General features: G+C 39.5%; 1 protein-coding gene and 1 pseudogene across 1 annotated transcript; both read left to right on the top strand.

The window, feature by feature from the left end:
- LOC149234877 (uncharacterized) overlaps positions 1-4765 on the top strand; it is a 5033-nt pseudogene extending 268 nt beyond the window's left edge.
- A 52097-nt stretch (positions 4766-56862) lies between these two features.
- On the top strand, positions 56863-134686 carry LOC149234876 (uncharacterized). The gene is made up of 3 exons (XM_089461258.1): positions 56863-57190; positions 133491-133761; positions 133851-134686. The coding sequence occupies exons 2-3, from the start codon at positions 133502-133504 to the stop codon at positions 134452-134454; spliced, it is 864 nt and encodes a 287-aa protein (XP_089317384.1). The 5' UTR covers positions 56863-57190; positions 133491-133501; the 3' UTR covers positions 134455-134686.
- The last annotated feature ends 9493 nt before the right edge of the window (positions 134687-144179 follow it).

The raw sequence follows: 144179 nt of genomic DNA, 5'->3' as shown, positions 1-144179 counted from the left end.
GCCGCCACCGCATTATCCCTACTGAGCACCCGCATCCAGGGAAGGTTTTCATAAAATTAAGAAATATAATATTTTTATATATGAAGATGTGAGATTTATATAATATAAATAATATTATTAAGAACCAGCATAGATCCATCTTAACTAAGGATCCAAGTCATTAGATCAAGCAAAGTGACTAACAATAATAGAGGAAAGATAGTGCATGATTCTTTTAAGTTTTTAATTATTGTATTTTCTTTGACATGATTGATCCAAAATATGGGTTTAATATTTCACAACCAATTGAGCTTTTTTTTATTTAGATACTTTCTCAAACACAATACTATGGGATCAAATACAAGAGAGAGGAGGGGGGGTTAGGGGAGTAGACAGTGATAGAGTTGGAGGGTGGAGAGAAAGAAAGATAGAGAGATGGAGAGATAGAGAGGAAGGTGAGAGAGAGAGAGAGAAAGAGAGGAATGAAGAGATATAGGAGGGGAGAGAGAGGAGAGAGGGAGGTGAGAGAGAGAGAGAGAGAGAGAGAGAGAGAGATGAGGTGGGAGAGAGACACAAAGAAGGAAAGAGTGATGGAGTTGGAGGGGGAGAGAGTGGGAGCAAAGAAAAAAGACATATAGAGATAGGGGTGGAGAGAAAGAGGGAGTGACAAGGGAGAGACTGAGTGAGAGACTGAGGGAGAGAGGAGACGAGGGAATAGAGAGAAGAGAAGAGGAGAGAGATAGAGAAAGAAGGGGAAGAGAGAGAGAGAGAGGGATACACATAGATGGAAGGGAGAGAGAAAAGGAGAGAGGGAGGGAGACAGTGATAGAATTGGAGCGAAGAGAGAGGAAGAGAGTGATGGGGGGGATATAAAAGGAAGTTGGAGAGAAATGCAGAGAGAGAGGACTCCAAAGAGATGAGAGAGAGAGAGAGTAAGAAAGATGGATTTTGAGGGGGGGAGAGAGGGAGGAAAGAAGAAAGACATATAGGGAGAAAGGTGGAGAGAGGGGGAGTGAAAATGGAGATATGGAGAGAGAGTGAGGGAGAGAGGAGACCAGGAGGGAAGAGAGAGAGGGAAGAGAGAAATAGGGAGAGAAGGGGAAGAGAGAGAGGGAGAGGAAGAGGGAGGGAGAGAGAGAGAGAGAGAGGGAGAGAAGGGGAAGAAAGAGAGAGAGGGAGAGGAAGAGGGGGGGAGGGAGGGAGAGAGGGAGGGAGAGAGAGTGTGTATGTTTAGGGGTGAGATAGAGAGAGGGAATAAGAAAGAGACACATAGATACAAATATAGATATTATATAGTATTATATAACCAGCCTAGATCCATCTTAACCCCGAATCTATAAAGCACCAAGAGGAATCAAATATCTCTAGGTGCAAAGATTTCCTCAAGTTTTGCACTAAAAAAAGAGATTTTCACCTTGAGAGATTTGATCCCTCTCGGTGCTTGATAGATTTGGGGTTAAGATGGATCTAGGGTGGTCTATAATAAAATGCATGTGAACTGTTTGATTATATCCCTTGTTTCAGGTATGCAAAATCTTTATCAAAATCTTTAAATGGATCTTTTCCATCAACTTTGATATTGGGCAGTTGTGAAAAAAATCATTGTTTGTTGGTTGTTACAGTCTAGTAATTTACAAGTGTGGTATCCCTTTCTATCCTCAAAAAGCTATTGTGTATGGTTTTGGATGCTCATGCAAAAGGGAAATTCCAAAATATCTGATTTATGGTTCTGTACAAATTGAACAAAATAAAAGAAAGATAAATTTGTGTGAAAGTTCTATATCACTCATGGTTTGAGCAATAGTCCTATGGAGGCAGTCATGACAGATCATATTTCAATTTTCACCAAGAGCTCTCTCTGAAGGCAATTCTCTGAAGAGGAAACGGGTTTATTTAGTTCCTCCAAAAGGAAGAAAAGTCTTCTAATTGTTCAAGACTAAATGCATCTATTCATAAAACAATGGGACTTGTTGAAGGCTTTTTCCTGTCAACCTTTGTAGATAAATTTTGTGTTGAGAGCATGCTAATGATTGTTTCAGTTCTATGCTCCTCAAAACTCTAAATTTTTCCCACGCAATACCAAGCATATTTCCTAATGATGTCACATCAACAAATATTATAATATTTTGATTTTATAGAGTTTACCCCTTTAATTTTTCATGACATCTCCATCATTTCATGTCGTTGGGGTGTCACCTCTCATTGAGCATGGTGAAGAGCAATATTCCAGTTAGTTTGAACAATAGGAGAAGCAAAATGGTCACCTTGAGCATGGAAATTTCCACTACAAAAGAAATTTACAAGCCCATGTGAAAATAAACCTGGTATATATCTCCAAAATACTACATTTGTTAGTCATGGGTTAGTGTTCAAGTTTTATGTAGGTTTTTTTGCACCACCCATAAGATATTTGTGTTTGCAATTTCATTCTTATGCCTGAACGAGTATAATAAAGATATGTATCTCCCCAATTATTTTATATTTGTGTGATTAGGCAATAAATGTTATAGGCCCAATCTGTAATTGATTCATGTCATGCTTTTGGATAGAACTAATCATCGCTCCTCCTACAACCATCTTCGTTGTTTTCCTAACAAACAACGACAATGTATGCAAGCAATAGGAAAATTTCATTGTTGTAGGATGTTTAACCAGTACAATCTAACACTAAAATTAAAGTAATACGAAGCAATTTTCTGAAAACAACAACCTAGTTCATACAATCTATTATAAATATGTAATCATGTCAAAAAAAAAATAGTATTTGCAATTTGCAAGTTCACCTCTAGAAAGGTGTAGCTTGCATTGAAAGATATGCAACATTAAAATGTGGTGTCATTCCATCCAAAATATGACCTCTGTCAATAACAACAGATGAATCCAGTAAACATTTTCCTCCATAATAGAGGCCATTCTACAAACTTTCAGACAAATAGGAAAAATGCCAATCCCATTTCCCTAAAAAATTGTTTTGCCCAAAACCCTAAAAGACTTCAAACTCCAAAAGGAAGAACGTGATGTGCTCAGGTGTGGTGTGCCAATAATCAAGTAGTCCTATGATTGTTTGCCTATGCTTTCCTAGAAGAAAAAGGTTGGCATTACTGGTGTTAACCATGTAAGAACTGAACAATTTATGTGAATGGATGAACATGTCCCCAATCTCGTGCCAACACAAAAAGTGCAAAACAAATTTAGAATATCCACATCGTAGAGGCAAATAGTAGTTCAATTGGGAAGCCATTTGCACAAAAATAGAACAAAAGGAGGAATTGAGAAACAACCTTGACATAAAGTGAAAAAAAAATTCAAAATATCAACATTGCAAAGGCAGATGATGGTTCAATTGGAAAGCCATTTGCACAACAACAACAAAAAAATGAGGAACTGAAAACCAACCTTGACATCGTAGAACTTGATGTAGAAGCGTGACTTGGGTACTAAGAGTGTTGTAACTTATAAATCATTGTTGTATTGTTTTATTGTATGTATCAGTTTTGGGTTGGAGTGTATCAAATAATAAATAAATAATTAAAACGAGAAAAAGGAAAAAGCAATTTTATCTAGACTTGGTTCCTATTTTGACACAAATTCAACATGCTCTAGATATTCAACTTTCACTTGATACGGAAGAGACATGTTATGGTTCAATGTGGTTGTTCTATGGGGACAACCTCAATTAGCTGAAATTTTCAGAGAATACACTATAGAAGTAACTTTTGGAGAGTTGAGTGAAGATTACCTCGTTGTTGTGTGCAGGAGAAGAGTCCTCTGGATGGGATGGAGGATTGTGGTGTTGTTCATTATTCTTCTACTAATGAAGTATAAAACCAAGAGGAACAATACAGGATAATATATGGAAATGTTTGATCAAGGAACTTGCATGAGGATATTGATGATGGTTCCCTATCTACATCTCAGGGAACGAGATGAAGCATAATGAGGAGGATCCCATCTATTACATAAGTGTTTCGTTAGAGAAGAAAATTTGATTTGCATTTGTAATTTCCATGTCGTCCAAATTCCTCATGAACTACATTAGGGAGAATAACACCCCTCTCGACTACCCAAGTACCCAAAGTCATGTATAAAGACCTTGGTGCACAACCTGGCGTACATAGATAACCAATGAACACAACACCAATTCCATTAAAAATTGCATTTTATTGGGTTCGTTCAAGATTTAATCGAGATGGATTAGGTGCACATAGGGAAGGAATTTTGGGTCGTGGAACATAACATGTGCAAAACAATGGATCACTAGACAAGGATAGTTGAGCAGATTCCATGTGTTCTCACACACAAGCCACCTATCTATGATATAAATGCTCTCGACTTATATATCCCCTTTATGGCACTTGGAACTTATTTAGTCATATGTGGTCTCGTGATAGGTCTACTTGGGAATTTCATTCCCAAGGCATTGAGTATTCAATTCTCAAAGGGTCTCCTTGGTTGGTTGGATTATTCATTATTGTTATGTTTGTCATTATATGCACTTGGTGGTGGAGAAGCTCCAATTTTAGAGCTTGTTGCATATGGGGGCTATGCTTTTGTGGGCATAGCTCTTCATGTTTTGCCACTGATAGTTTGGAGTTTTTCATACTATGTTTTGATGCGTTAGATATGCCTGTGCATGGTAATTTTCTTGGTTGAGACCATAAAGAGAATCATATTTGTTGAGGTTAGGATTTATGACAGAGACTCAAGCAGGAATCACTACCTTCTGCTTTTCATGGCAGTTACTCAATTTCCATTGTTCTTGTGGCTTGGATACATTATTTCCTAATTCATTTTTTGTTTGCTTATGTACATTTAGTATATTGTATCACTCAACCTAGAGCTTTTGAAAACATATGGTATATCAAAAGTACGTGAAAAAATTAGTTATGACTATGAAAGTTGAACAGTGAAGTTGAAGAATAGGAATGGGACATTCCCTAGTAAGAATGTTCTTGAAACTATTGAAACCCTAGTAGGATGTAATATTCCCTTTTCTTGATATGGTCAAAATTGACTGAATTTACCCATGGTATTTTCCTTCATTTTTCGAGGGGAAAATAATAAAATAAGGTTTCTAGAGAATACATCAAGATTATAAAATAGGGTCGTAGCTAGGCATTTAGATTATTGTGAGTTACCTAATCTATTTTGTCTTTGTTAAGAACTTGGCAAGGCCAGTTCTAGTTTGATCCTAGGGATGAAAACCTCGTGGGTGTAATTTGTCTAGTGGATCCATCCAAGGTCCATGATTGTGCTTTAGTGTCTTTATTTTATCTTTAATCTATGGTTGGGTGGTGCATGGAAGTCCCTGACTTGGTTGGCTTTTCCATATGTTAATATAAGTTATTTTCCCTATTGTGATTTATGAGCACAAGTAATTGTTATTATCAGGATTTTACGGTTGGTTTATTATGGTTATGTGCTTGTTACATGCATGATTCTATGATATGTTCTAGCTATGGCCCCTTTTCATGATTCTATAATGTATTGAATGGTTGATGAATGCATGGGCTAGCAAGTGTTATTGCAACTATCTTGAGAGGGCATTAGATATTCTTGGTGATTCACATATGAAATTCATAAGTTTATGATCAAATATGCATTCATGTCCTGTAGCTTATATGTTTATCATGTGTTTGACAAGATGTCTATCCTAGATTAGGCATGGCTAGGTACAGTTCTTATTCAATAAATGAATGGATAGCATTGTTAGAATCTTGTTTATGTTTCTATAAAGTTACAAGTAGTTTTAGGTAATTGTCTGGAGGTTATCTTGGAAAAGTGGCTCTGATCTCGGAACTGCTGGCACAAAACTAGAGTGTTTGGGTCATAATTGCATGGAAGTAGGCTTATGAGTGCAATTATAACCTCATAACCACATGCTTGAGGTGTTACGGGTGAGGTTATGGAGATAGGTTAGTGAAAAAGGGTTTCATCTCAGCGATTGGTCACCTAGGGTGGTTACCTAGCTCCTAAGTGGTTTGTAGTTGGTGGGCTCCAGTATTGTAGCAACAATGCTGCAACTCTTGAGACTCCCTTCTTTAATTTTATCAACCCGGTAGTTCGTAACAAACTTGGAAGCGACGGTGTTGTATGCACAAGTACTAGCTCTTGCCGCAGCTGTCACTTGGTCAGCTGGCACAAGTCCGCTAGGAGCTTAAGCCAACTTCTATGAGCTCTTAGAAGAAGCTTTTTAATTGATGGATGAAAGCTAACTAAAAGGAAGCTAATCTACTTGCGGAAAGAAACTGAAAGCCAAACAGAAACGCAAACCCTAGCAAACCCTAATTCTACCAGCTAGTCCCACTGATGCAAAGATGAGAATGAAAACTACTAAACGAGATGTCGTTACTTCTATGAAGGTAAAATACATGTGTCTAGACTACCTCTACCTGAAGAAAACATCTTTTTGTATTTTTGAATCAGTTATTAGAATTATCGTGCATGTGCTTTTAACTAGCTTTTTACTGTGCAGAGGTGGATCAAGGAGGAGAAATGCTTGGAAAAGGTTGGGAAGGTACAGAGAGGGCCTAAGGGGTCCCTAGCACCCTTCCAGAGAGTTTCACAGAGTTTGGCTATCAAGAAACCTCATTCGTGAGCTTCTACAGGAAGTCTGCAGGGGTTCTACAGGATGTTCTGGGATTTCTACAGGATGTTCTGTAATTTTTCTACAGGATGTTTAGAAATGGAATTTTGGAGCATGGATGGAGGGAAAAAGGTGGAGGAATGAGTATGGAGGTGAAATAGGGGTGTAGGGGAGTTCAAGACTTAGAGGATGGAGTTGAGGAGTGGTGCAGATGGTGAGATTTGTTCAAGGAGGGATGAAACGATGTTGCACAAGAAGATGAGAATCATGGCAAAGTAAGCGAATGAGGCAAATGTAAGGTAAGGGTTCTGAGTGAAGGATGAAACAGGTAGGTTGGATGGAGTATGTGCAGGTAAGGATGGGTAATAGGTACTCTGCAAGTGGTTTTTCAAACTGAACAAACAAACACTTATAAAACCTATGACCTAGTTACTTTACTCTATTCTGACCTAAGTAACAACAAAAGGAAATGAACAACAGTTTATTTGAAATGAAATGCGTGAACTAACTCATGGCACTAAGAAATCATCAACTGAAGCATTTAAACACTACTAATATCAGCATCTACAAAAGAGGATTACAACACTAAGAATTGCATGGCAAAGCAAAACAACGTTTTTGTTGGCAGCAAAGTCACATTGGTCCCAGCTCATGATTCCACTGAGGGGGAGGTGAGATCCAAGGTGTTTGGTAGCCTTTTTCTGAAGATCTTCCCTATGATTAACCTATCAAGCAAATCTGAACATGAAAAAACTTTTTAATCATCAAAAGCAACCTAACAACAACACAACATTTAAATCTAAATAGCAGATTTTATTCTAAGAATGCAGCAAAAACACATAAATATAAACAAAGGAGGTACTGGGCACTTGAGATGGGCCCAACCCCAAGAGCTACAGCCTCCTAAGAGAGATTTAGAGCTGGTGCAAAGCTGGATTCATCTTTATTGAGCAAGAAAAGAAGAGTTACATCAAAACTGTCCACAAGGAGAACTTGAAAATGAGTTGAAAGCAAAGCTAATCTATTGCCTCAAAATCGAAATACAAACTAGCTAACTTTTGCCTACAAAATGACTAACCATTGGCTAACTACCAGCTAACCAAAATGAGGCCCTAAGCCTTCTTATTTATACAAATTGAGGACCCCAACAGTCCTCCTAAACTTTAGGGGCTCGGCTGCCCAAAACTTGTAGTTAACAGCAGTCCTACTTGACTTGCTTGGCTGCCCTTGTGCTAATTGATTTGGTGGCCCTTGAACTCCGAGCTGATGGTGGAGAATTCGAGGTAAGGGCCCATAAATGAAGGGAACACCTTCCTAAAAATACTCTCCACGAATTTGGCTGCCAAGTGCTCATTTCAACCATTGACTTTGTCTCCAAATTCACCAAAAAGGTTACACAAAGCACACATTAGACTTGTTGGCATAATGACTAACCCAATTCACTCTATTAGCATAAATATAATAAAAAACATGCAATGAACTAATGAGAATGGTGGATTAAGTCGAATTAGGAGGTTGAATGAGCCCAAATAATTATCCATTTTTGGGGCTCATCAGTAGTCCCTGAGGGATGACAAGAAGTTTTCAGTTTGTAGGCCCCACTTCCATCGCTAGAACTTGGAGGTCGGGTCATGTCATAGTAGTACTTAGCCCATGTTTACCCTAGGTAGCTTGTAAAAGCAAGTAAATGTAGGAGGAGATGGTTACAAATTGGTATCAGAGCTTTCAACTTCAAACACTTTGACTAGATGGGTTAGATGTGATTGTTATGCATGCATGTAAGTCATATGTGTGTCTACTATGCATGCATTGCAGTGGCTATAGTTGTCATGTATATAGTCAGTGTTACAGTTTTCATTATCATGCATGATGTGAGATGTTGATAGGTTGATGTCATTATGTGTATATAAATGTATATCATGCTAATATTGACTAATTTGTGCAGAAGAGATAGCCTACCCTGGACTTCGTTAAGGTATGCTTGATAATGTTTCTTTTTGGTTTATCTAACATGACATCCTTGCAGGAAGAAGAAGACCAGAGATGATGAACATAATGGTGGATTATAATTCACGTGACTCTCCTTACAGATCAGTTGAACAACAAGGATATGAGTATTCTCCTAATATAGCATATACATTGAGAAGTTTGAAGGCATAAATCAAAAGTTGCAAGGCAAATAATAACAGGTTGATTGAGACACATGAAATGATTACCGAAGCTCAAGAAAAGCAAGTTGAGGTTAATGTAGTAATTCTTAAGTTCTTATCAAATTCACAGAGACAGGGACAACTAAGGATTGGTCATGGAGAAAAGGAAATGACTAATGGGGCATATGGTAGCAAGTCTCGATCATGATACAAGTTGGACAAAGATGATATAGTCAGAGGTGGCAAATGGTTGGATACACCTGAAAAGAGAGGTAGTGCTTATGGGTTCTATTCTAGTTCTGGTTCAGAGAGACATCATTGTCATCACCACCATCATCCTTATAGGATGAGTGAGAAGCAATATTTTCCAGAGGAGTTCAAGAAAGTCAAGCCTCCTACTTTTGATGGAGAGATGAGGAAATCAGGAGATGCAAAAGCATGGTTGCTTGGTATGAATATTTTTTTCAAATTGCATGACTATATAAAGAATATTAAGGCCAAGATAATAATCTTTAATCTCAGAGGAAGAGTAGATATCTAGTGGGCAGATGTGAAGTGTTCTAGAGACATCAAGGTAGAAGAGTTGAGTTGGCATGAGTTTAAAAGACTCTTCAGGAAGAAGTACTTGTATAAGAGGTATTATGATGGAAAGGCTAAGGAGTTATATGAGTTGAAGATGGATTCCATGACAAATGAAGAGTACATGACCAAATTTCTGGAGTTGTTGAGGTATGTACCTTATCTCAATGATGAAAAGAGAAAGATCCTAAGATTCATTAGTAGACTATCATTAGAATTCGAGGATCAAATTGAGTATGATGAGCCTCATTCATTGGAGGAAGTTATTGGGAAATTAAAGCATTGTTATGAGTAGTCTAAGTGTAAGTCTGATCCTTAACGGGATTGGAAAGGGAATGAGAAGGCTAAAGGAAAATGGCCTCAGAAGCGGGGAAGACCCCAGGATGTTGGTGAGAAAGAAAATGTGGCTCCTTACAAGAAGTTCAATGTAGCAAAGAAGGGAGATGGACCTCAGCCTAGAAAGCAAAAAAATAAAGGTAGTGGCAGAGAACCGTTGCAGTGTTGGATTTGTGCCAAGGATCATCACAAGAAGAATTGTCCATTGTAACACGATGGAAAGGCGAATATATACAATTCCCAAGAGGCATAGACAGTTGGGGATGTTGGTCAAATCATTCTTCGGATCTATGCAACAATTGATAACAAGAAGGCAAATCATCAGGCATCCATTATTGAGATGTAAGGTACACTCTATGATTGAGTTGTTTCCATTTTGATTAATCTTGGATCTATTTGTAGCTATGTTTGTCCTGACCCGGTGGATAAGTGTGGCTTGAGTAAAGAAGTGCATGCAGAGTCTTGGTTGGTGCAGTTGACTACATGGACCAAGAAAAGAGTTCATCATTGGGTGAGATCTTGTGCATTTGAGATGAATGGTATGCCTACATCAACACATGTAAATGTTCTTCCTTTGGGATCATATAGTGTGCTTTTGGGCATGGATTGGTTGTTTACTCATAGGACCAAGGCAGATTGTTATGAGAAAGCTATTGAATGCTTGGATGATGATGGAGAGAGGAGAATCTTGTTGGGAAAGAAGAAGCCTACACTAGTGAGAATGGTTATAGCCATGCAAGCTAAGCGCGGTTGCAGGAATTGATGTGTATTGTTTGAAGTTAATATTTCCAGTGAAAAAGGGAAGGATGTTGAGGAAGAGGAAGTCCTGAAGAAGTATCATGTCTTACAATAGTTTCAAGATGTATTTCTTGCACAGATCTTAGATTTTTGCATCATAGGGAAGTGGATTTCTCTGTTGAGTTGGTATTAGGAGCAACACCAGCATCAAAGGCACCTTACAGGATGAGTACTCCAGAGTTGGTGGAATTGAAGTTGCAACTTAAGGAAATGCTTGATAAGAGATACATAAGGCTAAGTGTGTCGCCTTGGGGTGCACCAATATTGTTTGTAAAGAAGAAGGATGGTACTCTTAGATTGTGCATTGGTTACAAGCAATTGAACAAGGTGACTATCAAGAACATGTATCCATTGTCATGGATCGATGACTTGTTTGATCAGTTGAAGGGAGCAACGATAATCTCAAATATTGATTTGCGATCAAGACATCATTAGGTGATAATCAAATAAGAAGATATCTACAAGATTGCATTCTGTATGAGGTATGGGCATTATGAGTTTATGGTGGTTCCTTTTGGTCTTACTAATGCTCCAACCACCTTTATGTGCTTGATGAAAATTGTGTTGCATCCTTATCAGGACAAGTTTTTGATGGTGTTCATTAATGATATATTGATATAGTTTAAGAATGAGGAGGAGCATGTAGAGCACCTGGCAGCAGTTTTGAGATTGTCGGGAGAGAATCAATTGTATGAAAAGCTTGGCAAGTGTAATTTATTTCAAACTCATATTCACTACTTAGGACATGTTGTTTCCATGGAAGGGATAACAATGGACCCATGAAATATCAAATCTATCATGAAGTGGCCAGCTCCTAGGAATGTGAATGAGGTCAGATCATTCATGAGATTAACAGGTTTTTACAGTAGGTTCATCAAAAACTTCTTAAGAATTTCCTATCCTATTACATCTTTGCAGAGAAAATGAAATAAGTTTGAATGGAATGAGGAGTGTGCAACTAGTTTTAAGTAGTTGAAGCATTTACTTACAAATGCTCCAGTTTTGAAGATTGCAGATCCTGACAAGGAGTTTGTAGTCTGTACATATGCTTGCAAGAAAGGACTTGGTAGAGTCTTGATGCAGAAAGGACAGGTGGTATGCTACGAGTCAAGGAAGTTGAATGAGCACAAGTAGAACTATGTGACTCTAATCTTTAGTTGGAAACTATCATTCGTGCATCGAATATTTGGAGATATTATCTCCTTGGCAGGAGGTTTATTTTGATGAGTGATCATAATGGACTGAGATACTTGTTTGACCAACCCAATCTAAATCTCAGGCAAGCTAGATGGTTGGCTACCCTTAGTGAGTTTGATTTTGAGATCGAATATATTAAGGGCAAGGAGAATCGGGTAGCAGATGCTCTCAATAGGAGAGTGCAGGTGAATCATATTTTAGCTATGGGTTAATATGGGACATATTTGTAGGAGCATATATTACATACATGGCAACATGATGACATGTACCAGTAGCTGAAGCAGAGACTGTAGTAGTAGGGTGAAGATGATAGAGATGAGGAATATCACCTCATGATAGATGGTTTGGTTAGATTCAGGAACAAGATTTATGTGCCAGATAATAGTGATCTCAAGAAGCTTATCTTGAGGGAGTTTCATGTCAAGTCGTATTAAGGTCACCTGGGATATCAGAAGACTCTAAAACAGTTAAGAAGGTCTATCATTGGTCGAACAGTTTGTTACTAGGTTTTTGGACTGTCAGCAGGTGAAACTATTCCGATTCCATAATGGAAATGGGAGGTCATTTCCATGGACTTCATTACAGGTTTTATGAGGACATCCATACATCATGACTCCATCATGGTTGTGGTTGAGAGGTTGAGTAAGGCAGCTCACTTAATGGCAGTGAAGCCTACTAATTAATCTAGTGAGGTAGCTCAGATATTCATCAAGGAGATAATGAGGTTGCATGGTTTTCTTTTGACGGTGCTAGAAATCCACAACCATGGGGTTCTCTCCAATGTGAAGTCCCAATTAGACCTCACACCGTTTGGAGTAGGAGACCCATCAAGAGTATCAACTCGATTGCCATATATTCTTATAGATTTGGCTTGGCTACAAATTTCAACAAAAGAGAGTAATGCACAGGTACTTTCAGATTAGCAAGTGAGTATGCCTTATGAAATGTTCATATGCGGAAAGTATCAATGTCCTTCTATTGAAAGGGAAGAGAAAAGTTGTCCCTTTAGATACAAGTAATAATATTAATCTAGAAAAGGCACACAAGCATATACATATGAATGAATCGTTGATCAACCAACTAAATAGTTCACAATGAAGCAATGATTGTTAAAGCAAAGACAACACACCTTCAACAAGGTAAGTACTAAAGTCACCGAAATAGTTCAATTTCCTCAGTAAAGATGAAAACAATATACATCACAAACATTCAAAGAATAGTCTTGCAATGTTCACAACATATGCAAGAAAGTATGTTGGCTCAATGAGCTTCTGAATTAAGTAAAAATTCCAAGATACATCAAGACAGTGAACACCACTAGCCCCAATAGTGGAGCATTAGAGCAGTCACTTGCTCCTCCAAAACAACTATCTTCCTCTCTAATGCTTGGTAGGAGGAGCCAAGGTGAAAATTATATTGCATGAGCTATGAGGGTTTATATATAACAAATGGAGTGGCCATTCACCTCCCTTATGACTCTTGGACCACCCTCATGATTGTTTGACTTCTCCATGACGCTTCGACTCCTTCATGACTTTTCACATCCTATGGGTGACTCTTGGACTTCCACTTTACATTAAATTTTCCTAATATTGAATTTACATAATCCACAAAATGATGTGGCACATGATGACTCATGAAATGACATGGCATGACACTGATGACATGGACTACATGATGACATGGCAATGTCAAGCCACTCTTTGTTGCTTCTTTCTTTGATAAAATATTTTGCATTTTCTTCTTCTTCCTCCCCCTCGTGACTTGAAGATAAGGAGTCTTCAACATGATCTTGATCTTTTGTCTTCTACTATAATCCAATGTTCCTTTGTTTTCTCTCATGATGATCATCTTATCTCCTCAGCTCCTTAGGTGTCTTCTAGCATGGTCTCCTTCTCCATCTCCTTCATCATCATCATGTCATGACATAATAGAATACATGCGACTGCAATCTTCTCATGAAAATACAACATCCGTATGATAAACCCCTAATCTAAGATGCTTCATGAAATCACATGTCACGGATCGAACTAGTGACTAGTTGACTGACTGACTCAAGGATTGCACAATTCCAGAGGCTAATCTCTGGGACTAAGGGTTGAGACTGTGCAATTCACAATTCAGGATGGCTAGGGTTAAAGGATTGCATAATTGAGGGACTCAAGAGCTCAGGCTAGAGGCTTGAGCCTTGAGACTACACAATGCACAATTTTGAAGGCCTGGGTTGAGTGACTGCATAGTTGAGGAACCCAAGAAGTTAAGCTTGAGGCTTGAAGTTGCCCAATGCGCAGTTCAAATAGGAGAACCAGGTTGTGAGATTGCATAGTTTAGGGGTTCAAGGCCTCAAGATTGAGGCTTGAGGCTTGAAGTTTTCCAATGTGCAGTTCTAGAGGGAGAGATGCCAAGTGACTATGTAGTTGTGCAATTCAAGAGCTCAAGGTTGAGGCTTGATGCTTGAGATTGCACAGTGCACAGAGAAGGCTTACTGGAGGCAAGAATTACGTAGTTCAAGAACTTAATGAATGGTACTGAGAATGCGCAATTCATAGTTCCAAGAGGCGAGGTCAGGGCTTGAGGTTTGAGATTGTGTAGTGCACAGTTCAAGAAGGCTAAGTGAGGTCAAGTTGCCCGAAAGTGAAATTTTCCAGTTAATGCTAAGTGTGGGATTGGTGAAGATCAAGTGAAGAAAGACAAAATTGGATTATGATCACGCACTCGAAATAGTCAATGTTACAACATTGATCACTCAAAAGACAAGAACATGATGACACCCTCAATGCAGCGGTGATACAACATAGCTCTCCAAGTGTGACACAAAAGATACATTTTGTGACAAAAGTGGCGACACTTGTGAGATAATGCATAAATATTTGGGAATGAGTGTAAAACATGTTTACATGACTAGAGAGACTCATCAACACCAAATTTACCCTTTTAAATAAGGAAAAACTCCACTTTGCATGATAAGCGACATTTCCCATGCCAAAATATGACACTTGTGATACGAAAAGAAAAGTGCGAATGACACTTGAAATATGTGAATGAAGGTGAAAGCGACACATGCCAAATAAAGGATAACATGAAAATGACACTCGTTAAAGTGAAAGAAAGTGAAAGCGACAGTTGTAAACGTGAAAATCACACTTGCGACGGTGAAAGTGTGCAAAAAGCGACAATTGGAGAAACTCCCTAAAATAGAAATACGAATGCAAACACAAGTGACAAACTGTCAATTAAAAGTGTGCACTAAATGTCAACATAGGTTGAACATTGCACAAGCACTATCTTGATGGATTGTGTTGGGCTTGTTCAAGCTTGCGTAAAAGAATGTGTTCATGAACTTGTTGCAGACTGAGCATGTGTGAGTAGGTGAATTCAACACTTACAATTCAAGGAGGGAGCTCGAAGACTTTAACAAGCATCAACCGACCAAGAAGTGACTACGGAAAGATTAATTGCAAGATCCATACTAGGCTCCAAAATTCAATTGTAGGCAAAATTTTGGAGGGTGTTTGTCGCAACGACAACATGTTCCCAAGAATATTATATCAAACAGAGATGCCAAGTTTACTTCCAGGTTTTGGAAGGAGTTGTTTGTAGGTTTGGGGACATAGTTAGCCTTAAGTACAACTTATCATCCGCAGGCAGATGGACAAATAGAGAGGGTTCATAGGATTCTTGAGGACATGTTGAGGACGTATGTTATGCATCAACAAAGGAAGCAGGAAGAGTATCTTCCACTAGTAAATTTTGCATATAATAATGGGTATTAGGAGTCGTCGAGGATGAGTCGATTTGAGGTTTTTTTATAGGAGAAGTTGTAATACTCCTATCAACTCGAGAAATCTAGTGAAAATGGTGTTGATTGGACCAGATATGTTGGTTGAGATGGAGCAAGAGATGTAGGTTATCATAAAGAATTTAAACGAAACACAAGATAGGTGAAAGAGATATGCATATGGACATAGAGCATTCAAGGAGTTTCAGGTTAGGGAGCATGTGTACTTGCGTATCAAGCCCAAGAGGAACTCCTTGAGGATTAGATCATGTGCTAAGTTGTCACCTCGGTATTGCAGGCCTTTTGAGACCCTTGAGAAGATTGGACTGGTGGCCTACAGACTTGTATTGTCGCCAATAGTGAAATTCCATGATGTTTTCCATGTTTCATTTCTTAAGAGATATGTCTAGGATATTGATCATGTGATTACTTGGTTTGTATTGCACCTGGAAGTAGAGGGAGAGTTCTAGCCAACACCTTAGTGCATATTGCAGCGGAAACAACTCATGCTCTGGAACCGAGCAATAGAGCAAGTTAAAGTGTAGTGGAAGCACTTCGGGCCTGATGAAGCTACATGGGAGATGATTGATTAGATGCGAACTTTGCATCCTTAATTATTTTTTGGTTCAAGTAAATGAGTTTTTGGTGTGTGTGTGTGTGTTTATATATATATATACACACACACACATACATACCGTTGTAAATATTGCAAAGAGTTGTGTTATAAAGCTCCAATAAGTGGTATGTTTGTTTTCATCGAGATGTCATTGTAAATACTGCATTGAGCTATGTTATGAAGCTCCATAGGTATTATGTTTTGTTTTCAATGGTTTTCTAGTCATAGGTGTCATAGAACACCAAGGATGATGTTCCCCCAAGGGGGAGGGTTTTGTAACAACCTCGGGTTAAAGTTTCATGTAATAAAGGATAATAAAGGAAAAATAAGACCAAGGTCATGAGACACATATTCCAAGTTGAATGTTGGGAAAACACTATAGTGGGCATCACTTATGGTTCAATAATGGCTATGGAAATTGACAAAGGCATTGGAAAAGGCAAAGAGGCAATAATTGGCATTTAATTATGAAAATAAAGGAAAATAGGAGAAAAGGAAGGTGGAGAGACACAAATATGCATGCAAGGGAAGATAGAGGGAAAATGAATGAAAATTAAGAAAAGGGGGAGATCAAAGATAAAAATGTATGAGAGAAACAATTCACAGCTTTTGTCAGTTCATTTTTGGTTCACTCCTTTGATTCTCTCATACACTCTTGCACACTTAGAGTATTCTTGGAGCACTCTAGCATTCAATTGGATTTGGCAAAGTAAAGTAGAGGAAAGCAAAGGGCAAGCAAAGGAAAGTAAGGGAGCGCAAGGAGAAGGTTGGATCAACAACTTCAACAAGAGGATTTTGAAGGTAACAGGTTGCATGTGTGAATTTCTAACTTAGGTGTGAATGCATGATACATGCATTTGTTTATTTGGTTCATTTGGTTCATGGGTTTTTCCTAGATTCACAATGGTTTTAGCCTTTCCTTGCCATTTCCTGGATAGCCATGGTGTTATGGGATTCATTCTTCGTTGGGCTTTGGATTACCGGAAGGTTTTGGAATCGGGTGAGGTGGTCTTAGGAAAATACCAAGGGTTGGGGGTGGAGATGGTTTTCTCTAGGAATCCAGGTGGGTGGAGACAGGAAAATTCCTCAAGGTATGGTGAAGGAATTATGAGGCATCCAAGCTTGATTTGGTTTTGTGATCTCAGGACCGATTTAGGTGAAATCACGTCAGCTTGAGGGTGGAGGTGGTTTAACGTCTGGATTACCCTATTGATTTTGTCTTGGTATATCCCGTGAGATCCCACATTCGTACTTGGAATATGGCATGGGGGTGATTGTTTGAAAGAATGATTTGGTTCAACCCAATCTATGGTCGGGTGGTAAGTGGAAGTCTCCAACTTGGTTGGATTTTGCATATGTTAATATAAATTATTTTCCCTGTTGTGATGTATGAGCACAAGTGCTTGTTATTATGAGGATTTTAGGGTTGATTTGTCATGGTTGCTATTCTCGTTATATGTTGGTTATATGCATGATTCTATGATGTGTCTAGATACGCCTCTTGTTCACGATTCTACAATTTATTGAATGGTTGATGAATGCATGGGATAACAAGTGTTATTGGATCTATCTTGAGAGGGAATTAGACCTTCTTGGCGATTCTCAAATGAAGTTTAAAAGTTTATGATCATATATGAATTCATGACTTGTCGCTTATATGTTTATGATATGTTTGACGAAATGTCTATCCTAGATTGGGCATGGTTAGGTTGAGTTCTTGTTCAAGTTTTGAATGGTTAGCATTGTTAGCATATTGTTTATGTTTATGGAAAGTTACAGGTAGTTCTGGGCAGTGGTATGGAGGCTAGTCTGGAAAAGTGGCTCAGATCTTGGAACCACTGGCACAAAACTGGAGTTTTTGGGTCATAATTGCATGGAAGAAGGCTTATGAGTGCAATCATAGCCTCATAACTGCATGCTTGAGGTGTCATGGGTACATTTATGGAGTTAGGTCAGTGAAAAAGGGTTCTAGATCAGGGATTGATCACCTAAGGTCGTTACCTTGATCCTGAGTGGTTTGTAGTCCCCGAGGTATGTTAGGGAGTTTTTAGTTTGAAGGTCCCACTTCCACTGCTACAACTTGGAGGTCGAGTCATGTCATAGCAGCACTCAGCTCATGTTTACCCCGGGAAGCTTGTAAAAGCGGGTAAATGTGGGAGGAGGCGGTTACATGATCCCATTTTGAACAAAAGTTGGGTGCTAATCTATCAGTGAAACAAAAACAAACCACTGGAGAAAACACTTGATCATGAAAATGAAAATTACATTATGTAGAGTGCAAAGGAAGCACAAAGAAAGCTTCCTTTGCACCTCCACACACTGCACAATGAAATTAAATAATATTGAGTAAGGCTTTTACCAGTAGACTTTAACATCACCCTCTTGGAATGCTTTTTTATTTATGTTTTTTGTAGCTTATGTTCTTTTAAGTTACTCATTAAAGTTTCATTGATATTTTTCAAATAAATATTTAGTTTTCTAGTTTACCGTCCCTGTAGTAGATAAATTTGGTTAAATGCTAATGTAATCAGCAAACAAGTTGATTTCATTGTGTGGGAAATGCCATGAGCAGAGGAAGCATGATGAAAGTTTCTTCCACACTTCACACAATGAGACGATCAATGGATAGTATTTAAAAAATATAAATTCTTGTACATGCACACCGTCTCAATACACCAAGAATCTATATTTGCTTAAATCACCTTTTTTGTACTATTTCGAGAAGTGCTGCCATAGATATTACTATGAATTCAATCGTATAGAAGAATAGTTTGGTAAAAATTTATCCATAATTTAAATTATTAAAAACAACGATCCTTCATTTATCTTTTAATACAACTATCTTCGACTTCAATCATCGTCCAAAAGAAGCACAATGAAAACTTCCTTCGCACTTCAAACCATAAAATACATCACATCATCATAAAGCAAGAACAACATTGAATACAGGTCTCCACCAACATTGAATTGAGAGTGGGAATGGTGTCTTATGCACGTATTATCAAGATTAAAATGCTTTAATATCAATCAATTGACTCAACAGAATTCAAGACATACTAACGTATTGTAACATTATATTGTGATTTGTTGTAAACTTTTACTATAAGGGTGTCCATGTTACTAACATGGAGCGTTGGACCTCGGAACTACTCGTTCACAATGATTATATTATGTGTTCCACAAAGCTTCTTGATAGACGTAATTTGACGTTGAATTTTTAATGAGCGCAAATTAGTATTAAGTTAATAATATGATATCGATCATGATATTCGAAGCATATTGAGCAATTACTAAACTAGAAGAGATTATAATACTTAAAATAGACGATAAAAACAGAACTTCACAATGACTATAAAAATCAAAATATTGTAGGAAAACCAACGAATGTGTGTCTTTCCATCATAGTTGAGGCCATAATAGCCAAGAAGGTCAGACATAAGATCATTTGAACGAATCTGGATACAAACGTTCATGCGGAAAGGTGTCGATTAAATGCCTCCATGACAGAGATAATCTTCTTAGTAACTATATTTGAATATCGGAAGTGTCTATTCTATGTGATTAGCTCTATAGATATAGGTATCAACGCCAATGTAGATCCAACTAATATTGGATCTATCATGCAGTTAGAGGGATCAAATCCCTCAAGGTGCAAACCTTTTTCTTGGAGTGTAGACCTTGAGGAAAGTTTTTTACCTCGAGGGATTTGATCCCTCTCAACACATGATAGATCTGATTTTAGATGGATCTAAGCTGGTTCCAGTTGAGGGCAACAATGTCACATTTTGAGATTATCATTATTATGTATATGTTTGAGGTTAACTTCAAAATTCACATTATGCTTTCTTTGCTTGGAAATGACCATATCATTCTCTTCTTTAATTTAGTCCGTGTTGCTTGCCTTGAATGGTTTGTACATCTTTGTTTTGATGCATTGAGTGGTTTGTGTGTTGATGTGTTTGGATTTGGATGATAATGTTTTTGAATGTTATAGTTGTTTTGTTATATTTTTATGTGTATGTAATTGTCTATTAGTGATTAGTTGGTGATGAAGAAGGGAGACAATGTTGTCAATAATTTGCACGAGGATTAGTAATTAGTTGGTGTTAAAGAAGGGAGACAATCTTGTCAATAATTTGCAGGAGGATTGATATCAAAGTCAAGAAATAATGTATTTTTTTGTTAATGAGTGGCTAGAATTATAAAATCTTTACATTATTTGTTTCTTCAAATAATTATCACATCTCCTTCGAGAATATTTTAATTTGTTTTAAATGTTTATAAATATATATTTTTCTCTTATAAATATTATGAATGCATTATTATATGCAATTATCTATTAGTAATTTTGAATATATGTAATTGTTTATTAATAATTAGTTGGTCATGTAGAAGGGAGACGATCTTATCAATGATTAACTTGCACTTTGCAGGAAGCTTGATTATGCATATCTATTTCAATTTAATTCTATGTATATCAACTTTTGACAGCTAATTAATTCTTAATAGTGTCCTTTTAGGTATTACTATATATCTTGAAAATATTTTTTCTTAATAATCTACAATGTCAATATTAACAACATCTAATGTGTCTAATGAAAACAAACAAATAAGATTAGAAAACAACATCTACACTAAAATCAATGCATCTAATGCAAACAATCAAATGCGATTAGAAATCAACATCTACACTAAAATCAATGCATCCAGTGAAAGCAATCAGATAGGATTAAAAATTCAAATCTACATTCATATAAATGCATCTAATGCAATCAATAAAAAATAATTAGAAATCAACATCTACACTGAAATCAATGCATCTAGAGCAAGCAATCAAATAAAATTAGAAATCAACATCTACACTGAAATCAATGCATCTAGTGTAAACAATTGAATAGAATTCTAAGAAAACATCATCTACATTGAAATCAATGCATCTAGTGCAAGAAATATTCTTCCCTCTCTCTCCCCTCCATCTATTCTTGAAAAATATTTTTAATAATTTACAGTCTTAAGATTAACAACATCCAATCCATCTAATGTGAGCAATCAAATAGGATTAGAAAACATCTACACTAAAATTAATGTGTCTAATGCAAGCAATCAAATAAGATTAGAAATCAACATCTACACTAAAATCAATGCATCTAGTGCAAGCAATCAAATATAATTAGAAATCAACATCTACACTGAAATCAATGCATCTAATGCAAACAATCAAATGAGATTAGAAATCAACATCTACACTAAAATCAATGAATCTAGTGAAAGTAATCAAATAGGATTAGAAATCTAAATCTACACTGATATAAATGCATATAATGCAATCAATAAAAAAGGATTAGAAATCAACATCTACACTGAAAGCAATGCATCTAGAGCAAGCAATCAATAAAATTAGAAATCAGCATATACACCGAAATCAATGCATCTAGGGCAAGAAATATTCTTCCCTCTCTCTCCCCTCCATCTATTCATGAAAAACATTTTTAATAATTTACAGTCATAAAATTAACAACATCCAATCCATATAATGTGATTAATCAAATAGGATTAGAAATCACAATCTACATTGAAATCAATGCATCTAAAGCAAGTAATCAAATAGGATTAGAAATAATCATCTACATTGAAATCAATGCATATAGTACAAACAATCAAATATAATTAGAAATCAACATCTACACTGAAATCAATGCATCTATTGCAAGCATTCAAATAGGATTATAAGTCGTTATCTACACTAAAATCAATGCATCTTGTGCAAGAAATCTTCTTCCCTCTATCCTCCTCCATCTATATCTGTATCTCCATTCATCTCTCCTTCTTTGTCTCTCTATATCACCCTCCCAAACACACATGCTCTCTCTCCCCATATATATATCTCTCTCTCCCTCCCTCCATCTCTCTATCTCTCTCTTATTCCATATCCTCACCGTAAATCTATATATCTATCTCCCTCTGCCTCTCATTTGTCTCTCTATATCACCCTGTTGTGCTCTACAACAACCCCCCATTTCATACCATTTTATTCATCAAACTATAATATGAAATGGGTCCCTTTTTGTTTTTAATTGGTATCAACTTTGTATTATTCAAAAAGGTTTGAAAAACAAAATGAAAGCATTATAAAAAACCTTTTTGACAAACCAATTATTTGGTCTTATAATATAAATAATTAATCTTTTATCATTGCAATAAAGCGATCGCAAGGTCGCATATCGCAATGACAAAGGAGGCATAACTTAAAGGCCCATTGGTTTTCTCCGATGCGATGACATGCAGTAGGCTATCAGATATCGGCAATAATAATTTCCCATAACAAAAGTGCCTCCCGCTCCGATGCGATGCGATTAAATGCTTTTCGCTTCGATGCGATGCGATATCGCTATCGGCGATCGGGGATTTCAAAAGGTGTCAATATAAAGATTTAAGTTTTCCCCGACACCCGATTGCGATAAAGCCAAAAGCGCAAACTTCAAAAAGTCATTAAAGCAGAGGTATTACGATTAATTCGTATTTAAGGCCTTATCTTTCAACCAGTGATTCACCTGCGCTCAACCGCCAAAACGTCCAAGACACGCTTAAACAAATCATGCGGCCGATAAGAGATATGATGAGCATTTAAAGGATTGGCAGGTTTTAATGGCCATTTAATGAAATAGTAAGCTTAAAAAATCTTCTCATAGATTGTATCCGCGGCCACTTTAAGTTAATCCCGCATCATGCATTGATCAATATATCTCACTCATATTTGGTTTTCGCTACCAATTCTCTGTGTTACACTTATTTCCACTACTGTGCAGAATTATTCCGAAGTACTAGATTCAAGCAGAATGGGGAAGAAGTCTAAGAAAACCACAGTCACTTCCACTACACCAGCCACTGGACAAGTCGTCGCTGATCCAGCAAATAAAAAGAAAGGATTAATATCTGATACTACATGTTCAGGACTTGCCAAGACCACTTGGAAAAGTACCTATAATTTGATCGAAGCCGAAGAACCAAAGGTGACGGCAGTACAAGCTACAGCGGGTTCCAGTAGAAAATATGATGGTACTTTGAAAGACTTGGCCGACTCTTTCCTTCATCGGATAGCGGCTCGGGAACAAATTCTCCCATATACAGATGTAGTAAAGTGGGCAATTGAGGAAATCCCAATTAGAGACAGAACTTTCTGCACCAGAGATGGGAGAATCTTCGGTTCATTCAAGGCTGATGATTTGAGGCAAATGTATCATTTGCCTGAGCCGGAGAAGAAATACAACAAGGCATTTCTGGAGAAATTTCGAAATGAGAACGAAACTGAATCCGAACCCATTCGGGAATGGAGGCAAAATCCGGCGAAACACAAGCATGAAACTTCCGGTAAGTACTCTGTTGATTCTCTATGTTCTCCGTATTGTTATGCTGGGATAATGATGTGTAGATTGTGGGGGTTGCACGATTCCGCTAATTTCACTATAGAAATGGTTCCCTTGATGGAAGCGGCATGTAATAGTGAGATAATGGATTGGGCAACCATATTGTCAGATAAGCTAGCGACCACAGTTCTTAGTTTTAGAACTAAAACTTCTGTCTCAGAAAGGATTATTCCCCCATTCTACTACAATGCTTATATACTAGATACCTTGTGTTTTAATTCTAAGTTTCCTGTACTCGGCTGGAGGTGGACTCCACAAGACCCCACGCCTATTCACATATACCATAAGAAATTGTGGAAGACTTCCTATAAGCACCATTTGTACCAAGTTTGCAATAGATTCATGTTACCCATTCATTATTCTATTTTTAATAAACCTACTCCCAAAATTTCTTACCAAGCAGGGATTGATTTAACATCAATAGGAAGATGGTTCGGAGAGGAGAAATTTACTTATGTAAGAATTTTCGGCAGCCAAGCCGAACCTCATGTCCTTCCTTTGTACATACCTGACAAACTGCTGGCAAGGCAGATAGCCTATCAGATTATTGCCGAGGGAGTTACACAAACTCTAAAGAAAAATAAGAAGCAGGTATGGCCCTCTTTTCCTCTGAGATGTGGTGTCTACACTTTGCATGATTTTAAACATGCGGAAAAAGAAGCTACGAAGATGAAATCATTAACTCTAGCGACTCTCCCTAACAGGCGATTTGATCCCAACAAAGTCGCCTATAATGCTCTTGAACAGGCTAGATTGACAAAGTTTGATCATATAGAAGATAAATTTGATGACATGTTCTCCTCGGCTGAATCAATGTATCAAGTTAGATCACTGGCCATAATGGAATACAAAGATGAAGGGCTAGTTGAATTCAACAGACTTAGAGAACAGAGGTTGCAAACTCTGCCTCTAGATCTGTTAGCAACAACCCCAGCAACAACACCAAGCGAGCCTGAACAGCAACATTCAAAGGCACCGCATGTTACAACAAAAAAACAGGAGAAAGTGCAAGAGGAAACCTAGACTAAAGAGCAGAAACAGAGCAACATAGAGGTGAATGTGGATACTCAAATTGATCCCAAATTGCTCCAGGATTGGCAGCAATTTGATTCAATTATCAGTAGTCTTGAATGTTCAAAGGACACCACAACTTCGAAAGCAGCAGATACACAGGAAACCACTTCACAACAGGTTCCAAGTGGAACCAGCGGCCTACCCAGTTCAAAGGAAGTAGAAATAATCCCAAAGGACCCCTCCGATCAAATTATTTTGCAGATAGAAGAAATTCCTCCCTTGGATGTCTTCTATAGCCCAAGGCACAAAGTTGTGGTAAAACGATAGAGGAAGAGAAGAAGGACTGATCAACCTTACCTTTTCCCAGAACAAACGGTCACGGACAATGTGGTTTGGAAGGAGGAATTTGACCCCTCTAAAACTATCACAATATGCTGGAGCCTATTCGACAGCAACAATAGACAAGGAATCAGAGGTGAGTCTTTTATTAAAAACGAAAGACGAGGAAATCTTTTTATTGCAAGCACAGCTAACAGAAGCACAGCAGAAAGCGGAGTAGGCAGAACAGCAATTGTTAACACAACAGCAAATAAATAATCAATTAGCTCAACAATTGCGGGAAGAGAAACATAGGATTGATCACAGCGCAATCCAGAAGCAGAAAGAGTTGTCTGAAGCCTTGACACAACTGAGGGCAGCAAATGAACAAATGTTGAAGTCAAAAGATGAGAAGATTGCTCAACTATCAGCACAGCTTGAGAAGACAAAGGGCGTTCCACAGATAGTCGAATTCAAATTAGAAGCATTATAGATAAATAAGGCATTAATAACACAAATCAAGCTTCTATGTCAACAAATCGCCCAGGCGAAACCACTATGCGAATTGACGGCATCAATAAGTAGACAAACAGAAAAGGCTAGAACAGAATGGGATCAAGCTGAAGAAACATTAACTGAATTTCTTGACTGGCAAGATACCGATCAGGGACAAGCGGCATATTTACCAAGAATTTTAAAGTCACATAAAGAAATATTGTTTACAGAATGGCAGTCCCAGTTAATGAAAGCAGAGAGGGCAATTTCAAGATGCAAATCAACCATAAGTAATTTGGTTGAATTGGTTAATAATACTCTCTACTTGTCAAACATGATTTCCCAATGCACTCCAGGTAAATTGACAGCGGTGAAAACATTGGAGCAGTCATGTTATCCAGATCTAGAGGAAAAGGGGAGATTAATTGCTGGAATTAACAGTTTAACATGGGACACCTATTGGTTCTTCTTGGTAAAACCACACAGTCCAAGAGCCGCCCTCAAATGCCTTACAGATGCAATCGGGTATATTATCCCCGATATTCAGGATGCCACCTATGCCGCCCAGCTTAAATCTCGCCTCAACAGACGCCCGAAGTGGAGCCAATGCTTGCGATAAGTCAGCTCACGTTTAAAGGCAAACAACCTACTTGATGATTCATGCCGCCGACTGCTAGGTTGCTGAGAAGGAGATATTCAAGATCATTTGATACCAATTAAGTAGGATTTCAGTTTCATAGATAGTTAGTTTAATTCAGTATTTATAGACCCTTTCATGTTTTTAGAAAGGGTCGTAAAGTTTTGTACTTGACTTAAAACCTGAAGTTGCACTACTGTACTTCGGGCATATTCTTTTATAAAACTGGACCAATCATTCTGATTTTGGCAAAGAAGCTTTTATGTAAATGTGCACTACTGTCTTTGTTTGAAAGTATTTATGCGTTAGAGGAATAATTTCAAATAGCGATTGATATTGGAGAGTGACTCGCAGCTCATATGGTACTATTATCTATGTCTGAATCTATTCTTTTTATATGAATTGTTATTTGATCGCCTTTGCTATTATCGAATATATGTATGTGTTTTAACAACATTTCTTTATTCCCTCCACTATTGGATGTTTATGGTAATGCTTTTCTTTTGATCATATATGTATTGATGATATAAATGATGAGTGTAGCAATATTGCGTTAATCACCTTGTTTAACTATTTAAGCAAAGTAATCCTTGAATGAGTAAATGTCCATGTTTATTAGGTGGAGTCATCTACATGCCTGTTAATAAACATAGATCATCAAGCGCTACACCTCAAAGTACAATAGTTCCCGGGATTAGTAGTAATTTTATTTTTTATTTTTTATTTTTATTTATTATTATTATTATTATTATTATTATTATTTCGCTGATAAATTAAGTTATTCGCCTATCATTAGATTAGTCAATCAATCATTCATTCATCCCGTTTATTCATCGCTGGGAAATTGGTCCCATTATCCCCAGTCGGAGCCACCATTCCAAATGGAAAAGGAGCTGTATTAAGGTCTAGACCGGGTGGTTATCCCCCAATGTTGATACAGCGATTTTCGTGGCATCAACATTTTTGGCGCTAGAAGGAGGGCCTCAACTGTGAATGGCAAGCAAACCCAAATCTGCAGGCCATTCTAAGAGTAATTCTCCCTCCGCATCACCTCGTACTTCCCAATTGCATGCTGGTTCTCCAGTATCCAAACAAGAAGAAGAGGAATCAACTACCACTGCTCAAACCCATCATACTCCAGAACAACTAAGTCTTGAATCCCCTGAAGTTCAGTCTCTTATCCACAAACTTCAGAGCTTCTCGATTTCACCACAGAAATCTGAGGTATCGCAAAGCAGTGCGACTTCGCAGTTCAATTTACCTCACCCTCTCACCAGACTTCAGAGTGGAAAGCTCGGTATTGAACCTACTGAGTTCCCTTTACCCAAAAGGAAAAAAGCGAAGAAAAACACTGAAGGATCTGACAGTGAAGAACTTTCATCCACATCCTCCATCTCACCTTCCCCCGTGCGAAGTCAACCATCCACTCCCTCATCACACATTGTTGTTCATCAGGGATTAGCAACTACAGCATCCCAAACTACTCAATCCTTAATATTAACTCCTTCCCAGACTACTGTAAGTTCAACAGTAATATCATCCACTACTGCGGTTACAATGGCAGATCCATGGACCAGGCCTGGTGCAGTCAATATGCCTGCCCCATTGCATGCATTACCTGATGCACCTGAAAAATGGCTACCCAAGTTTAATCCAGATGATGGAACACAAGCTGAGGAACATATTAATAACTTCATGTTGGCAGTTAACTTGAAGGGAGTAACAGAGCAAGATGTTGTCGTTAGGTTTTTCCCTTATACTTTGCAAGGATCAGCAGGATCCTGGTATTTTTCTTTACCTTCTGGTTCCATTACCAGTTGGAAGACTTGCCAAGAACAGTTTCTTACTAAGTATGGTGATGATAGGTCTTTGGCTACACTAATAAATGATCTCTCCAATCTTAGGATAGAGCATAGGGAACCAATTAAAGAATTCAATGCATGATTCAATAAACTCTTGAATAAAATCACAACGGCCTCCAGACCAAGTGAGCAAATCCGAAGCGAGTGGTATATAACTGCCCTACCTGCCAATATAGCTATTTTTGTAGACAGGGATGGAAAACCTACTTTAGCTTAAAACATGAAAGAAGCACTTGCTGTGGAGAAACGTATTAATGCTCTAGAGAAGAAACCCGCTCTTGAAGATAGAAAAACCAAAAAAGTTTCTTTTAAAGATGATTCAAAGAAGAAAACCCCTAAAGATCCATATGACATGGAAGGTCTTCAAAAGGTCCTCAAGACTATGTCAAATGAAATGGTTGAAATCAAAAAACAAGTAGCTGAAACCTCAACCAAAATACCCTTTAGAAATTATAAGAAAACTGAATCAAAACCACCAAATGTTGTATCAAATGCAGATTCAGATCTTGAAGAAGGAGAAGAAGAAACAGCTACACCAACTGATGAAGAAGAGGAAGTTGTTGAATGTCATGGAATGTGGGATTTTATATTACCTAACTCCGATACAGAAAACAAAGAAGAAGCGTTTCCTGTCACTACCAGGAGTAAAGGTACCTCTGAACCTGTTCAGACAAATTTGAAGAAAAGAAGTGCAGGTGCTGCTACAACAAAGGAAAAGGTACCCCCGAGGAAGCCACCTGTAATAATTCCACAAAACCAACCTTCAACCTCAACAATCCCATCAACATCTAAGACACTGGTAGTGTCTGATTCAATGGATTACAATATTGTTGATGACATGAAAAAGACTAAGGCAAACATTACCATGTTTGAACTTAGTAAATTGAAACATCAGCAAAAATTGCTTCTCAAAGAATTAAATGCTATTCCTACTTCACCTCTTCCCAGTGCTAAAGTTGCAAACAATACAGGTCAACCACCTTCTGGTATGGTCGAAGCTACTGATGCAGTCCTAATAGGAGATAGATCAAATTCTCATACTCCACCTTTCCTTCTAACCTATGAAATCTACAATAGAAACCTGCACAACTGCTTGATTGACTCAGGGGCATCTTCTAACATAATGCCAGCTTCAGTTTGTTCCAAACTGAACATTGAACCCCAGAAGTCTGCTATTCATATTGTACAGTTGGACAGGACTAAAGTACAGGTTTTGGGAGAGATCAACTCCGTAACTATCAGGTTATCTGCTGATCCCAGAATAGTACAAAGGATTGATATCTTAATCGCCGATATACCTGAATTTTATGGTTTGATCTTGAGTAGGGATTGGTCTGAAAAACTACATGGGTATATTTCTACTGATTGGTCACATATGTGGCTTCCCTATAAGGGTAAGCCAAATCAAATAAGAATCGATCGGGAAAAGCATATGACCCATACAATTACTGAATTTGAACAAGAAAACCAATCAATAGCATTTAATAACAACATTTTGGGGAATTATTCATCAGAGTCATTCTTTGGCAACTTCGCTGCCCAACCATCCCATTTCTCAGTAAACCATTTTACATCTCAGATCGAAAATTATTCACAAACAAATAGGTCAAGATGTTTCAATGATACTGAGAAAACTGTAAATAAAATTGTTAATACTTCTTTATTTTGGTCGTTATATTTCGATGGGTCCAAATCTAGTGAGGGCTCAGGAGCAGGATGTATTTTGATTAGCCCGCAAGGAGAAAAAACAATGTTGTCCTATAGGTTAGAATTTGAATGCACAAATAACACAGCAGAATACGAAGCCTTAGTCCAAGGACTATATAAATCTATTGGCCTCAAGGTCCAATATTTGAAAGTGTTTGGAGATTCTGAAATTATTATCAAACAGGTAAGGAATACAATTCATTGTCTTTCCACCCATCTCAAACATTATCAATCACTGGTACAGGAACTCACCTCCCACTTTTCGGCATTCAATATTTCTTCTATTCCCAGGTCTCAAAATTCGGCAGCCGACCTGCTAGCCAATGTTGCTTCCAAGCTCCTACCTTCCGAAGACTATACCCTAGATAGATTTTCAGTAGAATTGCTTTTTAGGCCATCAATTCCCGACAATGTAACTAATTGGAGAGTATTCAACCACGATGAAGACATTTTACAGTTTTTAACTTCCGAAAAGTCCTATGATGATCAAATCATCGAGGAAAACGAGCATGACCATCAAATGAGAGGTAAACCCGAGGAGAATTCAATCCCTAAGCCTGTGGTGAAGCTTGAGGATCTTTATGATATTAAAGACAGGTTTAAACCTGTGACTAATACAAAGCTCCAAAGTTCTACCCTAAGGTTTGAATTGATAAACCTTGGCACTGAGTCAGCTCCTCAAAACATTAATTTAGGATGAGGACTTTCCTTGGAAGAAAAGGAAGCATTCATTAGACTATTACGGAAAAATAAACAGGTTTTTGCTTGGAAATATGATGATATAAAGACATATGATACATCCATCATCCAGCATACCATTCCAATGCTTCCCGAACAGAAACCAATTCAGCAGAAGTTGAGAAAAATACATCCGAACTTAGAGAGTCAAATAAAATCTGAACTTAATAAACTCTTGAAAGCTAAGATTATTTTTCCCGTTCGGCACTCAAACTGGTGCCAGTCAGAAAGAAAAATGGCGACATTAGGATTTGTATAGATTTCAGAAATTTGAACAAGGCAAGCTTAAAAGGTAATTTCCCATTACCTACTATGGAGCAGATACTCCAATCAGTAGCAAGCTCTGAGTTAATGTCCTTTCTAGACGGTTTCTCAGGATATAACCAAGTTTTGGTCCATCCTGATGACCAACTCAAAACCACATTCAGAACAAAATGGGGAACATATGCGTATCAGAAAATGCCTTTCAGACTTATTAATGCAGGAGCGACGTTCCAAAGAGCGATGGATATAGCTTTTAAAGGGTTGATTAACAGAACAGTAGTCGTCTACCTAGACGATATTACTGTATTTTCTAAGAAGAAGTCCAATCATTTGCATGATTTAAATCAAATCTTTCAACGCTGCAAAAGATATGGTATTTCACTTAACCCTAAAAAATCTTTCTTCGCTCTTGACCAAGGAAACCTCTTAGGCTTTATTGTGTCTAAAGATGGCATTTATATTGATCCCGATAGGATCAAAGAAATCTCTGAAATCCCTTTCCCTCATAATAAAAAATCCATGCAGTCATTTTTAGGCCAAATCAATTTTGTCAAAAGATTTGTTCCGGACTTTTCTCAAATCATTTTGCCACTTCAAACCATGATTAAGAAAAAATCAGTCTTTAAGTGGGGATCAGCAGAAAAGGAAGCGTTTGATTTAATCAAACAATCAATAATTAATGCCCCTGCCTTAAATACCCCCAATTTTTCTAATCATTTCACACTGTATACTATCGCATCCGATTTATCTTATGCAGTAGTACTCACACAGATTAATGATCACAATTCGGAAGCACCCATTTCATTCTATAGTTCAAATCTTCAAGGTGCTTAATTGAATTACTCCGAGGTAGAAAAACAAGCCTTTGCTGTATATAAAGCTGTCAAACATTACAGACCCTTCCTTTTAAAAGCCCACACAAAAGTTATAGTTCCTTTCCCTGCAGTAAGGCAACTATTAATCCAAAGTGAACTAGGTGAAAAAAGGGCAAACTGGGTTATAGCACTTCAAGAATATGATTTAGAAATTAAACCAGCAAAGATTGTTACAGGCCAAGGTTTTTGCAGGTTATTGGTAGGAGCATCCAACATTCCAGAATCAGGTGATACAGATCAAACCGAAGAAATTAACCAGATAAGTATTACTGATTCGGAATCACAATATGCTGACTTAATCTTTTATTTGAAAAATGGGTATGCACCTCCTAACCTGTCTTACAAAAACAAAAGGGCCATTAGATTAAAAGCAAAAAAATTCACAATTATTGATGATGTGCTTTTTACGCAAAATTATGATTCAATCTTATTAAGATGCCTAGAAAAACCTGAAGCACAAAAGGTCTTGCAAGAATTACATGATGGACCAGCAGGAGGACATTTTGGAGCTGATACAACAGCCCATAAAATCATTCATGCTGGATATTACTGGCCCACTCTGTTTAGAGATGCTCATGAATATGTAAGGAAATGCCGAAATTGTCAAACTTCTAGTGGAAGGCAAAGAAAACCAGCTTTCCCTTTGCAACCAGTCAACATTGAACATCCATTTGAGCAATGGGGATTGGATATCATTTGGGAAATTACTCCTCATTCTTCCAAACAACATAAGTATATCCTTGATGCTACTGATTATTTTACTAAATGGGTTGAAGCAATTCCTTTGAAGACAACAAATTCTGAGGCAATCATTGAATTCATAGATCAATTCATCATTACCAGGTTTGGTGTCCCAAATGCTCTTGTTTTTGATAATGCATCTTACTTTTCAGGCAATGCTATGTTTGATTTCGCTATTAAAAGAGGATTTAAATTAAAATATTCTGCTAATTACTATCCCCAGGGTAATGGTTTAGCAGAGTCTACAAATAAAAATCTGATTAAAATTATTAAGCGAACCATCGAACAGAATCATAAAAAATGGCACAAATCCTTAATATTCGCACTATGGGCTGATAGGATAACGCAAAAGGCTTCCATAGGATCTTCCCCGTTCAACCTTGTATATGGAAAAGAAGCAGTACTACCAACAAATCTTGTTCTTCCTTCTCTAGCCCTAGTGCAGTTTATTGAGGAAAGCCCTTCTTCTTCTATTCAACTTAGACATGACCAAATTTTAAAATTAGAAGAGGAAAGAGAAAAAGCCAAGGTTATTCATGCAAAACATTAGCAAATCATCAAGTCATCCTTTGAGTTAGTCTCATCAGGTTCAAAACAATTTCAAGTCGATGATTTGGTCTTGAAATGGGACAAAGCCCATGAGGACAAGGGAAAACACACCAAGTTCCAAAAGATGTGGCTTGGGCCATTTCAGATCTGTGAGAAGATAGGCCATTCGACCTTCATATTACAAGATTTACCAGGTTTGAGAGATTCTCTCCCTGTTAATGGCCTTATCTTAAAAAAATTCTTCAATTGAGAAGGTAACCCCTTCTCCCCTTTTCTAGAATTTTATAGTTTGTAGGATCATTAGAAAATAAAGTTGTGAGATATCTACCATTGACCTTTGCTGTACTTGAAAGTTACTCAAAACAAGTAGGGTTTATATTTAATTTTAAAGTAATAGAACTCTTAAACAAGAGGGATAATTCTGGGAAATTAGGTGTAATTGCATTCTAAAACTACACTTCAATTTTTGTAAACACTTCCCAAAGTTTAGAAATATTGTAAATCATTATATGTTTATAAATTGGTCACAAAAAGGTTATCAATATCAAAATAGAAACTAATCCAATTTCAGCATCCTTAACTCTTACCTTGTCATCCATTTACTCCTAAGGAGAAAATTGTCCATCCCACTCACCAAAGCTTATGATTACTCAGAGTGTAATTCTAAAATATTTGATATAAAAGATAAGAGGTCTTATTACAAGCCTGCTTACCATGATCATAGGGAAATAGTTTAACCGACATTACCATTACTGCATACCAAAACATGGTAATGGCTTAGAATTATAAGACAAGGGGTCTCATCACGAGCCAGCTTGTTCGGTTAAATTACTACTAGTGAATGGCATTGTCACTAAGCTGGCCACCAAACCAGGACAATGGCTTTTTATCTTACAAAATAACAGAAAAGTGGAAAAGAAATACAAAATATGAAAAGCATGTTTTGGAATTCATTCTGTTAATCATACTCTCAAATGAGCAGGATAATGGACAATAGAATGGTTAAAAGGTATCCCTGTAGAAACTATGAACGTTTGCTGGCAGCAGAGGCTCTACCTATGACAAAGGAGTCAATTCTAAAAGCTGATTTGGAAAGGTTTTCTGTTTTATCATTATCAACCAATAGAGGCCAATTTAAAACTTAGAATGTATCTAATTTTAAACAAGAGAAGAAATTAGCAAAGATAGTTTCATTTTACTCGGAATGCATATATACCTAGTTATATTAGAATTTTCCCCTTTGATGAGAACTCTATTTTGAAAAAGTTTAAGTATTTCCATACTTTTCAGAGATAACTGTTTCTTCCAGCGAATCGCCAATTGTTGTGCTCTACAACAACCCTCCATTTCATACCATTTTATTCATCAAACTATAATATGAAATGGGTCCCTTTTTGTTTTTAATTGGTATCAACTTTGTATTATTCAAAAAGGCCCGAAAAACAAATTGAAAGCATTATAAAAAACCTTTTTGACAAACCAATTATTTGGTCTTATAATATAAATAATTAATCTTTTATCATTGCGATAAAGCGATCGCAAGGTCGCATATCGCAATGACAAAGGAGGCATAACTTAAAGGCCCATTGGTTTTCTCCGATGTGATGACATGCAGTAGGCTATCGGATATCGGCAATAATAAGTTCCCATAACAAAAGTGCCTCCCGCTCCGATGCGATGCGATTAAATGCTTTTCGCTCCGATGCGATGCGATATCGCTATCGGCGATCAGGGATATACCATGCATGCTTTTTAAAGTGCCCATACTCCCAATGCGATGCGATGCGATATTGCTATCGGCGATTGGGGATTTCAAAAGGTGTCAATATAAAGATTTAAGTTTTCCCCGACACCCGATTGCGATAAAGCCAAAAGCGCAAACTTCAAAAAGCCGTTAAAGCAGAGGTATTACGATTAATTCGTATTTAAGGCCTTATCTTTCAAACAGTGATTCACCTGCGCTCAACCGCCAAAACGTCCAAGGCACGCTTAAACAAATCATGCGGCCGATAAGAGATATGATGAGCATTTAAAGGATTGGCAGGTTTTAATGGCCATTTAATGAAATAGTAAGCTTAAAAAATCTTCTCATAGATTGTATCCGCGGCCACTTTAAGTTAATCCCGCATTATGCATTAATCAATACATCTCACTCGTATTTGGTTTTCGCTACCAATTCTCTGTGTTACGCTTATTTCCACTACTGTGCAGAATTATTCCGAAGTAATGGATTCAAGCAGAATGGGGAAGAAGTCTAAGAAAACCACAGTCACTTCCACTACACCAGCCATAGGACAAGCCGTCGCTGATCCAACAAATAAAAAGAAAGGATTAATATCTGATACTGCATGTTCAGGACTTGCCAAGACCACTTGGCAAAGTACCTATAATTTCATCGAAGCCGAAGAACCAAAGGTGACGGCAGTACAAGCTACAGCGGGTTCCAATAGAAAATCTGATGGTACTTTGAAAGACTTGGCCAACTCTTTCCTTCATCAGATAGCAGCTCGGGAACAAATTCTCCCATATACGGATGTAGTAAAGTGGGCAATTGAGGAAATCCCAATTAGAGACAGAACTTTCTGCACCAGAGATGGGAGAATCTTCGGTTCATTCAAGGCTGATGATTTGAGGCAAATGTATCATTTGCCTGAGCCAGAGAAGAAATACAACAAGGCATTTCTGGAGAAATTCTGAAATGAGAATGAAACTGAATCCGAACCCATTCGGGAATGGAGGCAAAATCCGGCGAAACACAAGCATGAAACTTCCGGTAAGTACTCTGTTGATTCTCTATGTTCTCCGTATTGTTATGCTGGGATAATGATGTGTAGATTGTGGGGGTTGCACGATTCCGCTAATTTCACTATAGAAATGGTTCCCTTGATGGAAGCGGCATGTAATAGTGAGATAATGGATTGGGCAACCATACTGTCAGATAAGCTAGCGACCACAGTTCTTAGTTTTAGAACTAAAACTTCCGTCTGAGAAAGGATTATTCCCCCATTCTACTACAGTGCTTATATACTAGATACCCTGTGTTTTAATTATGAGTTTCCTGTACTCGGCTGGAGGTGGACTCCACAAGACCCCACGCCTATTCACATATACCATCAGAAATTGTGGAAGACTTCCTATAAGCACCATTTGTACCAAGTCTGCAACGACTTCATGTTACCCATTCATTATTCTATTTTTAATAAACTTGCTCCCAAAATTTCTTAACAAGCAGGGATTGATTTAACATCAATAGGAAGATGGTTCGGAGAGGAGAAATTTACTTATGTAAGAATTTTCGGCAGCCAAGCCGAACCTCATGTCCTTCCTTTGTACATACCTGACAAACTACTGGCAAGGGAGATAGCCTATCATATTATTGCCGAGGGAGTTACACAAACTCTAAAGAAAAATAAGAAGCAGGTCTGGCCCTCCTTTCCTTTGAGATGTGGTGTCTACACTTTGCATGATTTTAAACATGCGGAAAAAGAAGCTACGAAGATGAAATCATTAACTCTAGCGACTCTCCCTAACAGGCGATTTGATCCCCACAAAGTCGCCTATAATGCTCTTGAACAAGCCAAATTGACAAAGTTTGATCATATAGAAGATAAATTTGATGACCTGTTCTCCTCGGCTGAATAAATGTATCAAGTTAGATCGCTGGCCATAATGGAATACAAAGATGAAGGGCTAGTTGAATTCAACAGACTTAGAGAACAGAGGTTGCAAACTCTGCCTCTAGATCTGTTAGCAACAACCTCAGCAACAACACCAAGCGAGCATGAACAGCAACATTCAAAGGAACCGCCGGTTACAATAGAAAAACAGGAGAAAGTGCAAGAGGAAACCCAGACTAAAGAGCAGAAACAGAGCAACATAGAGGTGAATGTGGATACTCAAATTGATCCCAAATTGCTCCAGGAATGGCAGCAATTTGATTCAATTATCAGTAGTCTTGAATGTTCAAAGGACACCGAAACTTCGAAAGCAGCAGATACACAGGAAACCACTTCACAACAGGTTCCAAGTGGAACCAGCGGCCTACCCAGTTCAAAGGAAGCAGAAATAATCCCAAAGGACCCCTCCGATCAAATTATTTTGCAGATAGAAGAAATTCCTCCCTTGGATGTCTTCTATAGCCCAAGGCACAAAGATGTGGTAAAACGACATAGGAAGAGAAGAAGGACTGATCAACTGTTGAGCCTCGAACCTGCACCTTCCCATACGCCCTCTTAGCCTTCTTTTCCACTCATTTTATCCACCAAGTTGATTAAAGCATTGTATTTTAGTTTAAAAATGAGCTTTTGACATGGTTTTATAACTACGCTGATGACTGTTGTTTGGCTTAGAATTTTGCTCAGACAGTTGCGGAAGCTTCTCAGTTTCCGCAGCCGATACAGGTTTCCGCAGCTGACCCAGGTTTCTACAGCCAGCACAGGATTCCGCAGCTGTTTTGTCAAACATCATGCTACAGGTGTCCTCTTAGGAAATGAGCCACATGGGCAAGTTACAGGAGTCAAGGACATGGATCGTATCCCTCTAGATCATCCAACACGGCCATAAAAGCCCGCGGTCAAACAAGGGGTAAAGGATAGTCAATGAAAGTGTCCAGCGGTGGCACGGCTCTGCGTAGCTCTGTTTTTGAGCACGTGAAGCTACGTGGCACAATCCTTTGCCACGAAGACATCCTGGAAGCGCAAATCCAATAGCCATACCTCTCGGATTTAATAAACATGATGACAGTTACCTAGATCCGGGCTTAGGAGGATTCACGTGTCTCTGGCAGCGTGGTTAATAGCGTAGATTTAGTTAATCTGTTTTAGCTTTCTTTCCTTATAAATAATGCGTCCATGAACGCTGTACAAGTTAATCGTTGTTAATGTAATTTGAAGACTGTTGTATTTCCCCACTGCACTTTTACGTTGTTGTTTAATATATGAGAAGACTGGTTTAAACTTCCGCGTGTAGCTGTTCGTTGAATTGGTTGAAGTGGCAGAGGGCCCCTGCTTACTGAGACCTTGTACAGTTGTCTTTTAACTTTTGCATTGCTTTATTTATGTTCATGTATATTAGCTGTACAGTTGTCATTTAAATTCTGCGTTTTATTTCATCATGTATATTAGCTGTACATAACAAAGCTTTTGATTTCTGTTGATTTACATTTTCGTTGCTGCTCTTTTATGGTTACAACTGATCAGTGTTTTTGCAGGTGTTCTTAGGCAGCCCGGGGCAATTTTTCACCTTTTCTTTCCATAACTATTGGCATACGAGATCATCTTGTCTTTGTCGCTGACTCTTGTTTTCTGAAGTTTGATTTTCAAGTACTGTCATTTCCTTGAGTAGCACATTTATTTTCTGCTCTTAGATATCATGCTATTCATCTGCTAACGGTTCCTTTCTATAATCAAATAACTTTATTAGGAACCAGAATATCACTCACTATAGCTTGATTTAGTTTGCTTTAGATCTCACATTGCTTGACTTGTTCATGACTGTTTCTCACAGGGTACATTAAGCTGAAAGGCAGAAGGTCAAGAAAGTTAAAGTAGTGTGATTAGTTTCTTTTATGCAGTTTAACTTCTTTTAGATTTCACATTGCTTAACATTTCATGATATCTTTTCACAAGGAAGATTGAGTTGAAGAGTTAAAATAGTGTGGATTAGTTGTTCTTACTTTTCATTTAGTGTAGATTTCACTTTCATTTTCATTCAACAACAAAGATACTGGGCCGATGTCATAGTTCATTGTTTGATGTCTTTATTTCTTTTGAAGAATTGATTTCATTGCATTTATTTTAAAAAGCTTTCTTTCTTTTAAGTTTTGAAAATCACTTAGAGATCACCATAATCATCCACATTTCACTTGCTTTATCACCTTTTCATCATCTCACAGTAGGAAAAGATAAATTCAAAAACAAACTTAAAAAAAACTAAAAACGACAAAAGACTAAGGAATTGGTTATCTAGTACATACAGTACACTTCACTTCGTCAGTTTACGAACCCCGGGTTGACATTATAAATAGAAATTTAGATCACACTAAATTGACCAAACATTTTGGCGCCGTTGCCGGGGAAGTGAAATTAGGTAGCCAAATTCTTAAAAAAAAAAACAAGAAAATTTCAAGGAAGGAAAATTGATAACCTCTCAAAGTATGCTCTCCTCTTGCACTTAATGTGATCTCGACGATCAGAAAAGAGAAAGTTATTGGTTTAATAGTTTCTTGAGTATGCTCTCTTCTTGCACCTAGAGTGACCTGGAAGATCAGAAAGAGAATTATTACCCCGACTTGAAGAAAAATAAAAAAAAATGACATGCATAGAGCAAGAGATTCTAGGGGAAGGTTTTTAGCTAGAGCCAAGAGTTCGATTTTTACAAGTCCATCTACTTCAAGGAATAGACAAGAGACACCTCCATCATCTCCAACTTCCACTCCTAGCCCTAGGATTCCTGGAATTCAAGAGGCAGGAGTCGACTCTCCCACACCTTCCATCGAATCTGAGTTAGAAAGAGATCCTTTCCTTCCTTCTACAGAGAGACAAATTGTAATTGAAGAAGTAGAATCATCTGAAGAAGAAGAGGGAGAAATTCCTCCTCGTTCACCCTTAGTAGAAGAACCAGAAGACTCTGAAGTCTCCAGGGAAACTACCATGACAGAGGAAGGAGCAACTGGATTTGGTAGAGGTAGAGGTAGAGGAGGAGGAGGAGGAGGAAACAATGGAGGAGGTAGAGGTAACATTGGGGGAAATAGGGATGGAGATAACTCATTCGGATTTCCTATAGTCGATGAGGACTCCTGAGCCACCATGAAAAACATCTCACCATCTGTCCTCCCAAACTTCCATGGGTTAAGGAATGAGGACCCTGAAACATTTCTATTTGAGTTTGAAGTCGTGTGTCGAACTTATGATTATCTGGAAGACTCTCAAAAACTCAAACTGTTTCCTTCAACATTGAAAGGAGCAACCTTGAAATGGTTCATGGGATTACTCACTCAATTCATTAGGCCTTGGAATGATATGAACCAAACATTTTTGGATAGGTACCTGAACTATTGTATGCCCACCAATCACAAGGATGAGGTATTCAAAATGATGCAAAGAGAAGATGAAAACCTGGAGGATTTACTTGAAAGGTTTCAATACAACCTGAAAAGAGCAAAAATGAGTAACTTAGATGAGGAGACCTTGAAATCCCTTCTATTAAAAGCTATTAGAGATGAATGGATAGACATTTTGAATATGATGGGGAAGGGAGATATATCTCAACTTTCACTCAATGATATAGCAGAGCTATGTGTCCATCTCTCAAGAGGGAAATCTAAAACTCAAAAAGGGCCTAGAGATCCTTCTCTCATCAGAGCAAATAAATCTGCAACTGGATCAGTAAGTAGGGCTGAGATTGGCAACATGTTTGATGAATTTAAAATTGACATCTTAGGGAGTCTTAGTGAGCAACTAGAGACCCTTAAGATTCACAATAAGCAGAAAGCAGAAGCTGAGGCTTTGGCCATCTTTTGCCCAAAGTGTAGGAAGAAACATGCTCTAAGGGAATGTCCCTTGGATGCAAAATTTGTAGAAACATGTGTAATTTCTTCAGAGAATCATGAGACCAAGGATTGTCCTTCAATTCCTGGGCTCAAAGCTGTCTTTCAAGAAGATCCAAATACAATCGAATCTCTCTGTTTTGTTGCAAGGAGACCTTGGCAGGGGCAACAAAATCAAGGGTTTAACAACTCTATGAATTTTCAACCCTCACCAAATTGGAATCCTTGGCAACAACCTTGGTCCCAACCTCAAAATCCTTTTCAATCATGGGTACAAGGTATGCAAAATCCTTATGGGAGATTTTCTCAATTTTATCAATATCCTCCCTCTTTTCAAAACCAACAAGCTCCACAACTTCCAAATCAAAATCCACAACTATCATTGCCATTTCCACAACAAAAACCTTCTCAACAGAATCCAAATTCTCAACTCTTGCTTCCATTCCAACAGAAGTCAAATCAACTTCCTTCTCAGCCATTGCCAAACCCCAATAATAAAAACCCTCAAAATGCTTACATGATGGAAGGTCAACAATTTCCTACCTATATGATTGTTCCTCTCAATGAAGTACAACTCAGATTAGGTAGAGTTCTAGATAAGCCTTCTATAAATGCTCAAAAGCAAAGCATTTTTGAGGAAGAGTCTCTTGAAGCCAATAAGGGTTCTGAAGCATCTCTTCAAAACCCAAACACTCAAAAAGGAAAAGAAAAAGAATTAACCCCCACAACTCCCATAGTTGAGCAACCTGCATCATTATCCACACCTCCTTTTCCTGAAAGATTACAAATTGATAAAGGGGTGGAAAAACAAATTTGGTTGCCTGACTATAATTTTCTAGATGAATTGAAGAATGTCTGTATCAAGATTCCCTTGTTACAAGCCATTAAAGAGATTCCTATTCTAGCAAAAACAATAAAGGAGTTGAGACTTAAAAGACCAGGAAGGAAACCAAGAGATACCAGAAGAATCCACCTGGTAGGGAAAATTGCAGATATCATGATGGGAAAAATTACTATGCAGAAATATGTAGATCCTGGTAGTCCAATTGTCAAAACACATATCAATGGGGTAGAAATACCAAATACTTTAATTGATTTAGGGGCTGCTATCAACATCATGAGTAGACAGACTATGGAACAGCTAAAACTTCCCAATCTTCTTTTTACACCTACTTTATTGCAACTTGCAGATCGATCAATTATTAAACCAGATGGTGTATTAGAAGACATTCCAGTCTCCTTAGACTCTTGGGAATATCCAGTGGATTTCATGATTTTAAATCCCAAGAGTAATCTAGGAGGACATCCTCTTATTTTAGGAAGACCTTGGCTAGCCACAGCTGATGCTTTCATAAGTTGTAGGTCTGGGGATATGTATATTTCTGATAGTAATTCGACAAAGAAGTTCAATCTGTATCCTCCAGCAAAAGCAATTACAGAAATAGGAGATAATGAGTGGGTTGATGATGAAGATACTATATAACCTGTCTTTACCATTTCTGACATTAGTGAAGATAGTCAAATTCTGAACACATTAGAAAACTTTGAACCATCCTCAGAATATGACCACACACAATTTCAGTTGGATTCTGACATTGAGTGTCTATCATCTAGACAAATGTCTCTTTTCTCTATGGAAGAGTTTGGTAGTTCTGCCATTGAGATTTTTCCAGGAAAAACATTGAATATCAACAGAAACTTGGAAAAATCACAACAGGAGGAGCTAACCAAAATCTTACAAAAACATTCTACTGCATTTGCATGGGAGTATACTGATATGAAAGGTATTGACCCTAAGACTTGTATTCATCACATCTACATTGAGGAAAACAGTAGACCAATCACACAACCTCAAAGAAGGATGAGTCCAAACCTTAGGGAGATAGTGAAAGAAGAGCTCCAAAAGTTACTTAATGTAAACTTCATTTACCCCATTTCAGATAGCCGGTGGGTTTCTCCTTTGGTTATAGTACCTAAAAAGAATGGTAAATGGAGTGTTTGCATTGATTACAGGGAATTGAACAAAGCAACCTTGAAGGATCACTTTCATTTACCCTTTATTGATCAAGTATTAGATACTTTAGCGGGCAAAAATTATTTCTCATTTTTGGATGGTTTTAGTGGTTACAATCAGATTCAGGTAGCACCTGAAGATCAGGACAAGACCACATTTACCTGTCCATGGAGAACTTTTGCTTACCGAGTACTTCCTTTTGGATTATGTAATGCACCCGCCACATTTCAAAGGGCAATACTAGGAATCTTTTCTGATCTAATTCATGATTGTGTAGAGGTCTATATGGATGATTTTACAGTTTATGGTAATTCATTTGAAGAGGCATTAGAAAATTTGGAAAAAGTTCTTATAAGTTGTAAAGAAACAAATCTTTCATTAAGTCATGAAAAATGTTTTATGATGTTTACTGAAGGGATTGTTTTAGGACATCATATTTCAGGAGATGGGATTAAAGTTGATAGATCAAAAGTTGAAGTCATCTCCAAGTTACCTATTCCAAATTGTCAAAAAGATGTTAGAAGTTTTATTGGATTGACTGGATATTATAGGAGATTTATTGAAAACTTCACCAAGATAGCATCTCCTCTCTTCAAATTACTTACAAAAGACTGTGAATTCAAGTGGGATCCTGACTGTCAATATGCATTTGAAACTTTGAAAACAAGGATATCTGAAGCACCCATTTTGAGAGGGCCAAATTGGAAACTTCCTTTCCATATTTCTACAGATGCTTCAGATACAGCTCTAGGAGCTGTGTTGGGTCAAAAGGATTTAGTTCCTTATGCCATTTACTACACCAGTAGAAATTTGACTCCTACTGAGTTAAATTATACTGTGACTGAAAAAGAGTTCTTAGCCGTTGTTCATGCAATCAACAAGTTTAGACACTATATAACTGGCTATGAAACTTTTGTCCATACTGATCATTTTGCAATTAGATATCTCATGAACAAACCTGTTACTAATGGCAGAGTTACAAGATGGCTTTTACTTTTACAAGAATTCAATATTACTGTGTTAGATAGACCAAGGAAACAGAATACAGTAGCTGATTTCTTGTCTAGAATCCAAAATACCAACGAAGATTCTCCTGTAGAGGATAAGTTTCTAGATGAATATTTGTTTGCAGTAACTACTAAAACTCCTTGGTATGTAGATATTGCTAACTATTTGGTTACAGGGAAGCTACCTTCACACTTATTTCCTAATGAGAAAAGGAAAATCATTCAGGAGAGTTCAAAGTATTCATGGATTTCTAATGAATTGTTTAAAACAGGGCTAGATTGTGTGATCAGAAGATGTGTTCGGGAAGATGAAATGCCTGACATCCTTAAGGCATGTCATGATGAACCGTGCGGTAGACACTTTGCTGACAAGAGGATAGCCTATAAAATCCTTTCTTTAGGATATTATTGGCCTTCTCTCTTCAAAGATGCAAAACAATATGTTAGAAGGTGTGACAGCTGCCAAAGAGTTGGGAGACCAACTCTTTCAAATGAAATGCCATTACAACCACAGGTACTCATCGAACCCTTTGAAAAATGGGCTTTAGATTTCATTGGACCCATTAATCCACCATCTAAACAAAAGAAGTATATATTGGTTTGCACTGATTATGTTACTAAATGGGTAGAAGCCAAGGCATTGCCTTCTGCCACTGAAAATTCAGTTGTTCAATTTCTTTTTGAGGATATTTTTACTCGTTTTTGTGTCCCAAGAGAAATTGTGACAGATCAGGGAAGTCAATTTACATCTAACTTGATGGAGAAGCTGATGGAAGAATACAAAATCAAGCATAGAAAATCTACTCCGTACCATCCGCAAGCAAATGGTCAAGTGGAATCTACAAATAAAGTTCTTGAGAGCATCATCACCAAAACTGTTCATCTCCACAGAAGAGATTGGGCAGAAAGGCTTCCTGAAGCCTTATGGGCCTATAGAACTACATGGAGGAACACAACAGGACATTCTCCCTATGAACTTGTTTATGGGAAAGAAGTCTTGCTCCCCATTGAGTTTCAAGTCAAGACCTTCAAGATGGCAGTTCAGTTGGGGATGAATCTATCAAAAGCCCAAAAGCACAGAATGGAGCAGCTGAATGAGCTAGATGAAATAAGACAAGATGCAATTTTAAAGACTGATCTAGTTCAGCACCAAAGAACTAAGTGGCATGACAGATATATCAAAGAGAGAAAGTTTCAAAAGGGATATTGGGCGTTACTGTTTGATTCCAAGTTTAAAGACTTCAAAGGAAAGTTTCAGACTCATTGGCTTGGACCATATGAGATTAATGAAGTCTTTAGCAATGGAGCAGTTCGAGTCAAGATTATTGATGAGTTTCAAATTCCTCTCCTTGTGAATGGCCACCGATTGAAAATTTATCATAAGCCACTCTCAAAAGAGGACTTTGTCAAAATGTTTCAAGAAAATTATGCAATGAGGCTGGTGGAGAGGAATCCTTCTCCTCCATCAGCCTAGTCTTTGTTTCTTTCAGTTGAAAAAAAAAAAATATCTTTTGTATAAGCCTGAAAACCAATCATAGATTGGCAGTCTTATACAGAAAATGTAGAGTGAAAATTAGGGGCACCTGACACTCTATATTTTCCAAAAAAAAATCTCTCTCCCTTTCCATCTTCACTCCACTTCACTTATCATTTCATTTCACCTCCATCTCATTTTCATCTCCATTCCACTTCACTCCACTCCATTTCCATCTCATTCCACTCATTTCATCTCATTCCATCAATAAAAGTCCCTCTCAGGACTATTTTATTCAGTTGGTTCTTTTCTAATTATCTTTGTGCAGTTAAAGGGGTGTTGTCTTAGTTTCCGCAGCTGGAAACCGTTTCCGCAGCTAGAACCAGTTTCCGCAGCCAGAAACGATTTCCGCAGCCAGCATCACTCTGTCTCCACAGCCGGCATCACTCTGTTTTAAAAAAAAAATCACAGTCAAAGGTTAGTGTCATCATCACCAAGTGCAGCAAAGACATGGGGCATCTTCAAGATCAAAGAACAACCATGGGTCAGAAGCCTTAATCAAGAAATGATAAACTTCCAAAGGTATGATAAAAAATCTCTACCAAATAACAATTCAATGTCATTATTATGCATAGTTATTTAAACCATGGCAAGTTCCACTAAATGCAATGATTTGATTCGACAAGCCCCATACCACTCCTCTTCCACCGACGTCATTCCACACACCCTATTCATTTCTAACGGTTCCATGATCATTCTAAATTTATGAACTGCTCTTCCATTTATTGGTCGTACTGTGAGACGTGACCTACTGTACCACGGCTCTCCTTCACCATAATTCCCGCAGCCGACTGCTGAGACGTGTGCGCAAGTCATCCGATTCAAAAGGACTCAGCCGTTATTCTGCCCATTTATCACTTCACTCCCGCATGCGTTCGGTATTGCACTTGTTACTGTTGCTTACCCTCGGTACTCATACCATTCTCTGCTCTCCATTTCCGCTGCATCCACTACAGTTTGCTCCAAACCCTGGCTCCAGTCACCACATACATCCTGAACTCTGATTACGGCTACTCCAGTTATCCTAAGAATCCCGTAATCAGCCCATTTTTTCCTGAACCTTCATACGCAGTAGAATTCTCAGTTGGAATTTAAAGCCGAGAATGGGAAAGCTACTAAGAGCTGAACCAGAGGGACCAAAGTACCTGGAGGGTTATCCTCAAACGAAAGAGTCGTTAAAGAAAGCAAGGTGGCTGAGATTCATTCAGAAGTTCACGGGCTATAATAAAGAAGTGACTAAATCTTTTGCTAGGTCCTTCAATGGACAAACAACGGAGGTTGGAGACTTGAAATTTACAGTGACCGAGGCCACAATAGCAGCTGCAACAAGTCTCCCACAAGAAGGCGAAAGGTGGTTCAAAAATAGAAGTGTAGACGATCAAGGATGGAAAATCATGCTCAAAAATCCAGGTATGGATACCTCTGTATTTACCAAAGGAATCCCCATGCATGCAATAAAAGAAGAATGGTCCACTCTGTTATTACTTGTCCAGAAATTTATCACATGCGAGGGTCGTTTTGGTACCATGTATATGTATCATGCTAGGATAATGATGAATTTCATGGAGGGTTGTACCCTTAACTTGCCTTATTTTCTGTTATCAAGCTTGAAGAAAATGAGCTCTGTTGTTCAAAAACACGTAGGTAGTATTGAATCCCATCTTTACCATCACGGGTTCATAAAAATCCTTATTGAAGATCAGTTGAAAAACACTAAGGATACTTGGGAAAAGTTTTTGACAAGAAATCACTTCCAAGAACTGACTGAAGCCTCTGCAAGCAGTTCCCCAAAAATTCCAAAGAGAAGTAGGAGAAAAGAAAAGAATGTTACAGCCCAAGACTCTCCTACAGTAGACATTCAGGAAACTGTTCAGAAAGAAGAAGAGGAGGGAACTAAAAACAAGAAACAGAAGAAGGACAAAGGCAAGATAACCATTCAAGAAACCTATCCATCACCTGAACAATCTGTAGAAGAAGATTATCAACCTCTGTCAGAGAGGTTAATAGATCTTCAAGCTGCTGCCATAACCCAGAAAAAGCAAAGAGGAAAACAGGCTGCACAAGAGAAAAGTACTAGTTCCTACCTAAGAAGGAGCACTAGGCTAAAAGGGAAGGGGAATAAAACCAAAGAAAAACAGTCTCATTTTATTGATTTAGATAAATCCCCAACTCAGCCAAGTATTGAGCCAAGTCCTCCACGAGAGGAAAGCCCTTTTCAGCCGGAAAGAGAAAGCAGTCCTCCTTCACCAGAATTTGAGTTCAGGCCGAGAAAAACACCTGAGGTAGATTCCACCCAGCAAGAAGCATATAACTACTTAGAGTCCTTGGAACAATCAGCTGCAGGACCAAGCACCACCTTGCCACTTGATGCACAAGTACAGTCTTTAAAACAGGAAGTGTTTGAACTGGAAGTCTTAAATAGGCACATCAAACAGGAAAACGAAACACTCAAAGAGCAGAGCAAGGTAGACAAGATTGTCCATGATAACACTATGCTCCACCTAGGACTGTGGCAGAAGAAGAACAGGAAGCTGAAGAAGAAGTGTAAAAAGTTGAGCAGGGCATTAATTAATCTTAAGTTCAAATGTTTAGTCAGGAAACCAAGGACCATTTTAGCATCAAAGAGAAAGAGAAGAGGGCTAGATGTTCTTGCAGAAGCCTCAGAGCATATGGATTGAGGAAAATAACTAAGTTTTGGTTGCATGAGGACATGCAACACCTTCAGAGTGGGGGTATGTTGAGCCTCGAACTTGCACCTTCCCATACACCCTCTCAGCCTTCTTTTCCACTCATTTTATCCACCAAGTTGATTAAATCATTGTATTTTAGTTTAAAAATGAGCTTTTGACATGGTTTTCTAACTACGCTGATGACTGTTGTTTGGTTTAGAATTTTGCTCAGACAGCTGCGGAAGCTTCTCAGTTTCCGCAGCCGATACAGGTTTCCGCAACTGACCCAGGTTTCTGCAGCCAGCACAGGATTCCACAGATGTTTTGTCAAACACCATGCTACAGGTGTCCTCTCAGGAAATGAGCCACATGGGCAAGTTACAGGAGTCAAGGACATGGATCGTATCCCTCTAGATCATCCAGCATGGCCATAAAAGCCCGCGGTCAAACAAGGGGCAAAGGATAGTCAACGGAAGTGTCCAGCGGTGGCACGGCTCTGCGTAGCTCTGTTTTTGAGCACGTGAAGCTACGTGGCACAATCCTTAGCCACGAAGACATCCTGGCAGCGCAAATCCAACAGCCATACCTCTCGGATTTAATAAACATGATGACAGTTACCTAGATCCGGGCTGAGGAGGATTCACGTGTCTCTGGCAGCGTGGTTAATAGCGTAGATTTAGTTAATCTGTTTTAGCTTTCTTTCCTTATAAATAATGCGTCCATGAACAATGTACAAGTTAATTGTTTTTAATGTAATTTGAAGACTGTTGTATTTCCCCACTGCACTTTTACGTTGTTGTTTAATATATGAGAAGACTGGTTTAAACTTCCGCGTGTAGCTGTTCGTTGAATTGGTTGAAGTGGCAGAGGGCCCCTGCTTACTGAGACCTTGTACAGTTGTCTTTTAACTTTTGCATTGCTTTATTTATGTTCATGTATATTAGCTGTACAGTGGTCATTTAAATTCTGCGTTTTATTTCATCATGTATATTAGCTGTACATAACAAAGCTTTTGATTTCTGTTGATTTACATTTTCGTTGCTGCTCTTTTATGGTTACAACTGATCAGTGTTTTTGCAGGTGTTCTTAGGCAGCCCGGGGCAATTTTTCACCTTTTCTTTTCATAACTATTGGCATACGAGATCATCTTGTCTTTGTCGCTGACTCTTGTTTTCTGAAGTTCGATTTTCAAGTACTGTCATTTCCTTGAGTAGCACATTTATTTTCTGCTCTTAGATATCATGTTATTCATCTGCTAACGGTTCCTTTCTATAATCAAATAACTTTATTAGGAACCAGAATATCACTCACTATAGCTTGATTTAGTTTGCTTTAGATCTCACATTGCTTGACTTATTCATGACTGTTTCTCACAGGGTACATTAAACTGAAAGGCATAAGGTCAAGAAAGTTAAAGTAGTGTGATTAGTTTCTTTTATGCAGTTAAACTTCTTTTAGATTTCACATTGCTTAACATTTCATGATATCTTTTCACAAGGAAGATTGAGTTGAAGAGTTAAAATAGTGTGGATTAGTTGTTCTTACTTTTCATTTAGTGTAGATTTCACTTTCATTTTCATTCAGCAACAAAGATACTGGGTCGATGTCATAGTTCATTGTTTGATGTCTTTATTTCTTTTGAAGAATTGATTTCATTGCATTTATTTTAAAAAGCTTTCTTTCTTTTAAGTTTTGAAAATCACTTAGAGATCACCATAATCATCCACATTTCACTTGCTTTATCACCTTTTCATCATCTCACAGTAGGAAAAGATAAATTCAAAAACAAACTTAAAAAAAAAACTAAAAACGACAAAAGACTAAGGAATTGGTTATCTAGTACATACAATACACTTCACTTCGTCAGTTTACGAACCCCGGGTTGACATTATAAATAGCAATTTAGATCACACTAAATTGACCAAACATCAACCTTCCCTTTTCCCAGAACAAACGGTCATGGGCAATGTGGTTTGGAAGGAGGAATTTGACCCCTCTGATGACCTAACAAAACTATCACAATATGCTGGAGCCTATTCGGCAGCAACAATAGACAAGGCATCAGAGGTGAGTCTTTTATTAAAAACGAAAGACCAGGAAATCTTTTTATTGCAAGCACAACTAACAGAAGCACAACAGAAAGCGGAGCAGGCAGAACAACAATTGTTAACACAACAGCAAATAAATAATCAATTAGCTCAACAATTGCGGGAAGAGAATCAGAGGATTGATCACAGCGCAATCCAGAAGCAGAAAGAGTTGTCTGAAGCCTTGACACAACTGAGGGCAGCAAATGAACAAATGCTGAAGTCAAAAGATGAGCAGATTGCTCAACTATCAACACAGCTTGAGAAGACAAAGGGCGTTCCACAGATAGCCGAATTCAAATTAGAAGCATTACAGATAAATAAGGCATTAATAACACAAATCAAGCTTCTATGTCAACAAATCGCCCAGGCGGAACCACTATGTGAATTGACGGCATCAATAAGTAGACAAACAGAAAAGGCTAGAACAGAATTGGATCAAGCTGAAGAAACATTAACTGAATTTCTTGACTGGCAAGATACCGATAAGGGACAAGCGGAAAATTTACCAAGAATTTTAGAGTCACATAAAGAAATATTGTTTACAGAATGGCAGTCCCAGTTAATGAAAGCAGAGAGGGCAATTTCAAGATGCAAATCAACCACAAGTAATTTGGTTGAATTGGTTAATAATACTCTCTACTTGTCAAACATGATTTCCCAATGCACTCCAGGTAAATTGACAGCGGTGAAAACATTGGACCAGTCATGTTATCCAAATCTAGAGGAAAAGGGGAGATTAATTGCTGGAATTAACAGTTTAACATGGGACACCTATTGGTTCTTCTTGGTAAAACCACACAGTCCAAGAGCCGCCCTCAAATGCCTTACAGATGCAATCGGGTATATTATCCTCGATATTCAGGATGCCACCTATGCCGCCCATCTTAACTCTCGCCTCAACAGACCGCTTGAAGTGGAGCCAATGCTTGCGATAAGTCAGCTCAAGTTTAAAGGCAAACAACCTACTTGATGATTCATGCCGCCGACTGCCAGGTTGCTGAGAAGGAGATATTCAAGATCATTTGATACCAATTAAGTAGGATTTCAGTTTCATAGATAGTTAGTTTAATTCAGTATTTATAGACCCTTTCATGTTTTTAGAAAAGGTCGTAAAGTTTTGTACTTGACTTAAAACCTGAAGTTGCACTACTGTACTTCAGGCATATTCTTTTATAAAACTGGACCAATCATTCTGGTTTTGGCAAAGAAGCTTTTATGTAAATGTGCACTACTGTCTTTGTTTGAAAGTATTTCAGTGTTAGAGGAAGAATTTCAAATAGCGATTGATATTGGAGAGTGACTCGCAACGCATATGGTACTATTATCTATGTCTGAATCCATTCTTTTTATATGAATTGTTATTTGATCGCCTTTGCTATTATCGAATATATGTATGTGTTTTAACAACATTTCTTTATTCCCTCCACTATTGGATGTTTATGGTAATGCTTTTCTTTTGATCATATATGTATTGATGATATAAATGATGAGTGTAGCAATATTGCGTTAATCACCTTGTTTAACTATTTAAGCAAAGTAATCCTTGAATGAGTAAATGTCCATGTTTATTAGGTGGAGTCATCTACATGCCTGTTAATAAACATAGATCATCAAGCGCTACACCTCAAAGTACAATAGTTCTCGGGATTTGTAGTAATTTTTTATTTATTTATTTATTTTTTTTTCGCTGATAAATTAAGTTATTCGCCTATCATTAGATTAGTCAATCAATCATTCATTCATCCCGTTTATTCATCGCTGGGAAACTGGTCCCATTATCCCCAGTCGGAGCCACCATTCCAAACGGAAAAGGAGCTGTATTAAGGTCCGGACCGGGTGGTTATCCCCCAATGTTGATACAACGATGTTCGGGGCATCAACACACCCCCAAAACATACACACTCTTTCTCCATATATATCTATCTTTCCCTCCCTCCTACTCTCCCTCTCCCTCTCTCCCCCCACTTTCTCTTCCCTCCTCTCCTCTATCCCCCCCCTCTCTCTCTCCACTTTCATCTCTCTATGTCTTCCTTCTTACCTACCTCTCTCTCCCCCCCTCACTCCCTCTCTCTCCCTCCTTCTCTCCTCTCTGTAATGTCCCCTCTCTCTTCCTTCCTCTCTGTCCCTTTCTCTCCCACCTCACTCTATCTCCCCCCCCTCTTTTTTCACCCTCCAACTTTGTCACTATCTCCCTCCTTCTCTCCTCTCTCCTTCTCCCCCTTCCTTCCATCTCTCCTTCTTTGTCTCTCTATCTCACCCCAAAAATACACACTCTCTCTCCATCTCTCCCTTGTCACCCCCTCTCTCTCCCTCCACTTTTCTCTCTCTATGTCTTTCTTTTTCTCTCCCTCTCCCCTCCCCCCAACTCCATCTCTATGTCCCTCCCTCTCTCCTCCTCTCTCTCAAGTTGTCTCTCTAATCCTTCCCCCTCTCTCCCTTTCTCTCCCACCTCCCTCTCTCTCCCCCCATCTCTCTCTCTCTCTCTCTCTCTCTCTCTCTTCCCTCGAACCTTGTCACTATCTCTCCCCCCCTCTCTCTCCCTCTCTATCTTCCCTCCAACTTTGTCACTATCTCTCCCCCTTCCATCTTTGTGTTCCCCCCCTCTCTTACCCTTCTCTCCCTCTCTCACTCCTCTCTTTCTCTCTCTTCATTCCTTCTCTTCCGTCTCCTTCATTTTATTTCCTCCTCTCCCTTACCACTTCCCCTATCCCTCCACCTTTATCACTCTATGTCTTTATTCTTCCCTCCATATATATCTAGAGTTAATATATATCATAATATATTAATATATATTATAATATAACAAATGAAAATTTATATTAAATTTAATATTACATTAATCCAAAGTTATAAAATTTAATACTATAATATATTAATATTAATACTAAATATAATATTAATATTATAATAGCAATATTAGATTTAATGATGTTTTTTACGTGGCATGATAACAAGGTTTATAATAAAATTATATCAAATTAATATTTCCAAATATTACAACTTCAATGTGGAAATATTTTGTCTTTAAAGATTTTAATATATCCCTAGGATATGACTTTTCCTTTTACAGATTCATTTTACAAATTTTTAGTTAAAAGAAATATTAAAAGATTTTGAAGCAAGATTTTAGATTCTTTGTGTTGAATTAACCTTTTTCCTTTGATTTAAGAAATGAAATTGGATTTAGTAAAGAGTAAAAATGTTTAAAAATTTACTCAATTTGGAATTTTAATGTCCTAATTTTTTTTGTTAAAGGTAAATTTTTGGTCCATTCAAATTGAGGTATATGATAAAGAAACTATTAAAAACATGAGATAATTTAATATCTATTCAAATACATAGTTATATTTTAATAATTAATATTAGTCCGTCAATAAGATTACAAAGGTATATATAATTTAAGATTGGCCGACATTAGTGAAAATTATTTTTGTTATTTTTTTAGGACATGACATACTTACACATCAGGGTCATACTGGGCTGTAGAATGCGCCTCTCAGTGCAAAAAGAGCACAATTTCAACAAATTGGTGAATCGTAATAATATTGTCAACTGGTGAATCATTTGCTTGAGTTGTACACAAACACAAGAGGATCTCCAACCCGAAACCTGTTTTGTCTTTCTCACTTGGTATAACTTTTGACGTTTACATTGTTTGGTAGTGTCCAACTACTTTTACATCTAATATGAGTTCAAAAATGCGTCAATTTTAGTTATATTGAAACATGAATGCAATTAATTCAATAAAATCTAAGGATGGTGATGAATCAATTGACTAAATTGTCTACACAATATTCACATTCATTTCTAAACCTAAATTGTTTTCAGCTCTTATGACTTGTTAGCGTTTGAGACCCTTTCCCACCATCGCAACATTATGCATAGAGGGGGACTGCAGAAATGTGGAGGAAGCACAATGAAAATGAGCTTCCTCTGCATGACATGAAATGAGATAAAATAATATTAAGTTAGGCTTTGCCACTAGAATTTACTATTGCTATTGCTTATACTTTGACACTTCGTACAATGACTTTTTTCTGCATAGTAAAATCGTAGTAGTTTGACATTAAATTAATATATAAAAGCTTTCTCTTCATATTTGTTTAGTACCCCCCTCCCCCTCACTTACTTAAGGGACTTCGAACCCCGTCAGTTTTGGTATCATTGGGCAGAACAGTAGCAGTGACATATATAACTGTGTCATTGTGAGAGCAATCATCAATCATCGACGAATTGACCACTCACACAATTAGCCTTTATTTATTTATTTTAAAATGATTTCGTGAGACACTAATAAATACCGAAAATAAATCGTCCTCCACTAGGGGAATTATGCTACATCAAGACTCATTCAGTCAATGGAAAATTGGAAATAAGATTTCCAAAAATTAGAAAATTATTTTTGAATTTATAGAAAAATAGAAATATTCAACATTTTTTCGAAACTTTGGTTAAAATTACTTAAAAACCACAAATTAATTGAGAGTCAACGAACTTTCACTGCTAGGCGAGTGCTAGAGTCCTTGGTGATGTAGGGACTAATAAAATTGAAAATTATGCTGTTTAATGGAGAAATTAAAATAAAAATTGTGTCTTTTATTAAAAAAAAAGTTGTGTTGGAGATTTCAAGAATTAAACTATGTAAATGTTTTAAAAGAGCTTTGTCCTTGATCATCATCACATAGCTTTTTGGTCCGTGATGATGGATGGAGTAACCATCCAAAATATTGGACTGATCAAAATCTTTACACAGTGTAATTGCGGAAATCTTCAACACAATATGAATAACTGTGAAAGTCTCCAATCACTTATAAAAAAATATATATTAAATTATATAATTTAATTTTAATATATATATATATATATATATATATATATATATATAATTTTATTTTTATAAAAAGAATAAATATATTAAATTATATAATTTAATTTTAATAAAAAATATATATATTCAATTATATAAGTGAATTTTAACACATATTTTTTAATTTTCATTTTACAACATCACTTTACTAAATTTATAATGTAAAAATATATATCACATATTTTTATTATTTAACCTTTATTGTAAAAATTATTTTTAAATTATTAAAAATCTAACATTGTAAAAATTATTTTTATTATATTATTATTAAAAATTATAATTAATTAATATAATATATTTCTAATAAATATCCCCTTAACCTAATTGTTATTATTAATTATTATTAGGTTAAAGAAAGATTTAGGCGAAAATCACATGGAAAATCATTTGTCGACGCGTTTCGAACCAACCAGTGTGGTTCATCGTCAGGACAAGTTGAAGAACAGATCTAGCGAAGCATGTTATACAGACCGAGTAGAGCCTCCAACGGCTAGTTTGACCAGCCGCTAATATTGACCAAGGGACTAGGATCAAAATACAGTAAGAAAATTAGTTGCAACAGACTACTAAATTAAGGGAGAATGAAAATATAAAAAACTCATAAAATAAATCCACAACCAAATAAAATAAAACAAATGAGATCAATAAGAGTTAAAACGCGCATGGATCAATGGAATAAAATGCATACCAATAGTAAAAATAAAAATAAAACAAATAAATAAATAAATTAATTAATAAAAATTAAAACTTAGTAATGAAAAATAATAATAAAGCTCTAAGAATAATGAAATCAAATAATAAATAAAGGGGGAATGAAACCTAACTGAATAACCAAAGGTAAAGAATAAATACCTAAATGAAAATAAATAATAAGAATAGAAATAAAAAATAAAATAATTAATAAAAAGTAATAATAATATTAATAATAATAATAATAAATTAATTAATTCAAACTAAAAAATAATAAATTAATAAGTGAATAAAAAATAATAAAAATAAAACTAAATTGAATAACCAAATGAGGATAAAACAAAACTGAAAGACAAAATAAAAATAATAGTATAAATAAATAAATAAATAAATATAATAATAAAAATAAATTAAAATAACTAAATTAATAATAATAATAATAAAAACAAATAAAGTAAACAAGTAATAAATAAAGGGGGAATAAAACCTAACTGAAGGACCAAAGGTAAAGAATAAATACCTAAATGAAAATAAATAATAGAAATAAAAATAAATTAATTAATAAAAAGTAATAATAATATTAATAATAGTAATAATAATAATAAATTAATTAAAACTAAAAATTAATAAGGAATTAAAATAATAACCAAAATAATACGAAAAATAAAAATAAAAAGAATAAAATTAAATTGAATAACCAAATGAGGATAAAACAAAACTGAAAGAAAAAATAAAAATGAAAGTATAAATAAATAAATAAATAAAATAAAAATAATAATAAAAATAAATTAAAATAACTAAATTAATAAACATGCTTCGCTAGATCTGTTCTTCAACTTGTCCTGACGATGAACCACACTGGTTGGTTCGAAATTCGAAACGCGTCGACAAATGATTTTCCATGTGATTTTCGCCGAAATCTTTCTCTAACCTAATATGGATCACAGAAGCCTAAACTCTATTATTAATTATTATTATTAAATTTACTCAAATTTTAAGGCAAAGTTGTTTCAATGAAAATAAAACCTAAAATTCCATCTATAAAATTTAGGAAAAATAATTTCTAAATTTATAATTTAAACTCCTTCATCTCACGTTCACCTTAACCTAATTATTCATATAAAATAATTTAAACTACTTCATCCTGAGCTATATTTAATTTCGTAAAAGTTAAAAAAATTTATTTCTTATTTAATTTCGTAAAGGTTAAAATAATTTATTTCTTTCTTTCTATATCAAATAGAGTTTATTTTTTAAATTTATTAAAATGCTATTGTTCCAATGAATATAAAACTTAAAAATTCATCTATAAAATTTAGGAAAATTTTCGTTACCTAGTCCTGATATTTTAGCGCCACAAATTTTCATTAGCGAGTCATGATATTTTAGCGCCAAAATTTTCATTATCGAGTCATGATATTTTAGCGCCAAAATCCATAAACGTTCTGCGGCCCACCAAAAAAAATACTTCCGGACTAAACAGTGAAATAAACCCTACGTTTCTAAGAACTTTAAAAATCTCCTCCCTGCTTAAACCGGATCCTCATTCTGCCACCGTCAAACCCTCCAATTATTTAAATTATAGTCAAACATGAATTAGAGCCAACTGTAACCACTGTTGAACAATTTGATTTGCTATTTGACTGCTCCTTATTGACACCAGAATTCAACTTTTCATTTGGCCAATATTTTCCTGCCATATTACTGGGGCGCTTATTTTCTTTTCCCATTAATCTCTTACCAATTGGTGCCTGCCACAACCATGGCATGTACCATAAATATATTGCATGTCATTCTATGGGTATGTAGAAGGTGTCTTAAATGCTCCCCTGTACTGGATACGAGAATGGTGAGGACATTTAAAACACCTTCAGCACACTGGAGAAGCGTTGTCGGAAATACCTACTCAGCATGCAGAAAGTGCCATCCCCTAGGTGCCTTAAATGCCGCCCCTGCATTTAATACACTTCGGCGTGTTGGATAGGTATTGCCCACAATTTGAAGTTGGTGCAATTTTCTTTTCCCAGTGCTGCGAACAGGGACTAGTTTGGTCTGATTCCCACTATTGATAGATTGAAGGGAGGAGCAGCAGTAAGGGCTCACAGGCATTCAAACAATTCCAATTTGCAGGTAAACTCGAAGAACTCTTTGCCATTTGTTCTGTAGGCTGGTTAGAAGTTGCTTATTTACAATACATTTGTCAGCATTCATTAGTGATTGAGTACCGGAAGGATTTGGGTTGAAGGTTTCTGCATTAATTGATTAATCAATCCGGTGTGGACTGAAATCTCTACGTCAACGTGCACTGTGATGGCACTTACTTTTCACTTCGAAATATGAAACTTTGACATGAAAGCACAGTAAATTTTGGCTAGGTGGTCAGTGATGGAAATCCCTTTTGACAGTAAGAAATAAATTAGGAGCACATTTGTTGTACAGGTCTTAATGTAAATGATGGAGGACGAGAGACAAATTTCTTAATCCCGATATACATGCCGAAGGTCATATGCATATTCTAATAGAATAGCGAACAAATAAACCTAGAGTCTCACTTGGTCTCTGGCCAGTTAGTTTTTAACCGGTCCGGGTATTTTCTCTGTTTTATATTTTGGGTTGTAGTGGCCTAATGCAAATCTTTAAAACATTTTTGATGTAATAACTGTAAATGATGGAGCTAGGTCGGTGAAAGTGGGGTCTGTTCTAGCCCCATCAGGTATCAATCCTCACAATAATGGTTGGCGCACAGACGGAGGAGGTTTATTCTACCCTGGTGCTATTAAGTTGGGCAGGGTGGTTTATATTGTAAGCAGCGTTCCACCTCTTGATAGGTGGTGGATACTCACTGCTGCAATATTGAGGAAGTATCTTGAAGAAAATAATGGAGCCATCAAAGGAATATGTTATATGTTGTATTTTCTGGCTAACTATGCTACTGAAAAAGGGAGGACAGTCAATAGTATATCTTGGTTAGTGATTAAGTAATACTTATTAAGTTGGGTAGGGTGGTTTATATTGTAAGCAGCGTTCCACCTCTTGATAGGTGGTGGATACTCACTGCTGCAATATTAAGTATCTTGAAGAAAATAATGGAGCCATCAAAGGAATATGTTATGTTGTATCTTCTGGCTAACTATGTTACTGGAAAAGGGAGGACAGTCAATAGTATATCTTGGTTAGTGATTAAGTATGATATCTATTAAAATAAAAAGAAAGACATCACCAAAGAAGAATGTTCAAAACTTCACAAAAGTGATATCCCTATTCTATATGTCTATATAAAAAAAGGCGTTGTTAAGTAGAAAAAGGAAGAATGTTAAAAAATGATATCCCTATCTATATATATATATATATATTATGGCGATTTTGAGTATAAGGAATTAACTCTCATGTTTTTCAGCCTCTAGGCTGTTTCATTCCATATCAATTGGTAATGGAATCAATTCTTGATTCCCAATTGGCCTGTGGTCTTAATATTTTCTTTCTTTTGTGAAAGAATGAGACGAACTTGTGACCAAAGTTTTCCAATATGATTCCCAATTCCCAATTGGCCATTGGTCATATTATTTGTGGTCATAATATTTTATTTCTTTTGTGAAAGAATGAGACAAGCTTGTGACCAAGAATTTCCAATATAAAATCAACATTGTGGAAGTAAACAGAAAAGCACAAATGATTATATTAGAAGTCACTGTAATTAATAGATTGTTGGGTATCAATTGCTTAAATCAACAAGGATACGGAAAAATAAGGAAAAAAACCCTCATGTAGTCATTCATCTGCAACTTAATCCGTAAGCTAGGGACTTATAGCCTATTCGCTTCACCAACACAGATAATGTGTATAATAACTTTTGATCTCTATTCTTAGTCTTGTATAGAGATTTTAGTCTTTAGAATGGCCTATTCTTGGTTTCACTTTTACATATCAAATTGCTAACAAGTAACAACACAATAGCAGACAGACCAATAAAAATCAAGACCTTGCAAATACTCTATCCCTGAGAACTTTGTATACCTTGCTTCAAAAAAGATAGTGGCCAAGTCAGAGTGTGGCTTCAGGAGTCTCGTACTCTGTTCAAGTTGTAAGTGTAGCTCTCATAGAGCTTTTGAGTTGTTCAAACTTCAAGTCACCCTGTCATGCTTCACAGATTGTGCATTACATCCACTTCAATGCTATCTTCAATGGCTTCCTTAATGGAAGGCAAGGCAATAATGGATATGTGAGAAATACTCCAACAACCAAAGGAAGATTAATGCTCAAGTATTGCAATGAATTAGGCACTTCAGTATCAACAAGAGGAGAATGCTCTTAATAACCAAAATTTCACATAGTTCTATATATAGTTGTATGCCGTAGGATAATCAAATTGGCAAACAAATATGATATACACATACTTGCTGAAATATCAAATAATGTTGCTCTTTGGATCGACATTATATCTATGAGAGAGGAAGAAGCTATTGACATATACCACATCTTGTGTCTTTGAATGGACTTGGATAATCTTGTATGGTAACTCCTGACCTCCCAAACAAATAGCTTTGCCAGCAGTATTCCATACCAGCATTTGTATTAACCCATAGAGGGATTTCTCTTTTCGCACTTGAATGTCTAAATTTGCATTGGTCTATAGTAGCCAACAAGGGATATTAACAATAGATGAACTCCTTTCATTCTCACTTTAGGGTGATCTTCCTTGCCCCGCAACTCCATCTCATCTAGGCCCACTTCATACAACTATTCTTTTTAACAAGGGAGACTCAAACATCTTTTCAACACATCTCCACTCGTTGCTTCCTCCTGAATCATTTTTCTCATCTCTCAACTTTGCATCTTTTCCTTTGCCATTTAGGAAGCAACCCTAAAATCCTACCCCCATATCAATTAGTCCACCTTTCTTTCCTCCAAAACTCGCTGACTGCAAAGTTCTCCATCATTAGTATAGACGTCCCTTCTCGCATGACTGCCATTCTTATCCCATCCTTAAAGCTTCCTACCAATGCCTCCTTTGCAAGAAGAAACATCTCTTCACCTCATAGAGACATGAACTGGATGCTTCCCTTCTCCATACCCCCAAAACTTTTAGCACACCTTCTTTCCTCGCCACTCCTCGCTCCTAGTAAATCTTGATCCAGATTCCATGTTATCTCATACCTCCACTCTATATGATGTTAGTGGATGAGCATCAATTTAGGTCCACTCCCCTTCTTGCTTTTTATTTTCATATCGATATATTCGAGAGGCTATTTGGGAGATGAGTACGAACAAAGTGGTCGATGAGAAAGGGTTTCAAGTAGAGTTCTTCAAACACTATCTTTATTACCTAGATTTCCACTTAGTTAGCTTGTCTAACCATGTTGTTTGTATAGGATTTCCATAGGCTTGGTCACATCACACTATTCACTTGATCCATAAATTAGGTCCTAATGTAGATCCAAACAACTATAGAACAATCATGGCTGACCATGCCTTCTCCAATATCTATGCTACAACCCTTCATATGAAACTCTCTAGGGAGCTTGAGAGGAGACTTCTTAGAGCTAGGGGACAAGTAGGATTTCTACTAGCACATTAGACCATTGACCACTTCCTTACACTTTGGGCCATCATTGAGGAGGTGTGACGTCACTCTTCAAAACTCTATTGTTGCTTTGTATACTTTGGAAATCTTTCAACTCTATTCCTCACGTGGCATTATTCCATAGACTTAAAGCCATTGATATTTCCAAGACACTCCTAACTACCATTATTTGCCTATACAAGTTGATTCTTGGTCATCTTTGCACTACACATGGGATACATAACTTTATTAGGAGTACCATTGGGGTCAAACAGGGGCACCCTTTGGCCCCCACCCTCTTTGATATCCACATATCTAAGCTTGAGTCCTTTCTACAGGATCATATATTGGACAGTTATGGGTGTCTCCTACACCAAGTCTTGAACCTTATCTTGCTCTTCGTTGATGATGTGGTACTCTTGGCCTCGTCTTTGGAGGGGCTACAAAGATAGCTAGATATTTTGGCACTCTTTTGTAATCTTCGACATTTGACAATCAACTTAGGGTAAAACCAAGGTGATTATCTTCAATGCGTCAAAAGAGAATTCATTAGACCACCATTTCTTTCTCAGGGGATAGGAGATTCAACTCACCAACACTTTTACTTATTTTGGGGTAAAATTCTTGTGGCCTCACTTTAGTCTTTGACATGCTTATCAACCTTGTGTAAATAAAAGTCATGGATCCTTAGCTACTGTAGAGAGATAATGTCTCTGTCATTATTTTTAGGACATTTTGTTTAGGATGCCCCTTATGGATTCCCTTATTCGGCCAATGGCCCTGTATGGTTCAAAGGTTGGGGACCTTGTTTATGGAGGTTGATTGGGCTTTAGTTGAGAGAGTGTAGGTCCTCCTTCGACGCATTATCAACTGAAAATAGATAGTGTGCCAACACATCATCCTTGTATAGTTTGGTGCTCGCCCCTTTTGGCTTGAGGCTATTTTCCGCTTGGTTACACTCCTGCAATGCATTTGAAGTTTCGTTGATTCACTAACGGGTCGAGACCTATACCCATACTTGCCATAGTGCTCATCAAAATCCATTACCTTATCTAGCCCTCATTGTCACACCTGGTGTTGGTTTGGAGGGGTCTCAAATCTTCTTGAGTCCATTGGTATTTTGATGGATCAACTTCCTCCTTTTTGATATGTTACCGCTTAAACTAGCAGGGGTCCTAGGAGGGAATCCTTGAAGGGAAACTACTAGGTCAAGGGCAACAATGGAGCGATAACCCACTGTCACCTTAGCTAAGGCTCCCTACTCTTTACTGAGTTTCACCGATGGGAGGAGACCCGGTATAATAAGGATCATGATAATGAGTGTATCAATGATAGGATGAAAGGTGATCCTAACGGCCCATTCACAAGAGAGGCTCAAATATATGGCTTACTTGCTTAAGAAGCAAGGTGATCCTAATGGCCCATTCACAAGAGAGCTCAAATATATGGCTTGCTTAAGAAGCAAGGTGATAGGCTCTCTAAGAAGGGCGAAGAGGACACTTGAGCCTAGGTTTAGAGGATATGCCTTGATAAGGGGCTTCCTAGACTTAAGGATCCTTATGGAGAAATGGCTTAGATGTAATCTTTGTAGAATATGAGTTGCAAAGTTGTGGGACCACAAAGATGCCAAGCGAACCCAAACTAGGTCAAGGGTATGGAGTTGATCACTCAAAGAGAGGCTTGACCTAATTGGGGAGGGGAAAGGGATCAGGGAATGAATTTTCAATGAAAGGAAATGCAAGGATCCCAGTGCGGTTTCTAGCCCAAGGGAAACCAAGGGCAAGAATTGGTTTGCAAGCTAGGGCTTGTGATATCTCAAGATCCCACCGTCAGAATAGCATGAAATTTGGAGGGCTTCTTGAGGACACACTAGCATAGTTGTGGACCAAAAATCGAAGTATTTGGATGGCTAGACTGTGAGATAATTGATGCCCTAGGTGACCTAGAGGGCTAGACCTAGAGAAGACGAGAGGGGAGAAGGAAAGCATGTTTAAGGTGATCACCTTTGGGTGGACCAATGCCTAATCCTTTGGGGAGATTGGAGTTAGGTAGAATTATGACTATGGACCTTTGAATTTTCTAGGTCAAGGAGGCCTCAAAGACAACTTTGCTTGGCACTCGGGCAATAGTAAAAGAAGCTTCAAAGACTTTATACTTCGTTTTGCAAGGTAAATGACTTGTCAAGATAAATTTTAGTAATGAAACATCCCTAGGAACATTCATTCATTATACATGGCCCATACATGAAGCATTCACTATTTAGAAACAAAATTTCCACAACTTCGCATAAGAGATGCAACAAATAAGCCCTAGGATAACGAAATCCTAGCAAAAATGTATGTGACAAAATTAAAAATGAAAGAATAACATTAAAATGCACTTACATGTATAAGAATATATCCAACCATCCAAAAAAATTTCCCATAAAGAAGATCCAAGACATATGAAAATTATCGAAACATCAAAATTCATTCCATGCTCCGAAAATTCGTCCTCCAATAAGGATAGCGAAAATCTCTAAAGAGATACTAGTTCCAAATCCAAGTGATGATGCTAAAATGAATCCTCATCACTTCTATATATACACTTCTAATGAGTTCTATTTAGCTATTAGCCCCTAAAATAAATAATGTGCAAAACAACTAACTTTTGGTGACAAGCCCACCAAACTAGCTCATAAACAAAATATTAAGCCTTTGAAGAGGTCGAATGATTAATAATACATGTTGTTGGGTCTTCTAAGAAGCCTGATGAAGTCCATAACTGCCACAATGATGAATAGGACTCCCAAAAGTAGTGGACACGGGGTTGGCCCCTTGTTTTCCAAATAATAAACCTGTGGTGCTCTCAATGGGTGTGAGAACACACAAGTAACTTCATGGGCCTCCAAGTAGGCTGAAAATGCATGTAGACCATCTGTAAGGCTCAAATGATGCTGTAAGTGATGCCACATCAACATACAAGTCCTGGGTCATCTGCCAAGTGTATGGTACAACACTGGGGCTGATTGGGCATGGTGAACCAAGTGCATCTTCCTCATCCAATAGGTGAATCTCGAGCAATCTCTGAACATATTTGGGGATCCATGGAGTGTTTTCTACTGTTGTGGAGGTCCATGGCTCTCAACGCACACCCTACATGTGCCCATGTAGCCCTCGGGAGGGTTAGGACCTCGTATAGGGAGACCAAACCCAAAATGGAGACCATCTACAATCTTGCATAAGATCCAATGTGTCCCCTAGCCTTACAGTACAACAAGTTATCAAAGGAAATTGAGTTAAAGAGCTTACAAACCATGGACAACAGGTGAGCACTTCATAATGGCATGTCCTTCCATAGTGGGCTTTGGCATGTGCTAATGTCTCCAAGCTCTAAATGAGGTTAACCAAGTATCCTATTAGGTGGTTTATACCTTTAAAGGGGATAGTATGTCTAAGGTACATCCTTCAAAGGGTGGTGGCATGTGATTAAAAGATGAATGGAGTAGGGAATGAAAAGGGGTGGCCCTAGGCCACATGCTGGGGTACTAGGGTAGCTAGCAAAAGGGAAGCCCACACTTGGGTATATAATCTATAGGAGGGAGGAATTGTGGTACATGAGGTGCTCTGACCTTGATTTTTCCACCCTTCTTTATATACCTTTTGTCTTTCATGATTTTTCTTTAATTAACTGCTCGGGGCTCAAGGGATAAGAGCATGACGTGTAAGGTATAACAATGGATACCCCCTTTAAGGTAGGGCGATTCATTGCCCACCAGGGGTTGGGACAATCATGGGTCCCTAAATGATAAATGAGGCTCATCTAAGGCCTGTAGGAACTGTTATCACTCCAAGAAACTCTCCTAGGTTGTAGCTCGGAGATGCCTGGTAACATATAATCTTCAATATTGTTCTCTGAACTATTGGAATAAATGATGGTTTGGTTCAAGCCAGATAACCATTTCAACTATGTTTTTACTCAGGACATGCATGAACACCCTCAGCTTACAAGGCTTTAGATCACTAATGCTGAATAGTTTGTAGATTCAATGAATGGATGGAGAATACTGACCATACCGGCAGATGCATACATAAACATAAATGAATGGCTAGCTACAGGCAACAAAAGAGAATACTAACTGTACCGGCAGATGCATATATGACCACATATGAATGGCTAGCTACAGGCAGTAAAGAAGCTTGCAAATCTAATTCATCAACGCAGAGATAAGATGACAATTATCTGGCATTAGACACAAAAGAAACATGAACAACTTGTTCAAGTGCAAGCTTAGAGCAGAAGAGAAAATGGACATTGAACATATAACAACAAAATAAGCTTGTATTACTAATGAATGAAGATGAGAAGCTTGAGTAGCAAAGTCTCATTAGTCTCCAGAAGTTGAACCTGTATTACATCTTACTTTCAGATATTTATAGCTCTTTACAATGCTGCTGAGTCTTCTGAGGCTTGAGAGGTCTTAATCTATCCCTCTATTTTGTTTAATTGTTTGATCTCTCACTAGGCAAGCATGGCTCGAAGGTTTCTCCTTCTGATAGAAGAATAATCACATTCAGATATTTTGGATAGTTTGCTGCGCTGTCTGGGAGCTCTCTTATGCCAGAGATGCTCCACAATCATTCTGTTTGTTTTGGCTGTGTTGTGCTGTGGCTCCACGATCGCTTTGGGTTGATTCAGCCTCTACTCTATGGTGGAATGGCGTTTTGGGCCTATGAAATCCCTTTAAAATGCAGACAGTGACTACTTTCTGTTATAAACAGAGAAAGAATGCAATACTGTAAATTCTCGTCTTCTTTGTGTATTTTGGACTTCAATAGTCCTTAAAAATGGTTTATTCACCTATCAGGTCCGCCCTTAGGGTTATTGCAAGTTGCATTCGGCCTGTTCCCTACATATTTCCTTTGTATTATGAAATACATAAAACACTGAAAATACATGGAAAACGACTTTCCCCAGACTTCAAATAATATACAATTTCATTCTGGAAACCCATTGGGTCCGGGTTTCATCACTATCGCACTACCCCAAGGTTCCTTTGTATTTCGTTTAAACAATGAAAACACACAAAAATACATTGAAAATGGGCTTTGGCAGATTTGAAAGATTATACATTTTCATTTCCAAACCCTTTCGGTCTGGGCTTCATCGCAATCGGCGCTGCCCTGTTTTCCTTTGTATTTCGTTATATAACAAAATACACGAAAAATGTATTAAAAATGGCTTTGGCGCGGACCTGAAATATTATGAAACATCATTTAAAATGCCGTCGGATTCGCTAATCGGGTCTCACACATATATATGTAAAGGCCCTGCCCCTTAAGGTTTCTGCTGATAGCAATCCGGCGATGTAATGTGGGCCGTCGATTTGCGCGCGCGATTGACAGTCCACGTTTAATTGCCGATTGCAATCACTCATTCCTCCTGGTTTGTGCTGATAACAGCCGACTCGCCTCCGCCGATTGCGACCCGTCGATCCGATCGTTGGAGATCGCTGATCGACGGTGTTTTCTGCCCATCCTGAAGTCCTCTCTGCTTGCCGATTTGCGATTTGCCGCTTAGATTTGGGCTGTTGATCGGCCAAATCTAATGATTGCTGTGCATTCTTGAGTTTAAGCCTCAGATACATGGCTTTCTCATGATTTTGAAGTGTTTTAGCCTCCCAATAGTGCATTTTTGCCCTTCCAAGGGCTCTCCTCCCTTGCTTGTTTCGATCTTTGGATGATCTTAAGCACTTTTGAAGACTTAGGGAGTGCTTTGGAGCATAGTTGGATCCATTTGCATGATTTAAGCAAACTTTGGACACTTTGGGAGTGTTTTGGATCCATTTTTGGGCCAAACGCCAACAAAGCTAACACTGGCTCCTTCTAGGGATGAAAGCCTTCTTGTGAGGTTTCAAGAACTACAGAACAATGCCTTTCCTGTAAAAAAACAAGATCAAATCTTCCTCCTAGTGTTGCATTGGGCATGGAGTTTATTTAGCATGAAATAAAAACTTGAAAAAACATATTTACAATATCAAGGCTTGAAAGCCTAACTGAAATAAAGTTTGAAGAACAATCCATTGACTGGGCCATCAAAAACATTTCCTCCTTCCTTTAATGCATCCATTTTGAGAAAATAGTCACCAAACTGATAATTGACCCTTTTTACCTTTCTATCAAAAGTTTTTTTCTCTTGGTCAATGTGCATATCAGCAAATTCATCAAAGCTTGCAAAAGCCTATTGATTTGATCATCTACTTCAAAAACTTTCTAGCATTTGGTATTATCAGGCAGAGATGGTTTATATTTCCCTTGCTCTCTGTATGCTTTCAGCCTTGGATGTTTTGTTTGGAAGGTTCCTGCTGAATCATAAGGTCTGCTTCATACTCTGCTATGTCATTTGTGACTTGAAAAGTTAACATAAAAGATGAATCAATGTATTCCTCTATGGGCGACACAAGGACTTCACCTGTTCCTGCAGCTTCCTTAGAGCAAGTCCCATCAAAGAACATGTCCCAAATTTGTGGGGCTTCTTCCTTTGTGATCTGGCGAACTAGTTTTTTAAGTTGCATAGAGGCCAACTGATAAGGCTTGGTAATGTCAAGATCGAGCTTATCCATGATAGCCTTGGGCATTGGATTATGGCTGGCTCCAGTGTCCAGAAGGCAATTATGAAGGATTTTATCATGAATAATCAGAGAGACGTAGAATGATGGGAGCCGTCTTCACAATTTCCAATCATTGGGCTGAGAATAACAACTGGTTGGTCATCTTGCAGATTTACATAGTCAGTGGAAGCTTGGGTGGCATTAGGCTCAAGAGCCTCAAGGATAGATTTCTTGAAGGAATCATTCTTCACTAGTTCAATCAGAGGCATAGGTATTCTTAGCTTCTGAATTTTTGATTGAAAAATGAAAGAAGAAGGGGACTTGTCAAGGCCTCTTACCTCTATGGCTGGAGCTTTGAGGATTATAGGATCAATTGCTGGTTGCTTCTGCTTATTAGCTTGTTGTTCTGCAGGGACAACAACTTTATGAACAGAAGTCTCCTTGGCATTATTCATTTTGGACCTCAGATTATATTTGTGCTGATCTTCAGTTTGTAGAACAGCTTCACTGTCCCACTCTTGGCTGATCTGGTCGTTGAATAATGACTTCTCATAGCCAACTAAGGTCAAAAAGGGGGCACTGCCTTTGTCTTCCATTCAATGGAGCTCATCATCTTCTTCATACTGCTCTTCTTCCATGACTGCATTTTGGAAAGGGGCCTTCACCCTTTGCCCTTCATTTGCATATTTGTTTCTTTGCAAGATCTGCAATTGCTTATTTGCCCTTCTATATGGATTTGGATTTGGAGGAGCAAAGGTATTAGGAACCCTTCCTTTCCCAGAATGCTGCTGAACCTTTAATTTGGAAACTTCAGAGGCTAATGACTCTATCATCTTGGCCATTTTATCGATCTTGGGATCTGAAGATGATGAAGGCTCGCCCCTCTGTCTCCTTCTATCACCATTACCTTTGAGCTTTTTTGCAGCCATGATGTTTGATTCTACTTCCAGGGCTGCATCTTGCGTATCAGCCAAAGAAGCACATCGCCTCTCACTCAATAGTAAACAGAAGTCAGAATCGAAGGCACTGGCATAGATGAGTCTACCAGAGGTAGTGGTGGGTTTTACTTCAGTTGGTATCTTGCTGTACATGCGATTAAATCTCTTATTAAAATCAGACAACAACTCACCATTTTCCCTTTTTAGGTTCCCAAACTTAGTGTGGTAGTAAAGGAGATCCTTCTTATCCCACCAATGCTTTAGAAATGCATCATCTAAAGCCTCAATATCTGCTATAGATCTTGGGCTTAGTTCTCTAAACCATTTTCTAGCCTCTCCATCTGGGCTTTGGACAAAGTCTCTCATCCAGACATCATCTTCACTAATGTCCAAGTTATTAGCATAACTATAGAATGACTCAAGATGTTCTTCAGCTGAAACACCTTCAATCCCAGTGAACTTAGGCATATACTTTTGATATTCTCCAGTAGGCATAACATTCAAAGGAGTGGGCAGTATTAGAGGTCCATACCTAGCAGCTATGATTCTTTCCATTTTGGTAGGTGCTTGTGGACCTGCCATAGCTGTGGTGGCTAAAAGAGTACTGGCAGTATGAATACTAGAGGGTTGAGGAGTGACTGATAAGACTAAAGGAGTACGATGGATAGGAGGTGAGGTTTCCTTTGGGCTTACAACAAAAGGAGAACCTAAAGAATAAGGAGCTTTATGAATCTCTAAGAGTTTTTCTTCATTGCTAGTATTAGATGCTATACTCTCAACATGTATTTGTTCTATTGCAAGTCTTTCTTGAAGAGATATAGGAGATTGTTTAGGTTTACCTGAATATGATGCTCTTTCTGCAATAACTTTCTTTCTTTGATGATCTTTTCATGGTCAGGTACTGGGTCAGCTTGTGACTTCTGAGGATTTCTCCGAGTATGCCTCACAAACTGAGCCAAAACTATGAAGTGGAGTTGCCAAAAGGTTCGCCCTTCAGTAGAGTCACCAGATAGATGATTACAACAAAAAAAGTGCCCAGACTTTATCTATGTCGTTTCCTAGGGAAGTTGAGCTTCAGTTTCCTCTCCCCAGAAACGATGCCAATTATGTTATCACTCTAAGAAACTCTCCTAGGTTGCAGCTCGGAGATGCCTGGTAACATATAATCTTCAATATTGTTCTCTGAACTATTGGAATAAATGATGGTTTGGATCAAGCCAGATAACCATTTCAACTATGTTTTTATTCAAGACATGCATGAACACCCTCAACTTACAAGGCTTTAGACCACTAATGCTCAATAGTTTGTAGATTCAATGAATGGATGGAGAACACTGACCATATCGGCAGATGCATACATAAACATAAATGAATGGCTAGCTACAGGCAGCAAAAGAGAATACTGACTGTACCGACAGATGCATATATGACCACATATGAATGGCTAGCTACAGGCAGTAAAGAAGCTTGCAAATCTAATTCATCAACACAGAGATAAGATGACAATTATCTGGCATTAGACACAAAAGAAACATGAACGACCTGTTCAAGTGCAAGCTTAGAGCAGAAGAGAAAATGGACATTGAACATATAACAACAAAAGAAGCTTGTATTATTAATGAATGAAGATGAGAAGCTTGAGTAGCAAAATCTCATTAGTCTCAAGAAGTTGAACCCATATTATATTTTACTTTCAAATATTTATAGCTCTTTACAATGCTGTTGAGTTTTCTGAGGCTTGAGAGGTCTTAATCTATCCCTCTATCTTGTTTAACTATTTGATCTCTGACTAGGCAAGCATGGCTCAAAGGTTTCTCCTTCTGACAGAAGAATAACCGCATTCAAATATTTTGGATGGTTTGTTGCGCTGTCTGGGAGCTCTCTCATGCCAGAAATGCCTCACAATCATTCTGTTGTTCTGGCTGTGGCTCCACAATCGCTTTGGGTTGATTCGGCCTCTGCTCTGTGGTGGAATGGCTCTTCGAGCCTATGAAATCCCTTTAAAATGCGGACAACGATTGCTTTCTGTTATAAACAGAAAAAGGATGCAATACTGTAAATTCCCGCCTTCTCTGTGTATTTTGAACTTCAAAAGTCCCTAAATGTGGTTTATTCACCTATCGGGTCTGCCCTTAGGGTTATCGCAAGTCGCATTTGGCTTGTTCCCTGCATATTTCCTTTGTATTATGAAATACGTAAAACACTGAAAATACATGGAAAATGGCTTTCCCCGGACTTCAAATAATATACAATTTCATTCCGGAAACCCATCGGGTCTGGGTTTCATCGCTATCGCACTGCCCCAAGGTTCCTTTGTATTTCGTTTAAACAACGAAAACACACAAAAATACATTGAAAATGGGCTTTGGCAGATTTGAAAGATTATACATTTTCATTCCCGAACCCTTTCGGGTCCGGGCTTCATTGCAATCAGCGCTGCCCTGTTTCCCTTTGTATTTCGTTATATAACGAAATACACGAAAAATGCATTAAAAATGGCTTTGGCGCGGACTTGAAATCTTATGAAACATCATTTAAAATGCCGTCGGATCTACTAATCGGGTCGCATACATATATATGTAAAGGCCCCGCCCCTTAAGGTTTTCGCTAATAGTGATCCGACAATGTAACGTGGGCTGTCGATCTGCGCACGTGATCGACGGTCCATGTTTAATCGTCTATCGCAATCGCTCATTCCTCCTGGTCTGTGCCGATAACCATCGACTTGCCTTCGTCGATTGCGACTTGCCGATCCGATTGTCAGAGATCGCTGATCGACGGTGTCTTTTGCCCAGCTTGAAGTCCTCTCTGCTTGTCGATTTGCGGTTTGCCGCTTAGATCTGGGCCTTTGATCAGCCAGATCTGATGGTTGCTGTGCATTCTTGAGTTTAAGCCTCCGATACATGGTTTTTTCATGATTTTGAAGTGTTTTAGCCTCCCGATAGTGCATTGCTGCCCTTCCAAGGGTTCTCCTCCCTTGCTTGTTTCGATCTTTGGATGATCTTAAGCACTTTTGAAGACTTAGGGAGTGCTTTGGAGCATATTTGGATCCATTTGCATGATTTTAAGCAAATTTTGGAGACTTTGGGAGTGTTTTGGATCCATTTTTGTCCAAACGCCAATAAAGCTAACAGGAACTAGGGTGATGGCCATGATAATGGGGTAGATCTCATGTATTGGCTTTTTCCCACATGTTAAATGTGTTTGTCCTGATGATCTTTTGCATTTTGTGGTACATTTTCCCGTTGAATGTGGCCAATTATGCTTTTACTTTTCTTTTCAGCTGCATCAACCTGCGGGGCATTGTTCCAGGCCCGACGCAAGGTGTGGGCAAGGGGAAGGGGACGAGGAAGGCTAACCCTATGTGGACCTAGTGGAGGAATGTGGATTTAGGTGGGAGGAATGATGAATGAGGTTATAATGAGCGGAAGGGGATTGATATATGTGGATTAGGGAGCGGGACCATGTGACCAAAATCAGGGTTTCCCATGAAGTACCATCCATAAAGCCCAAAGGTCAGTAAAAGAGATCCCATGGGCCTAGGGTCGAAGGTTAACATCCAAAATAGGTTTCGGGGACAAGAGCACAGATCTAGCCCACTCTTTCCGTCGAATCCTCCCATTAATCCATGCCCAAAAATTTCCATGATAAGTAAACTACAATACTCAATTATTAAATGACAAGGCATACCTTCAAGTTTGGGAGGCCCACCTTCAAACATGTGACCATGACAGATGGGTGAGGGACCACATGGCGGGCTCAGGTGGCGGAGAAATGGCACAACGAGCTAGTTGGTGGCTGTTGGTTTTTGACTGAGGACCATCTTCTAGAAAAGAAATTTCTAGGGATATCACCCACAAAATGGTGGGTAACATCTAACTCCAACTGGGATGTGATGTATCAAACAATGGGCGAAGCTATACGAACGGGAGGTCACAAGAACATCAACAATCTCTTGGTACATCGCAAACTTGCTACCTGCACATGGATGAAAAACACAGGGCAACATGCTTTCGTGGTGCCTCATGATCGCACATGCTTGGATGAGACCCATAAAATCGACTCACAAAAATAAACTTTCAAATGTAGTTTTAAATCTAAATGCAGCTAATCTATCATGAGAAATATCACATTACATTAATTCTAATGCAAAAATCAGTATGCAAGGCATCCTACCCTAACATGCATATGGTACAAAACTAATACTAAGTGTAATCATAAAGCTAGTGCAACCAAAATATCATCAAATCAATATAAATATGCCAACCTATATGATTACGTATGTAGAAAATACCAAAGCAAACGTCGACAAAATCATATGGATGATAAGGCCGATGGGACGTAGGAAAATATAGTACCCACACATGGATGATCATTTGAGAATAGGTAAGAAAAGGATGTAATCTAGTCCATGAGATCCTCTCTTCTAACCAAAATATAGAGATGTCAGTGATTAGGCCCATAAACTCTTGATGGATGGCAACCTTGGGCATATGATGGTCCTTATTATTTATGTCATATTTTATGGCCTCTATAGGGTTATGATTAGTAGGAACGGGAGACTGATGAGATGGAGAAACACAAGTAGGTTGCCTATGATGATCACACTGGAAAGGGGAGGTTATAGATTGATCATGATCCTGAGGGGGCACCCAAGGAGATAAAGAATATTCAATGAGGGGTTCTTCCTTAACACTATACTCAGAAAGGGGATAGGGATCAAGGTCACTTGAGATCATATGAAAACATGAATGGGAATCACTCTCAAAATGATGAATAAGGGAAGAAGGCAAAGGGGAGGGTGGAGTGTTATATCCAATAGGTTTCTCTTCCCCAAAATCATAATCTAAAGGCTCAGGTGATTTGAATATATAATCATAAGAAGGAGCCTAATTGATTTCCTTAGTATCATAGACTGGGCCTTTCCTAACTGGAATATTGATCACTTCCAACTGCCCCTCCTTATGCAAGGGAAAATAAAATTTCTCCTTCCCAAGATCATCAATGGATATATCATCATAAATAATCCTCGAGAGAAAGGGAGGACCAATTCCAGCCTTATCTTCCTTGTTAGTGTCGTAAATGGGAGCATAATCAAATTGAGGACCAAGAATTTCTCGTTTCTCCTTTTCAATATGGAAGTAATCTCCAATATCATCTTGTAAGGGGCAAATGGGATCACCTTCCTCAAGGTTCTCAAAAGGAGAGTCATCAGGAGTAATATCCTCGAGAAAGGTAAGGTTAGTCTCAACTTCATCCTTCCCAACACATGTGTTCTCAAAATCGTCCTTTTCGTCATGTTTCTAACCTAAGGGAAACCAAGGGCAAGAATTGGTCTTTAAGCTAGGGCTTGTGATATCTCAAGATCCCATTGTCGGAATATCTTGAAATCTGGAGGGCTTCTTGAGGACACACCAATGCAGTTGTGGACCAAAAATCGAAGTATTTGGATGGCTAGATCATGAGATAATTAATGCCCTAGGTGACCTAGAGGACTAGACCTAAAGAAGAGGAAAGGGGAGAAGGAAAATAGGTTTAAGGTGATCACCTTTGGGTGGACCAGTGCCTAATCCTTTGGGGAGATTGGAGTCAGGTAGAATTATGACTATGGACCTTTGAATTTTCTAGGTCAAGGAGGCCTCAAAGACAACTTCGCTTGGCACTAGGGCAGCAACAAAAGCATCTTCAAAGACTTTATACTTCGTTTTGTAAGGTAAACGACTTGTCAAGATGAATTTAAGTAATGAAGCATCCCTTGAACATTCATTCATTATACATGGCCCATACATGAAGCATTCACTATCCAGAAACAAAATTTCCACAACTTCGCATAAGAGATGCAGCAAATAAGCCCTAGTATAGCGAAATCCCAGCAACAATGTATGTGACAAAATTAAAAAAGAAAGAATAACATTAAAATGTACTTACATGTATAAGAATATATCAGCCATGCAAAAAAACTCGCCATCAAGAAGCTCCAAGACATATGAAAATCATCTAAACATCAAAATTCATTACATGCTCCAAAAATTCGTCCTCCAAGAAAGATAGCGAAAATATCTAAAGAGATACTAGTTCCAAGTCCAAGTGATGATGCTAAGATGAATCCTCATCACTTCTATTTATACACTTCTAATGAGTTCGATTTAGCTACTTGGGCCTACATTAGCACCTAAAATAAAATAATGTGCAAAACAACTAACTTTTGGTGACAAGCCTACCAAACTAGCTCATAAACAAAAGATTAAGCTGTTGGAAATTGGATAGACCAATGCTCCCCGTGTTTTTCATGACATACACTAACCGCCTCTCGTGGATCCTTATCTCTGGTGATACGATCGTTGACTAACACCTGCGGGTTTTGGTCTAACGACAATCGTGGTTCCTAACAAATGGTATCAAAGAGTAGGTCACGAGTTCGATACACACCTTGCTTGCGTTGGGGGGGGGGAGATTGTTGGACATTGGATAAACCAACGCTCCCTATGTTTTTCGCGACATGAACTAATTGCCTCTCGTGGATCCTTATCTCTGGTGATATGATCGTTGACTAACACCTGTGGGTTTTGGTCTAACGACATTGTGATTCCCAACATAAGCCTTTCAAGACGTCAAATGATCAATAATACATGTCGTTGGGCCTTCTAAGAAGCTTGATGAAGTCCATAAGGGCGACAATGATGAATAAGACTCCCAAAAGTAATGGACAAGGGGTTAGCCCCTTGTTCTCCAAATAATAAACCTGTGGTGCTACCAATGGGTGTGAGGGCATTCAAGTAACTGCATGGGCCTGCAAGTAGGTCGAAGATGCATGTAGACCATCTGTAAGGGCCCAAATGATGGTGTAAGTGATGCCACATCAACATACAAGTCCTGGGTCATCTGCCAATTGTATGGTACAACTGTAGGGTTGGCTGGGCATGGTGAACTAGGTGCATCTTCCTCGTCCAATAGGTGAATCTTGAGCAATCTATGAACATCTTTGGGGATGCATGGAGTGTTTTTTGTTGCTGTGGAGGTCCCTGGCTCTCAACACACACCCTATATGTTCCAATGTAGCCCTCGGGAGGGTTAAGACCCCTTATAAGGAGACCAAACCCAAAATGGAGACCATCTACAATCCTGCATAAGATCCAATGCGCCCCCTAGCCTTCCAGTACAACAAGTCATCAAAGGAAATCGAGTTAAAGAGCTTACAAACCATGGACAACAGGTGGGCACTTCATAATGGCATGCCCTTCCATTGTGGGCTTTGGCATGTGCTAATGCCTCTAAGTTCCAAATTGGGTTAACTAGGTATCCTATTAGGTGGTTTCTACCTTTAAAGGGGATAGTATGTCCAAGGTACATCCTTCAAAGGGTGGTGGCATGTGATAAAGAGATGAATGGAGTAGGGAATGAAAAGGGGTAGCCCTGGGCCACATGCTGGGGTACTAGGGTAGCTAGCAAAAGGGAAGCCCACACTTGGGTATATAATGTATAGGAGGGAGCAATCGTGGTACATGAGGTGCCCCGACCTTGATTTTTCCACCCTTTTTTATATGCCTTTTTCCTTTTATGATTTTTCTTTGATTAACTGCTCGGGGCTCAAGGGATAAGAGCATGATGTGTAAGGTATAACAATGGATACCCCCTTTAAGGTAGGGTATCCATGAGGAGGACACCTCAAGGACCTTGCCCAAACTTCTGCAGTTCTGGACTACAGCTCCATGTCACCCTAGCTCACTCTTGGAGGTATGACTGCCATCATAGTGAAGTCTTCCTCCAGCCTGGAGGACAACTTGTCTATCTCGGGTGACGCTGCCACCTAGTCCTTCTTCTCCTTCTTTCTGAGAGGACATTGAGTACTGTAGTGACAGAGCTCACCACATCTGAAGCACTTGACCTTTGACATGCCCTTTTTCTTCTTCTGCTCTCCCTATCCTTGACTGGGACCCTTAGATGTTAGGGCCACATTCTCCTCTTCCTTCTCACTCTTCACGACCTTGTTGCTACTACCGCTGATGGTGCTCTTTACTAGAGCTTGCCTCAACTCCTCTTGCTGCAGATTGACCCACATCTTGTCCCAACCAGGCAAAGTGTCTCTGCCCAATATGCTTTGGACAAACACTTGCCAGTCCTCTGAGACACTGTTTAGTGCCAATCATACAAGCTCTATGGTTTGGGGTGCCTCACCAACGGCTAACAGCTGATCTTAGACCTCCTGAATCTGAGTGAGGAAGGGATCTATGCCTTCACCCTTCTGCATCCTGATGGTTCTCAGCTTCTCCTAGAGAAACATCTTTTGTTGCTCGAAAGAACTTTGGTATAGCATGGAGAGAGCTACCCACATTTCCTTGATAGTATTCTTGCCAAAAATATGCGAGACTACATGATCTTGGACTCATCCAAAGTCATCCGCTTCGTCTTCGCCATTTCTGTACTCCTTCAGCTGCTCCATATCCTGGGGTACTTCTACAACATTGTCCACATAGGCTTTCAGGCCATATTCATCTAGAAGGAAGGACATCCTAGCCTTCCAAATGACATAGTTGGAGGCTCCCTCCAACCTATCTTGATCGCTGACCCCAACTGTGGCCATCTCTGAAATTGTCGAAAACTCCCTCTTTCCTTCTACTTGGCTGCTGGTTCTGCTATTCACACTCCCTTTTGGAGTGAGGAAATCTGCTCTCAACTACAACTAATCTGCAATCTGAAAAACAAACTTCTGAAACTTGAAGTCCCCTGAGAGAAATTTTCTCTCTGTGTGCTTTTCTCTTACACTCGATGTTGATTCTACTACTGCAAAACCCTCTGCGTCCAACAAAGGAATATGCTTAGCGAAAATTTGAGCTGCTGCTGCTCCCTCTGCCTGTTGGAATCACTAATCTGGGCAAATCGAATTTTGTGCTGCCATGCAACTGAAAATCGAACCCTTTCCCAACAATTCATACTACTTGGCTAGGCATTGCGCAACACCAAAAAATTTCGACCTGCTGCTCCCTCACAACGGCGAAATTTTCTTCTTTTGCTTATGAGCTTCCCGATTGATCAATTAGGCTTGGATACCATGTGAAAATTTGAATACTAAAATCTTATTGCAACAACTGGAAATTATTTTTTGTAATTGTTAATTAATTTAACAACTTATCTGCTATGGAAAATACCAAATAATTCACATTGCAACCTTCACAAATAAAACTGAAGAAACTAATAGCGTTGGAAATTGAGAAATGCTAACACACACAAAATTAATACAATTATTTTCGGACAAATGTCCCCAAAAAAACCTAATGTTGGAAAACTGGTGCAGTAACTGAGGGTTTTTATTATTATGTAGTGGTGAGAAATTCTGAGTACAATTGGATGCCGAAATTTGGCAATCCTATAGAGAAAAATACTGGCAGAAATCTAGTCAGGAATTTTCCTCACTCCACAAGCAAATCCGAGCTCTGGCTGCACCTCCAAGTGAGCTGTCCAAATTGCTTTTGCGCAGGCCTACGTCACCCTTGTGTAATCCCTTTCATGCTCAACCTGAGTCAGTTGCTCCTCAAGCCGTCTAATTTGCTGCTAATTGGGAAAACGTCTCTCTTGGCCTCTGGAATGGCTTTTTGGCCTTTGCAACTGAAACTCGATTTTCCTCGGCAGAATGGAACTACCTCTAGAGACTTTTGCCCAAACCCTACGTCAGCCTCACTGTGGCTATCTTTGCCTCTCTGCAATGCACTCGCCACATCTAGAAAATCTTCCTCTGGCCTCACTGTCCTTGCCCCTTGTTGTAAAATCAAGGACAATTAGGTGTAGTGTGATTCTTCTTGACTTGATAACAATTTGTGGAGTCTTTTTACTTCTTCTTGTTAGTTTAATCTTCTTCTTCTTATTAATGTATGTGTGTGTACTTCATCAAACTGCTACCAAAAACATAAGAACAAGAACACAAGATGTTGGCTCTCTGCCAGGGGCAAAACCTCTCTTCTCTTGAGAGGAAAACCCTTTAGTAAGTTTCTCTTATTGAAGCTTCTTATTGACCAATGCCAAACCCTAGACCCTTGACAAGAATATCCTCCAAACACAAGCCAAGCCCTTTCAAGATTACTTCTTGTTGCAACACTTCGTCCTCCTACTTCCAGCACCTTGCCTTTCTTCCTTAGGCACTTCTTTCGGCAACTGTAGAGACCTTCGATTGTATACTCTAGAATGACCCTTGATCTTTTCTTCCTTCGCTTGTGATGGAGCCTTTCAAATGTAAGGAGATGACCTTGTTGCCTCCCAAACGAGCCTTCTTCTCTTTCACAAATATTGCAGACTTGGAGCAATAGCAATGTAGCCCTAGTTCTTTAGACGTGTGAGGGAATACCCTCATAAGAACTATGTTAAACTTCTCTTTCTCCCTTCGCTTGTATAGCCTTCTTCCACGCTTGAGTGAGAGACCTTGTAGGCCTAGTTTTAACCCTAAACAATGAGATATGGTTGACTATAAGTTGCTGCTGTCATAACCGCAGAGACAACTCTCCTTTTCTCGCACGTGTGGCTGTAACTAGCCCTTTAACACTTTGGTTTTCTTCCTCCTTTCTTCGCTGCCTTAGAGACCCTTTACTTGTCCTCTTATTACCCTTTTCTCGGCTTCCTACCTTCGCTAATTTTAGAGGTGATTGCTTGACGTTATAGTGGAGCAGACAATCTCTATATATAGAGGACTGTCCGTCCTTTTCAGTCGACTTGAAGACCGTCTGCAGACCGACTTGCTATCTTTGCTTCGGATGGCTTCTTTGGTGGTGTCACATGCTTGGAGGAGACTTGACTTTGCTTGGAGGGTTATTCTTTGACTCTTATACAAACATATTGATGTCAATATATGGCATTGTTTGTGATGGCAATTTCTTGTGATGAGTGATGTTGCCCTATATGCCCATTGTTCATAATACCCTATCCTCATGCAAACCCTAGGAGTGTTATCTTGCAAATCATTGAGATGCCTAATGAACATTATGAAACCCTAGACATTCAACTATGTGATAACAAGTTCATGAGGTATATGTCAATGGTAAAGCCCTAAAGTAAACCCTAGGTGCCAAATGTTGAAGCATGCCCTAATATGCCCTATTTGAAGATGATGAAACCTTAAATGCATAAATGCCTTAAGTCCTAAATGCCTATTGAGATTGAAAGCCTAAATCTATAAAGTAGAAGCCCTAATCCTAATGTCACGCATTAAATGAAGGAGTCGTACCTTGAATACCAAAATCCCTAGATATTAAGAACTGCTGTAAATAAAATTAAAATAGCAGTCTCAAAAATTAAGTTTCTTGATGAGGAAATGACCTTAATTAAGAATGAAACTGCCATAGGTTTGTAGAGAGAAATTTCTCCTTTCCAACGAGCTCTCACACTTATGCTAACTCCCTGTAAGTTGGAAGAAACTATTTTACAAGATCAAATATAATTCTTTTTGATGCAAGCCGACATACAACCTCACCTCATGTTAGCCTCCTCTCATATGACACGACCATTCATTATAGGTCGAACTTGTATATAAATTGGAGACCAAACTCGTTTAGTCACGCATCTTGGTGAAGAATACAGATCTTAGAGACAAAGATTAGTTCACATCTCGTGAACTTATAAAGACAAATTATGGAGGAAGAATCTAACTGTGATAAGGTCGAATTATTGAACTATTAAAGGATCGAAGTTTTCGTTCTGTGGAAGGCTTGAAGTTTGATGAAATTGTGATCACAAACCTGTGTTAAAATCTGTTGGAGTCACTTGTGTAGCTCGATGAACCTATACCTGTGATAAAATCAAGACAATCACCGGTGGAGCTAGGACTGTAACTCAGAATTTTTGGAGGAGTTATCATTCGGACACGTGGAGGAATTGTGTGTCTTAGACCAGTGAAATAACAACTCAGACTTGTGTTAAGAGGCCTCTAAACAACATAACAAGCTTTGGACCTGTGATAAGCTATCCTTCGATCTGTGATGAAACCTAATTTTGGTCCTGTGGCAAAAGCTCGATCTTAGACTTGTAATGAACATTGAATTTCGGACCTGTGATCATCATATAAGCTCAGGTCAGTGAAGTCAACTTTAGAACAATGAATTAAGCAATCTCAGGCCTTATTGAAGTAGTCTCTGTAAGTAGTTTGAGGTCACTGTTTGAAGCAGTGAATAAAAGAAGAGCTTGGAGCATAGGACTGAAAATAGCTTGAAGCTTGGACAGTGAAGCATCAAGGCATTGGGCAGTAAAGAAGTATTAAGGCATTGGGCATTGTCGAAGATTTTGACAAGTGAAGCTTTAGACAGTAGGACGTTTGAAACGTTGAACAAGTTAAAAACTTGAGGGCCTTTGGACAATGAAGTTTGTTGATGACAATTTGAAGATATCCTTGTAGCAGACATATTGAAGCATCCTTCAAGCAGCAATGTTGAGGTACATTATAGAATCCTTAGAAGAATTATTTGGTGCAGACTTTGAGGCTTAGTGCCGCTTATTGTAGACACATTGTTGAGAAGCCCTAGTTGTCCTTGGAGTTAATCTTGGAGACCATGATGCATTAGTCATCATGAAGTGACCTTGGAGAAAGTGTTTTGGGTACCATGAATGACAGCGAAGACACCTTCATGAGAAGAGATCAAGGTTGTCATTGATGACATAACGTGGATACTACAGTGAAGACGAAGATTGACAAGGGTCAATGAAGAAAACATTGGGAGTCGTGAAGTATAACCAAATACATCTTGATAAAGTGAAACTAAGGGTTGGAGCCCAAGAGGTGATCTGAATTGGATCCATCGAGAACTGTCAAAGAACCATGACTGTATTAGGTCGGGACAAATCTCTAAAGAATTCAAAACAACGATCAAAAACACCCTGAACCAGTGGCAATGGCAGCGAGTGTGGAACGACGAGGTCAAAGTAGCCCCTGGGAGCCCCGGATCGGGAAAAGGAGGTGGATTTTGATGTGCGATTAGCACTTAGCAAACAGGGCCAAAATGAGGGAAGCCCGAGCACACGGACGCATGGCGAACTGCGGGAAAAAAGGCGAATAGCGCTAAAAGGACAAAGGCGGGACCCGCGCTCTAGAAACTGGCGGTATTGATTGGGGCGCCCTCGAATGGTAAGCGGTTTTGGATGGAAGCGGAGCGATCCCACTCAACGATCGACGCATGGCAAGCGGAGGTGAGAGAAAACCGTCGTTGATCGCGCGTTATCGGTCAAGCAAGTCAACCACGCGGAACGTGCGTATGATGTTGGATCTAGGGGACCCAGATCGGACGGCTGAGATCAAGCCCGATGGAGGAAGCGGAATCGACGAAGGAATATGCCGCGATTTGTAAAGATTTGGAATCTGTTGGACAGCCACGGTGGAGGAAAGACTTCATCCACGATGTAATTGAAGAAACGAACGACGAAGCAGGCTGGCGCTATTTAGAGGAGGACAAGTGGCCACTCCCGGAGCGTTCATGATGACGTCGAACAGGGAACTCCAAGCGCAGCTGCAGAAGGCGAATCGACAGAGGCGGACGAGGAACCGAACAGGCATTAGAACGAATGGCTTCAAAGCCATGAACAATGGAAAAATACACAGTCAAGTCGGAGAACAGTGCGAGAGACGAAAAAAGACCAGAATCCCGAGAGGAGGACAAAATACACAGAGAAAGAAGACAGTGAAGCAAAAGCAGAAAGAGACAGAGGGCCGAGCTAACCAGCGACAACATCGAGCACCAGAGAGCTTGAGAGATTCAAGCCATCTTATAGAGGAATCTGTTTGGGCTGAGCACCAAACTGGGCTCATGCCACTGTAGACCAGAAGGTCACAGAGTTGGTAGGAAGAAGAAGAGTTTGTGTACTCCAGTGGCTTGGGGAATCCAAGAACCACCCTGCCAAGCAAACCTACTTCAGGAGAACTCACATTGAGTCCTTGCATTGTAATTTTTTGCTTAAAGGCACAATAAAACAAGGCCACCATTGAAAGCTGGACCGGAGATGTAGCCCTGGAGAATAGGGTGAACTCCTTATTAAAATTTCTTGTGTCTTTGTGGTTGCTTACTGTGTTTCTCTGCTGTCTTTTCATTTTATTGTCTGTGTATTGGCAATTTGATCGATCCACTGCTTCAATAACACAGAACGCACACACCAACACATGAGTCTGTAATACCTTTGTTTAATAAATCTTCAATTGATGTTACTCATAGGGTGATTATCAGATCAAGTGGTATCAGAGCTCTAGGCTGTAAGGTTAGAAAAGCTTGTGTTGGTTTAGCTGTTGAATGCTCACTAGATCAAAGCTCAAATTAGGAGGAGAGTTGGTGGAAATTAATCCTGAAATTGGGAGAGTCTATTCTCGGAAGACAATGTCAGAGAAAGGTTCTAGGGGGCCGGACCCTCAATTCATGGAAAGTTTCCTAGCTATAAAGTCTATGGTAGAAGAAATGTATAGGGACTTTAGAAAGCATAAGGATGAAAATTCATCAGGTTCTAAACAAAATAAAGAAAAAATGAGTCTCATTCCGATGACCACTCAAAAGGAAAAGCGAAAGAGGAAAGCTTTCTCACACCTCCTAATAGCCTTGTGCATAATAAGAAAGCATCTTTGATTAAGCTAGATGTTAAATTTGATTTGCCTATATATGATGGAGAGCTAAATGCTGAAAAGTTGGACAATTGGATTAGACAAATTGATGCGTATTGCAGAGTGCAGAATATCAACTCAGACAAGAGTAAAATTCAGCTGGCAAGCCTACGCCTAGGAGGCATTGCCTTGGTTTGGTAGGAAGGCATAACCCAAGCTAATATGAAAAAACATGGTAAGACCATCTCTGTCTGGAGTGAATTTGTTGCTGCAATCAAAAAGCAGTTCTATCCATTGGCCTACATGCAATAAGCCATGATGAGTTGGCAAACTCTTGGGCAGTTGAAAGGGCAAAGTGTGCAAGGGTATACTCAAGAGTTCAAAAAGAGAGCATTGATGTTGGGTATCTCATTAGACTCACCAGAGACCTTTTTGAAGTACATTGGTGGTCTACACAACTACATGAGGCATACCATCCTCATGTTTAATCTCACTAGTATAGATGAGGTATCTGTACAAGCTACTCATCTAGAAGCTAGAGGAAAGAATGGAAATCCAGAAGTTGGGGGACCATCCCAACCCATTGTAAGCAAGAGCAAGGAGAAAAGAAAGCAGAAGTGGAAAGCAAGGAAGGCTAACACTGCACAGAAAGGCAAAGCTTCGTGCATTCACTGTAAAAAGGAGGGGCATGATGATGAGCACTGTTGGATTCTGCATCCAGAGCTGAGACCTAAGAAGTCCGTGGGCAAGAAGAAGAAGACTGCTGCAGCTATTCAGAAAGATTTGGGGTCAGACTTGGGAGATGAAACAATCATTGCAGCCACAGGTATAAAAGGTAAGAATTCTGAAGCATCTACTAGTATTTTGCTCAATCTGTTATTAACGAAGAACATGAGAAAAAAAGACATGAGCTTTTCCATATTCGAGTTATTTCCAAAAATCAAAAGATTGATACTTTGTTTGATAGTGGCTCACAAGTAAATCTAATTTCTGAAGCAATTGTAAAGAAATTGGAATTAGCAACTACACCTCATAAGAAACCATACCCATTAGGATGGTTGAATGATAAAGCACAACTACAAGTGACTAGACAGTTCAAACTCAAGTTTTCTTTTGGGTCAGCATTTGTAGATGAGGTTGAGTTAGACATAATTCCTTTAGATATATGTAGAATTGTTTTAGGAAGTCCTTACTTGTATGATAGAAAGGCTATTTTCTATAGAGCTGAGAACAAGTATCTACTTGTTAAAAATGGAATCAAATACTTTGTAAGAGCTCACAAGCTCAAGAATAATTATACTCTCATAAATTCTGGGCAGATGAAAAGAATGATAAATTCATGCAAACAGTTCTTACTAATGGTTGTAAAGGAAAAGAAACTTGATAAAACCAATGTATTTGAGGGCTGTTATGCTGATCAACAAGCTGATATAGAAAATATTGTTTCAGAGTATGATGTCTTGTTTCAAGAACCTAAAGGTCTGCCACCCAAAAAGGGAATAGTGCATGATATTATTTGCAGCAAGATGTTCCATTGCCTAACATTGGGATGTATAGGTTGTTTGCTTTAGAGAATGCTGAAATCAAGAAGCAGGTGCAGGAGTTGCTCGAGAAGGGATTCATCAGGCCTAGCACATCACCATGTGGGTCACCAATCGTTTTGGCGAGAAAAAAAGATTGCTTGTGGAGAATGTGCATTGGCTACTGAGCGCTGAATAAGATAACAATAAAAAATCGTTATCCCTTTCCTCGCATAGATGATCTTTTAGATCAATTGAAGGAAGCTGTTTATTTCACCAAGCTGGATTTGCACAGTGGATACCATCAGGTCAAAGTTGCAGAGCAAGATGCATGGAAGACTGCTTTCAAAACAAAGCAGGGATTGTATGAGTGGCTGGTTATGCCTTCTAGCTTGACCAATGCTCCTGCTACTTTCATGAGATTAATGAATGATGTACTCGGGCCTTTTCTTGATGATTTTGTTATTGTGTATTTGGATGACATTTTGATTTTTAGTTAAACGTGGGAAGAACACTTAAAGCATGTTAAGCAGACATTAAATGTTTTGAAAAGAGAAAAACTTTATGTTAAACTCTCAAAATGTGAATTTGGCAAAACATCTCTAAATTATTTGGGTCACATAGTAGGGGGTGGTGAATTGAAAATAGATCCCTCTAAAGTGGCAGTCATTGTAAACTGGCCTAAACCCAAGTCTGCTACAGAAGTGAAGCTTTTTAGGAGCAGCACAATATTGGAGGAAGTTCATTTTTTATTTTTCCTCAATTGCAGCTCCCTTACATGCTTTAACATGATTGAACAAGGTGTTTTAGTGGGGAGGCAAACATCAGAAAGCCTTCGACACCTTGAAAGAAAAGATTAGTACAACACCTGTATTAGCACTGCCTGATCTACAAAGACAGTTTGAAATCCAAACAGATGCCAGTGACTATGCCATGGGAGCAGTGTTGACACAGCACGGTAAACCCATATGTTATCATTCTGAGACTTTTAATCCTGCAGTAGTTAACTATCCTATGTATGATAAAGAATTATATGCATTAGTTCAGAGTGTGAAAAAGTGGAAACATTACTTAATGGGCAAAGAGATAGTAATACATACTGATCATCAACCACTTCAATATCTACACTCACAAACTAAGTTGCAACAATCAAGGCATTACAGATGGATGGGTTTTCTACAACAGTTTCATCTAGTCATCAGATATAAAAAGGGCATACACAACAAAGTTGCAGACATGTTATCTAGACCCATTATAAATGCATCTACTATACTTAAGCATAATTCTGTACTACATGAAAGTTACATTGAACAATATGCTCAAGATATAGACTTTAAAGATGTATATGCAACTTTGAGTCAAGGCAAAAAGGTAGAAGAATTGGACTATCATGTGAAGGACCGACTCTTATATCATTGTGGGAAACTCTGCATTCCACAAACCGAGAGAGTAAAGATAATTAGAGAGGCACACACTTCTTTGATATCAGGTCACTTTTGGGTAAGTAAAACAGTTGCACAGCTGCAAAGATTTTGTTATTGGCCGATAATGAATGAGACAGTTTCTAGATATGTAAGAGGGTGTACCATGTGTGCTAAAAGCAAGCCCAACAATAGAAAACTAGGCTTGTACACTCCTTTACCAGTTCCTTCTCACCCTTGGGAAAGTGTTTCCATGGATTTTGTTGGAGGATTGCCTAAATCTAGGAAAGGTCATGATTATCTATATGTGGTTGTGGATAGGTTCAGCAAAATGTGTATTTTGATACCTTGTAATAAACAAATTACCGCTGAACAAACTGCAAAATTATTCTTTGAACATGTATGGGTTCATTTTGGATTACCCACTTCTATTATATCTGATCGAGACACTCGATTTGTGGGGAAGTTTTGGTCAAGTCTGTGGGAACTGATGGACACCCAACTGAAGAAAAGCACAACTTTTCATCCACAAACCGATGGCCAGACAGAAGTAGTTAATAGGATAGTGATCTAGTTACTCAAGGGATATAGAGATCTCCTTTTGATATAGTGATATAGTGATATAGGGATATAGTGATCTAGTTACTCAAGGGACAACAGAGCCAAACACTCTTCTACATAGAGATCTCCTTTTGAGACCTGCTTTGGTTTCATAGCAAGGTCTCCTTTGGATTTTGTCTTTGGTAAAGATACCACGGTTGATGGACACAGTGATGTGGACAAAGCAACTAAGTTCATTGAACAGATCCAGGAGATCCACCAGGCAGTACAGGAACAACTGGAAAAGAGCCAAGCCAAGTACAAGGCTAGGCATGACAAGCATCGGATGGAGCATAGTTTTCAAGTTGGAGACCAGGTCTGGTTGTATATCAGCAAGGACAGGATGCAAGGTGAAGGTAAAAAGCTAAAGCCTATCAGGTATGGACCTTTTAGGATACTTGAGAAGATTGGTGAAAATGCTTTTCGCCTTGATCTACCAGCTTACATGCACATCTACTCAGTCGTAAATGCAGATTGCTTGAGATTGTTTGAACCTTCAATGATTGAGGATCCTGAAGAGCAAAGTCAATTGCCTTCTATTGATGACCTGCTACCTGAATATCTTAATGAATTGCAAGAAGACACAGTCTTGGACAGGAAGGTGAGGACGACGCGCAGAGGAGATGTTGAGTACCTCAGAATTGGACTCAAAGGTTCGAAGCCGAGCAGTGCAAAGTGGATTGAGATTGGACAAGTGAGACAACAATATCCTCACTTAGTCGATGCTTGAAAGAAAACCAACTTTTGGTGGTCCAAAAGCTTTTTCAGTGGGAAGGCCGTGATCCGAATTGGATCCATCAAGAACTATCAAAGAACCATGACTGTATCAGGTCGGGACAAATCTCTAAAGAATTCAGAACAACGATCAAAAATACCCTGAACCAATGGCAATGGTAGCCAACGTGGAACGACGAGGACTTCGGTCAAAACGCGCTGACCGAGGCCCATGGAGACTGCGCAGGAGGTCAAAGTAGCCCCTGGGAGCCCCGGATCGGGAAAAAGAGGTGGATTTTGATGCGCGATTAGCACTTAGCTAGGCAAACAGGGCCAAAATGGGGGAAGCTTGAGCACACGAACGCATGGCGAACTGAAGAACCGAGGGCGAAAAGGCGAACAACACTAAAAGGATAAAGGTGGGACCCGCGCTCTAGAAACTGACAGTATTGATCGGGGCGCCCTCGAACGGTAAGCGGTTTTGGATGGAAGCAGAGTGATCCCACTCAACGATCGACGCGTGGCAAGCAGAGGTGAGAGAAAACCACCGTTGATCGCGCGTTATCGGTCGAGCAAGTCAACTGTGCGGAACGTGCGTATGACGTTGGACTTGGGGGACCCAGATCGGACGGCTGAGATCAAAGCCCAATGGAGGAAGCGGAATCGACGAAGGATTACGCCGCGATTTGTAAAGATTTGGAATCCATTTGACCGCCATGGCAGAGGAAAGACTTCATACATGATGTAATTGAAGAAACGAACCGACGAAGCAGGCTGGTGCTATTTAGAGGAGGACAAGTGGCCACTCCCTAAGCGTTCATGATGACGCCGAACAGGGAACTCCAAGCGCAGTTGCAGAAGGTGGATCGACAGAGGCAGACGAGGAATCGAACAGGCATTGGAACGAATGGCTTCGAAGCCATGAACAACGGAAAAATACACAGTCAAGTCAGAGAACAGTCCGAGAGACGAAAAAAGACCAGAATCCCGAGAGGAGGACGGAATACACAGAGAAAGAAGACAGTGAAGCAAAAGTAGAAAGAGACAGAGGGCCGAGCTGACCAGCGGCAGCATCGAGCACCAGAGAGCTTGAGAGATTCAAGCCATCCCATAGAGGAATCTGTCCGGGTTGAGCACCATATTGGGCTCATGCCACTGTAGACCAGAAGGTCATAGAGCTGGTACGAAGAAGAGTCTGTGTACTCCAGTGGCTTGGGGAATCCAAGAACCACCCTACCAAGCAAACCTGCTTCAGGAGAACTCGAATTGAGTCCCTGCATTGTAATTTTCTGCTTAAAGGCACAATAAAACAAGGCCACCACTGAAAGCTGGACCGAAGATGTAGCCCTGGAGAATAGGGTGAACTCCTTATTAAAATTTCTTGTGTTTTTGTGGTTGCTTACTGTGTTTCTCTGCTGTCTTTCCATTTTATTGTCTGTGTATTGGCAATCTGATCGATCCGTTGCTTCAATAACACAGAACGCACACACCAACACATGAGTCTGTAATACCTTTGTTTAATAAATCTTTAAGTGATGTCACTCATAGGGTGATTATCAGATCAAGAGGTTGGAGCCTCGAAAAGACAAGGTTGGTGCCTGGGAGGATAGGGTTGGAGCCCTAGAGGATCAGAGTCCTCAAGAAACCAGGTCAGAGCCTGAACTAGATATAGGGTTGGAGCCCTTGGGGTTGGTGCCTCAAAATTGACAAAGTTGGAGCCTTGGAAGTTCAAGTTGGTGCTTGGAAAATACAGGTTGGAGCCTGGGAGATTGAAGATCAGTGCTTTGATCTAGGGTTGGAGCCCTACATATATTGTACTTGATTTATATTAATAAAAACATTTATTCTTATTGTTCATTTTGTGTTCTAAATACAAGTGATCTACCTGGTAAAAGTAACAATTGAAAAGAAATACTGATTCACCTCCCTCTCAATATTTCCAACAATTGGTATCAGAGTCAGTGCCTTCACTCAAAGCCTAGCAACTTGAAGGTTGATCCTTAGAACACAAATGGCGAAGCCAAGGAAGAAAGTCTCCAATCCTTCTAAAGATTTGTCTCCCTCAACCACCGAAATTGAAGTCAATCAATTTGTGAAGGCTCCATTGTTCAGTGGAAACTTTGATATATGGGAGGCAAGAATGAGGAATTTCTTAAAGACTCAAGTCATTGAAGTTTGGAAATCGGTGATTGCTGATAGCATGATGGATGGAGAATCTAAGGAACATAATACAAGAGCAATGAAAGCAATCTTGAATGGGCTACCTGATTCTATGAAGGCCAATTTTGAAAAATGTTCGTCAACAAAAGGCATATGGGATAAACTTCATGATCTTCGCTCAAAAGGAGCGTTGACAATGATCTCTAGTCAAGAAAATGATGGAACACAAGAAGGAAATCCAGAGCCCATCAAGGAAGCTAAAGATAAGAGTGATAACATCAAGGCTAAAGAAGACCTAGAAGATGAAGAGAATGAAGAAGATCTCGTCACTAAACTTATGGTTGACATAGAACTTTAGAAGAGATTAACAATTTGAAAAACGAAAATGAGGAACTTAAGAAGAAAGTGCAAGTTGGTGACCAGGACAAGACAAGGAAGGAAGTTGCCCTATTGAGGCATCAAATACAATAAATGAATGAGGAATTCAACAAGCTTAAGGAAGAATTGCAGCAAAACAAGATGAGACATCATGAAGAAGCCATATCCATGACAAATCAATTGAATAAGGCAAAAAGGAAGAAAGACAATTTGACAAATCATCTTAAACAAAAGTCTAGAGCCAATCTGAAGTAGAAATTGGTCAATATAAGGAAGAAGTCTTTTCCCTAAAAAGTCAACTAAAAGAAGCAAAGAAACAGAAACAAGAAGCTGAAGTTGAGATGGAAAAATTATTCCTCCTAAAAGGACAAGTTGATGAAGCAGGAAAGGAAAGAAAAGTCATGGCATGTCAACTAAAAGAAAGAGATGAAAAAATCTTCAGAATAAAATCAGATATCATCTCTCTTAAAGTAGAAGCAAATGAAGCAACAAGAATTAAGGAAGAAATCAAGAATCAACTAGCAAGGAAAAATGAAGACTGTGAAAAGATGGAAGAGAGATTGTCTCACTAAGAAAAGAAATTGATTTGCTGAACAGGAATTTGAAGAGTTCTCAAGTTTTGGATGACATCCTCAGTCATCAAAAATCACCATTTGACAAATCATGCCTTGGGTATGCAAGTGATTCTTCTAGCAAAATTGATACAAACCTCAAAACTTCAAAGAACAATGATGCAGAGAAGCTTCAAAGTGATGTTAATCCCCCCAGCTCCAGCAGAAGCAATGAAAGAAGTCAAGATGACATTGGTAGATCCTTTCCTCCAAGAAGAAAAATTGATGCTGCAAGTAGCAGTAAATATCATCAAAGCACTTCAAGGGAGAACATTTTCAGAAATGCACATTGGCAATCCTCAAGTTTCAGGTATCATACTGTATTTTTTGGTTATTGCTACTCTTGTAAAAATTTTGGACACATGGCAAAAGATTGCAGGGCATATAAAAGGAATGTCTACAAAAACACCAATCAGCTCCCCAACAACAAATTTGCAGAAAGAAAAGTGCCTTCAAATAAAAGGTATGCTCCTTCATTCATGTACAAAACAAAATGCTTAAAATGTCATAATATTGGTCATATAGCTCAAGACTGCAAAATGAAGTGGGTACCCAAGCAAATCAAGGATGAAGAATTACCTAGAGAAACTACCAAAGTCTGGAGAAGAAAGCAGGTTGTACCAGAGGAAGTACATTTGAAAATGCTTTGAATGCTCAAGACAACAATGCATATTGCTAATCAAAGTGTTTTACCACTGATAAAATAATAACTGATCAAAAGAAATTGGAGCAGCAGAGAAGGCCATCTAATGCTAGAGAAATAGGGCAAATAACTATGTTGCTGTTATTGCTTCAGAGTAGAAGTTGAAAGTCTTGACTCAGGGATATGATGTGAGAACAGGTAAATTGTGGACACAAATAGAGGCGACCTTCAAACAAGCAGATACATCTGGGAATGGAGCTTGAATGTTTTTGTTCACTACACAAGCAAGAGCAGTTGGCAACATCTAACATAATTGAAGCATTACAAAAAAATTGTCAATCATTAGAAAGAATTTAAAAGACAGTCACAGATTGGATATCAAAATCTGCTAGTGGAGATAACTTGCAGAGAATTTTACAAGAACACAAGGAAAAGATGGCTCATCAAAAGGACTATAGAAAGGAGAATGTTGTGCAGTCGAATATAGCTCAGGTTGATGTTGGTCACTTAGAAAATAGCAACAGTGAGGCACAACCTTTCACCATTTCATCCGAATGCAATGATGTTGAAATGTTGGATGGCAGTGACTTAAGGAGGAGCACAGAGATACAAAGGAACTTGGATCTGAAGAGAGATAGCGAGAAAGGCAATTTCAATGGCATTTTCTCTTGATTCGGACTATGAAGGCATCTTAATTTTGACTGTGGAGACAACAAAATAAGGATTGTAGAAGCAAACTTGAACTTGGACATTTGGCGAGTGGCTATATGGTGTCTGTTTGGAAGCATGAAGTGGAGCATCTTTAAGGTTGATACTTGAAGCATCTTGTGGAGAATTTGCAGCAGTCTTGAGAGAGTCCTTTTGGAGTAGCATTCAAAACCATGTTGGAGAAGGCATCATTGCCCACACTTGAGCATTGTTAAAGGCAAACTTTAAAGGTCTGTTTGGGACATTCTTGGAGCAGCACTGTTGAAGCCATGATGAAGTAGCTTTTGAGACATGAAGAGGGGATAATTTGCTAGCTGATGATAAGGCAACAACCTTTCTATCTTGAGCAAAAAAAAGGAGCACCATGACAGGGGGAGCAACATATTTATGAAGAACAGTCATTGATGAAGAGAATACGATGAAGAGGACCAGCTTGTTAGGGGGAGCATTTGGGCACCCCATTTGCCATTGATGTCAAAGAGGGAGAGAATGTTGAGAGGGCAAGAATATTGCCATCAATGACAAAGGGGGAGACTGTTGGTCAAGGTTGTCATTGATGTCAATATATGGCATTGTTTGTGATGGCAATTTCTTGTGATGCGTGATGTTACCCTAGATGCCCATTGATCATAATACCCTATCCTCTTGCAAACCCTAGGAGTGTTATCTTGCAAACCCTTGAGATGCCTAATGAACATTATGAAACCCTAGACATTCAACTATGTGATGACAAGGTCATGAGGTATATGTCAATGGTAAAGACCTAAAGTAAACCCTAGGTGCCAAATGTTGATGCATGCCATAATATGCCCTATTTGAAGATGATGAAACCTTAAATGCATAAATGCCTTAAGTCTTAAATGCCCATTGAGATTGAAAGCCTAAGTCTATAAAGTAGAAGCCCTAATCCTAATGTGTTAATTTTAGGTATTTCTATGCTAGAGCAATTTATTTCAATTTTCACAGTTAGTTCAATATCTTTTCTAGATTAGCAATCACATCAACATTAAAGTAAACTGCAGATAGAACATAAATATAAATCGCAGAAGACAAACCAAGACAAGAGGACACAAGATGTGGCGCTGGCCAGGGACAAACCCTAATGTGGGGAAACCCTTTGTCAATTCTTCTTATATGATCTTCAATAGTTCAACAGAGAGAGAGAGAGAAATAGAGATAGTACATTTACAATAGAAGTCAACACTTTGACTTACTTAGATAAGAGCATAGATCATCTCCTAGGATGATGATACATGAGATCAGTTGAAGACATGTTGCTTCAATTGATTCTCCAAGGTGACTCCTTCACCTATCATAGTGGTGCATCTCGTCATCATGCTACCTCACCGTGCTGCACCATGTTGCACCCATCATCACAATGCTGGACCTCTTGCTGCTGCTCTCCTAGTGTTTAGCACTGCTGTACATAGTGCCACTGCTGCACCATGCTTACTACTGCCCCAATTTACTTGCTACTGTCCATGCTTTACCATGCTGCTGCTAGCCATGATTCTTCATGCTTGCAGCTGTTCCATGTTGCAGTTGTCCCATGTGTCACCAAGCTTGCAGCTGTCCCACTTGCAGTTGTCCTAGTGTCATTGCAGCTGTCCCATGTATAAGCTTGCTGTATTTAATTGTTGCATGAAGACATGTAGCATCCAACCATGTAGCTGCATCATACATAGTGCTGTACTATGCATCATACCATGCTACACCCTTTTTACATTATGCTGCATTGCTACCCATCACTGTATGTTGATAGCACTATGCTGTACTATGTATACAACTGTCATATACTATGTTGTCTATGTCACAACATTCATCACATCATGCTGCACTCCTTTGGGGTATTCAACACTCCATGTTGACCCAACATGTGGCTCCCACAGGCTGTTCCAAGTCTGATCCAAATCTGGTCAATATCCTTGACCCAATGCACCTCTAACACTACTTCAAATCTGCTTGACACTTTGCTGTTCCTGACTGTTTTGTTTAGGGCACTTGGGCATACTGTTGCAACCCTAAGTTCCTCTCAACAGTCCTCAAACAACCCTTCAAAAACTGCGGACTAGGAAAGGAGAGATGCTCCTCCTCCATGCTGAAGGTAAGGGCTCAAGGCAGCCCTCAAATCTGCCCACGCTAGGTTTGTTGTAGTGGTATGGCATGTGCCCTACCACACAACACTACTGCTGCTCACGACACCCTTCCACAATGATACAAACCATCCCTTAGCCTTTAAACAAGCTAGCGTTCAGCTCCCAAGGCCTCGACCTAGCACAACAAGCAACACAACTTCCTACAACAGACTTCGGACTTTGTTCAACCCATGAAACAATCCTCCAACCCATGCTGCCCTAGCCTCCCATGTTGTGGCCTCAAAACAAAGATCTCCCTTTAGACCTGCGGCTAGGGCTAGGGCTTGAATGCATAACAGTTTAGGGCATATAGTAAACCCTTATAGGACAGCGAGGGAGCCTACTTCAATCTCCTTCATGACAACGGTGAGGGTCTCCCTTTGATTGCGTAGAGCCTTCTTTGATTAACTGCATTAGGGCTTCTTCATTAGGGCAGCGTAGAGCCTTTCTCCATTAGGGCAGCGTTATCCCTTAGGATCTCTTCTCCTACTAAAACCCAAAGACAAGTAGAGAGGAAGAGATCCCAAGTGTGTGTAGAAATGACTTGAAGGCCACCTCTATTTATACTAAAATGTTGAGCACAAGTGGGGTTTATTTGGTTGTTGGCCGACCTTGACGAATTGTCCCATAACACTAATAAATTCATATCTCCATGAATACTTATTAGAATCGGATGATCTTTAGATCAATCCTATATCTCTCGGTGAGAGGGATCCAAGAAAAATATCTGCTGCCATTAATAAGATGACCCACAGGGGTTTGGCCCTAGTTGCCAATTTTAACACTCCCTCTCAACTAGGGAGAACTCCATCCGCGGATCCATATGTTCGACTGTACTATCTCTGCCATCAGTGCCCTGCACTGCTCTGCTCTGCTAAACCATGAAGGAGAAGAATTGATCGAGAATGTCTCATACCATTCTCTACTGACGCGAAGTTAGTTTCATCTGAAGAGAGTGTGTCATATCACTCTTACTGACCCTAAGTTAGTTTTATTGATCCCAGATCAATATCACAAGAGAGTGTCTCAAACCACTCATACTAATCCCAGATCAGTTTCATTGATCCTAGATCAATGGAGGTCATCCTAGCATAGGAAGTACGGTAGATACAACGATGCGTCCATCGATAGTACTACTATGGTCCCTAACCCCATTTCCCTGCTCATTGATCAGATGACAGGTACTTCCCATGAGTCCCAAACTGCATGGGTAGGATGCCTCGACAAGAGAACTAATCATCCTGTCCCACAGGAGAACTAATCATCCTGTCCCAAAGTCGCCACGAGGTATCACAGAGGAAGGCTGAGCCATTTACCTTGTACACATCGCACCATTAGGGGAGTGTGAGTCGCCCTATGGTCATGTGTTGCTCCAGTAAGTACCCCAAGCCCCCCAGAGCTCCCAGAGCTCAATGCATGCAACATGCAAGACCCTTTTAAGAAGGTCTCTCAACGACTCCAAGTCGTGCAGGAAAGTCACAGGTTTGACCTTTCGCTGGGGCTTTGACAAAATGCCTGCGACCTGTACATTAGTCTCAATACGATGGAGGCTCCTCGCTCATCGACTTACCATATCCCAGATAAGGTAGTATCTGGTGTCTATTTGCTGGAGCAATCATCGAATACAGGATTCCTCAACAATCGAATCCCCCCCTGGTTGTCACAGAGGATAACAATGGTATTCATCATGTGTACAAACAACTCACTGAAGAGCTTCCACAACCAGGCAACTTCACACGAGATCATACTCATAGCTATGTATTCGGTTTCAGTGGTGCTTAACTTATAGCAACCGACTTCTGCTTTCTGCTCATCCATGATATCGAAGCAAAATCCAAAGAGAATCAACACTAAGAAGTGCTCTAGTGATCCTCCACACTGCTTGCCCAAACAACATTCGAATAATCATGCAGCTTCATATTTTCGACAGTGTATCTCAATCCATGAGAGATTGTGCCTTGAAGATATCTCAGAAGATTCTTGGCACCAATCCAGTGAGGCTCAACCAAATATGAGCTCACCATGCTAACTGCAAAACATATATCCGGACGGAAGTTCACCAAGAACATCAATGCAAATGAGTTTATGAAACTCAGAGGCATTTCCCAAATCTGGTCCGGCATCATCACCATATAACTTCTGAAAGTTAAGATCCTCGAGGTAGTCACGGGCTTGCAGTTTACCATTCCACATCCGGAATCCAACTCCCTCTTACTTCTACAAGTGAGAGGGTCAGCACCTATTAGAAATAGATTGTTCTTAGAAGGTGTCGGTATGAGAGGTCTATCATCCACAACCTTCAAACAGTGGTTTGGATTGACTTCACTCTTAGTGAATCTCAATTTCATCTAACAACTATCAATCCTCTCATATCAAATCCGGGGTGATTTGCTTCAAGCCATAGAGGGCTTTCTTCCACCTTTATACATGAGATTCCCGATCATGAATCTCAAACTCCTCGGGTTGTTCCAAACCTGTGGACCTGCTACATGAGGGGAATGGTCCCCTTGTAGGATTTTCCTTCAGTACATCTCAATTCATGCTCTTCTTGAATTCATGCATCTTTGTCACCATCTGACTCACATCGGATAGGGCCCCATAAGTAGACCTCCAGTGTTATAGACGAGATATGTCAATTGACATGATCCCCAATGGACCATCCTGCAACTTGATACAAATTGCCAACCTTGAACCCATGAGAAAAAACATCTTTTGAAAATTCTATTTTCAAACACGTACCTTTCCATCGATGAATGCTTCCCTATAACCTTTGACTTCCATTGTCGAAATGGACACCAGGTTCTTCTTGCGATCAGGTACATAAAAGAGATTTTGTAGAAGAATCGAGTTACCCTCATTCAATTGAGGGGTAACATTTCCTACACCCTTTCCGGGATAGGTGGCATCTGCTTCAAGTATAATCCCATGATTGTTTCCATCTCTATCAAATTAGAGAGAGCACCCTTCTATTTGATGGAGTGCCTTGAAGCACTACAATCAATAAGCCAGATTCCCAAAGAATCTGAAGGAGAGGGCCTATACAAGATAACACTTCTTTATCTTATCAAAAACAACATTTGATTCTTCATACCTGGGGTTCCTTGCTTTCTCTGAAGAATTGGCCGTTTCCTTGATGACCTGCATTACTTGAAGTTCCTCTGATGATTGAAGATGTCCTTGGAATGATTGTTATCTTCATCAAGAGATGTGTCCCAACCATTTGGACACTCCCTCGCATAATGGCCGAACTTATTGTAAGCAAGGCATCTGCCTTTCATTTCACCCTGAGATCCAGACTTCCCATTGAAGTGATATGTAGGTAGGCCATCAGAAGCTTCCGCTGTGCCATAATATACTCTGCTTCGACTTCACTCTTGGTGAATTTGAAGAGGGATGAAGAATCCATTGATCCTTTTGTCCTTTCCAAATTGTCTTCGGTGATTGCTTTTTCACTCTTGCTTGGGCATTGTCTTCATCTCAGCTCTGATACCATGTTAATTTTAGGTATGTTCTATGCTAGAGAAATTTATTTCAATTTTCACATTTAGCTCAATATCTTTTCCAAATTAGCAATCACATCAACATTAAAGTAAACTGCAGATAGAACATAAATATAAATCGCAGAAGACAAGCCAAGACAAGAGGACACAAGATGTGGCACTAGCCAGGGACAAACCCCAATGTGGGGAAACCTTTCGTCAATTATTCTTATATGATCTTCAATAGTTCAACAGAGAGAGAGAGATAGAGATAGTACATTTACAACAGAAGTCAACACTTTGACTTATCTAGATAAGAGCATAGATCATCTCCTAGGATGATGATACATGAGATCAGTTGAAGACATGCTGCTTCAACTGATTCTCCAAGGTGACTCCTTCACCTATCATAGTGGTGCATCTCGTCACAATGCTGCACCCATCATCACAATGCTGGACCTCATGCTGCTGCTGTCCTAGTGTTTAGCACTGTTGTACATAGTGCCATTGTTGCACCATGCTTACTGCTGTCCCAATGTACTTGCTGTGCTGTACTTGTTGCTGTCCATGCTTTACCATGCTACTGTTGTCCATGATTCTTCATGCTTGCAGTTGTCCCATGTATAAGCTTGCTGTATTTAATTGCTGCATGAAGACATGTAGCATCCAACCATGTAGCTGCATCATACATAGTGCTGTACTATGCACCATACCATGCTGCACCCTTTTTACATTATGCTGCATTTCTACCCATCACTGTATGCTGATAGCACTATGCTGTACTATGTATACAACTGTCATATACTAGGCTGTCTATGTCACAACATTCATCACATCAGATTGCACTCCTTTAGGGTATTCAACACTTCATGTTGATCCAACATGTGGCTCCCATAGGCTGTTCCAAGTCTGATCCAAAATTGGTCAATATCCTTGACCCAATGCACCTCTAACATTGCTTCAAATCTGCTTGACACTTTGCTATTCCTGTCTGTTCTGTTTAGGGCACTTGGGCATACTGTTGCAGCCCTAAGTTCCTCTCAACAGTCCTCGAACAACCCTTCAAAAACTGGGACTAGGCAAGGAGAGATGCTCCTCCTCCACGTTGAAGGTAAGGGCTCAAGACAACCCTCAAATCTTCCCACACTAGTTTTGCTGTAGTGGTATGGCATGTGGCCTGCCACACAACACCCTTCAACAATGACACAAACCATCCGTCAGCCTTTAAATAAGATAGCGTTCAGCTTCCAAGGCCTCGGCCTAGCACAACAAGCATTACGACTTCCTATAATAGACTTCGGACTTTGTTTCAACCCATGAAACAATCCTCCAACCCATGCTGCCCTAGCCTCCCATGCTGTGGCCTCAAAACAAAGATCTCCCTTTAGACTTGCGGCTAGGGCTAGGGCTTGAATGCATAGAAGTTTAGGGCATATATTAAACCCTTATAGGACAACAAGGGTGCCTACTTCAATCTCCTTCATGACAGCAGTTAGGGTCTCCCTTTGACTACATAGAGCCTTCTTTGATTAACTACGTTAGGGCTTCTCCATTAGGGCAGCGTAGAGCCTTTCTCCATTAGGGCAAGGTTATCCTTTATGATCTCTTCTCCTACTAAAACCCAAAGACAAGTAGAGAGGAAGAGATCCCATGTGTGTGTAGAAATGACTTGAAGGCCACCTCTGTTTACACTAAAACGTTGAGCACAAGTGGGGCTTATTTGGTTGCTCGCTGACCTTGACGAATTGTCCCATAACACTAATAAATTCATATCTCCATGAATACTTATCGGAATTGGATGATCTTTATATCAATGCTACACCTCTTGATGAGAGGAATCCAAGAAAAATATCAGCTTCCATTAGTAAGATGATCCACATGGAGTCTGGCCCTAGTTGCCAATTTTAACGTAATGTCATGCCTTAAATGAAGGAGCCTTACCTTGAATACCAAAATTCCTAGATACTAAGAACTACTGTAAATAGAATTAAAATGGTAGTCTCAAAAATCATGTTTCTTGATGAGGAAATGACCTTAATTAAGAATGAAACTGCCATAGGTTTGGAGAGGGAAATTTCTCCTTTCCTATGAGCTCTCACACTTTTGCTAACTCCCTATAAGTTGGAAGAAAACTATTTTACAAGATCAAAAATAATTCTTTTTGATGCAAGCCAACAGACAACCTCACCTCATGTTGGCCTCCTCTTATATGGCATGACCATTCATTATAGGTCGAACTTGTATATAAATTGGAGATCTAACTCGTTCAGTCACACATCTTGGTGAAGAATACATATCTTAGAGACGAAGAGTAGTTCACATCTCGTGAACTTATAAAGACGAAATCTGGAGGAACAATCTAACTGTGATAAGGTCAAATTATTGAATTGTTAAAGGATCAAAGTTTTAGTTGTGTGGAAGGCTTGAAGTTCGTTGAAATTGTGATCACAAACCCGTGTTAAACTCTGTTGTAGTCACTTGTGGAGCTCGGTGAACCTGTACCTGTGATAAACTCAAGACAATCACCGGTGGAGCTAGTACTGTACCTCATAATTTTTGGAGGAGTTATCATTCAGACACGTGAAGGAATTGTGTCTTGGACCAGTGAAATAACAACTCAGAGTTGTGTTAAGAGGCCTCTAAACAACATAACAAGCTTTGGACCTATGATAAGCTATCCTTCGATCTGTGATGAAACCTAATCTCGGTCCTGTGGCAAAAGCTCGATCTTAGACCTGTAATGAATATTGAATTTTGGACTTGTGATCATCATATAACCTCAGGCCAGTGAAGTCAATTTCAGAACAGTGAATTAAGCAATCTTAGGCCTTATTGAAGCAGTGTCTGGAAGTAGTTTGAGGTCACTATCTGAAGCAATGAATAAAAGAACAGCTTGGAGCATAGGACTGAAAATAGCTTGAAGCCTGGACAGTGAAGCATCAAGGCATTGGGCAGTAGAGAAGTATTAAGGCATTGGGTAGTGTAGAAGATTTTGACAAGTGAAGCTTTGGACAATGGAACCTTTGAAACCTTGAACAAGTTAAGAACTTGAGGGCCTTTGGATAGTGAAGTTTTTTTATGACAATTTGAAGACATCCTTGTAGCAGACATATTGAAGCAGCCTTGAAGCAACAACGTTGAGGTACATTATAGAATCCTTAGAAGAATTATTTGGTGCAAACTTTGAGGCTTAGTGCAGCTTATTGTAGACATATTGTTGAGAAGCCCTAGCTGTCCTTGGAGTTAATCTTGGAGACCATGATGCATTAGTCATTATGAAGTGACGTTGGAGTTAATCTTGGAGACCATGATGCGTTAGTCATCATGAAGTGACCTTGGAGAAAGTGTTTTGGGTACCATGAAGGACAACGAAGACACCTTCATGAGAAGAGATCAAGGTTGTCATTGATGACATAACGTGGAGACTATGGTGAAGACGAAGATTGACATGGCTTGTTGAAGAAAATATTGGGAGCCGTGAAGTATAACCAAATACATCTTGATAAAGTGAAACGAAGGGTTGGAGCCTCAAAAAGACAAGGTCGGTGCCTTGGAGGATAGGGTTCAAGCCCTAGAGGATCAGAGTCCTCAAGAAACCAGGTCGGAGCCTAAACCAAATATAGGGTTGGAGCCCTTGGGGTTGGTGCCTTAGAATTGACAAGGTTGGAGCCTTGGAAGTCCAGACTCCAAGCTGGTGCTTGGCAAATACAAGTTGGAGCCTGGGAGATTGAAGATCGGTGTTTTCATCTAGGGTTGGAACCCTACATATATTATACTTTATTTATATTAATAAAAGAATTTATTCTTATTGTTCATTTTATGTTCTAAATACAAGTGATCTACTTGGTAAAAGTAACAATTGAAAAGAAATACTGATTCACCCCCCTTCTTAGTATTTCCAACAACATATACATGGAGTAACTTGCCCTTAAGGTCTTCAACATTTTCTTTTGACTATTTGACTCACCTACAACACTTTAACATGTGCTAGACCTATTTCAATGAGCAAGAAACTCATTGACATATATTATAAAAATAATATTTCTTTTCTTGAATAAATACAAACATCAAAAGTACATTTATGAAGACAGAGCCTAGTTACATTTCCTTCAACACCCGTCATTGTCTCTGCTTCCCCACTGAAGCTCAAACTCTTCCAACACTGCCTGCTCTCTGGAAAAATCAAACTCTCCAAGGAAATCGAACTCTCTATGGTTCTCACAAGTGTGTTCTTCATCCACCCATCGACTTCTTTTTATAATCTTTTGTTGGACCTCCAACGACCAATATTAAAACTTAATCAAGTGCCCATATTAAATACCTGTCGATCTGTGTGAGTTTCTAAATAATTCACACCTTATCTCAATTAACACTGATTAATTAACCAATTTTCCTAAGTTTAGACTTAGGAAACATTAAAAAAATAGGTTAATAATCTAATTGAGACACTTCTAGGTTGAATTTCTAGAAAATTTTTTTGGGTTATGGAGAGCTCATGTGTTTTAGCCTTTCCACAAGGTTTCGAGTCTAGAGCACCTACGACGCTATAAAAGCTAACATAATAATGCATGGCCAAAGAAGAATCCTCCAAATGAGCAAAGGCCTCCTAATCTGCTTGAATCCATCAACATTGTTGATCAACTTGTGCCATTCTACAAACCATGTGAGAGTTTTCACAAAGAAAACTCTTGTGCTTTTGCCAATAGGATCCTTGATGAAGGAGCAAGTGAATAAATTAATATAATTAGTCAAGAGATTCACTCAAAAGGTGAAGATTGTTGTATGGAAATGATCCCTTCATCCTTTACCATTAATAACTGCAGTGATAAAAAGGATCCAATCACGCAGATATATGGTGAAAAGCCATCTCAAGAACAAATCTTAGAAAGTGCTCGAAGTAAGGGGTATATATATAAAAACAAAGGTAAAGGTCAGAATCCGAACAAGCAACAACTTGCATCTAAGACTTATCAGTTAGGATTAAAATTCGATTGGGTCAAATGGATAAACAATGCAAAAATTTCTGGCCCTGAAGGCCATAGGCATAGCTCAACAAGATAAAATTGATGATCACCATAAATATAAGGAAATCAAGTTAAAGGATCTCAACTGTTACATGACAAACGGAGATGATCAACCTTTGTCTTGACTTTGATGGTAAATGATCGTCTGCTGCAAAACTGTATGTTAGATTTTGGAGCTTTAACCAATGTCATGAATAAGAAAGTTATGGATCAGTTGAACTTGAGAATATCCAGGCCTTATCACAATATCTGTTCCATGGATTCAAAGAAGACTGAATTTCTTGGTGTAATCAAAGACTTGCAAGTCATTTAGCCAACTTCCCATTCAGGATTATCACTATGGATATCGCTGTTATTGATGTATGGGGAATGCTTCTATCAAAAAAGTTTGATAGCTGATCTTGGAGGTTGCATCCAATTAGATCTATCCTATGCTACTATTCTTATAACTGAGGGTGGTATGGTCAGATTATACAGTGAAGTTAAGAAGGCATTGTTACCACCATTTTGTGGGTGATATCCCTAGGAGATTTTTTTTCTCCAAGATGGTCCTTAGCTGGCAGCTAGCAACTCCTTGCAGCCACCAGCTAGCTCATTGTGCCATTTCTCCGCCCCCTAAGCCATCCATGTGGTCCCTTGCCCATCTGCCATGATCGTATGTTTGAAGGTGGTCCTCCCAAACCTAAAGGTATGCCTTGTCATTTGGTAATTGAGTATTGTAGTTTGCTTATCATGGACACTTTTGGACACGGATTGATGGGGGGATTCGATAGAAAGAATGTGTTAGGTCTGTGCCCTTGTCCCCTAGACCCCTTTTTGGATATTAACCTTGCATTATAGTCTCGTGGGATCTATTTTACTGACTGTTTGGCTCTATGGATGGTATGTCATTGGAAACCCCGATTTTGGTTGCGTAGTCCCGCTCCCTTACCTGCTTATATTACCCTCTTTTGACTCATTATTACCCCATTCATCATTTCTCCCACCTGGGTCCACATTCCTGCATTGGCTCTACATAGGGTCAACTTGCCCCTTCCCCTTGCCCACACCTCGGGTCATGACCAGGAATGAAGTTTGGAGGTTGATGTAGCTAAAAAGAAAGATAAAAGGATATTTGGCCACATTCAATAGGGAAATGTACCAAAAATGAAAAAAGATGGCCGAGACAAACACGTTTAGCACGTGGGAAAAAGCCAATGCATGAGCGCTACCCCATCATCATGGCCATCACCCTGGTTCCTACGCGGTCTATGAACCTCCTTCATCATATAGCAACCCATGATTGTCCCAACCTTGGTGGGCAATGAACCGCCCTATCTTTAAAGGGGGTATTCATTGCTATATCTTATACATCATGCTCTTGCCCTTTGAGCCCCGAGTAGTTAATCAAAGAAAATCATAAAAAGGCAAAAGGCATATAAAGAAGGGTATCAAGGTCATGGCACTTCATGTACCACGATTGCTCCCTCCTATACATTATAAATTCAAGTTTGTGATTCCCTCTTATTAGCTACCCTTGTACAACAACATGTGACCTAGGGCTGCCCCTTCTCATCCCATAATCCATTCACCTATTTGTCACATCCCACCACCTTTTGCAGGATGCACCTTGAATATATTATCCCCTTTAGAAGTAGAAACCACCTACTAGGATTCTTGGTTAACCCAATTTGGAGTTTAGGAGACATTGGCACATCCCGAAGCCCATTATGGAAGGGCATGCCATTATGAAGTCCTCACCTGTGGCCCGTGATTGGTAAGCTCATTTACTCAATTTCTCTAATGACTTGTTGTACTGGAAGGCTAGGGGACGCATTGGATCTTATGCAGGATCACAGATGGTCTCCATCTTTGGTTTGGTTTTCCTATACGAGGTCCTAATCTTCCAGAGGGCTACATTGGCACATGTAGGGTGTGCGTTGAGAGACATGGGCCTCCACAGTAGCAGACAACACTCCATGGATCCCCACAACCATTCAGAGATTGCTCATGGTTCACTTATTGGACGAGGAAGATGCACATGATCCACCATGCCTAGTTGCCCCCAGATTTGCACAATACACTTGGCAGATGATCCAAGGCTTGCACGATGATGTGGCATCCCCTACACCATCATTCTAGCCCTCGCAGGCAATCTACAGGCATCTTCGATTTGTTTGGAGACCCATGAGGATACTTGTGTGCCCCCACATGCCATTCGGAGCACCACATGTTATTACAAGGGGCCAACCCCTTGTCCACTGTTTTTGAGGGTCCTATTCTTCGTTATCGCACCCATGGACCTCATTAGGCCTCCTAGAGGGCCCTACGACATTCATGGATCATTATTTGACTTCTTGAGAGGCTTATTCTTTCATTTATGAGCTAGTTTGATGGGCTTGTCACCAAAAGTTGAATTATTAGAACATTATTTTATTTTCGGGGCTTATGTAGGCCAAGGAGGCTAATTAGAACTCTTAATTCGTGTATAAATACAAGTGAGATGAGCTCATTTGCTCATCATCACTTTGGATTTGATCTTTTCTCTCTCTTGAGAATTTCACACTTTTTCTAGAGGATGAATTGGAGCTTTATGGATGAATTTTGATGTGTGGATATTGGTCTATCTTATCTTGGACCTTCTCTTTTGTCAATTTTGGATGGTTGGATATATTCTGTTACATGTAAGTACATGCTTTTAATGTTATTCTTATTTTACTTTGTCATATACATTGTACTGGGATTTTCGCTATTTTTAGGAGTAATTGTTGCATGTATTTATTGCTTTAAATTGTGGAATTTTGTCTCTATTATAGCATCTCTCAATGTATGGGCCATGTAATGTGAACAAAATCTCCTAGGGGTAATTCTAATAGCAAATTGACCTTGATAAGCTATCTCCTTTGTACATCGAAGTATAAAAGCTACAAGATTGCTTCCCTTTGACCTAGAAGGCTAGAAAAGTAGTCTTGAGGCCTCCTTGACCAAGAACCAAAGGTCCTCACTCATATTTAACATAGACTCTATTCTCCCAAGACTAACGCACTGATCCATCAAGAGGTGGTCACCGAAAATCACATCTTTTTCACCTTTTCCCAGGTCTAGCCAAGTTGTGTCACCTAGGGCATCATTTTCTTGACAAACTATCCCTCCAAAAAGTTTGATCTCCTATGGTCTCCTGTGCTGGTGTCTTCTCAAGGCCTCCTCCAATTTTGAAGCCATTCTGATCATAGACTTGGGAGATAAGCCAAGCCTTAGCTCTGAGATCAATCTTTGCCCTAGCATCCCCAAGGCTAGTACTTTATAGGATAAATTCAACACCTTCAAGTGAAAATTCTTTCTTTGATCCTTTCCCCTTACTTTGTCTAGGGTAAGAACATCATTGGTTGCCATACTCTTTACTCCTACCCTAGACTGGGTCCACTTGGTCCTATGTGGTCTCGTTCCTTTGAAAAGACAATTCTTCAAGAACCATCCGGGATACCAATTTCAATAAGGATTTTGGGGATTGGAAAACTCCTTCACAAGTCATATCCCATAAACCTAATGCTGATTTGGAGTAGCATCGAATGGGCTTTAACCATGAAAATTGGTGGAAAGGCTAAAGCACATGAGATCTCCAAGACCCAGAAATGGTTTGGGCAGATTCTATCCAGTTTGGGAGATATTAAAATAATTAATATTTTTAATAGAGTTCCAAAGTCTAAACTTAGGAAAAATAAAATATAGGTATTAATATAAAACTGGGTTAGAAGGTTCCAAAAGACATGGATCAAGCCTAATCTAATCTTAGCAGTTGATTAGAGATGTAATCTCGACCATTGAAGGACCAACATGAAAAGTATAAGAAGAGGTTTGAGGGTCAGTTGGAGGACACACTGAGGGAGACCAGTCCGTTCGATTTCTGGAGCAGGGTTTGCTGAGAAATTCGAACTAGTGGTTTGGATTGCAGCAAGAGGTGGCGAGTACGGAACAAAGAGGCAGGGATAGTACCAGAAGATCAACGCAGAGATTAGAGAGGCAGATGCAGAGGTAGCAGGATTGCACAGTAACTGGAGGGCCTGCATGGGTAACGCAGAGAGGCCTAGTGCTGACGCAGAGAAGCAGGAGCTGATGTAGAGGGTTTGGGAGTTGCGCAAAGGCCAACAAGTCTGACGTTGAGTCTGAGGGAGGGTGCTGGAGAATTTATCTCTGTTGGGTAAGCCAGTTTGGCACCTAGTTATACTCAAGAATAGCTGATTAATAAAATCCTCCTCTGCTGCACCGGTTTTCCCGCATTTGGTTTTTCCGGGGACAATTGTCCAAAATATCTGTGTTGATGTGTTTTGATTCTTGTGCATGTATTTGTTTCTGTATTATTGTGTGATGTCAGCAACAATTTTTTTTTTTAATGTTTACTGAAGGGTTTTCGTAAATAACTTATTGGAAAATAAGCAGGTAAAATAAATTAGTTGTTGCAGTGATAGAATTTTCACATGGTATCAGAGCAAGTAATTAGAGACAGGAAGGGAAAATCAATTATGGGTCGAGACCATGATGCAGAGGCATCTATGTCAGGAGACTCACACAGATTTTCAGAAATTGCACAAGAGACGATAATTTTGATTTCTCTATGTTGGCTTCTAGATTGGAAGAAGAAGTTGTTTGTGTGACAAGCAATGCCTCATTAGAGGTATGGTATATAGACAGTGGAGCCTCCTGGCATATGACGGGAATCCGAGAATGTTTCTTAGATTATCAGGAGGAAAAGATGAATTTTCAAATCACCATGGGGAATAAGACAAAGTGTACTCCAGTAGGGAAGGGTACCATAGTTTTTCAAACAGAAATGGGAGAGCGGTTCCGTGCTACCAACGTGCTGCATGTATCGGGACTAGGGATGAACCTACTTTTCGTATCGCAACTTCAAGGCAAGGGCTATGACGTTTTCTTCATCAAGGAGAAAGTATATGTCAAACACCTGAGCTGGAAAAAGAAAGTGCAGATCGGGATTAGAAGTAACAGGTTGTACAGATTACAACTAGAATCACCAATGGCACTGATAGGCAGTCATGGAGACAAGGATTTGAACGAACTATGGCACAAAATAATGGGACATTTGCACCATGGGGCTCTAAGAATTCTCAGGAAAACTGTAACAGGAGTTTCGGATCTTAGTACAAAACAAGATGATGTATGCAGAGGATGTGCTCTAGGAAAGTATGCCAAAGCGACATTTCCTAGAAGTAAAAATAGGGCCAAGAGTGTACTAGGATTGATACACTCAGATATCTGCGGACCTATGTCCACTAAAGCTCTTAGTGGTGTCGAGTACTTCGTCACCTTCATTGATGACCACTCAAGGAAAACTTGGATTTATTTTCTAAAAACCAAGGATGAGGTTTTTTGTCGATTCAAAGAGTTCAAGGCTCTGGTGGAGAACATGACAGAGGAAAATAAAAGATTTGCGCTTAGATAATGGTGGAGAGTATGCCGATAAGGACTTCACTGATTTTTGCGCTAAGGAGGGCATCAGAAGGGAATGGACAACTCCTCACAATCTGGAGCAAAATGAAGTAACAGAAAGAAAGAACAAGACTATCGTGGAAGCAACTAGATCCATGATGTATGATCAGGATATGCCAAAATTCCTGTGGGCAGAAGCATGCAACACGACAGTCTATATTTAGAATAGAACTCCTTATCGGGCATTGGGCAAGATTATTCCAGAGAAAGTCTTCACAGGGAAGACACTTGAAGTTAGTCATTTCAGGATATGTGGGAGCTTAGCATATTGCCGCATACCTGAGGAAAAGAGGAAGAAGCTAGATCAAACTGCAGAGAAAGGATATAGTGAGAACACTAAGAATACATAATCTATCTTCCAGGGAGCAGGAAGGTAGTAGTTCGACGAGATGTAAAGTTCATGGAGGATAGGGACTTCAGAAAATCTTGAGAAATGCCTTCTGAGGAGCAATCAAAAGATGAGCCATTGGTCAAACCACTTCAACCAACGAAAGTAAAGAATTCTTCCTCGGATCAGGAAGAATCACAGGAGGAGGAGGAGCTAACAGAAGCACTTGCTATCCGAGGAAGAATCACAGGAGGAGGAGGAGCTAACAGAAGCACTTGCTACCAAAGGAAGAACGAGCAGGGAACTTCATCAGATTCTGTGCGAGGCAAAGGATTTCATCTGTGCACCAAGAAACAATAAAAGGGAGCGAAAACAACCAGCTAGAGATCAAGCATTAGTAGCTCAGGATGGGGATCCTGCCAATTTTCAGTAGGCTGCTCAACATCAGGTTTGGTTGGATGCAATGGTAGAGGAATATTCTTCCATAATGGTGAACGATGTCTGGGAGGTAGTGCTGAGGCCTCAAGACGGATTGGTGGTAGGTTCGAGATGGATCTACAAGATTAAATATGTTGTAGTAGGATCGAGTCATAAGTATAGTTCAGTAAAGAGTCAATAAAGCCCATATTAATAATTGTAAGTGGTTAACCCGCATTTAATGACGGGACCACAGTCAGTTGCAAATGGGCCATGGTATTAGATAGATGGTATTAATAAGAACCATGGTATTGCTCCATGGTATTGCATGTACGAATCATATATAAAGGATAGAGACTCCCTGCGAGGAGCATCGTGTCTTATTTTGTAATCGAGCTCTGCTCTATTGGAGGTTGCCCCTTCGAAGAGGCAAGTGAACATTGCTTTCTGAATAATAAAATACTTGCTGTTGTTTCTCGCTGTTATATGTTCTGGGTATATTTCTTCGCATATTCGGTATTCTGGTATCGTCTTGCAGGTTGAGAGCATAACAAGTGGTATCAGAGCACTTTCCAGGGCCGGTGGGATCTCCAATTTTTAGCAATTGTTTTTTGGCTAGAGACGTGTTCGGGCGTCTTTAAACCACGGGGTCTGTCGTTGAGCGCATAAACCTACGGATTTGGAGAGGCATGCACGCAGGAAATACAAGAGGTGGTCACGCTTGTTGGACTCCCTTGTAACCCCTGTGGGTACCCCTTCGAGTAGTAGCGCATTAGACAGAACTGCGCATGGACTGTCTTCCACGTACCCTCTAGGTATATCGGAAGGCCCCTAGCTCCTTTGAAACCTCACCATAGATAAACTGTCGGTCGTCTTGCTGCTACAGTACACCGAGAACACTCGGAGATATTACTCGCCCGTACGATAGGGTAGTCGGGTTGTACGACTAAGGGTACAGTTGATCCTCCTTAGTTAGTGCCCTGAAACATTGGGCCGAGTACTACTGTCAGACCCTTATGTATATTGCGATCTGTAGCACTTGACACTCATTGAGACCATAGTTCCCTTCTCTATCTCTAGATCATGCATAATCTCTGCCAGATCAGATCCCGCAAGTGGGGGGTTTTACAGCAGCACCCGCAATCAGTCCCGCTGTTCAGATTTATCAGAACAGCCATTCAGATCTATTAGATCCATCAGATCCGTAGTAACAATCTGTTCCGCCGTTCAAGATCTCTCCGATCAACGATTCAGATCTCTCAGATCCATCAGATTTGCCATCCAGATCTGAGTAGTTGTGTGGGTTCCTATACCTGGGCGTGATTTTTGCAAGACTTTTGGTAGCATTGACATTTCGGAGATTTGGCGACTGCAGTATTCCTAAGCAAGGAGTAAAACTCTGTTAGGAGTTTTCAAAAAAAAAGAAAAAAGAAAAGTCTGAGACCCCCCGGAGCGCTTATTGGTGACCTAGCCCATAAGAATCAGGACGACGAGCTGAGCAAGGTGGTACCATTCAATTGTTAGTGCCAAAAAAAATTCGGGCGGTCCCAAATTTCAAGTACATCGGATCGATGCATGGTAGAAACTAGAGCTCAAGCTATGGTCAATGAGAAGATCGACAAACTTGAACAATCCTTGAAAGACATCCAAGACCAGCGGGTGACAATAACTACAACACTCTCTAAGGGCAAGGCGGAAGCCTGCGAGGAGGCGTATATTGGCAATGAACACAGTGAGGGTGAGTCTAGCCACTCTCTTGACTTATGGGGCACCCACCAACAATCCCGTCCGTGACCACCCAAGTTGAATATGCATAAATTTGATGGTTCTCACCTGGCAGCATGGATAGCACAAATGGAGCAGTATTTCAATTTGAACTACATCTTGGATAATGAGACTTAGCTTATGGGGGGAGCATGTACTTGGACAATGAAAGATGGCAATGGTGGCAATGGCATCAACGTTGCAATGGAAGGCCCTTGACTTGGGACACATTCAAAAAAGCTCTTATGGAGTGCTTTGACCATGACTCTGTTTTTTTGGGTCGTCTCACTAAGCTCCTACAGGCTGGCACAGTGGATGAATATATTACAGCTTTTGAAGCCTTAGCTTTCTGCACTATAGGTCTACAAGATGAGTTCTACACGGAATGTTTTATCAGTGGTCTTAAAGAGGCCATACAAGTTCACGTCCGATTGCACCACCCTCCCACATGGTCGGAGGCTTGCAAGGTAGCTCGTAAAGTTGAACGTGCGTTAGCGACCCAGTCCAATTGCCCAAATTTCACCTCCAAGGATCGCCCCCCACAGGTTCATAGCACTACCCAAACACTTAAGGTTCAAAAGGTGTCACCTGTAGAAATGGCAGAAAGAAGAAAGCAGGGATTATGTTACTACTGTGATGAAAAATACTCCCCCGGTCATAAATGCAAGGAGCCCAAATTCTTTCAAATTGATGCTACTGATCACAACTCATTGGAGGAAGCCCCACCACTTGAGGAACTAGAGGAGGAGGAAGAAGACAACTAGACGGACCATGTCCCTGAAGAACCAGTTATTTCGCTGCATGCTTTGGCAGGGATTTCTTCGCCTCAAACTCTCAAAATCAGAGGCTTTATTAAGCATCGCCCAGTGGTAGTCTTGATTGATAGTGGAAGTACACATAATTTTATCCATCAAAGTCGCGGAAGCATTGCATTGTTTTGTATGAGCAGTTTCTAACTTCCAAGTCCAAATTGCGGATGGGGGAACAATGAAATGTGACGGCCACTATGAAAATGTCAAACTTCAAATGGGGGATTATCAGTTAAAGACCCACATGTTTGCCATCCACATGGGAGGGTGCGACATTGTCCTTGGTGCTGAATGGCTTCGCACACTGGGCCCAATCATGATGGATTTCCAGGAGTTATATATGAGCTTTAAGCAGAACAACCACACACATACCCTCTACGGACTCCAGGCCGGAGCTCACACATACCCTCTACGGACTCCAGGCCGGAGCTCACACATACCCTCTACGGACTCCAAGCGGGAGCTCCCTCTATCATTAGCTCACATAGGATGGAAAAATTGTTAAAAAAGGGCCATCATGGAGTTATAGCTCAACTTAATGCCATCTAGGCCATTGAACCCAATTCTCTTTCGATTCATCCTGAGATGCAACACATCTTAAATAACCATCTGCCAGTCTTTGACAAGCCTCATGAGCTTCCACCCTCGAGAGGGGAACATGATCATAGCATCACTTTGGTCCCAGGGGCCCAACCACCAAATGTGCGCCCATATAGATATCTGTTTGCCCAAGAGAATGAAATAGAAAAAATAATCAAGGAACTTTTGGAAGCATGCGTCATTCGTCCCAGCATTAGTCCTTATTCATCACCAGTGGTCATGGTGCTCAAGAAAGATGGGGAATGGCGTATATGTCCAGACTTCAGGGCCCTCAATAAATTGACAGTCAAAGATAAATTTCCCATCTCGGTTGTTGATGATTTGCTAGATGAACTAAATGGGGCTCAATTCTTCACTAAGCTTGATCTTCGTTCAGGCTACCACCAAATTCGCATGAAAGAAGTTGACATTCCAAAGACGGCTTTCCGAACTCATGAAGGCCATTATGAGTTTCTGGTCATGCCATTCGGTCTTTGCAATGCCCCATCTACTTTTCAAAGCCTTATGAACCACCTGCTCAAACCATATCTCAGAAAATTTGTCCTTGTTTTCTTCGATAACATCCTCATTTACAGTTGCTCTTGGGCCGCACATCTTCATCATGTAGATCAGTGCTTGCACCTGCTCCGCGAGCATAAATTATTTGTTAAGATGTCCAAGTGTTCTTTTGGCATGGAAGAAGTTGAGTATTTGGGCCACATTGTGGGGCGTGAAGGTGTTAGGGTGGACCCCAAAAAGATCTAGGCAATGCAGGAGTGGCCTCAACCTAAGACCTTGAAGAGCCTGAGAGGATTTTTGGGTCTCACTGGCTACTATTGCAAATTTGTCCGCAACTATGGTCGCATTGCGAGGCCCCTCACTCAAATCCTCAAGAAAAATTCATTCTTCTGGAATGATGAAGCACAACAGGCCTTTACAGCTCTAAAAAATGCCATGTGTTCCACTCCAGTCTTAGCACTACCAGACTTCACCAAATCTTTTGTCATTGAATGTGATGCTTCGGGTACGGGTATTGGGGCAGTCTTAATACAGGAAGGTCGACCCTTGGCCTTCACAAGCCAACAACTAAGTGGGAAGAATTTGGGACAATCTACCTATGAGAAGGAGATGATGGCAATCTTACATGTAGTAGATACCTGACGACCTTACTTGTTAGGGCAATGCTTCCAAATCTGCACAGACCATCAAAGTCTTAAACATTTTTTGGAGCAACGCCTATCCTCACCACAACAAAATAAATGGCTCGTCAAAATGCTGGGATATGATTATGAGATAATTTACAAGAAAGGGCGTGAAAATATTGTAGCAGATGCATTATCTCGCCAATTTGAGGACGAAAGTACCCTGCTCGCAATTTCCCTTCCCATTCCAGAATGGATTGAAGAGGCTCGCAAGGAATGGTTTTCACATCCCTGGCTCTCCCAACTCATTACTCAATTGCAGGCGGATCCAAATTCCACCAAGGGCTACTCGTGGCAGGATGAGATTCTGCGCTACAAGGACAAAGTCGTACTATCACCAACGTCCACCCTCAAACGCAACATTTTGGCGGAGTTGCACTCATCCCCCACTGCAGGACATTCAGGCTTTCAGAAGACGTATGCTCGCACTCGAAGATCATTTTTTAATGAAAAAGGACATTCTTACTTTTGTAGCGGAATGCGACGTCTGTTAGCGCCACAAGGGAGACACCGTCAAAGCACCAGGCACATTACAACCATTGCCCATTCCGACATCAATATGGACGGAGGTTTCTATGGATTTCATTACAGGCCTTCCAAAGTCAGGAAACATGTCAGTCATCATGGTGGTGGTGGATAGACTTTCTAAGTATGCTCATTTTTGCGCCCTACCCCACCTTTTTACACCAACTTTGGTCGCTCAATCTTTCATGGATCAAATCTTCAAATTGCATGGCATGCCCACTTCCATTGTGTCTGATCGTGACCTGGTCTTCACCAGTAATTTTTGGCAAGAACTCTTCAGGCTACAAGGTACCCAACTAAAGCTCAGTACTTCCTATCATCCACAAACTGATGGTCAAACTGAAGCAGTCAACAAATGTCTGGAAACCTACCTTAGGTGTTTCACTTCAGAAAAGCAACATCTCTGGGTACAGTGGTTACCTCTAGCTGAATGGTGGTATAAGACTAACTATCATGCCACCACTAAAATGACTCCATATGAAGCAGTTTATGGTCAACTCCCTCCTTCCCCTACTTATATCAAGGGGTGCTCAAAGGTACAAGCAGTGGATCAACTCCTATAGAACCGCAGAACCATGCTCGCCCATCTTAGAGAGAATCTTCATCAAGCTCAAAACCGCATGAAGCAACAGGTAGATCAACATCGATCAGAACGCCAATTTCAAGGAGATCAGGTATTTTTGAGGCTGCAACCATATAAGCAAACATCACTCAAAGACAAGGGGTGTCAGAAACTATCTCCAAAATTCTACGAACCGTATCAAGTACTTCGACGCATTGGAGAAGTGGCCTACAAGCTAGCCTTGCCACCCACTGAAAAATCCATCCAGTTTTCCATGTCTCATGCCTCAAGAAAGTGATTGGGAACAATTGCAGAATTCAAACCAGTCTACCTGAACTGGATGAAGAAGGGTCAATCTGGCTCCAACCTGAACAGGTCCTGGACACACGAGAACGACATCTGCGTGGCCACATGATCAAGGAAGTCCTCGTCAAGTGGAAAGACACGTCTCCGAAAGATGCAACTTGGGAACCAGCCACTATTCTTCAATAGTTTCTGCAGCTTCAACCTTGAGGACAAGGCTATTCTTATGGGGGAGGGCATGTTAGGGTCCCACCCTAACCCCCTTATTTATGTAGTAGGATCGAGTCATAAGTATAGTTAAGTAAAGAGTCAATAAAGCCCATATTAATAATTGTAAGTGGTTAACCCGCATTTAATGACGGGACCACAGTTAGTTGCAAATGGGCCATGGTACTAGATAGATGGTATTAATAAGAACCATGGTATTGCTCCATGGTATTGCATGTACGAATCATATATGAAGGATAGAGACTCCCTGCGAGGAGTATCGTGTCTTATTTTGTAATCGAGCTCTGCTCTATTAGAGGTTGCCCCCTCGAAGAGGCAAGTGAACATTGCTTTCTGAATAATAAAATACTTGCTTTTGTTTCTCGTTGTTATATGTTCTAGGTATATTTCTTCGCATATTTGGTATTTTGGTATCGTGTTGCAGGTTAAGAGCATAACAAATTGGTGGTAGGTTCGAGATGGATCTACAAGATTAAATACACTGAATACGACAGTGTGGAAAAGTACAAAGCCAAGTTTGTGGCTAAGGGGTATGCTCAGAAGGAAAGAATTGACTACGAAGAGATCTTCGCCCCAGTAGGCAGGTATACATCTATTAGAACCGTGATATCTCTTGCAACACAGATGGGATGGGAAATTCATTAGATGGATGTCAAAACGACATTCCTGAACGGGGTGATAGAAGAGGAGGTACACATTGAACAACCAGAAGGCTTTGAGACACATGAGAAGAAATCTCATGTATGTAGATTGAAGAAAGGATTGTATGGGCTAAAACATGCACCTAGAGCGTGGTATGGTCCAGTTGATGGCTATTTGCAGAAGATGGGATTTGTCAAGAGTGATGCAGATCCAAATCTCTGCTATCTAGTTGTAGAGAATGAGCCTCTAATCCTAGTATTATATGTGGATGATCTCTTCCTGACAGGATCATCTAGGTTCATTGGGGACTGCAAGAAGAATTTAGCCATAGAATTTGACATGAAGGATTTAGGACAGATGCATTATTTCCTGCGGTTGGAAGTTTGGTAGAAAAAGGGGGAGATCTTCCTTGGACAAGGGAGATATGCTATAGAAATTCTGAAGAGATTCAGGATGTAGGATTGTAGACCCATGGCTACTCCAATGATCACAAACTGGAAGAAAATTGATGCATCAAAAGACAAGGATGTTGATCCCACCGTATACAGGGAGCTCATAGGGTTCTTGATGTATCTGGTCAATACTAGGCCAGACATTTGTTACTTTGTCAACACACTCAGTCAGTTCATGGTGGAACCGAAGAGGGTGCACTGGGCAACAACCAAACATGTTCTTAGATATATACAGGGAACAGTAGATTATGGACTCTTGTACACCAGGAGTAAGGATATCAGATTGAGTGGATTTACTGATGCAGATTGGGTTGGAAGTTCATGGGATCAGAAAAGTACCTCTGGTTACTGTTTCAACATTGGATTGGGAATGACCTCCTGGTGCAGTAGGAAACAAAAATCTGTAGCTTTGAGTTTAGCTGAGGCAAAATATATGGTTGCAAGCACAACTTCGTGTGAGGCCATATGGCTTAGAAAACTGCTTGTGAACCTATTCAGAAGAAATATGGAGGTGACCAGGATCATGTGTGATAATCAGAGTTGCATCAAGCTCTCTGAGAATCCAATATTTCATGATCGGTCAAAGCATATTGATATTCAGTGTCACTTTGTCAGACACTGTGTCCAACGAGGAGCTGTATAGTTGAGGTACACTCCTACAAGAGAACAGGTCGCAGACATCCTTACCAAGGCCCTTGGAAGAACAAAGTTTGATTATTTTAGGGAGAAGATGGGGATGATAAAGAATCCATTTCATTAGCAGAAATAGGTATGATGTTGCAGTGCAATAGCAGTCAGCTGTAGCACGATGCAACATGATGAGAAGAGGTTGCAGTGCAGATGCAGTGTTGGGAAGAAGGACCAGTAGTAGCAATAACAGTCAGCAGTAGCACGATGTAGCATGATGAGAAGAGGTTGCAGTGCAGATGCAGTGTCGGGAAGAAGGACCAGCAGTAGCACGGATGCAGAGGGAGTTGCAGTGCAGATATAGTGTTGGGAGAAAGGACCAACAACAACACGGATGCAGAGGGAGTTGCCGTACAGATGTAGCAGTGGTAGTGGTAGAGCCATGGTAAAAGGACCAACAACAACACGGATGTAGAGGGAGCTGCCGTATGGATGCAACAGTGGCAGTGGCAAAGCCATGGGCAATAGTACAGGATGCAACAGTGCAGAGGATGTTGGGCGGGGAGGCCTAGCATCAACACAGGTACCAGTGCTGTATAATCAGAGTGATGCTCAGTGAGGAGTATTACTAGAGCACAATCCTCACTAAGAGGGAGTGTTGATTTGGGGTAGCATCGGATGTGCTCTAGCCATGAAAATTGGTGGAGAGGCTAAAGCACATGAGATCTCCACGACCCAGAAATGGTTTGGGCAAATTCTACCCGGTTTGGGAGATATTAAAATAATTAATATTTTTAATGGAGTTTCTAAGTCTAAACTTTGGAAAAATAAAATATTAATGGGTATTAATATAAAACTGGGTTAGAAATTTCCAAAAGACATGGATCAAGCCTAATCTAATCTTAGCCGTTGATTAGAGATGTAATCTCGGCTGTTGAAGGACCAACAGGAAAAGTATAAGAAGAGTCTTGAGGGTGAGTTGGAAGACACATTGAGGGAGACTAGTTAGTTCGATTTTTGGAGCGGGGTTTGCTGAGAAATTCGAACTAGTGGTTTGGATTGCAGCAAGAGGTTGCGAGTACAGAACAGAGAGGCAGGAACAACACCAGAAGTTTAGCGCAAATATTAGAGAGGCAGATGCAGAGCCTCTCAGGCAGATGCAGAGGTAGCAAGGACTGCGCAGTCACTGGAGGGCTTGCATGGGTGATGCAGAGAGGCCCAATGTTGACGCAGAGAGGCAGGCGCTGAAGCAGAGGGTCTGGGAGCTGCACAGAGGCCAGCAAGTCTAGCTCTGAGTCTGAGGGAGGGTGCTGGAGAATTTATCTGTGTTGGGTAAGCCAATTTGGCACCCAGTTGTACTCAAGAATAGCTGATTAGAAAATCCTACTCCGCTGCACCGATTTCCCCGCACTGGGTTTTTCTGGGGACAATTGTCCAAAATATTTGTGTTGATGTGTTTTGATTCTTGTGCATGTATTTGTTTCTGTATTATGGTGTGATGTCTGCAACAAAATTTATTTTAATGTTTACTGAAGGGTTTTTGTAAATAACTTATTGGAAAATAAGTAGGTAAAATAAATCAGTTGTTGCAGTGATATAATTTTCACACCTAACCCTTAAATCCTCCCTTCCTTTCCCTAAAAGACATTGTATGTTGCTTAGAAAACATGGAAGCTCCATCCTTCAAGCTCTTCTGGGAAAGGGATTATTTGGGTCACTCGTATCCATTCTTTGATTCATCCTTCATCAGTGTATCCATAATATACTGGGTCTCCTCTTATCTGTGAAAGCCGGTAAATAAAAGGGAGCCTTAGTTGAGGTGACAGTGGGCTAAGTCTCCATTTGTTGATGATGGTCTAACAGTTTTCCTTTAAGGATCCCCTTTGGGTCCCTTGTTAGTTTGAGCAGTAACATACATCATCTTGAGAATCTGAGGAGGCTTGATAGTGAAGAAATTGAAGCACAAGGAAATCCTACAGAATACAATGCGGTTGTAGCTGAGGTCTTTTAGCCTATCCATGATTTGACTTCATCTTGAATCACAAACAAAATTGGAAGAGGAAGAGATTTGGTGAAACTTCGTAGTACAACACTGAGAACCTCCATCGGCCCAAAAGAATCAAGATTCAGCAAGGGACATCAGACAAGCAACCAATGGATCCACTTGTTAGTAGGCAACTTCTCTGGATTGAGCGACAAGGATGACATCTGATGCCACAGGGCATCTTTCGTATTGTATCTCTAACCCTACTCTTTGAAGATAGTTTTCATTTCCATTATTAGATAGAATTTTGTTTCTATCATTAGATAGTCTTTATTTCAGCATTTATGTTTTATGTTTCATTGTTAAAATAGGATTTCTATCCCAGCAGATGATTTCATGTATATGATGATTTTGATTTAGAGCGGATATCTACCTAATATTACTTTGTTTTCTTGTATACAAGATTATGGATTCTCACATTCCTTCGACGAAGCAACGTGTCCCCAAGTAGAGCCAAATGTTGCCCATGTACATGTCAACAGTTCCAGAAGCATAATACAAAGCAGTGGACAATTTTTTTCAAGATCATTGCCATCATTCAACTTTAAATTTCATCATTATAATCCCAAATTCTACAAGTTTATTGTAAATGATTCTAGTATGACTATTAAGCCATGTAACAACACCTAGGTAACCTTATGATTCTTCTCAAAGGGTTTCATCTTAGGGAGCTTCCTAACCTCCCCAAATTATGTGTGTTTGTAAACACGAATAATTTGAGGATAAGACTTGCCAATACTTGGGTATAGATTCATTCTAGGAGGTTTGTCATTATTATGATGAGACTTGGGAGGAAGATTTGGATGTGAACCCTTCTCTTTATCCAAGAGAGTCAAATTGTTCATCATGGTAATCTAACCCTACATAAGCTCATTAGTCAATTTATGATACTTTTGGGCAAAAGCTTATAAGGTTGGGTCAACATGATTTGAAGATTTAGGCTGGGTTTCAACCTTGCCTCTAGGATAGGAGAATGGGTCTACATTGGAAGTTGCAAGGTTATGTTCAATACTTACAACGAATCCTTTTGCTTGGCCCAGACTTGTAGGTTTCTTGTCTCTAAGAGCATAGCTAAGTGTCCATCAAATGCAGTAACAAACTGCATTAGAATTGTGTCTACAATGGGTTTGAGGTGAGTTGGTAATTCCTTAACAAGGATTTTTAAACCTCTGATTGTCCTGGATGCTTTCATTGCCTTTCTTTTTAGCTTTTTGAAACTAAGCCTATTTGCTTAACTAAGATTTCAAACCTCTAATTAAATTCCCAGACACTGTCATTGCCTTTCTTTTTAACTTTATGAAATTGAGCCATCAATTGCCTTCCATCATCGATGACTGCCACTTCTTATTGAAGGCTTCTTGGAATTAATCCCAATTCTTGATTCCTCCATTAGGTAGATCTAGGTACAATGATTTAGCATTATCTTCAAAAACAGGAAAATAGTTTAATGGCTACATCCTCCTCTTCAATATTTCATCCACCAACACGCCACTAAAACAGATCAATTTTTGCTCGACTATGACTACATCATTTCTTGAGAACTTTGGCAACCATTTTTCAATTTATCAGGTATTTTGTTGGGATCCCCGTATGACACAAATCTCGAAGTGTTGATTTGGGGTAGCATCGGATGTGCTCTAGCCACGAAAATTGGTGGAGAGGCTAAAGCACATGAGATCTCCAAGACCCAGAAGTGGTTTGGGCAGAATCTAACCAATTTGGGAGATATTAAAATAATTAATATTTTTATTGAAGTTCCTAAGTCTAAACTGAGGGAAAATAAAATATTAATGTGAATTAATATAAAAATGAGTTAGAATGGTCCAAAATTCATTGATCAAGCCAGATCTAATCTTAGCCGTTGATTAGGGACTTAATCTTGGTTGTTGAATTGTCAACGAGAAAAGTATAAGAGGAGGCTTGAGGGTCACTTAGAGAACACACCGAGTTGATCAAGAATTCGATTTTCTGGGGTAGGGCTTGTTGAGGAAATCGAAGGAATGATCAGAGTTGCAGCTGAGGGGCAGTTAGTAGCAGAGAGGCAGAGATAGTATCGGGAGCATCAACGAGAAAAGTATAAGAGGAGGCTTGAGGGTCACTTAGAGAACACACCGAGTTGATCAAGAATTCGATTTTTTGGGGTAGGGCTTGCTGAGGAAATCGAAGGAGTGATCAGAGTTGCAGTTGAGGGGCAGTTAGTAGCAGAGAGGCAGAGATAGTATCGGGAGCATCAACGCAGAAGCTGGGAGAGGGTTGACGCAGAGCTAGCTAGAGGTCACATAGAAACAACAGAGGCCACACAAACGCAGCCAAGACTTGCGCAGAGCCTGAGGAGGGCTAGCGTGGGAGACAGAGGGGCTTCAGAGGCTGACGCATAGCCTAGAGAGGATGACGCTGGGCTAGAGAGGCTAATGCAAACGCTAGAGGCTGACGCTGGGAGATTTCGTGGGGCAGGTTGGGGATGATATCTGTCTCCGACTGAGAGGTACTACAGTTGAGGGCATTCTCTGTTGGGTGAGCCATTTCTGGCACCCAAATTGTATTTTGAAACTGCTTAATAATAAAACCCTCAGATAGCTGCACTGGTTTTCCCGCATTGGGTTTTTCCGGGGACATTAGTCCAAAAATAACAGTGTCACTTGTGTGCTTGTTTTTCCTTCAGTTGATGATCTGTATATGTTGAGACTGTACTTGTATTTATTTTCACTATTTACATCGTAAATAACTTGTTAACTAACAAAACAAGTAGGAAGAAATAAATCAGAAAGTACAAGAAGGATTTCTAACAGTTATACTTAGAAATTCCAACACCAAGGGCTTGAAAGCATTTGTGAGCCATGGATTCGCCATTGTGGCTGAGGTGGATGGATTCTTGAAGATAAATTTGGCTATAGGAGTCTTTGGGAAACTTTCCTTTCTAGAGGAATAATAACTTTCTTACTAGGTCTTTGACTATAAGCTTCTAAGCTGGAATAAGAATTTTGGAGTCGTCAGATGAGAAATTTAGCATTATCTTCAAAAGATAGCAAATGGTTGAATGACTACATCCTCCTCTTCAAATTTCATCCACCGGCATGCCAAAAAAATAAATCAATGTGTTGTTCGTTTGTGACTACATCATTTCTTGAGAACTTTGGCAACTGTTTTTCAAATATATCAGGCATTTTGTTGGGAAATCCTTGAATGACACTAATGTTCAAGGGCTTGAAAGCATTTGTGAGCCATGGATTCACCATTGTTGCTGAGGTGGATGGATTCTTGAAGATAAGTTTGGCTACAGGAGTCTTTGGGACAACTTTCCTTTCTAGAGGAATATTAACTTTCTTACTAGGTCGTTGACTATAAAATCCTGAGCTGGAAGAAGAATTTGGAGTTGTTAGATGAGAAATTTTAAGCTCGACTTTGTGATAATTTCATCAAATGAAATTGAAGCATATGCTTTCGATCTCGAGGAGGACTCAACTTTTCCCTAGCAACGATGCCAAAAATGTTTCTCGAAAATCTAACAGCCTAACACAAAGCTTCACTAGGCACTCTATGTTAAGGGAAACAATGAGATTAGCCACCACTGTCACCTTAGTGGCTGTTCTCTTGCTGTTCTAGGATGGATATTATTCCCGAAAGGGATGCTACCCCAACACGTCTCAGAGATTAAACAACACAAGGTTTCTTAGGCTAAAATAACCTTTAAGGACACTGCTAATTGGACACCCCATAATAATATTCAATAAGGTATGACTCCACGTGAAATGAGATAGCGAGTTCAAAGAACCTATGGCTAAGTCAAGAGGGCTAAGATAAGTCCCGGTGATGCTCAAATAGATTCCAAACACATGCTACCTCAAGATTAATGTTTGTTATTATAAATCAGGGTTTAAAATAAAGACAATTTACAACATCCAAAATTTATGACAACAATGGAAAAAACAACCCACAATTAATGATAATTGATAATAAACAAATGCTATTAATAAGGAAACAAGGGAGAAGATAACGTAAGCTTTTAAATTGCTGAAAAAGAACAAAACAACTACTAAACCCTAGAAGTCATCCCTAGAAATATGGCTGAAAAATGCATAAAAATGGTATTTTTCCTTTTTCAATTTACGAGATGGAAACCCAAACCCTATGACTGATATTTAAGGTATTTTGAGCTATAAAATGCAGATTTTGCCATAACCTAATCCTTGTTAATGATGAAAAAAGGAAAGATATTAAAATTTTAAAAGAATGACACACAAGGACTAGTGTATTATCAATCTTGGGTATATGGAGTAAAAAAAGGTGAGATCAAAGGTGGAAAACCTTGATTGGAGTGAGTAAGAGAGAGAAGCTTCTCGATCAAACCATGTCGATTTTTAGTCAATTGGAGATTTAAGGTCAAGGAACACTATTTTAAGTTTCCTTGTTGGATACTAGGTGATAATCTTGCAAAGGAGATTTTAGAGCCATAAAATATTCGACATACCATGAAAACTTCATAGAAACCATAATTCTACAACATTCGCAAAATGGAAGAATATACAATAAAATAGCACAATTCACCTTGACATGACTTTCATCAATCCAAACGAAGCAATTTTATACTCCCCAAGACAATTCACTATCTTAAGTGATCCATTGTGTCCAAGAGACAAGAATAAGAATACACACTCTTTCACAAGAGAAATAATGAGCGTGTGTGACAATGATCCTCCTAAATTGACTTCACTCTACTTATATGAGGGTAACCAAGTTGATTTACGAAAAATTAGACTAAAATCCCTAAAAATAATATTTTAAGTGTTTACAAGTAGGTCACAAGCCGACCTATAAGATAACTAGCCCATTGAGGAAACATATCAAAAAGCCTTCTTTTAGCCCACACGTGCAAGCAAGAGGTCCTCCAAAGGTGATGCTATCCGCCAATGGAGATATTTCTCAAAAGATGCTAAGGATGGGTCAAAAAGAGTGATCCTCATTCTAAGCCATCTCCTCATTGACAAATGTGCATCATCAAGAACAACCCTCCTTATTATCATGTCGTCATCGACCAGGCCCCATGCCAACACTTTAGGCCTCGTGAGGGTGATGTCACAAGCCTAGGGCATGCCATCATCATCTAGAAAGGTGTACCATCCCTTCCAAAGAAATCTCAAGCCATCATCATCCATGGACAATGTCCATCAGGAAGGTTGTTGGAAATAATACTGAGGGGGGGGGAATCAGTATTATCTAGCAATTTACCAAATCTTCCTTATTTGATCTTTTGAAATATTCTTGCATATCAGTACCATAAAACAATGAGCATGAATAAAGAAAATAGACAGTCACACCAAAGAACACAAGATGTAAGGTGGAAACCCAATGCGGGAGAAAAACCACCTGCTGCAATAATGTCTCTATCTCCTTTCAAGAAATTCTTTTTACAATGATTTTGTACTGGTGCAGTCCTTTACCAGCACGTAGGCTGCAACCTGCAAAGAGCTACAACTCTTTCTCGTTTTCCAGACTTCTCCTGGAAGGGAGCTACAACCCCCTACTTCTTTTCAAAATGATCAACAAGTATACAATAGATACAGTCAACTACAGATATCAGATCAGTAATTACAGAAACAACCCAGAACACCTTATGAACAGAAATATACAGTTAACAGATCATCTTGAGACAGGGACGCATATTTTCTTTCTGTGGCCTGCGACTGGACGCAGTATACCTTATGCTGTTCTGCGTGCAGACGCACCGTTCCTTTTTCTTGTCTGCGACCGACGCACACAACAACACTATCGCGCCGCGTCTTTCGCTTCAGAGACGCACCCAATACTACAGTCGCGCCGCGTCCTTCGCTTCAGAGACGCACCTGACCCTTTACTGTACTGCGTCCCGGCGCACTTTCCCTTCACTGAATCTGCGTCCCTTTAGATACAGAAGATAAGAGGACTTCAGAACCAACCCAAACACTCAGATCCACAGATCTGATCATGCGCCATATAGATCGTAGTCCATTAGAAGATTTACCCTTAAAGATATGGACTAGATCACACCAAGAGATGATCAACCAAGATGATGCATAATCCAAATGAACTCCTTTGCTTTATATAGGCAAGCTTCTCCCCAAAGCGTGGAACAATACCACGAGCCGACACCATAGAAACACGCAACCGTCGGCTAGATACCACACAAGAAGCCCCCACGAGCTTTTCTCTACCTTGAAAAGTGTGCACTGGGCGGACGCACCTTCTGAACGGCTGGCCGGCGTCCCTGGACGCGGGTTCTGTATGGAATACCTGCGGGGACGCACTTGCTGAACAAAATTTCCTGCGTCCTTCTTGATTTATCACCTGAAAGCGTTTGCCATCAAGTACAACACCTGAATCATAATGCCAACAAACTCCCCCTTTGGACTTGATGGCAACCACATAATCTTCAGCTTCATCATTCTCCCCCTTTGACATCAAGAGCAAAGGGTATGCTCCCCCTATGCTCATGCTTCTCCAGAATTGTAACCAGAAATCCATCATGAAGGAGACAGAGACATATTGCAGCTATTTCCAAGATCTCCTTCTCCATAATGCCAACAATGCATTATGTGCTCCCCCTGAGCCTATACCATCAATAGGAAGATGGTCAACAGTGAGATGATCCATCAACAACCCCCAGCTTTTGCCTGAGGTATTCAAAAGTGTCCCTGGGCAACGGTTTGGTGAAAATATCAGCAACTTGTTCCTTAGAAGGAACATACTCCAACTTGACCTTCTGTTCAAGTACTTGTTCCCGGAGAAAATGGTACTTGATTGGTATGTGCTTGGTTTTTGAATGCATAACCGGATTCTTTGAGATGCTGATTGCACTTGTGTTGTCACATAAGATAGGAATAGGAGGTGTACAAGTGATTTGATAATCCTGCAAAGTCTGCATCATCCAAAGAAGTTGGGTGCAACAAGATGCAGCCGCAACATATTCCGCTTCAGCTGTAGACAAGGCAACTGAACTTTGTTTCTTGCTGAACCAAGATACCAGTCTAGAACCCATAAAGAATGCACCACCACTTGTGCTTTTCCTGTCATCCACGCTTCCGGCCCAATCTGCATCTGTATAAGCATGAAGAGTGAGATCTGTATCTCTAGGATACCATAGGCCATAATTTTGAGTCCCTTGAAGATATTTGAAGATTCTCTTTACTGCTTGAAGATGAGTCTCCTTTGGATTTGCCTGAAACCTTCCAACTATTCCAACTGCATGCATGATGTCTGGTCGGGTACCTGTCAAATATAGTAGACTTCCAATCATAGATCTGTAGGTTGGTTGATGAACTGCTGCAGATTCGTCATTTGCACTGAGACTACATCCTGTAACCATGGGTGTACATACTGGTTTTGCATCTTCCATGCCATATTTCTTCAAAATCTGCTTGAGATACTTGGTTTGAGATAAAAGGATTCCTCCTTTCTTTTGTTGGATTTGCAAACCAAGAAAGTATGTCAGTTCTCCTAGCAAGGACATCTCAAATTCTTTCTGCATGACTGAGGCAAAGCTTTGACTCATAGCTTCTTCATTACTGCCAAAAATAATGTCATCTACATACACAACAAGTATTAGTAATTTGTCATTTTCAACTTTTATATAAAGATTGCTATCTGCTGAACCTTTTGAAAAACCTTGTTGATGAAGATATTTGTCCAACCGGTAGTACCAAGCCCTTGGAGCTTGTTTGAGACCATAGAGAGCCTTTTTTAATCGGCATACAAGATTTGGATCGTTTCCAAGAATGAAACCATCTGGCTGTTCAATGTACACTTCTTCATCCAAGTCTCCATTCAGAAAAGCTGATTTCACATCCATTTGAAATACTTTGAAGTTCTGACAACTTGAGAGAGCAAGAAACATTCGGATGGCCTCAAGTCTTGCAACAGGAGCAAAAGTTTCTTCAAAGTCTATTCCTTCTTGCTGTGCATACCCTTTACAAACAAGTCTGGCTTTGTTTCTAATTACTTCTCCATTTTCATTCAATTTATTTTTGAAAACCCATTTTGTTCCGATAACATTCTTATCCTTTGGTCTAGGAACCAGTTCCCAAGTATTGTTCTTTTCGATTTGCTCAAGTTCTTCATCCATTGCTTTCACCCAACATTCATCTTTGCATGCTTCTTTCACATTTTGTGGTTCAGTAGAGGAGAGTAATGCCAAATAACTTGAAGCTTCTGCAACTGTTCTTCTAGTTTGTATACCTGCTTCCTTTTGTCCCATGATCTGAGATTCTGGATGGTTCTTTTGAACATATCTGGATGGAGTCTTTTCTTCTATTCTTGTTCTTTCTTCTGCTTCTTCGTGAGGTCCGTCTTGAAATTGTTCTTGCGGTTCTTCTTCTTCATCATTCTGTCTTTGAGGGTAGCTTTCATCTTCTTCAATGTCTTCACGATGTATTTGCCTAGGAATGTATCCTTTCTCATCAACCACTACATCAATGCTTTCAACAATTCTGCCAAGTCTTTTATTGTAGCATTTGTATGCTTTGCTATGTGGAGAGTAGCCAAGAAGAATTCCTTCATCTGCTCTAGGATCAAGTTTGCCAAGCTGCTCCTCAGTATTTTTGATATAGCATTTGCTCCCAAAGATTTTGAAGTGCTTTACTGAAGGAGTTTTACCACTCCAGAGCTCATGAGGAGTTTGAGTGCTGTTCACTCGGACATTTGTCTTGTTGAGAATAATAACTGCCGCATGTGCAGCTTCACCCCAGAAGGTTGCAGGAGTTCCTGATTCATCAAGCATAGCACGAGCCATTTGCTGGACTGTTCTGTTCATTCTTTCCACTACTCCATTTTGCTGAGGAGTTCTAGCTGTAGAAAATTCTCTCCTTATTCCATGTTCATCACAGAAATCGAAAAATTCATTTGAAGTAAATTCTCCACCTCTGTCGGATCTGAGGCACTTAATCTTGTGACCTGATTCATTTTCAGCCAAGGCTTTGAAGGATTTGAATTTTTCGAAAGCTTCATCTTTGTGCTTCATAAGTCCCAACCAAACAAACCTGGAGAAATCGTCAATAAATAATATCAAGTATTCCTCTCCTCTAGGTGTTCTTTTTCTGAATGGTCCACATACATCTGTATGTACTAGCTCCAGAGGCATACTGGCTGATCCTTCTTTCTCTGGAAAGTTAGTTCTAGTCTGTTTTCCAAACTGACATGATCTGCACATGGTGTTGTCAGGAATTTTGATATCTGGAAGATCGCGAACTGCCTGATATTTGCAAGCTTTCCTTATTTGTGAGAAACTTAGATGTCCCAATCTTCGATGCCATAACCAGTGCTCTTCATCCTTGCTTAAATAGCATTGTTGTTGTTCTTCATCAAAAATGTATAAATTATTTGAAGTTCTTTTTCCTTTGAGAACTGTTTTACCTGTATCAAGATCACGAACAAGACATCCATTTGATCTGAATATAACCTCGGTTCTTTGATCACACATCTGGCTTACACTTAGAAGATTATGCTTTAGTCCATCAACAAACAAAACATTTCCAGCCTTAACATCTTCTTTTAAAGGAGCAATACCTTTTCCTTTTATAGTTGCAGGAGTATCATTTCCAAAAGAGACTTTCTTTCCCTTTTCTAAATTAGAATAAGATTCAAGTTTTTCTTTATCACCTGTCATGTGCTTTGAACATCCACTGTCAATGTACCATAGATTTTCTTGTCCTTCTGCATAGAATGCTATCCCACATCTTTCTGTTTGAGGTTCCTTTATTTTCCATGTTTTGGTGCCTGAGGTTTGTTCCCTTTTTTGTTCTTGTACCTTTCTTTCCGGAAACCTGCTTCTGCATTCAACATCTTCATGTCCAAAATTATTGCAAATAGAGCATTCAACTTCATTTTCAAGAGCTGAAAAATTGTTATAGGTCCTTTTTGTATTCCCTGTCATGCTTCTTTGTTTTTGAGCTTCCCTAGTCATGATTGTTTTATACGCAACACATTGGGCTGCTTTGTGACCAAAGTTATGGCAAGAAAAGCATTGTCCATTGAAGAAGTTTCTGCGATTATTGAATCTACCAGCCGACTGATTGTAATTTCTATTTTCATCTATTCTTGAACCAAATTGAGAAGGTTTTACCTGTGGCTGGTTGTGACTTTTGTTCACCCTTAAGCTGGATTGCCCCTGATAGTTTGAAGTTTGTCCCTGCTTTACCTTATGATCTTCCTTGTGTTCTTGCTCATTTCTTCTTGCGGCATCAAGATAACTTTTTGAAGTGGAAGCTTGAGAAGTTTCTCCATTGTAGCCCAGACCTGTCTTATTTAGAGGAGATCGCTGCACACTGATAATCTCATTCAATGTTTCAGATCCTTTGACAAACTTGAGATTAATAGTTTTTGTTTTCTCAATTTCTTTTCTAAGACCAACAATTTCACCTTCTAATTTTTCAAGATGTTTTTCCTTTTCATCAATCTGAAATTGTAGAGTATCAATAATCATGTTCTTTTCTTCTATACATCTCTTGAGTCTAGTAATTTCATCATAAAGGTTATCCACATCTATAGCATCCTCATAATTATCATCTTCAAATGCCATTAACAATCTATATTTGTTACCTTGTTCATCTTCATCACTGTTTGATAAGCCATCGCTATCTTCATGGGTGTAGTAGCTTTTCTTATTTGTACCCTGTTTCTTGTTCCATCTAACTGGTTCCTTTCCTTTATCCTTATAAGAGCATTTTGCAGCATAATGACCTACTCTTCCACAAGCAAAACATTTGAAAGGTAGCTTACCTCTGAACCTTCCAGAACCCCTTTGAAGATTTCTGACAAAGTTTGATTCTTCTTCCTCTTCTTCTGGAACATGACATGCTTCATAGTGATCTTCTTTGCCTGATGCTTTAAAAGCAGCTTCCCTTCTATCTGATGGACCTCCCTTTCTCATTTCATAAGCAGTTAGAATTCCATGCAGCTGAGACATAGTGAGAACACGGAGATTTTCCTTTTCTTCTACTGCAGATACTTTAGATTCAAACTTGGGAGATAAAGATCTTAGAATCTTTTGAACTACTATAGTCTCTTTTATTTCTTCACCCAAATTTTTCATACAATTAACAATCTCATCTACTCGAAGAAAATAATTAGCCACACTTTCATCATTATACATCTTGAGAGTCTCATATTGAATCCTGAGAGTTTGAAGTTTAGCTTCTTTTACCTGTTCATCTCCTTCATAGCTAGTGATCATTTTGTCCCATATCTCTTTTGCTGATTTGAAGTGCATGACCTTCATGAACTCTGTTTGAGATATACTTCCTAATAGAGTACTGACTGCTTTTGCATTTGTTTCATATTGCTTTTTCTCAGCTGGATCTGTAGGAGTAACTGAAGGAAAGGCATAGCCTGATTCTACAATGTTCCAAACTTCTGTACCAAGAGATTGAAGATATGCAGTAACTCTTACCTTCCAATAATTGAAGTTTGTTCCATCGAAGACGGGTGGCCTGATTGATGCTTCTCTCTCGTAGTTGCTCATGATGAACGATCTACCTTCAAGCGATCAAGCTGTTCTGAAGGACCTGCTCCGATACCAATTGTTGGAAATAATACTGAGGGGGGGGGGAATCAGTATTATCTAGCAATTTACCAAATCTTCCTTATTTGATCTTTTGAAATATTCTTGCATATCAGTACCATAAAACAATGAGCATGAATAAAGAAAATAGACAGTCACACCAAAGAACACAAGATGTAAGGTGGAAACCCAATGCGGGAGAAAAACCACCTGCTGCAATAATGTCTCTATCTCCTTTCAAGAAATTCTTTTTACAATGATTTTGTACTGGTGCAGTCCTTTACCAGCACGTAGGCTGCAACCTGCAAAGAGCTACAACTCTTTCTCGTTTTCCAGACTTCTCCTGGAAGGGAGCTACAACCCCCTACTTCTTTTCAAAATGATCAACAAGTATACAATAGATACAGTCAACTACAGATATCAGATCAGTAATTACAGAAACAACCCAGAACACCTTATGAACAGAAATATACAGTTAACAGATCATCTTGAGACAGGGACGCATATTTTCTTTCTGTGGCCTGCGACTGGACGCAGTATACCTTATGCTGTTCTGCGTGCAGACGCACCGTTCCTTTTTCTTGTCTGCGACCGACGCACACAACAACACTATCGCGCCGCGTCTTTCGCTTCAGAGACGCACCCAATACTACAGTCGCGCCGCGTCCTTCGCTTCAGAGACGCACCTGACCCTTTACTGTACTGCGTCCCGGCGCACTTTCCCTTCACTGAATCTGCGTCCCTTTAGATACAGAAGATAAGAGGACTTCAGAACCAACCCAAACACTCAGATCCACAGATCTGATCATGCGCCATATAGATCGTAGTCCATTAGAAGATTTACCCTTAAAGATATGGACTAGATCACACCAAGAGATGATCAACCAAGATGATGCATAATCCAAATGAACTCCTTTGCTTTATATAGGCAAGCTTCTCCCCAAAGCGTGGAACAATACCACGAGCCGACACCATAGAAACACGCAACCGTCGGCTAGATACCACACAAGAAGCCCCCACGAGCTTTTCTCTACCTTGAAAAGTGTGCACTGGGCAGACGCACCTTCTGAACGGCTGGCCGGCGTCCCTGGACGCGGGTTCTGTATGGAATACCTGCGGGGACGCACTTGCTGAACAAAATTTCCTGCGTCCTTCTTGATTTATCACCTGAAAGCGTTTGCCATCAAGTACAACACCTGAATCATAATGCCAACAAAGGTGATATGCAAGCTTGGGGGCATCATGTGGTCTCTGGGGTACATCCTCTTTCTAGCCAACCTCTTGGCCTCAAAGATCAACATTCTAGGCTTTGGAGGGAGAGGAGCTAGTCATTATCAATGCTGGATCTGTCCCAAGGTCGATGTACTTCTCTAAGTGGTCACTCTCTTGGCTACAATGCCTTGAAGTGTCATCAAGTGGGGTTGGATGTCCTCTCTGAAGTGTTGGAGAAGTCTTAATCAATCCCTCAAGGGACAAAAACTGTATCTAGGAGAAAATATTTGAAACATACCCTCAAAATCAAGTGAGACCATCATCATAGTTAAATTAACCATAGGAGTATCACAGTGGAACATATCTAATGTAGAAGGCATAAAAGTACTTTACACAAGAATCATCTTCAAATGTCTTGCTAGCTTAGGGTAAATAAGTACATGGATCCCAAGGAAAATGGCATAGATCCCATGTTAGTAGATATGGCCAAATATAGGTACACATCCCAAGGAAACATCATGGATTTTGAGGCATGGTACACATATTGCAATGCAAGGAACTCACTTGTAGTGGTGGGGCTAACTTCTTGGTGAACCATTAGGTGGTACATGCTTAATGATTTCTCTTAATACAACATAATAAAGGTTAATTTTAGAATTTGCCTAAGTTTTACCATGGGAAACAACATTGGTCCTTATACATGTGTTTCTTCAGTCCCTAAGTAAAAGGTAGGTGAGGTGATGAATAATTATGAAAGGGGAAGGGGAAAAATTTATGTGATGACCCATAAGGTCATATAATATGATGTATAAGTCTTACAGATTTGATCGGCTAGCTTTAAAGAGCTAGGATTTTGTATATAGAAGCCTTTAAGAGGGAGCTTTAGCATTGAGTTGCCTTTCCTCAACACTATTTCTTACTACTGTTGCCTTTTTCTTCAAGTGTTCTTTTTATTGAATGATTCCCTTTCTTCTTTAGATACTCATAGACAAGCATGGGATTAGGGGCATTGGCCTCGTAGCGAGGTGGCATAGCTCAAGCTTTATATTTTTGGCTTTTGACTTTATTAGCTCTCCACCTCTAACCTTGTTGGGCTTTATTGACTTAGGCTTTATCCTTTAAAGCTTTTTAGTGATCTTTGAAGAGTCAAACATGAATAGGAATAGCTTTTTTTATGGATGCAATGGAGTGAAATAGGGGAAATGGAAAGTGTGAAGTATGGTTAGGATTTGGAAGGCGCTATCTCAGCCAGTTTCTTAGTATTATACACTGACTCGAGAGATGACGACACTTCTAAAGGAATTTTATATTCCCCTTTGGTACGGCAAGGCAAATAATAAAACTTTAATGTTATGAAGTGTTATCGGATCTCATTTTAGTGTTTACTGCTTTTATGGCTGACCCAAAACTTATAACACCACATCCAATTATGAAACCAATACATGGAATGTCAAATAGAACTTAGTGAAAACCATAATGTACCATCCATAAGTGCATTTGTCATCTGAGGAGTGAGGGAGAAGCTCTAATATACCATAATTGAGCTAGCACAATCACATATCTGAAGGAGAAACTGAGTCTGGAGAATATGAGCAAGAGAGTTCATGCATATAGCAACACAACACCCTTTTGAAGGTGTCTATGAAGGACTTACCTCTTGGGGGAGAAAACTGATCGGTTATGTGGCCATTTTGCACTGCATGTTAGTTCATATGAATTAAAACATACAATCTTCAGCAGAGTATCCAAAAATTAGAATTAATAATTATTTCATTAGGCTGTAGTGTAATCTAACAATTGCATAACTCAAGTAAAATGTCTGAAGGTTATGTTTAACAAAAAAAACTTAATGAGATGCAGTGTGAAGCCAAGTTGTCAGGAAGGCATGTGCCCCTTATGGGCTACATGGGACTGTGAGCCAACTGCCCCAGAGTACAGTTAACACACCTCAAAGTAGAAAATAAACAAATGGAATATAATGCATCCTCTGATTCTTTTTCCCTTCGAAATAATTCCCCAGGAAATTTTGGGGCACTTCCCTCCATTTTGAGGATGGTACCTACTGTAAGGTAGGCAGCATAGACTTAGCGTGCCTAATCCGGTGGGAATTGAATTGGAGACCTGCAAAACATGCCAGATTACAGGCAGTGTACTGGCAACACTGGCACCAACTGATTGAGGTAACCCTTGGGGCTTGTGCATCCTCTTATTTTATTGTTTAAGTCTTTTTATTGTTTATGTAATCTCTTGATCTCTCACAAGTGGTTAATGTGGAGTTTGCCAGCTTTGTTTGCGTTTTGAACAGGACCAGATATATCTATAGATTCCCTTGATTTTTGGCCTCCTTTCAGTACCAAAACATCCATCTATGGATTTTGATACAAATCATCATTACAATTTATCGGATTACTCAAAATTGTAATTTCTGTAACCACCTACAGATGCTTTTATGCTGAATTAACTGGAAATCTAGAAACTGCTCACTTCAAGTTTAGCCACTGACTTGAATCTGCACATGATATCATTTCGAAATCTCATAAGTAGGACTTTGGACTGCTAGGTGGTTCAACATTTTTGTGGATATGTTTATTTGACCTCCATAAATCGGGCATAAAACTTGATTTATTCAGTAGATCAGTATATATGTCATTGTCCAGTCATCCTGTACCTTATTTCATGTGATTGGTACAGGGAACTTGAAAATGCGCAAGTGGGAGAAGATTTCTGAGCTGAAGGTCCAAAACCCAGAAGTTCTGATAGAGTTCTCAGCGAAAGATTTGAGTTGGAAAGATGTTAAGGGGAATAAGGTTGCAATAATCCCCTATAGTAGGCTTAGTGACTTTATAAGCGGAGAGAAATCAATTGAAGATGCCCCCACTCAATTTGTTGTCAAAACCCGACGAGTTAAACAAGAGGAAGAGATTAAACATGCCCGTGTCGACACATATTTGGAATATGCAATGTAAGTCCTTATTTAATCCATTTATTTGTGTTAAATCTGGGAATTATGCAATCACATTCTGTCTAATTTGTTGTCATTCTTGTGTGTAGTTATTGGTGTGCATATGGTCCAGAGACTTGTAAAAAAGCCGATAAGGATGCACCACAGTGTAAGAAAAAGAAACGTAGCCCACGTGAAAGCATTAAAGTTGGTTGCACATGTCACTTCATTATCCGCCGACTTTACTCTAGACCGCATGATGTTGTTATAATATACAACGCTTCTAAGCACATTGATGGGTCTGGCATTGTGTGTCATGGGAAGGATGTAGTCGGCAGGCCTCAGTCATTCAATTATGCACCACATCTATCAAAGAATATACGAGACAGTGTTGCAAAAATGATTGAAGATGGTTTCAATGTGACTATGGTCTGGGAGAAATTCATATCTGATGTGAAACATGGATCCGGTGAGCTGTTTACAGGGGTAACCCGAGATGCCTTGATGACAAGGAAGGATGTCTTAAACATTTACAATAGTATCAGAAGGCAAGAATATCAGGGCCACAGGTGGACTCTCTGCAAGAATAATGATAAAAGAGAGGAAGGAGCTGAGATGCAAAACACTCAAAGTGATTCAGACTCTTCTTCTGTTGTAGTAGACATTGAGGAACCTGCTAGAAGGCTAATTTTGGACCTCAATATTCCTTATTGAAAATCATGATCAGAAGCTGCTACAGATCAGCCTTTGACAATACTTCTCATATCTTTGTTTTGTGCCTTATATTTTTCTTTTTAGAGACGTTAAACTGTTTCTTCTGCCTTGGACGTGGAGTGTGCTTAATAGCAGGCCAAGGATTGAATGCATGCACAGTTCCCTGAGTAATATGAGGGGTCCCTTTTGTCTGTTTTGCTGTGAAGAATGAAAGAATGCTTGTTTTTGTGTATCTTATTTAAATTAATACTGTACTCTGAAATTGATCACCCCAGATCTCAAAAAAGAAAATTTCTTTGCCGTGAATATGAACAGTAAAGGACATAGATGAATACAAATGCAGTAAAAAATTGTTCATCTAACCAGCCTGTAGAATGGCATTGACAGGATCTGATATGCATGACATATGCCATGCATGCAACACTATTGCTGATTTCTTCATTCAGTATGTTCCTGTAATGCCTCCACTACCTTCATTTTTCTTGCAGTACATTGAAATTTGATCCATCTGAGACCTCCCGAGCTCCTCTGCCTTCAGAATTTGATTTATTAGATAGTCAGTTGTAGATGATATATGCCTGCTTTGATCTCTGATACACGCTGCCTTGAAAACAATCCCAGTGCATGTTGATAGCTCCACCCAGGAGCAAGCATTTTGTGGAAAGAGTAGAAGAAGAACATGCAACAAATGACTGTAGTAGCAAGCTGGTGTATTCCTATCTCCAGGTTTGCCTTGGAAATTCAAAATTCAAAGTGGTTTGGACTGAGAGAAATCTGAGGTACATCGTGTATGAGATTGCAGAGGAGTTTTTTGCATCCAACAAATAGCAACATATCAGATGTCTCTTCTATGAAGTGGAGATCTAGAATAGACGTGATGGATTGGCTGAACTCTCTTTTGTCAAAGCCATGCTTGGCATTGTAGTAGTATTATCTAGATCACTGTCTATTTGGTGCCTGGTAGTATTTCTGCTATGCATTTTATTATCACATCTTTGTTTACTAACTCCTTTTATATTGTGAACTTGAATGGGCCCTGCCAAGGTAGCCTGTTTTTGGTTTCCTGAAGCATGAATAAATCCTCAATAACCAGAAAAACCAGCTTCAAAAGTATAAAAAACCGGAAAAACATTGTTTTTAGAGGAAAAACTGCTGACAGTAATATTATGAGTTTGAGATTTTTATCCCATTACCATTTTTGTGCTTTATGATCCTTATAAAGCTGGTATTTTAAAGGGAGATCTGTCAAGATCATACAATATCTTATATGAAAAACACAGTAACTTATTCAGATATATATATATATATATATATATATATATATATATATATATATATATATATATATATATTGTTTCTGTGCTTGTACGCCTTTTCTTGTTTAGCAACTTGAGAGATTCCCAAGAGCAATGTTGCCACAAAATCTAGCAGGGTTTGTGATGGGGTTCACAAGGCGAGGGCCAGACCCCATAACAACAATGAAGGAGATTGCCACTACCACCTCAACAATCTACCTCCTGCTGTTAGTGGAGTTTCACCACAAGGGGGGCTTCCCTACATTCACCTATACTCTAGCTACAAAGCTCCAGGTGATGCAAACAGACTAGGAAAAGATACCTTATGTTGGACAAAGCTCAGTTCTTCTTGGTAAAGGACCAATGTATCATACACTTAGAGTAGATAAAGACTTATATACCCCAGGATTTACTGATATGCAATGATAAAGGAATACCTAGATTTATAGGAGTCAAGAAAAGAGTTTTTCTTAAAGATTAGATCAACAAAGCATTGATGTAAAGCCTCAAATAGGCTTCAAGTCGAAGCTCGTCTAGGATTAGGGTTTCCAAGGCACAAAATTTATCAAGGAAGGATGACATCGGCCCTCTTAAGGGAAAGTTTAACACCATGAAAGGTAGATTTTGCATTAAAAAGGTATAGGGAGGTAGCCCTAGGTTCTTATCCACTAACATGCATCCACATTGACCATACAAGTAATTCAGCCCTAGAAAAAGACCTAGCGGCTTGCCTTAAAAATCCTAGGAGATATAGAAGAGAGAAAATATTTCATTTTTGAAGATTTTTGATCAACACAAATTTACCAATGCTTAATCCTACTTGGGTTGATGGATTCTTAGGGAATTTTTTTTGGAGAAAAGGGACAATTGATTGAAGTAAGGGAGGCGGAGGGGTGGTGGGGGGGGAGGGGGTGCGGGGTGGGGGGGGGGGGAATATGTTTTCCAGTTTGTAAAAGCTTAACTATCCTTTTTGCAAGGCAAAAAATTAAATAGAAGATGCACACTGGGAGTTCTTCTATGGATTTCAAGGAATAATACATTTAACATGCAAAATTTAACCAATATTTTCAACAAATAATATGCTTTTAGTCATGGATCATAAAGAAACACTATCATCAATTCATTCACGTGCAAAATAATGAAAATTCAGCAATAAACTTAAGAAAAGACCTTTCAATCCCCAAAAGACACCTCCAATACAATAGCCAATCTCTAATAGAAAATGCTTCATAAATATCACATCTCCATGAGTAGCGAAAAAGACAAGGGTAATTCATAGTGTACCTTAGAAGAGAGGGCTGAAATTTCAAATGTGATGATGAATGAGAGTGAGCGAGCGATCCTCTATTTTTATGGGGTCTATCCTTCACTTTACAAAATAATATTAGCATACAAGCCCTAAAACAAGCTTGATTTTGACAAGGGGTTACAAGCCAACCCCAGAGCTCAAAACAACAAAATAATGCCATAAAAGCTCACATGTGTGGGTCGATGTCCTCCAAAAGCATGGTGTCATGCCCTTTTTGGGCCATAAATGATACAAAAGTGCATGGGATTGGCTATTGAGATGTCCCATCACCATAAACAACTCCAAGTCTGGAGGGAAGACCTCAAGACATGCCTCAAAATGGCTCCATATGTCAAACCATGCTCTGGGTTCCCTACGTCGCCCTCTCAAGGATTAGATGGGTGACGTTGCATCATCTCTCTCCAGAGTTGGGGCTCCAGGTACAAGCCCTCCCTTCTCATCCTGGGGATGCCCATCATCTTCTGAACTCTGAATCAAGCAATGCCCATTAAATAGTGTCAAGGCTAGGTTGGGGGTATGCTGGGTCTGTTGGGTATGACATCAAGTAAATCCAGCATCAAGCAAGAGGAGCTCAGGGTTTCAACATTTGGGGGTGCTTTGAGTTGCCAATTTGTGAAAATTACCAGATCTAACAATCTCAAGAATCCTACTGCAACTAGCCGAATCTACTTCTCCTAGATTGTAAATAACATTACACACTTATTTCAAATTTCTTCATGAAATATCAAAGCAAGTTACTGAGGCAACCTACACCAATTAATTATGATTCTGAAACATGGAAATTGAGGAAGGAAAATAGAAACACATAGGACAGTTATTTTTGGACAAAGGTCCACGGAAAAACCCAATGTGGGAAAACCGATGCAGCAGCTCTGAGGGTTTTATTATTATGCAGGAGAAGATCTGATTACAATTCTAGGACGCTGAACTAGCAATTTGATACAGAGAGAATATTGAACAAAAGATTGGTGAAATGATCTGACCCTGTCACTAGAGAATCATTGACTACTCCTAATGCTCTAGAGGCTCTGTGTCACCCTTTGCCGGGCTTTTGCGCAGAATTGCGTCACCCCTCTTGGGTATTACTTTGCCTCTCCTCTAGATCCTCTACTGGTTGAGAAATCAACCTTTTGCCTTCCAAACTCACACCCTGGCTTTTGACAACTGAATTTAGACTTCCCTCAGCAGGAACTGACTTCCCCTTAAGGACTGCGCTTCCTCTGCGTTAGCACTGCGTGTGCCATCGTCAGCCTTCCTCTGGACGTCTTTCTGTTCTCCCTCTGCCTCGTACCTCTGGAAATTCCTTCTCCTGGATTCTCACTGCCCCTTTGCTGCAAGATCTCCTCAATTGATTTTCCTCCTGAGAACTTCTCACTTCAGAAAATTGATTTTCTCAATCTCTCTGTGTGTTTTCAAAATTACCTTCAGGCCCCTTCTTATATCTTCCTGTTGGACAACCAACGACCTAGATTAAATCATAATCAAAGGCTCAGATCGTTTTGGCTTGATCCGTGGCTTTTTCTAGAAAATTCACCCTGATTAGATTAATACCCATTAGTATTTTAATTTTCCTAAGTTTAGACTTGGGAACCCCATTAAAAATATTAACTATTTTAATAAAATCACTTCTAGGTGGAATTTCCCAAAACGCTTTCTGGGTTCTTTGGAATACATGTGCCCAAGCCTCCGTGCAAAATTTGAGGCTTAGAGCACATCCGATGCTACCCCAAATCAACACAATCATCATCTAGAATCGTCAAAGTAACCAATGCTTTGCTCTGGAGGGGCAACACTACAATTGCAAGGTCATCACTGCTCTCTTGAATTTGTAAAATGCACTGGGCATACTATTTAGGCTACATATATAATGTGCCCCTAAAGGCCTCTACTTTAGTATGAAGTGTTGATTTTTCCACAACACTTAAGAATCAGGTTTATGTCTAAGATTATGATCACAAACACACTCAAATGCCACAACACAAGAACTTTGCACAGCAGAATAATGTACAACAGTGAATCAACTAGTACACAAGACAATTTTTAACCCAAAAATTGTTATATTACAAATATTAATACAACAAACATAGGGCTCCCATACCAAGGATCATGGCCCTTAGAATCAACCCTAATACAAGATAAACTAGGGCTTGGAGTCAACAACCTTTGATTACCAATCCGTCACTGAAAAAAGTACACTTGACTTACTTGCTGATGTAGCACTTCCATAGTCCTTTCAGTCCACGTACATTGAACACTTCTGGCAGGTCCTTTGCCTCCTCTTCTGTTGCTCATAGGACTTATGCAACTTTAGAATTCTTGCACCTTTGGCCGACAACACTGACTCTATTAACCTTGCTGCTCTAAGGGTGGTTGATCTTAGGCTCACACAAACTGCCCTCTAGCTGCTCTCCTACTCCAAGAGTGCCAACTCTTAGGGTCTTCAATTCTGCCCTCTTCTTGTGTCTTTGCTGCTCCAAAGATTACCAGACTTAGGGTTTCAAAGCTGCCCTGTTATCACTGATATTTCCCACGAGAAAACCACTGAACTAGGGCACAACAACCAACCTCTTATCATTGATTTCCCAATCATGAAATCTCTGAACTAGGGCTCACAATTCTGCCCTCACATAGTCCACAATTTTGATTGATCTAGGGCTTCATACACAATCAATACATATGTAATTTGGTCCTCAAATTACATAGAACTAGGGCTTGTATACTGTTGTCCAAAACGCATAGGACAAACCTCCCATGACCTTGCATTCATCAACATAGAAAGATCAATCATCACTCCTTCCAAGGCGTCTCTTATAGCCTTGAAAGCTCACGATTATGTGCACAAGCTTCTGAGATATTCAACCCTCTTTTATGGCTCCTGTACTAGCCACAAGTTTGCCCTAAAACTCAGTCTGTACAACTCCTTTATACTTGTGCAAAACCTCCCTTATGGGCCCTTATATCTCTGCACTGGTTCCTTACATCATGCGACCTCACTTCAACAATAGCCTAGGCCTCTTGGTCCTACAAAACATGCCTCACGACCCTCCAAATCACCTATTGCAGGGGTCTCGACTCTCTTCTAAGAAACAAAACACCTGCGTCCAGAATCACAAAGAGTTTCGCACATTCCTTAGCCCAAAACCATACCAAAACACTTCTACCAATAGTCTTCCTAACTCGGCCCAACTAGATCACGAGAGACAGAACAAACTCATCCTTCTCTTCGACTCCAGATCAACTCCTTAGGTCTGCGGCTTCTTCAGATTGGTATTCATTTGATTGAATGCACTTGGATGGTGGGAATGAGACTTGAATTCACTTTTATTTATAGTGATCTTAGGTGGCTTTCTCCTCCACCAAGGGTCATATCATATTGGTCAAGCTGACTTGAACCAAACTACAAAAACCCACTACCATTAAAAATAATTACAATTCATTCTCCTTTCACCACATCATGATGCCCTAGGTGCCCCTTAGCCCATCAAGGGTGGCCCTCATGCATCCATGAATAAAATATCATTATCCACTTGGTTTTGTGCCCACAACTTTGGGTGAAAAGCCCACAACTTGGGTACACTCCCCAAAAATCCCTTTGTGGGTCAACTTCTCCGAAACCTAGTACCCTAGGGTGTGGGAGTGCCTCCCAAGCTACACAAATCAACACCAGTTGGCAAAACCATCTCAAGATCATGTGAAAGCCACCAATCATTAAGGTAATGACCATAGGTGCATCATAGTGGACCATGCTTATTTGTTAAGGGCATAATAACACTTCAAATTGAGATCACCTTTAGATATCTAACTAGACCAAGTCTTGAAAAATTGTTAGGGATGGCTAGATGATCAACCTTATTAGGTGTTTCCAAGCCCTAGGGGAGGTCACATGTCGTAGGTCAAGCCTTCAATTCATAGGTTCTTGTGATGATGGTGGCAATGGAGGGGAAGGACTTCAAGGAAGGGTGTTATGGCCATGGGACTAGTTGATGGAGGTCCATCATCATGAGTGTAAAAATCTGAGGGGGAAATCATGAAGGCATAAGTTACCCCTTCCCCAGCCTGCTTTTTCCAGCCCTTCGTTGTGCCTTTTATTTCTTTTTGATAATGCTTTGATTGGGAGAATAACTTAGGAGTCCAAGCTTGCTTTTAATGATTTAACATTTATTTACCTCTTAATGATGAGTCAATGTCTTATTCATCATGGTTGAGATGTGCAAGGTTTCTTTTATTATGTGATGGAGCATCAAGTGCTCAAGAACTGGGTGATGGCTAATGAGGGGGGTAGAGCTCATGTTAGGCCGTTTCCCACGTGCTAATTAATGTCCCAACAATGTTTTTCATTTTAACTTTCTTTTTCTTTTATTGTGGCCATTTTATGGTTTTATCTTTTTGTTAGCTGCATCAACCTTTAGGGAAATTTTTCCAGCCCAAACACAAGGACAAGGATAAGAGAGTGCCAGTCCCAATAAACCAATAACCACAAGCCTGAAGAATGGAGATGAAACCTAAGGAATGGTGGAAGGTGGTAAGTATGGAAAAATAATGGACACACTACTTCAATCAATGTTGCAGATATTAGCATTGAGATAAAATTGGAAAGGGTTAGGAAAACCAACAAATCATAAAAATCGAGAAAATATTGGTAAAAATTAGTACACATTGGCAAAATTAAGATACCACCAAAGTATCGATAAAAATCGGCTTAGACAAAAAAACGCGATTTCACGATTTTTTTGCAATATAGTCAAGATGTTTGCAACACCAACCTCAATCCAAGTTTCCCAAGTAGTGCCTGTTACCCACCACCTTGTGGATGATACCCATAGGAGAAAATTTTCTCCTAGATGTTCCTTAGCCGACAACCAACAACCCCTTGTAGCCTCCTTGGATAGCTCAATGTGCCATTTTCTCCGCCATCGAAGCTAGCCATGTGCTCCCTCGCCGATCTGTTATGAATGTATGTTTGAAGGTGGGCCTTCCAATCCCAAAGTATGGCTTTTCATTGTGTAGTTGGGTGTTTTTGTTTACTTATCATGGACACTTTGGGTATGGATTAGTGGGGGGATTCGGCGGAAAGAGTGGGTTAGGTCTGTACTCTTGTCTCCTCTATCCAATTTGATGGTTAACTTTATATCCTAGTCCCGTGGGATCTCCGTTTTAGGCTACTAGGATTTAGGGAGGGCACTACATCGGAAACCTTGATTTTGGTTGCATGGTCCTGCTTCCCGATATCGTATACATTACCCCCCTTCGCTCATTACAACCCCATTCATCATTTTTCCCATTTGGGTTCACATTTGTCCATTGGGTCCACAAGGAGTTAGCCTCCCGTTCCCTTACCCACACCTTGGGTTGGGCCTGGAACGATGCCCTAGAAGTTGATACAGCTAAAAGAAAAGGAAAAAACATAATTCGGTCACTCGGAAAATGAAATCTACCATAAAATGCAAAATATGGTTTGGACATACAAATTTAACGCGTGGGCAAAAGCCAAACATGAGCCCTATCCCTTATCTATGGCTGTCACCTTGGTTCCTATGGACCATGTATGAGCCCCCTCCATCATTAAGGAACCCATGATTGTCCCAACCTCTGGTGGGCAATGAAATGCCCCAGCTTAAGGGGGTATCCACTGCTATACCCTACACATCATGCTCTCATCCCTTGGAGCCCCAAGAAGTTATGAAGAAAAATCAATCAAAGGCAGAAGGCATATGAAGAAGGGTAGAAAAACAAAGGTCGGGGTAACTGATGTACCATGATTTCTCCCTTACATTCATGTACCCTGTTACCTCTCAAATTAGCAGGGGGCCTAAAAGGGTATCCTTAAAGGGAAAATGCTAGGCCATGGGCAACAAATGGAGACTTAGCCCACTGTAACCTTAGTTAAGGCTCCCTTCTGTTTACGAACTTTCACCGATGGGAGGAGACCCAGTATATAAGGAGTCACCAATGAAGGATAAGTCAATGAATGGATATGAGTGACCCAAATAATCCCTTTCCTGGAAGAGCTTGAAGGATGGAGCTTGCTTGCTTTCTAAGCAAGGTACTATGTATTCTAGGGAAAGGAAAGGAGGATTTGAGGGTTAGGTTTATGGGATATGACTTGTGAAGGAGTTTCCCAATCCCTAAAATCCTTATTGCAATTGGTATCCCGGATGGTTCTTGAAGAATTGTCTTTTCAAAGGAACGGGACCAAGTGGACCCAGTCTAGGGTACGAGGAAGGTATGTAGCAACCAATGATATTCTTACCCTAGACAAGGCAGGGGAAAGGATCAAATAAATAATTTCACTTGAAGATGTTTTTTTGACCCTATAAGGTACTAGCCTTGGGGATGGCAGGGCAAGATTTGATCCTGGAGCTAGGGCTTAGCTTTTCTCCCAATTCCACCGTCAGAATGGCTTCAAAATTGGAGGAAAGCTTGAGGAAAGGCCAATGCAGGAGACCCTAGGAGATCGAGTTTTTTTGATGGTTAGCTTGTTGGAAAATTGATTCCCTGGGTACCCCAACTTGGTTAGACCTGGAAGGAGGTGAAATAATATGAGTTTTAGTGACCACCCTTGGTAGATCAATGCCTTAATATTTGGGAGAGTGGAGTCATATGATGAATAAGAGTAGGATTTCTTGGTTCCCAGTCGATGAGGCCTCAAGATCACTTCGCTTACCTTCTAGGTCAAGAAGAAGCAACCTTGCAGCTTTTATACTCCGACGTGCAAAAGGAATGGCTTATCAAGGTCAAATTCTTTGATAGAATTACCCCTAAGAGATTTAGTTCATATTACATGGCCCGTACATTGAGAGATGCTATAATAGAGACAAAATTCCACAATTTGAAGCAGTAAATGCATGCAGTAATTAGTCCTAGAACAACAAAAATCCTAGTCCAATGTATATGAAAAAATAAAATAAGAATAACATTAAAAGCATGTACTTACATGTAACAAATATATCCAAGAATTCACAATTGACAAGAGAGAAGCTCCAAGAGAAGATAGACCAATATCCATACATCAAAATTCATCCATAAAGCTCCAATTCAACCTCTAGAAAAAGTGCGAAAATATCAAGAGAGAAAAGATCCAATCCAAAGTGATGATGAGTAAATGAACTCATCTCACTTGT

The sequence above is a fragment of the Pinus tabuliformis genome, chromosome 8 (genome assembly GCF_031772625.1).
Source record: "Pinus tabuliformis cultivar Carrire ecotype Pingquan chromosome 8, CPIR1, whole genome shotgun sequence".
NCBI classification, from domain to species: domain Eukaryota; kingdom Viridiplantae; phylum Streptophyta; class Pinopsida; order Pinales; family Pinaceae; genus Pinus; species Pinus tabuliformis.
Note: the sequence above shows the minus strand (reverse complement) of the source record. Positions and strands in the feature narration are given on the sequence as shown.

What these genes read in the sequence shown, in the direction of transcription:
- LOC149234876 (XM_089461258.1), top strand. Translation starts at nt 133,502, where the DNA reads ATGCGCAAGTGGGAGAAGATTTCTGAGCTGAAGGTCCAAAACCCAGAA. An exon ending in ACATATTTGGAATATGCAAT is followed by an intron (nt 133,762 to 133,850) that starts GTAAGTCCTTAT and finishes TCTTGTGTGTAG; the next exon opens with TTATTGGTGTGCATATGGTC.